Raw genomic sequence first — 134,976 nt, 5'->3', positions numbered from 1 at the left:
TCATATCAACTGTGTTTGCAGACCAAACATTTCATATTAGACTGGTCAGTGCCCACAGACTAAAAAAGAATGCAATTAAAATTTCACTAGGAAACCATAGACTTTATTTTCTTTAGTGAGCACATGAGGCATGGGGTGAGAACAGGTGAATGTTCTGATTAGAAAATGGAAAAGGGGATGCTCAGCCATGGCTGAACCACAAACCTTGCACATACTGAGTGAGCCTCAGCCCAGCAGGTCCAGGGCAGAGGGATCCGTCTGTCCTGGAGCCCAGTGAAGCTGCTCAAGCTGGAAACAAACCTGTCGCCCCCGCCAAACCCCAATTTTGCAGCTCTCCACACTTCCTGCATTTGCACATCAGCTCCGCATCAGAGGATGGGAAGGCGGGATCGGGGATGGGAAGGCGGGATCGGGTGTGGGAGCAGGGTAGACACAGGACCACAACATCCAGGTTTGGATTGGTTTGTTCTGCTATATTTTGAGTTTACAAATTATCAGTGTTTATTGGCTAAAGACTTTTTCTTCTGGAAATCCTTTTGAAATCAGCTATTTTCCCCTAATAGAAGTGTCTGTACTCCAAGATTTATTGATGTAAATCCTTATTTCATCAGATAATAGGGAAGAAAACTTGCATGAAAAGTGCCCATAGCATAGTCCAACACCACTGTAATCCATTTGCTTTGACCTGCTGGTCACAGACCCAGTGTGAGCTACAAAAACGTAAATTTTGCATTGACTTAAAAATAGATTTTCAGTGTCCCCAGCACCAGCTGCAGGGGACCAGGAAACATGAAGGGACATTTGAAACTCACACTTGGGGTACAGCTGCTGCTGGCTGCCTGAGGGTCCCCTTGCTCAGGAAAGGAGTTATCAGGAAGCCAGGCAGTAATTTCCAGCTTACCAGCCATTCCAGTGGTGACCCCTGTGGGTGCTCCTCACCCACAGCAAGGTGCAGACAGCTGGTACTTGGCAAAGGACATTGTGCCAGCTAAAGACACTGCCAGCTGAAGACACTGTGCCAGCTCAAGACACTGTGCCAGCTGAAGACACTGTTAACCCCTGCTCTCCCAGCTCTGCTACCATACAAGCTGTGTTTTTTATTTTTAGGCAAATATTTTACATATATCTCTCAATGAACTTTGAGCACTCTTGGGAATCCAAAGAAGTTGCAGCTGACTGGAAGCTGGCAAACACTATCTTGATTTTCAAGAAAAGTAAGGAGGATCTCGAAAACTACAGGCCTGTCAATGTCACTTCAGCGCTTGGTAAAGTTATGGAGGAGATTGTTCTGGGAGGTGTTAAAAAACACCTGGAAGACAACAGTCACTGGTCACAGCCAGCATGGCTTCCTGAGAGGAAAGGCTTGCTTATCAAACCTTTCATGACAAGGTGACCCACCTGCCTGATCCAGGAAAGCCAGTTGATGTAATCTTTTTGGACTTCAGTAAAGATTTCAATACTGTCTCTCCCAGGATCCTTCTGGACAAACTGTCCACCCCACAGCTGGATAAACACATCATGAAATGGGTGAGCAACTGGCTCATGGGCTGGGCACAAAGGGTGACAGTGACAGGTGACATCCAGCTGGCAGTGGTCACCAGTGAGGTTCTGCAGGGCTCCATCCTTGGCCCTGTGGCCTTAAACATCTTCATAAATGTACTGGACTCAGGACTGGCAGGGACACTGAGCACATTCACAGATGATACAAAACTGGGAGAAGCTGTTGACTCTCTGGAAGGCAGGGAGGCCCTGCAGAGAGACCTCGACAAATCAGTGGGCTGGGCAATCACCAACCAGATGAAGTTCAACAAGGGCAAGTGCTGGATCCTGCCCAGGGGTGGGGCAGCCCTGGATGCAGGGACAGACTGGGGAATGAGAGGCTGGAGAGCAGCACTGCCTGAAGGGACCCGGGGGTCCTGATTGGTGGCAAGTTGGATCTGAGTTCCCAGTGTGTTCTGGCAGCACAAAGGGCCACTGTGTCCTGGAGGGGTACCAGGCCCAGCACAGCTGGCTGGACCAGGGAGGGATTGTTCTGCTCTGCTCTGCACCTGGCCCAGCCTCAAGTGCTGGGGGCACTTTGGGCACCACAAGATCAGAAGGATCTAAAGCTGTTGGAGAGCATCCAAAGGAGGGCAAAAATGGTGAAGGGCTTGAGGGGAAGCCATTTGATGAGCGATTGAGGGCACTTGGTCTGTTCAGCCTGCAGGAGACTGCAGCTCCTCTTTTATAACTCATTGCAATTATAACTGCCTTGTGAGGGGAAGAGGCAGGGCAGACACTGATCTCTCCTCTGTGGTGACAGTGACAGGACTCAAGGGAATGGGCTGAAGTTGTGTCAGAGAGACTGAGGCTGGGTATTACAAAAAGGTTCCTCCCCCAGAGGGTGGTCAGGCTCCCCAGGGAATGGTCACAGCACCAACCCCGACAGAGCTCAAGGAGCATTTGGACAATGCTGTGACTCTTGGGGATGGCTCTGTGCAGGGTGGGGAGTTGGACTTGATGGTCTTTGTGGGCCCCTTCCTACTCTGCTGTCTTGGATTGATGATATGATAATCCTTTATCCCCTATCGTTGTCTTATATGCCCAAGAAAGAAAAAAATGTGTAAAAATATGTGGTCCTGTCTCTTTAACTGCACCCAGCCGCAGAGAGAAACGCGGGTTGTTTTGAAAACATTTTCTCCAAGCCTTGCTCCGGGGGAGGATTCGTCGCCCGGCAGAGACTGCGTGCTGGACAGGGGTCAGAGTGAGCTCTGTTCCCGTTTTTTCCATTCTTCTTCTTTTTCCTCGTTTGGACCCCTTCTCTTCGATCTGCTTTGCCACCCGGAGACCCAGGAGGGCCAGAGGACAGCAGAGCTCTCCAGAGAGCTCCACCCGGCCCCGGGTGGGGGGCGAGGAGGAGAGAGACTGCGTCTGAGAAAAGGACTTTTTAATCAGGTTGAATAACTGCCTTCCACCTTGTTTTTTCCCCTTCCCCTGTGCCTTGTAGGGCACTCTGCGTGGTTTTGTTAAATAAATAGTTTTTTCTTCACTTCCATCTAAGAGGTTCAGTTGTGGGTGGGGGAGGGGGTGTCGGGGCCCTTCGCTCTCGGAGGAGAGAGAGTCTTATCATTAACCTTGGACATCTGCACATTCTGTGATTCTGTGATTTCATTTTCATCATCATTTACTCTTCTAAAGTTTTTGCCTCTGGAGCTGACAAGCTGTCACTGCTTGTAACAGCTCTTAATTTGGATATAATTTTATCATTCCTACTGTACACAAGAAGCTTGTATTTGGAAAACACTAAAGATTAAATTTGTACAAGTTCTGCCTTGTGCACTGCAAAATGCTAAGAACTTCAGAGTGTGAAGCTGTTTTGTCCTTACAGCCACTGCAAAGGGGAACTGGGCCCACAGGCTGCTCCTGAAGGCCACAGACCTTTTTTCTGATGAACAAATGGTGCTACTTTCTACTTCCTCTGCTTTCTCTACTTTCTCAGGGCAGCTTGCTGTCCTGCTGATAGCACTTGCAACATCAATACCGGGAAGCAGAAGTCTGCAGTAGTCCTGAACTTATGAAGCAATAAACATGCAGACAGGGAATTCAAACACAGGATCAACCACACTCCAGCTCAGGTCCAGGGAAATGAGATCCTTAATGAAAAAGGGGTCAGGCTACTCATCAGTTCCTGTACTACAAAAGATGTTTACGTGTTGGGTTATCTGGGCAATGGGTCCCCAGCACATTTCTGTCCTTAGTCCCCCAAGGGAAAAGTCACTTGGAAAACCTCAACATAAAAAAACCAGCCAAGGGATGGGCAGGATGTGACTGTGGAAGCATCAAGGATCTTGATTTCTGGACGGTGAAGGGGAACTCAGAGAAGCTGTCCCATCCCTGGAAGTGTTCAAGGCCAGGTTGGACAGGTCTAGTGGATGGTGTCCCTGCCTGTGACAGGGGGTGGAACAAGCTTTAAGATCCCTTCCAATCCAAACTATTCCATGATTCTATTAACTCACCATGCCCAACGTGGAGGAAATGGCACTGTCTCCTGCAGCAACTCCTCTCAGCAAACAGATTCCTTTGCTCCTCCACTCTGCTCCTGGCTCCAGCACCTGCGGTCACAAACCACGGAGCCCAGCATTACCGCAGTTACAACTCCCCACCTCTTCTACCTGAGCTGGGATGAGGCACTGAGTGCCCAGCACAGCTCCAGTCACTCCCTATCCTAAACCAAATGGCTCCAGCATAAGGAAGGAGATTTAGTTATAGATGGATATGACGCATCTGACCCTGGCTGGGTGGGCTGAACACCCTGTTCAGTTATTCCAAGGAAACACGCTGGCACTGTTTATCTGCTCTCTTCTACTTCCACCTTACTGCAGAGCTGGGTAAGAGGACTGCCCTCCCACAGAACAAAGGAGCTCATGGGCACTAAATCCCCCCAGATTCCTGCACAGCAGCTTCCTCTGACACAAACCCCACACTGTTTGCCAAGTGCAGACACTCCTCCGTGCTGTTCACTGTGGAAAGCACACACCAGCCCCTACAGCAGCACTAGATCCAAGTGGAGCCTGCCGCAGCCCCTCACCACACTCCCTCTGCTCTGCCACACCAGAGGCCAAAGCAGTACCAAGGACAAGAAGGAAAAAAGGAACTTACTGGCAAAGATGGGAGCCTGCAAGAGCCCTGCGAGGAAGACCACAGCTCGTGGGTCCTGCATCCTGCACCCAGGGAAGCACAGGGAAGTCTCCAGTACCTCTGACACTTATACCTGCCCTCCCCAGCAGGTGAGAAGGTGAACAGCTCCGAGCCAAATGGGCTCACATATCCTGGCAGATGTCTCCAGATTGTGATCTGAACAAACACCTCAGCAGCCTGGGAAATGAGCAGCTCTCTCATATGATCAGGACTGTGCTCCCAGCATGATCAGGCTCCCAGCAAACTTCAAAGTGTTTCTTGAGAGCCACTGGATTTGCTGCCAGCATGGGGAAACTCCCTTGGGGGTCTTTGTTCTTACCACACTTCCAAACTAATTTAAGTTTGTGGTGACTGGGAGCCACTCTCAAATCTCCTCATTTGAAAGAAACATGCATCCTTCATTCTCTTTCATCCCATTCAATGGTTTTATCTGGGAACAACCCTGTCCTGTCCCTCCCCACACCAAACAAAGTCAGAGCTGGCACTTGGACAATGCTGGCAACATGGCAGGACATGTCACATCAGCAATGTTCCCCACGGCCACACAGTTGTTCTGCTGTTTCCTAGAACACAGTCCTGTTGTTCTAGGAAAGCAGAAAGCACTAGTTAAAGTAGGAAAGCTCTAGTCAGCAGAGTCCTGGAAGCAGCAGAGGCAGTGCTCGTGCGCTATCAGGGACTCTCAGACACGGCTGATGGCAGCAGTGTTCCTGAACACAGGATGGACATGGCTCCTCATCACAGAACTCGGGATCTCTGCACCAGCTCAGCCAGGGGTATGGAGCAGAGAACAGATCCAGTTCCCAGGGAAAACGTTTTTGCCAGATTCAGGAGTGAGAGCACACAAGAGAACAGTGATGGCAGCATGGACACTCCTCTGGCATTCAAAATAAGGTTCAGGGGGTTTGGCTGGGGTTTTTTTGCTACAATTACTTACAAGTGCAACAATCACATACACTTATGGAAGGTACAGAGCCCTCCGAACAAGCCAAGTTCCCCTGGAGCTCATCCCCAGTTCCTGGAGGGCGGCTGGGCTTCTCTGGGATGGATGCCTTGAGGAAACAATTAGCAAAACCAAAATGCTACGAAAAGGCATCCTATCAAAACCACACCATTTATCACCAAGCTACAGGAACTCCATCCCCTCTAGCCCAGCCCAGAGCAGAAATCAGCACAGCTGCTCAACAACAACAACCAAAAAAATTTAATTGTGTTAAGAGACAAACATATATAACAAAACCCATACTTCCATTAAAAAAATTCCTTGTGCCTGGGCACCTGAGTCAAGCTCTGTTCACAGCTCTGTGGTGCTGCAGAGTACCCAAAGGGGCCAAGACTGCTGCTGGGAGTGACTGCTGTGTAACCTGGCCAGAGCAGAGAGCAGGCTGCACTGCAGCCACAGTGCATGGGGAAGTGACATACAAAATAGTTATGAAAAAATATGCATTTTAAATAAAGAACTTACAACAACTTCAACTTTATACAAAATATCATGGTTGCCATGTCTCAATTTCAGTGTATTAAATCTAGCAATCATACTTGCTATTCTAGCAATCATACAGCAATCTCAACATCCTGTTTTCCATCTCAAAGCACCTCTGCAGTCTCCTTCTCCAGAGAGCTCGGTCTCTGTCCAGCTCAGTCCAAAGTACCTGAAAATGAAAAAACACATTATAGCACATTATAGTCTCAGGAATTAGAAGCACAGTTCTGCGAACAAATAAAACTTGTTTACAAGCTGGCAAAAGAAAGTGCAGTAACTTTAAAGTTTAAGCAAATCATATATGAGTAAAACCAAATCTAGCCAAAAAAGTTCTGCACATGCTTCAGGGTCCACTTGAGCCATTCCAGGGCTCAGAGGGGCATAGCAAGCCACACTCAGAATTACTGATGTGGAAACAGAGAGCTTTGCAAATAATTCAGTTCATTCTCTCCCAAATAGATGATTACACAAAATACTAAAACCAAGTAGAAACTCACCTTCCAAAAAAGCAAATTCATCAATAGCTTCAATGGCATTATCTGAAAAGCAAATTGAGAACAATTAACATAGACAAATCGGGTCCATATTTGCATATTTCAAATGGCAGCATTTGAAATTACATTACAGCACAGTAACCAATTTCAAAGAGGTTTACTTGTTTTGGAGCTGGTGTGTGAAATTATTAGTGCACTCTTTGGTAGAAGTTTTTCTCTCCCATCTTCAGGGAAAGAAAGAGAAGAATCCATAATTGCTTCAGCACCTCCAGACAGGTGGAAAAATCTCCCATCCCAGCAACCCTTTGCTAAGGCCAGCACAGAACATGCTCCCATACCCAGGTCTTTTCTCTGCAGGGTTTTTCTTTTTCCTTGCTGGGCATACACGTAAGCATCTTTGGCTATGGTTTCAACAAACAGCTCCTGCAAGGTAAAACAGGACAGGTTCACACAGGAGATGAGAGAGAGAATATATTGAGGAAAATAAAGGTGCTACAAGACTTCAGGATTAAATCAGAACCTTCCTTCTAACATTAACCCTTCTCAGTAAACAGCTCTGAAAATAGCAAAGGAAATGGTGATGCACAGGACAGGCAATGAGGTAGAGGGCTGGGAGTGTGGGTTCCTCAGAACATGTCTGGGAGATCCGCTCCACAACACGACACTGTTTATCTGCTCTCTTCTACTTCCACCTTACTGCAGAGCTGGGTAAGAGGACTGCCCTCCCACAGAACAAAGGAGCTCATGGGCACTAAATCCCCCCAGATTCCTGCACAGCAGCTTCCCCTGACACAAACCCCACACTGTTTGCCAAGTGCAGACACTCCTCCGTGCTGTTCACTGTGGAAAGTACAGTGAAAGTACAGAGAGCAGTCTGCTCTCGTTTCACGTGGAGAAATGCCTCTAAGATCATCGTGCCCCACCATCAACCCAGCACCACTTCCATGTTCACCACTACCCCATGTGCCCAAGTGCCACATCCACATACTTTTTGAACAGTTCTAGGGATGGCGACTGCGCCGGGCAGCCTGTGACAACCCTCTCCATGAAGGAATTTTCCCGGTATCCTAAACCTTCCCTGGTGCAGCTTGACGCCGTTTCCTCTTGTCCTGTCCCTTGTTACTTGGGAGGAGCGACAGATCCCCCCTGGCTGCACCCTCCTGTCAGGGAGTTGTGCAGAGCCAGAAGGTCCTTGCTGAGCACCCTCCCTTCCCCCAGCTCTCTCAGCCACTCCTGGGGCTCCAGACCCTTCCCCAGCTCGGGCCGGGCGCAGCCGCCCCGCGGGTCCTTCGCTGTGAGAGCCGTGAGCTGCCGCCGCCCGCCAGAGAAGGAGGAACCTCATGGGAAAGGCCGAGCACAGCATCCCCGCATCCCGCAGCGTTCTGGCCCCGAAAACCCGCCGGGGGCCGCCCCTCACCGTGGCCCGCGCCAGCACGAACACAGCCTCCTGGCTGGCCAGGGTAACGTCCGGGTCTGCCTTCACCAGCGCCTTCACCCGCGCCAGCGGCAGCCGGGCCAGGCGGGCCGGACCCGGGCCCTGCAGTCCCGCACCCGCCGCCTCCTCCCCGGGCGCCACCGTCTCTGCCGGCCCAGGGCTCGGCCCCGGCCCCGGCCCCGGCCCCGGCCCCGGGCCCGGGCCCGGCCCCGGCCCCGGCACGGCCGCCGCCGCCGCCATCCCGCCCAAGCGCTGCGCCTGCGCGGGGCCGCGGGGCCGGGCGGGGCACGGCGGGGCCTGGCTGCACTCTCAGCGCTGCCCCGGAGCACCCGCGGCTCCGGGTACAGCGCCTGGTTTTCCTCTTCAGCTCCTCCCCAAACACGGCCCCTCATCCTCCCCTTTACCCCATCCCCAAACACGGCCCCTTATCTTCTCCTTCACAATATCACGTAACACAGCCCGCACACCTGCATCCCTGTCCTTTCCAAAGATGGCCTTCAGTCCTTCCCTGCCATCCCTCGTGCCCCAACACGGCTGTTGGGCCTCCTCTACACACAAGACAGGGCCATGCCCTCCCCATGGTAGCAGCAGGAGAAGTGAGGCAGGTGGGGAGATGGCTGTCATTGCTGTCCGCCCATCCTGTGCCTCAGTCAGTTCCCTGTGGGTCCAGTATGGTAAATCCCAACACCCCCTCACCATCCCAACTCGAGCTGGTGGGATCAAACCCTCCAGTGCCTGCCTTGGGCACCCACCACCCTCCACAGGAGCCTCAGGACCACCACCCTTGGCCAACAGGTGCCCATCCCAGCTTTCCCCATGTCCTTGACCTGTGTCTTACCCTTAAAACCATCTGCAGGCAGGAGCCACTACAGGCACTGCTGGTGGGACACCTTCCCAAAGGGCTGCAGGGACATGCCACCCTGGAGCAGGGATGTCAGCACCCACTGGCAGGCCAGAGCACCCCTGCCAGGGCTTGACTCCACTTCTCAGACCAGTCCTGCCTCAGAGGCAATAAACAATGATACCAGCACAGTTAGACACTGTGATGGCCCAACCACAGCACCCTGCCGTGCAGAGCTTCCCCTTCCTTCCCAGAGAAGTTTGGCTCTTCAGCAGAACATGTCCTGCAGTTATGGATACTCCAGGAAGCTGTAGCCCTCACCCAGCCCTCCTGTGCTACCACAGAGTTCATCTGTGCAGGGCTGTGCTGGTTTTGCCATGAGAGCCCCAAAAATTGCCTCCACCCTCTGCAGGTCCTGTACAGCTCTGGGACCTGACCTGCAGAGGAATCCTGGGCCACCATCAGATGAGGACATTGCCCACCCTCTTGGTCCCACCCCTCGCACCCTGCAGTCACTTCCCAAAAATTGAGCTCTTCTCTGGATGAGACTGTTATGGGCAGCTAGACTGACTTGATGGGCTGCAAGCAGAGCCAAACTAGTGGTGCACCAAGAGCTGCTCCTCCTCCTCTTTCTCCTCCTCCTTATGCTGTTTCACCATCAGGCACCAGTGACTTCCTGGCGTTGCACACAGCTCCTCACCAGCTGTTAAGAAAGAGCTTCTGGTTTCAAGGGAGGGGGACCTCAGAGCGGCTTGTCCGGAATGCTTTGGGTGGTCTTTAGCAAGGAGGTGAGCACACAGGATAGCATCCACTGACGGAAGATGGTGAGTAAGAACCAGACCTGGGCTGTAGTGGACATGGGCATGGGACACTGAGAGCCAGATCTGGCTGGCAAGGTTTTGGGGGTATCCTTGTGAAGGGCTGGATCTGGCCAAGACCCTCGCTGCTCCTGAAGGGCAAAGTCCTGTACATCTGAGCTGCATGGAGTTTCAGAGGTCTCTGACCAGCTCCTGGGATCAGTGGAAGGTTTCTGACCAGTTCCTGGGATCAGTGGAAGGTTTCTGACCAGTTCCTGGGATCAGTGGAAGGGTGAACTTGGGCTGGATATAAACATCTGTGAAAGGAGGAGGCCATACACCCACCAAGTCCAGGAGAGCCCCCACCCGCACAAAATGCGTTGGAAAACCTGGAACTGATCACAGTGATGGCAGCGCTGAATACCCAAGGGCTCTGGGCAAGTCCCAGTTCATGGAACAGGCCCAAAACTGATGGTTACAAACCACCAAATCATTCAGGTGCCAAAAATCCCAACAGCATGTTTAGGAATCTGGAAAACATTGCTTTTTTTCCACTAGTTTGAGTGAAAGCCCCACTGCCAGAATACAGGAAATGGCACATTCATACTCCTTCAGCACTGTTATGCCGAGTGCTGCATTTGAGAGTTTACCAGGAAAATAGGGGTGTCTGCCTGGGGAACTTGCACTTTTGTAAGTTTATATATATATACATTTGATCAGTTATGTCTAAAAACAGTGCATCAGCTTCTCTCCATATCAGCCCTTCCCTTGTGAAAATAAAAATTATGGAATCAGAAACCCAAACTGAAATCCCAGAAGAACTCCAAAATCAAAGTGTACAGCTCCAGCAAAGCAGCCAGCTCTGGTGCAAAGGGACACTGTGGTCTGGGGATGAGGGGGTGGGAGAAAGATGGGGAGGGTAAGGTGATCCCTCCCCTCTCACAAGGTCCATCTGAGAAGCTTAGGCAAAATGTAGCCCCATCCCATAGCTTTGTGCCATACCTCCAACCTGGCAGTCTTCTTCCAAGAGCTGTTCAGCCTCCTCCTGGCAGCCTTTCTCTGGAGGTTCTAGAAAAAGGTGAATTTTTATCGCTTAGGAAGCTGAAGGCATTTCTGTACTGGAGAAGATGTGTTCCAGTTTGTGTGTGAACAGCGTGAACCACACAGGAAAGACACATGTCAGAAAAGTAGGGCAGTCTGCTGCCTCTTGGCCTTATTTTTTCTGCACACAGGCTTTGGTGGGATGGGTCTCAGCAGTGCCATCCCAGCTTTTCCTCCAGGGAGAGATCCAATGGCTCTGTAGTCTCCGCCATCATGGAAAACAGGACCAGGGCAAGGCAGGTTGCTCCCATCCGAGCCCTGGGCAATCTCTGGATCTCAGATTCTGCCCTCAGGAGCTTTGCTACACACCCAATCCCTCTGACTTCATGGTCCCTGGTACTGGACAAAGGGTGGATCAGACCAAAAGACTCCATGAAACACCTCCTGGATGCCCTCATGGTGGGGGAACCTGGTCCCAGTTTGGTGCAGCCCAGTGTTGTTTTCTCAGACATGTTTCAGGACCTTTTTGAGCAAAGACCTAGTTTTTTGGAGAAGATTTAGTTTGAGACCATGTTGGAGGAATAACACATTGCCCAGGGAGAATTTTGACTCATTTTCCTCCATGGTGTTTTAACTGGAACTGGTTTTCTTAATGGTTGCAGACACATCTGGAGGGGAGAGACGCTGTAGTGAGGCACCTGCGGGCAAAGTTCCAAGAGAATAGGAAAGAACCTCATGAAGTGGGTGGCTGGCCAGAGAGTCGCCCAGCAGCCTCCCATGGACCAGAGCCAGGACAGACTCCTGCCATGGCCTCCAGGGGTGAGCCTCCTCCAGAGCCCTCCCGGAGCAGGAGGGTGGACTGCAGCAGGGTCTCTCCATCTCACAGTATGGGTCAGAGTTTGGGACAGCGTTCACCTCATCCTGCCTCTGAGACCCCAGCATGGATGGTGTGGCGGAAGAAGGGAATGGCTCAAGATGCCAACCTCCACCCAGTGCCTGCAAAACCAGGAGGAGATGTGTTCAACAACAAGGTGGGAGCTGGCTCTGATCCTCCCCAGAGGACACCAGCCCAACAGGCACGGCCGCCCACCAAAGACAAGGGGGTTCCAGCAGTTCCTGACAAAGGCACAGCTGTTGCAGCCCCCTTGCTTGTTGTGGGAAGACCCCGAAGGATGGAGCACCCAGCTCTGACCCAAAGGAAGCCTTTGCCACATGTCAGGGCACTGGGAGTGAAGCCAGCCAAGCCCCAGCGACCTTCTGTTGTGGATTTGGCAAAGTTCAGAGCAGCTGCACATCCTGGGACACTCGTCCATCCTGCCACAGAACCACCAAGGCGTGCTCAGTGGGGTATGGCCAGGCACCTGGAAGTCCCTTGGGGCAGGATGCTGCTCATTCAGGAAGGAAAATCTCCCCAGTTGGAGCCTGCAGCTCTTGGGAGATGGAAGGGCAGGGCTGATGGAGAGGTGGGGCTGGTATTACCAAAGTGGCTTTTATAGGCAATAGGATGTGGATGAACATGAGAGGAGAGCAGGTGAAGAAACAAAGTGACCTGTCCCTGGCTGGGCACAAGTTTCAGGCTCTGGAGTGTTTGTAGGAAGTAAGGTTGGAGTAAGTAACACTAGAGATGCTGCCAAACTGGAGTAAGCCTGGTGTAGGACACTAAGATGTCTGGGGACTGGAGCACATGGAGAAAGAAAGGCTAAGACCCAGTCTTGTTCATCTGGGAGGAGGGGGAGGAAGGGGAGATCTCACTGCCCACAGCTAGCTAACAGGGAGAAAATGGGACCAGACTCTTCCCAGAGGTGCACAGGAGCAGGCCTGGGGGTGATGAGCATGAGCAATAGAGGAGGCGCCAGTTAGGCATTGCCCTGCCACACTGCACAGGAGCCTTTTACATCTAGGCTGCTGTGGTGGTTTCTCACAGTTGCTGTTCTGCTAATCCACACTCCAGGTGATGAAACCTGTTTCAAATCCCATTTTTTGCTCAATTTCTCTGACTGTGAGAGTAGACTTCCTTTCCTTATGAGAGCTGAAAATTCAAGCTGGTCTGTGTTACAGTTAAAAGGTGTTATCAGGGCTGGCCATGCTGTTGTGCTGGAAGATTCTCACATGACTGGTCCTGGCTCAGGGTTGAGCAGCCCTGGTAAAGAAGGGAAGGATCTGCTCTCCCTGTGCCCTACAAACCAGCAGTTTTTCAAGTATTTATTTGTCTCATGGGTCCTGAGGCAAGCTGCAACATCTAGAATTACAGCAAATTCCTTGATTTGATAACTTGTGTTAATTTTTAGGGCAGTCTTATGATTTTTAGGACCAGGTATCTGATTGTGTATTCCTTAGTATCATAAACTAGCAGAGATGTGGTATTGTACTCAGGTCTTCATGCCCATTTTTCGTTTGTCAGGGTGACCAAGCTGGAGACAAGGCTTGTGATACAAAGAACAGCATGTTAGCAGGGCTGTGGTTGTGCTGTCAGTCCTAAGGGGTGCAGCAGCGTGTTCTGGCTGAGGATGCTCCTGAGCACATGGAGTTATCCAGGACTTGCCATGACTCTGGTACAGATCTGAAATTTAGGGTTTTCACCATATTCAGGATACTTGTTTTGGCTTCTTCCTCCTCCTTCTATCATTTGCCCAGGAAGAAAGTAACATTAGAAATATACAAATGGGAAAATACATATTCAAGGCCCTCAGTGAGGAACCTGATGAGCTGTGCACCAGTGTGCTGGAAGAAAATCCCTAGATATGGAGTAAAAACTCCTTGCTCCATCAAGATGTGCAGTCAGTTTTGCCTCCCTGCCTCCCCCTGCACTAAATCCAGCCCAGAGTGGCTCTGACCTCAGAGTGGGTAATAGAGCTGAGGAGAAAATATTAAATAATCCCTCCCTGCTCCCTCTTGTTCTGCTGTTTGCCTCAGGTCACCTCAAACCAGGCTGTGCTGCATCAGCGTCCACACGGTTCCTGCTGCAGGATGCTCCGAGTGGCACGGGGTAAGGACTGAGGCAGCACTGCTTTTCCAGATGGCTTCCAGGCTGTGCCAAGCCACTGGGAAGGGCACGAGAGAGAACAGCAAAAGGATCTTTGGGTTTTCCTGCCTGCTGCTGGAGCCCAGGGTGTGCAAGCAGCTCTCAGTGTGAAGCATGACCATCCCTCAGGGCTGTGTTACCACACTGCTGCCATCGCACCCCACTGCCCATGCACATCCAGCTGTGTGTGGAGCTGCTGCCACAGGGCACAGAGTTGGTATCCTGCTCTGCCCCAGAGCCAGGGCCAGCACATGGCCAACCCACCTGCTTGTTGCCCATCCTCCTCCTGGCAGTCCCGATTCTGCCCTCAGCCCCCAGCGCCATCATTGCAGCAGCACTTCCTAACTGCAGTCTGCCTCATCACAGGAATGCAGATGAGATATATGATGACATTGAACCTGTAGGGCTGCCCAGGAGAAGCTCAGGCCTTCTGCTGCCTTCTGTGTCCCAGCCGCCAGTGTATCCCCAGTCCAGAGGAGGTGGGTGCAGGAGGGGCTCTGATGTTGTTTGGGGTGATGTTTGCAGCTCCGAGAGCCTTGATGCCCTGCTGAGCCATGGGCAGCAGCAGGGCCACAGCTAAGCCTACTGCTGCCCCACACAGGAGGGCAGTTGGTTCCTCATGTAAATGGGCACAGGAAACCCTCATCCCCCCACACCTGGGGACAAACTCAGGGTTTGGTCCCAGGAGGAGAAAGCTCTTGCTGCTCTTTGTATCTTTTCTTGGCAGGTCTTTACACCTCACAGCAGCCTCATGGCAGCACCTCTCCTGGGGTTTGGTTTTACAGGTGGAGATGCTGGCCGAGCCTGTAGCAGGGTTACCTTGCTGGCCACTGCACAGAGGTAATGAGGGTTCTTTTTTTGAGGGTCCCAAAATGGCCAGGGCTTCTTGCAGCTCTGACAAAGTTGGTGTTTATTGGTCTCTGCTGGGCTTGTGATAGGAAGGTCCATGGTGAAGAGCACAGGCTGCAGGGCTGTACACCAGGCCTGAGAGCCCCCACAGCCCCAGAGCTGGTGCAGGGAAATGTGATGGGGCAGCAGCCAGCAGGGGATGGGAGATGGGAGGTAGCAGAGCATGGGGTCATCTGAACCTTTCCATGGCTTTCAATGACTGCAGAGAATCCCAGGTCTCCCAGAAGATGAAGACCATGACACTCAAGGAATGCAAGAAGGAAGAGAAGATGGACAGGGAGTTTCAGAAGAAATTCAAGGTGAGCAGCAGCGAGTGATCACTTTTGCCTCTGAGCTCCTTCTCCCTTCCTGGGGAGGGCATGATGCAGTGGCAGAAAGGAGCTGTGTTCCACAGGGACCAGGGATACCCAAGTCACAACCCCGCCTTGTTCCCCCAGGTCACACCTGCCCATTCCCCATGATCATACCAGTCATGCAGACCATTTAGCTAGAGAGGAATCTGGTTTTTTTCAAGGAGGGAGAGCAGTCAGACCTGCCTGACTCAGCTTCCTTGGAGCACTGCTGTTTGTGTTTCAGTTCGAAGGCAGCATCAACGTCCTGACTCAGATGATGGTAGACCCTGCAGCAACAGAGAAGAGGGGTGGGGGGAAGAACCTGCCACTGAAACGGGGAGAAATCCTTGATGTCATTCAGTTCACAAATCAGGAGCAAATCCTCTGCCGGAACAGCCAGAGGAGGTGTAAGTCTGGAGGGGGGTGGGGATTGCCGACAGCAGGGAGCACTGCACAGTTTTGGGAAAAAGTTTCTTCATGCAAACACCTCCTGACAGACATTGTCCTCCTGTTAGATCAATCTGACAGGTACCTTGCTACCCTGAGAAGGTTCCCACTTTTCCCTGCACGAATGTCCTGCTCTTCCTTTTGCTCAACAGCAGCATTTCTGCTGTGAGCTGGGCTTGTCCTTTCCCTGTGCTAAAAGCCTTTGCATTCCTTGAAGCCTCCAGGCCACCCCTCTAGCACACCAGGCTTTGCCTAGGCTCAAACTCAACAATCTGTGTCTGCACTGAGGGATGCTCAGGTGGAATGGGTTGCAGACTCCCCAGGCAGTGAGAAAAGGATCAGGCTCTTCCCTGCCAGCTGCCATTCAGCCTGGCAGGCTCTTTCCTGACACTGCCTAGAACAGCTTCCTCCCAAGGGTCCAGCTCCACTTCCCAGAGCTGGATTCCTCTTTGTCCCAGCTCTCTCTGGGGACATGAGGTGTTGTTAATCCCTGGGCAGGGGCAGGTGCTGGGGTGATTCCCACTGATGCCCTGGTACCCAGCACATCCCGACATGTTTTTGGTTTTCCTCACTCTGTTGTAGATGGCTACGTGCCCCGGGCTGTGATGCTGCCTCTGTGAGTACCCTTTTCCAGCCCCTTCCTCTCTACTCCATGAGCTGCAACAACTGCTCCGTGAGTGGCCAGCACCAAACTAGTCATGGCTAACAACTCAAAACTACCCAGCTCAGGCAGTGACCATAAGCCAAACGTCAGCTGGTTACCCTGGGGTGGAATCTGCCGTTGCTGGAGTCAGGAGAGGTTCTGTCACTGGGGCACTGAGAGCACTCCCCAGGCTGTGGTCCCTCATGTGGGACCTGCCCAGACACTGCATGGCTGAGTCTGCAGCTCCCAGCAGCCTGGGATGAGGCCACCATACTGAGAGGGACCAGAGTCATGTTAACCCCACTCCTGATGGTCCCAGCTCTGCAGGAAGAGCACAACAATGGGAGGGGAAAATGGGGCTGCAGATGGACACCAGAGTCCACAGACATGTCAGGAGAGATGGGACAGATAGAGCAGCAGGAGCTGGCCCTTGTCTTGGGGTTGGGAGGCAGTGGGGACATGGGAGATGAGACTGCCCACAGCACCCCATCTTTGTCCTTGCAGGGACACTGACATCTATGATGACATTGAGATTTATGGTAGGTGCAGAGAACTGCTGCCATACCCCTTCACTGGCCACAGTGACCCCCACACCAGCACCAGGATGTGCTGACCCTCCTCCTGACCCCTTGCTGTTTTGCTGTCTTCCCTCTCTCTCTTCCCTCTGTGTGATTCCTCTTCCCCTCCCTGAGATATCCTTTACTTACTCCCAGTTTCTTAAACGTCTTCATGTTCTTCTGTTCCCAGTTATTTGGACTTCTCTGCACTCTGTTGTTCTCAGCTTGCTCCCTCCACTTGCTGCCAGCCTCAGGGCCCCTTCAATGTCCTTTGAAGTGTCCCTAATCCCCCAGACAACTCGGAGTCCCCTTTCCCAAGCAGTTGCTGTCTCCTAACATGTGAACTCCATCCCTGGCTGGCAGTTGGCTCTGAAGATGGGAGCTGAATAGAGACAACTGTATTTCAGCTCTGCTCACAAGCACACACTTTATCAAATTCTGGCAGGCTGAGCCAAGCACACTAAGGCCAAAGGCAGAAGACAGCACCACAGAGACCTCCCCAAGGGCCAAAACATGAACAGCACCGGACACCAGGATCCTTTCATGAAGGAGCTCTATTTCTTCTGAGACAGACTGCAAACCCACCATGTCCCTGCCAGAATGGCTGCTCAGCATATGGGGCTGCACAGATCCTGTCCCATGGGGCAGGGAGCCACAAGTCACACCTTCACTGTGGCTCTGTTTTGTCTGTGTAAAATATGGCAATGGCTCAAGAGGGTTTCGTGGCCTTGTTTTGGATTGGGGAGGGGAGGGGAGGAGAGGGGAGGGGAGGGGAGGGGAGGGGAGTAAAATCAGGCCCATAGTGGTTTTCATATTTCCCATTCCCAGAGTGTCTTCAGCCGGGGACGCACCTGCCTGTCGCTGTTGAGCCGCTAGCAGAGAAAAAGACCCGGATTCTCATGGCATAGAAAAAAGAGCTTTATTATTTTGATTCCAACTTATATAGACTTTTCAGAGGTTACCCAGATTGGTCAGTCAGAAACCTCCCCCTAGGCCTGATTGGCCAGGCCTGAACTGTCCAAATCTCGAGACACTGTTTTAATAACATCCAAACTTTGTTTATAAAACACAGGAGAAAATTCTCATGGGAAAGACCTGTGCTAGCCACACCTGCCCTTTCATTCTGCAATGCACTCTGGTCTCAGCGACACTCCTGTCCTGAACCAGAGGCAAACTAGACATAGAAATACTCTAAAATGTACCAGATGCTCCAGCAGCACCTCATGGCCTCGGGGCAGCTTCCCTAGAGAGCTGGCAGGAGGTCAGATATGTTGGGGCAGATACTCGTGTGGGAACATTCAGCATCATCTGTTGGTGCCTTGGGCTAGTGTCAGCAGATGCTATGGGAAATTCTCTCATTAACTGGGAAAGTTTCCCTTTGCAAACCTTCCCCTCAAAAAGCCTACAGAAGGAGGTAGGATAGGGGTGCACTCACAGCCAGTGGGAGTACAAGATTGGTGCAGAACCCAGATCTGGTGGCAGGACCCAAATCCTTTTGGATTGGTAACAGTGACAAGAAGGGAGCAGGGGCTGAATCTCTGCTCTCAGTCTGCACATCGGCCCCCATCACAGGGGCTAGAGGGTTAAACTGGGAGGGTTCGGCACCTCACCGGCAAGATGCCAAGCCCAGATTAACCAGTTGAAGACGTCACTTTCCATTATGGGAAAGGCTCCCAAATATCCCTGAAGCTTTTGGTTCTGGGGATTAGACACCAGCACACTCAGCTCCCGGCACAGAGCAGGGGTCCCTCGGCGCTGCTGGGCTTGTAGCCATGAGCAGGGCTGGGAGCTGCTCCCAGAGGCATTGTCTGGGCGGCTGAGGACGACCATGTGGGAGTGGGTCAGGAGAGCTGTGCTGCACTCACTGTCCACGGCCCTCCTGCGCCTCTGGAAGTGGGTACGGGCTTTCTGGTACAAAAATGGCCTCTTGACTCTCTCGATGCTGTCGGTTGTCACCGGATGTCTCCTGGGGTTCCTGCTGCGGGCACTGGAGCTGACGGACCTGGTAAGCCTGGCTGGGATGGGGATGGGAGTCAGTGGAATGGAGCAGGGCAGGGGGTCAAGCGCTGGTGCCAGTAAAGGTCCCAGATGGACACAGCCACAAAAGCAAAGGCTCCTGCCCAATAAAACCACCTCAGGGCAGGTTTCTGCCCACATTTTTTTTTTTTTTTTTTTTTTTTTTTTAAGAAGAAGGTGCTAACAAATGCCTAAACTACAGGACAAATCCTGCCTCCCTCCAGTGGTAGTGGGGAGCTCTGGTTTGGACCCCATGGGGCTTCAGGAGCCTTGAGGTGGGATGGGGATGGGAGAGGGGGGAATGGTTACTCAGCTGCTAGATGCTCAGTAACAGGCTCCCCCCAACACCACCAGCAGCACTGAGGGCTAGGGTCCAGGAGATGGGGTCTGGGGGATGGAGTCCTCCCATTACTCTCCCCAGCTGTGTGCAATCAAACCATGTTTCCATGCTCTGGAGAGGACCCAGCAAAGAAATAGAGGGTTGGTGGGGAGCCTGGAGGGCTTCTAGGGGTCACCTTCCTTTGGTGAGCCTTGGAGACAAATGCATTGGAGAAAATGCACCAAAAAGGCACGTTGGCTCAGCACGTTCCAGGAGCATCGCGCTGTGAAACGGCACCAAGCTGAGATCCACTGACATCCGGCAGCTGGGCTGCAGCTCAGCCCTGATCCTCAGCCAGGCTGCTGAGCCCAGGAGGGGGAATGCTGCTCCAGGAGCTCGGCTGATGCTGGAACATCCCTGTGTTGCCCACTAGGATTTAGTAAAGTCTTGTCATTTCAATTAGACCCTTCAGCATCAGCGCAGCAGGGATGATCTCGTTACTTAATTGAAGCTGGGTGTAATCTCCCTGCATCCCAGTGTACACACCCGTGAGAGCCCAGCAGCCACCCACACTGGGCATGAGGTCTTGGGACTCCAGCCCCTCATCCTGCAATGCATCAAGTTTACCCATCCTCTGCTCCAGCCCCATCCTACCCTGTTGCCACAGCTCTGCTGTGAGCCTGGCAGCCACTAGAGACTGTCTCCACTAGAGATTTTCACAAAATCTGGAGGAGAACTGGAGAGGTGGCCAGTCCCTGCTTTCCTCCCTGCAATGGGAAAGTGTCACAGCTGGCAGAGATGTGCAGATCTGGCATTACCCCTTGCACCCAGCTGGGCCCGTTGCAGCTCCACTCTGCCTGAGCTCCCCAAGGACATCAGCCATGTGCAGGCCACACACTGGGACAGCACAGGGACAGCACAGGAGAGCAACTGAACTGTTACCTTGGCACCCCTCAAAGCCCAGTCACAGGGTGGTGGCTACTTTGGAATAACTAAAAAGTAATAACATTACTTTGGAATAACTAAAAGTACTTGCTTGGCTTGGGCGTAACTCAGATGCCTCCCTGACACCACTACAGTGGCACAGTGAAATAGTGGGGGTCAAGGATGGAGGGAGGGAAGGTAGGTGAATGGATGGATGGATGGATGGATGGGTAGAGATAGGGATAGAGAGAAGGAGGGATGCTGGCCAGGTTGCTGGTCCCACAGACCCCTCACTCTCCCCTTGGTCATGGCTGTGGGATCCGGACTTTGGGGGATGTCTCTGCAGCCCTTCTTCATGTCTAGGTAAGGGGTGGAGGGGGTGGAGAGATGCCATAGCACCAAGATTGTCCCATGGATGTGCCAGACACCCAGGCTCTCCCTGAGCTCAGCTTTGCCATCTGCAGCCACGAGATATTCCCACCTTTTGTTGGTGCCAGCAGCTGTGGGACACTTTTGCTTGGCTGCCTCTGCTCGCAGATAATGAGTGCAATGACTTTTGGGAGGAGCAAGTGGTGGGGCCATGGGGACCATTCCCCAGAAGGCAACAGAACCAAAGATGTTTCTGGGAGGGGACCAACCCCACATGGTCCTCTCTTGTTCACAGCCAGGTTTGCCACATGCCCAGTATTCCCCATCCCTGAGACAGCTCCCAGTAAGAGACAGCAGAGAAACAGCATCATGGAGCGCCTCAAGGAGTGGCTGCCAGCTCAGAACCAAGCTCAGAGTTGGATCTGGTTGGGAAAAAGGCAGATTTACCAAGTTTGAGCCCTTAACTGTAATAATTTACCAGACACACTCTCTGCTCTATGTGCAGGAGAAGCAGTATTTTTCCTTTCCTGGAGAGCTCCTCATGAGGATGCTAAAGATGCTGATCCTGCCCTTGATCACCTCCAGGTAAAAGACATCATCCTCTGCTCTAAAGCACCATCTTTCCATCACTTTGCAAAGATCGCCCTGTGGCCCCCTGCATTGAGGAGAGCATCCCAAAACTGCATGGGGCAAGAATAACCCTGGCTCCAAGCAGCTGGCAGTCAAGCAGCTGGCTTGGTGTCTATCAAACTCCATGATTTCCCAACAGTAATCTGGGACAAAACTTCACCTGGATTTGGTAGGCACTTGCACCCAGGTCAGACACCTGCACTAGCTGGGGTGTTTCACTTCTTTTGGGCAGCTGGTGATGCCAGGATCAACTGTGGGCAGTTGTGATGGGCTGTTTAACCTCATAGCAGATTCCCTTATTTAGAGAGATTTGAGAAAGTTCAGATAGAAACCATAAGCATCTCCCAGTGCTCTGTCTGTGTTTGCAAATCCCCACTCTATTGGCCCATTACAGACCTAGAAATAAGGAACAGAGCCAGCACTCATACTGGGGTCTAAGCAAGATCTTGAAAAGCTTATAACATATTGTAAACAATTGCTGGTATGTGCTCATTAGACACACATAAATGATCAGGTCCTGGTTCTTTCGAGAATATATCATTTTTCTATTGTTTGTCAGAGTTTGCTTGTTGTCCCATTTGCCTCTGGGTTTTTTTTGGGAGCAGTGTGGTCTCTACCTGGCCACACTTGGCCTGTTCAGTACCATCCCTTGTAGAGATGTCTGTACGTCACACCCCTCCCCGGGGTGCTTGAGTGTTTCCCTTTGCTCTCAGCCCTCCCAGCAGCTCAGTTGGTGGGTAGTGTCCTCTGATCACTCTCCTGTCTGTGAGTGCAGGGTCTGCAGAGGCCTCCTGGGAGTTTTCTTTCATGCTGAATTGAACCAAGGATTTTTCTTTAATTCCTGAGTGATAGTGGTATCTTCCCTCTATGCACCATCCCAGAGGGGACTGGGTGTGCTCTGGGGATGGAGCTCTGGAGCTCCCCAAGCCCCAGGCTGGAAAGCACCACGTACACCAGTGTTGCTTTTCTGGACTCTATTGAGTTTCCAAGGGCCCTCTCCTCCTGGACATATGGCTGCTGAAGGGGATCTGTGGGCTGGCCACCACCTCAGTCACCCTGTGTATCCCCAAGGTTGGCACTGACCCTCGCAACCCCTCTGTCACATCCTGCCTGAGGGTCAGGGCTTGGCTGGGTTCTGCAGGGGCTTAGCGTGGGTCTGCATGTGCGTGGGGCACATTGCAGCCCCCAAACCCTCACATTTAACAGAATCCTGGCATATCCTGAGTTGGAAGGGACCCATAAGGATCATCAAGTCCAGCCCCTGGCCCTGCACAGACACCCCAGCAATCCCACCCTGTACATCCCTGAGAGCACTGTCCAAACACTCCTGGAGCTCTGGCAGCCTTGGGGCAGGGACCATTCCCTGGGGAGCCTGGGCAGTGCCCCAGCAGCCTCTGGGGGAAGAACCTTTCCCTGAGATCATCCCAAGCCTGACCCAGCTCCAGCCATTCCCTGGGCTCCTGTCCCTGTCCCAGAGCACAGCTCAGCCCCTGCCCCTCCGGCTCCCCTTGGGAGGAGCTGCAGCCCCCGAGGAGTCTCCCCTCAGTCTCCTCTGCTCCAGCTGAACAAGCCAAGTGCCCTCAGCTGCTCCTCACACCCTTCTCCAGCTCCGTGTCCCTCCTTTGGACACTCTCTGACTCTTTAGATCCTTCTGATCTTGTGGTGCTCAAAGTGCCCCCAGCATTTGAGGTGAGGCTGCTCCAGCACAGAGCAGAACAATCCCTCCCTGGTCCAGCCAGCCATGCTGGGCCTGGTGCCCCCCAGGACACAGTGGCCCTTTGGGCTGCCAGGACACACCGGGAACTCAGATCCAACTTGCCACCAAGCAGGACCCCCGGGTCCCTTCAGGCAGTGCTGCTCTCCAACCTCTCATTCCCCGGTCTGTCCCGGCATCCAGGGCTGCCCCATCCCTGGCAGGGTCCAGCACTTGCCCTTGTTGGAACTTCATCACACGGCTGGGGATTTCCTAATCCTCATATTTGTCAGGGTCTCTTGTGGGGCCTCTCTGTCCTTGACGGTGTCAGCAACTCCTCCCAAGTGAGTGACCTCAGCAAACCCACTCAGGTCCTTCCAGTCCTGCCCCCGGCTTGTCCCCACCACCTGCACCGCTCTCCCTGCTGGGGCAGCCTGTAATGCCCTCTCTATTTTTAGTGCAGTTTTGCTGAGAAGTAGCTTATGGGTTACTTCTTAGGAAAGCTTACGTGTGCATGAAATCTGAACCTGCAGCTCTCTCCTGGGGGGCGTGGGGTTCATCCCCACCAGGATTTTATGAACCTTGCTGGTACATTCTTTTGCTGCTCACAGTGACACACAGCAGTGGAACGAGTCAATGAAGATATAAGAGAACAGCATCTCACAAAAAAGGAGCAACATCAGATATTTAACATCAAAATACACTAAGAATATAAACTTCTTAACCTTCATAGAAAACACAAAACACAGCCAGACCATGAAAAGGGGTTTGGAGGTGTCTCCTGCCCTTCACAGCACAGCTTGGGTTGCCACAAGCCCATCCTGGGTGTGAGACCCTGTGGGTGCAGGCACAGGAATGTGCTCTTGCTCAGTGATGCCTTAGGCTTTGGTTTAAAAAACATCTACAGAAACCCTTCCCACCTTGGAGGTTTTGCCCATCAGATGCATCCTGTGCTGTTTGGGGAGCAGACAGTGACCACTTTGTTCTGTGCTGCAGCCTCATGTCCGGGCTGGCCACCATGGACTCCAAAGCCTGTGGTAAGATGGGTGTGATCACCATCACCTACTACCTCTGGACAACCTTCATGGCAGTGACCGTGGGGATCATCCTCGTGGTCAGCATTCATCCTGGTGCAGCTGCCCAGAAGGACAACTACTCTGTGGGAAAAGTGGTGCTCAGCTCCGCCGACGCATTACTCGATTTAATCAGGTGTGTCACAGGATTTCAGCAGGAGCCTACATTGTGGTAACAAGATCCTCCCAGAAGGTTCTGAGTTCCCAGGAGACGCTGACATGTCAAGGAAAACAGGAGCCCACTGGCCAGGTGCTGGTACTTCCAAGCCCAGCAACATGGGGTTCATTTCCCCCCACCATCCATGTCCCTCTGGCCAGTCTGTCACTGCCACTGCTCTCCCAAAGCCACCAGCAAAGAGGGGCACTGCAGCAGAGAACAGACAAGAGTTATGTTCCCTGCAAGGCTCAGATTCTCCTTTGCAGCCCCAGCTGGGACATGCCAAGTCCAGAGCTGGCCCAGGGCTGGGTTAAGGCAGCAGATGGTGTTATCATGGGGAGGGGTTGCAGCACAGACCCAGGGGCTGGGGAGAATATCCATTTATGGAGGTACTGGATTGACTGGATCAGGTTCTGAGCAGAAGTCTGCAGAGGGCAGATGTCCATCCCAGGCTTCGGCTTTCCACCAATCCCATCTACACATGGTTCTCAGTCCTGCTCTGAGTTCACCCTCCAGCCTTCCTTTGCTCTCAGCTTGCACAGAGGACATCAAGCTGTTGTTGGCTTTCATGTCCTCCTCTAGACATTGTGCTCACCAGAAGTGCTTCCCAGGATGCTCCCCAGGCTCTCACAACACACTTTAACCCTATGACATTTGTTTCTTACAGAAACATGTTTCCTTCTAACCTGGTTGAAGCTTCGTTCCAGCAGGTGAGTTCACCTGACCCCTCTGCATGCAGCCAGGATGGTGCTCAGATCCACACGGGGCTGCCTCTCTATCCACCCACACCCTAGACAGGAGCCCATTCCTTCCCCTTCCCCTTCCCCTTCCCCTTCCCCCCGCTTCCCCTTCCCCTTCCCCTTCCCCTTCCCCTTCCCCTTTCCCTTCCCCTTCCCCTCCCCCCCCCCTTCCCCAGCCTCCCTGAACTTCCCTTCCTTGAACTTCTCTGAACTTCCCCTCCCTCTGCCTCCCCCACACTCACCCGAGGGTGGGCGCCCGAAGGCAGGAGGGTGCTAGGAGGGCACAGGCTAACAGGGACCCCCGTGCCTGCCCTCTGCCTGCGAGGCTCCTGTACAGGAGCAGCACACATCCCTTCCCTCAGATCCCGTTCCTATGCAGTAGCTTTTCAGTCCCTGGGTGGCAGCGGGGTGGGCAGGGAGCAGGCAAGGGAAAGGACACAAAGAAAGGACGCTTGAGGGAAGGTGGAGTGGTCAAAGGGGGAGACTAAGGAGTGGCCAGGTAGGCTGGAGGGACAGGGAAAACGAACAAAGTCATGCAATTGGGAGAGCATCGGTAAAGCCCCCAGGAGGGATGGAGGGACGTCTCCATGCGGACCAGAGTGTTCCCCCAGCGCTGTGCTGGCAACCCGCAGGGACCCAAATCACCAACACCACGAGTCTGCTCAGCAGCCTTGGCTGAGGACTGTCTGCAGCGAACAGCCACAGCTCCCCCTGCCTCACTCTTACTCCTTGTTTCCACCAGCATTTTACTGCCTGGAAACCAAACCTTTAAACCTCCAGGAGCACCCAGCCTAGGTGCTGGCTTTGCCTCCGTGCTCAGAACGGGATGGAGCTCGTGGCAGCAGCACATTAACCTCCCTCTTTTGCTTCTGTTCCAGTATCGAACTGTTCTTGTCCCGGTGGTGAAGTCTCCTGGTTTTCCAAAGATCCCAGGAAAACCTGTCAATTTTATTTACTTTGCACCTGATGATGAAAACCCTGAAATCCATCGGCCTGTGTTCCTTGAGCTGACACCATCACCTGAGATGACCTACAGGACCCTGGCTGGAACCAGCAATGAGATGAATGTGCTGGGGATTGTCATATTCTCAGCAACCATAGGTACCTGTTCCTCCACGGGCCCAGGGGTAGCCCAGGGTGGCCACTGCTGTGGCCACCACACTTTACCTGAGCTAAAGATGTGGGATGAGGTTCTTTTCACTTCAATTGCCCCAGTCCCTGGGAACTGGGCCCAGCACAGAGCTCGTACCAATGCCCCTGTCAGCACCACCTGTGGTGGAGTTCACTAAAGCTGTAGGCACTGGGAAAGCTGTTTTTACCTCGTATTTCCCAAATGAGCCTTCACAACCCACATGTGGGTACTAAGGGTTGTCAAACCATTACATAAGATGGGGAGTCCTTTTAATTAAGGTGTAATTTTGCAGAGGCTGCCTGGAACACAGCTCACCACAATGACCCAAACCCTTCATGCCGAGTGTTCAGCCCCTGAGCAGGCAGGATGTGACAGTGGGGTCAGACTTGGTGCTGTTACAATTATATGGGAATTCCCAACAGGACTTTCTGCAGGAGGTAGGGAACCATCCTGCATTGAACAGCTGGCAATCCAGCGGGGACAAGGCATTGGGCAGCAATTTTGGGTGAAAGAAATAGCAGAGGTCATTGAGAGACACATGCAAGAGGTTTAAAAGGGAGAAAGTCATGGAAAGGAGGAACTTGGAGCTAGCTCAAAGCGTAAGAGGACATGGGCTGCAAAGCTGAGGGAGAAAGGGAGGAGGGAGGGATCAGGAAGGAAAAAGAGTAGGAGGCAATGAGATGAGCACAGTGGCAGGATTATGTGTAGATTAAGAGGTGAGGGCAAGGAGCTTGAACTTTGTGTATAAGGAACCAAAAAGCCAATTAGAGGATTTGAGGGATCAAATGGAGGCAGCACAGCCAGCACAACACTGGAGTGTACTGGACTGTGGTCAGAGACACTGAGAATGGCCAGTTCTAAATGTGAGACCTCAGAGGAGTTGGCCATAGCAAGACTGGGCAGAGCCAGACCCACCAATAGATCCTTACAGCCAGAAGACGTCTCTGACCATCTCCTGTCCTGGCAACCTCTGCAGATCTTGGATACCCAGGGAAGGTGCTGAGCTCCTGCCCACAGGACATGTGCCCCCCTCCAGCCCCGCCAAACCTGCAAGAAGCTGCTTTTCTCTTCTAAGATTACACTTCACCACCCCTCCGTGGGAGTGGGATCAGCCTGAGTTAGGAGGCAGCGGGAGATCACCTGAATCAGCCCCAGCCACACCACCTGCACTCCCCATGTTTTGCCCAGGATGGATTGGAGCTCCAGAAAGCCACAGACTGGCAGAGCATCACCTGCGCCAGGCACAGGCAGCTTGATAAATGACATTTGTACACCCACAGGACGCTTTCCCTGTGAGGAGAGGCTGAATTAATAGAGTGTGCCTGGCAGAAAACAGGGACAATCAAGGCACCACAGCCCCATGCCTTGGGAACAAGGATCACCTCCTCTGTGCAGCAAGGTGGGAGGGCCAGGTGGAAGCTGGTTGAGCTCTCAGCAAAGTGTATCTATGTTCAACACCAAAATTAGGCAGGTTGTGGGGCTGAGACCAAGATGTCCATGTAGCACCCACTGGGTACCCAGAGTGAATTTGCTGTGGGAGGTGACCCCACACAGCTACCCCAGCTCTGACAATTCCTTCACTGTCACTGAGCATCTCGGTCCTCTCTGTTCAAATGCAGAAGAGTGCAGAGTTTTCAAGATCCTTGCAGGAATCTGTCCATTTGCTTGGGCCACATCTCCCGAATCAGCTCTGTAGGACCTAAAAAGAAATTACTTTCTTCCAAAGAAACTCTTGTGGCCACCAAATACTGGATGAATACCCACAGGCTGAGATTTAAACATGCCAAGCCTTGTCTCATTTCTGAAAGTTCTGGCAAAAGTGACCCCACCTCATCTCTCTTCTGAGCAAGGCAAGAGATCCAACCACCCACCAAGGGCCTCTTGGAGTCCTCAAACCCTGAAGACCGAAGGATTAGCAGGACAGGATCCTGTCTATATTCTTCTTTTCCAAGATAAAGCAGACACCTGCACAGTGGTTCAAAATTTATTTTAGCCAACACAGAAAGGACTTGCACTGAGCTGGCAATAAGATGGGCAAATGCTCAAAGGCTCCTTTTCCTTTTGCTTGTTGGGTTCCTGGAAAACCTCCCGGCCAGTGAATGGGGTTTGGCACTGGTAGACAGGACAGCACCATAACCCCTCTAACCATTCCTGTATTTCTGCTCTAGTATTCCTTCAACAGAAAATTAGGCTGGATTAAGTTAATGCAACAATATCACAAGAAAAGTCAGGAGAGAAGGCTTAATGCCTGTATCTAAACAACTCAGTCAGATCCTTCCTGACATATCAGTACAGCCACTTGTGTTGTCACCACCATGGCACTGCCTGTGAGCCACCAACACTGATCAGTCCAGTCCTCGAGGGAACTGGGTGTGGGACCAGGGCCTGAACACTGCTCAGTCACTGCGTGGCAGCCAAGAGCCCCTTTCACTCCAGAGCAGGGCAGAAATGCATCACAGCATCACATCTTCAGCTACAGAGAGCCCTACCATACTTTATACTTTAAAAAATTACATTTTTATTTCCAGATTTCATTATTCTTGTATTACCAAACAGCAATCCAGATATCCTCCTAATCCAGCTAATCCACTGTTTATACATCCCAGGAAATTACTGTTCCAGCATTGAGCAGCAGTGAAGTTTTACTTGTTTTCTGTGCAAGGAAGAGTCCAAATCCTGGATTTGGGTCTGGTGGGGTTTTGTAGACAAAGGCCAGATCTTTGCGTTTGCCTGGAACAGAGAATGGCCGTGACTTGTAAGAGCATATGGTGACCTGTGCCAAGTCAGATTTTGCCCAGTGAGCCCCATTCTGTGGCCCCCAGAGCTTCAAGAGACTCAGCCTGACAGGTGCTGATCCCGTGGTGCTCCCGAGTAATGTAACCTGCTGTGCTTGATTGCAGGACTTCTCCTGGGAAGAATGGGTGAGCGAGGAGCCCCGCTGGTTAATGTGTGCCAGTGTCTGAATGAAGCAGTTATGAAAATTGTCTCGATGGCCGTTTGGTAAATCTGGTTTTGATTGATTCAGTTGTTTTCTTTCCTGCTAAGGGCAATGCTGGTCACACATCTGCAAGTATCTGTAAAGAGCACTGAATTTGTTCTTGTTCAACTGTACCTCACAGTACCAAACACTGCAATGTCTGTCATGCAGTGCTTCAGTGATTGCTGCATCCTCATAATTTTTTATGCTTATTGTTTGCAGGTACTTTCCCTTTGGCATTGTATTTCTCATAGCTGGAAAGATCCTGGAGATGGAAGATCCGTCGGTTATAGGACAGAAGCTGGGACTGTATGTCATTACAGTAGTGTCAGGGCTTGCCGTCCATGGAATCATCCTCTTACCTCTGCTTTTTGTGCTCATCACCAAGAAAAATCCCTTTGCTTTCATTCAGGGGATACTGCAAGCCTTGCTCATCGCCTTAGCTACATCCTCCAGGTAGGAAAACGTGCCTGGAACCTGTGGATACCACAGAGCAGGCATCTGGTTTAGCAAGAGAGACATGGCTGTGTCCGGCCAGGTGAGCTTTGGGAGGACAGGTGTAAGGTGTAGCTCAAAGCAAAATTATGCTCCAGCACCATTTGAAGTGAGAACGCTCCTGGTTTTAGGAGGAAGCAGATGCTTGGACCTGCCCTGGTCTGCAGATCTGGGCAGCTCCTGGTGCTCTTCTACTCACCCTCTCCAAGAGATTTCCCAGAGAAAACCAGCAATGTTTGTGTATGTGTGTGCACACTTCTTTCCATTGCTGCAGTCTTCTTTCCATGAATTCAAACTAGGGCTGTTGTAGGTGCTTTATAAACTGCATGGGGTTATGATCCTGGAGTTTAATTGAAAACATCATAAGCTCTTCTGAACACTTTACTGACAATCTAAAATCAACTACACTATATCTCAAGTTCATCCACAGAAAAATCTTGCCTACTTTGAGAAGACTTTATCATTTTAGATTATATTTATTTACCCTGTTTTCATTGAAATACATTTCTTATAACAATGAAAAAAACTTCACACTATAAACTACTGTCCTTTCCAGAAGACGCACAAATTCAGAAGATTTTCCTGGAGAACATTTGATCAGGCAAAGGGTTTTTCTGGCCAGCTGTTGCTTCTCCACATAATACCAATAAAACCACCTAGACTGTGCCTCCCTTCCCCAGTGCCCACTGCTGCAACCGTTGCTTCAGCAACTCTTAGTGACCTGGTCTGCTCCTGAACCTGGGTTTCCAGCTCTGTCTCCATCAGGCTTCTCCTCTGCTCTGTAGCCAGTCAATGGAGGGAGAGCTGCCACAGAGGGAACACCCTGCTCCTTATCCCAGGCCTGTGGTCTGTGCCCAGGGCTGGAGCCGCTGTGCTGCATCCATCGCCTTTCCCAAATGCAGTCCCCACCTCCCAGAATCTGTCATAATCCCATCAACTTCTTTTCTGTGGTTTCCCTTCTTCCACCTGTTGTTCTTCCTCCATTCCTCATCCCAGTTCCCGTGGGACAGTTGTCGTTTTTGTGCTAAACAGAAACAAGAGAGGTAGGTCAGGGGGGACAGGATCTGAGGCAGGTGCCCCTCACGGAGGAGAGAGGTGAGGACCATGGGGGTCTGGCTGGACCCCGGCACAGCCAGTGCTGGCATACTCTGTCCCACGCTCCAGGAGGTGCTGCAGGATTAATGTGGGCACCAGGGATGTTCAACAAAGCTGCAGTCATGGCACACAGCTGGTTAAAGGGGTGCCTTCAGCCACCGAAATGATATTCTGACATTTTCTCTCTCAGCCTGCAGCTCACTTGGCTTATGATGTCTATTCCCCAGGTGGTGAGAGCTGAAGAGACTTTCACTGCTACAGCAATTTGTGTAACACTGCAGCATCAACCCTCAGGAGGGCTGGTATTTGTGTCCCATCACAGTAACTCCAACCTATAAAGCTCAACACAAATGACAGAGACAATTACTGCTCGTTTCTTGTCCTGCAGCTCAGCCACCCTGCCCATCACCCTCAAGTGTCTCCTGGAGAACAACGGCATCGACAGACGCGTGGCACGGTTCGTGCTCCCCGTCGGGGCCACCATCAATATGGATGGCACTGCGCTCTATGAGGCAGTTGCTGCCATCTTCATTGCCCAGGTCAATGAGTATGAACTGGATTTGGGACAAATTATAACTATAAGGTAAAAGTTTCTTTGCAGCAGCCAGATTGTATCTCTCTATTCCTCTTTACAGACATTAGGACAACCTCTTGCATTTTTCCCATTTGCAGAGATCTTGTTAATGCACAGAGTGACCTTTTCTGGGAAGCTGAGGACCAGGGAAGGGTGCAGCATGTCCCAGTTCCTGTGCCAGGGAAAGCTGGGCTGCCTCTGCACCCCAGAATCTGCTGCAAGTCAAGGATTTTGCCTGTAGGGAAAAGCCTGGCTGCACAGAGTGTGGCTGGAGCAGGTCAGCGCTGCAGAGCCAATGAGCATAGAAGGATTTGTGCAGGTGTCATTTACTCCTCTTCAGGAATGGAATATCCTCATTTTGTAAGCAGGGAAATAAATCATGTAACTAAATAATAATTAAGTACAATTGCAAATACTTAGCAATTTTAAGGAGGGAGTCCCTACCCTGAAGGCAGAGGGGAGCACATAGCCAGGGCACCCACTCCCAGCCCCTGCTGTGCACAGTAGAATTTGTGATAGCACTTGGATAGTGGAGGAAGCCAGATCCAATCCAATCCTTCTACACAGGAATAACTTACTTTGCCACGCAAACACGCTGGTTTGAATTGCACAGCTGCCTTCTCTTTGCAGCATCACAGCCTCAGCAGCCAGCATTGGGGCCGCTGGGATCCCGCAGTCCGGGCTCGTCACCATGGTCATCGTGCTCACGTCTGTGGGGCTGCCCACTGAGGACATCACCCTCATCATCGCTGTCGACTGGGCTCTGTAAGTGCTCTCCAGGCCACTGCTACAGGCCGTGCCAAGTGCCAGTTCATGGTGATGTATCTTCATCTCAATGGATGAAACTAGATTGCTCTCAAGACAGAAACTGGTGCTGGATTACACTTGTCACAGACAAAGAAAACACACAGCTTGGGAAATGTGCCATTCTAAAGTACTAAGACAAAAACAAAGTGAGTCATCAGGTGAGAAACCAGAGAGAGCAGATGTGGAGTTACAGAACCGGCACGTGTGCAGCTGGTTTGTACTTCACAGCCCCTCTGTGAGAAGAGGGAATAGGGCCAAGTATTATGGCTCCTTTTCTCTTTTCCTCACATAAAGGAAAGTTAATACACCACCAGTTCAACCTTTCAGCATCACACGGTACCCAGCACTTTCTCCTGCTGTGAGAGGTGTCTGAGTAGACAAGAGAGGAGCTGTGGCTGGATCTACAGGATTTCTCCTCAAGAGGCATCTCAAGGAATTTTATGATTTGCTGAGGCACTTAGCACAACAACGCCTGTCCCAGTTTGGGAGGTGGCACAGGCAGATCCCTGCACTGCTCACACAGGCAGGCTGAGACAGATGCTGCCCCAGCACGGGACTCACACAGGGACTGTTTTCTCCCTGTATCTGCAAAACCAACGCAGCACTTGGCAACACCAGTGGGAGGGACAATCAGGATGGGGGCTGACATGTTCCAAAACCATCAACACCCCAGGCACATTGGCTGTGGTCACCCCCTGCATCGTGGTGCTGTCTCTCCACAGGGACCGACTACGAACGATGACCAACGTCCTTGGTGATGCCCTGGCCGCTGGCATCATAGCACACGTCTGTGAGAAGGACTTTGCCCCAAAGCCCCCCCCGGTACGTACAGCATGGTGGGAGGGCAGGGGGTTGCAGAACATGGCAGGACAGGCACAAGGCACCTGCTCACTCCAGAAATTAAAACTGCTCTTTCTTTTTGCAGCAGGACCCAGTGAGCAACACAAACAAGTTTCCTTCCACTGAGCCCTCACACCTGCATCCCAAAGACAATGTGATTGAAATGATTGAAGAAACCTTGCTGGATCAGACAGGAGTTCACTATAACATCTGCCAGGTGTAGCTAATGGCATTCCTGCTCCCGGGAATGACATCTTGGTGCTAAACACTGACATTGTGAGTGTTGCATATGGATGCTCTGCAAGATAAAGGCCTTACTTGGCACAAAAAGTGGGAAAAAAATCCTCTCTTATCCTTTGAAGACTGTGGCACTCTCAGCAGGCAACCAAGTGCATGGCTCTGCCGCTGGGGCAGGGAGCCAGCTCTTTGCGCCTGAGGACACAGCTTGGAGCTTGCTGCCCTGTCTTAAATGGCTGGGTTTGAAGGATTTGTAACTCCCATTTTTCCATGCTTAGCTGTTTTTGAAAGTTAGGGAGGTGAGCAGGTGTTAGCAGACTGGATTTGGTGAGAATGCAGTAGGGATGGGACATAACTCTGATCCCTCTGGCCAGCAGGTGTTTTCTGCAGGCCAGGCTGTGCTCCAGGAGCTTTTGTTTTCCTTATTATAGAGATTATTTTTAGGTGAATTTTTGTCTAGAGCTCAACATCCAAGTTGGACATAACTGGATTTCCCAGCTGTCAGGTTACAGACAGGACAGCTGAACTGTTCCACTCTTGCAGGGACAGTGGGATCCACTGGCTGCAGGGATGGAAGGACCAGCTGTACACCTGTTTCTACAGCTGTTTTATTACAGAGAACTAATTAACCAGGCCCAATTGCAACCGTGTTGATTTTCCCAGCTACAGATCTGTCCCCAAGCTCAAATTCCAATTACAGCCTTAAAATCTGGGCTTCCCAGGGCAGCCTTCTACACAAAAGCCTTTTATACCAATGATTCATATCACTGAATTAATCTGTCTCTCAAAATGTCATCTCATCCCTTTTCTCCCTCTTGGTCTTTCCAGCCACAGCATTAGGACTTATAACACAGTTCAGACCCCCACATCACTGAACTGTTCTCCAATTGCACATAAACATAACATTTTCTGTGCGAAATTCTTTCACAATGGAGTCAGAGGTTGTAAAAAAAATTCTCATTTAGAAGAAATATTCATTCCAGTTTTGCCAAATGAAAAGCAGAAACTATTAAATATCATAAATCAGCTTTTGCACAAAAACTAGTTGTCTTCTATTAACTTACAAAAGCTTTCATAGAATCAGAATCCCAGGCAACGTAAGCTTGAGGCATTGCTGTTAACTCTGGCCTTTCTCACCCTTTCTCCTTTGTGAGGTTAATACCTTTATAAACATTAGAGCCCAACTGCTCTTCAACAGGAGCAGTCACATCATTTGCACACCCAAAACATCTCAAATCAATCTCTGCAGCTTCCCCAGCCATCCCTCCCTCCTTCCCTGATCGATCACCTTGATACATCACACACTGGTTCAGCATCGCTGGTTCTGAAGGGTTTTGTGGCTGTTCCTTTATGCCAGGAGCAAGCTCAGGCACCCAAAAACCCTTGGGAGATGCTGGTGAACACTGGGGAGGCTCCAGGCAGCGCCACCTCTGAGACAAAGATCCAAGTATCTCATCAGTCTACAACAATTACCCACACCCCCCAAACACAGCTGGACAGACACTTCCAATGCACTTGCTCCAAGGTAATAGTTAAAGCAGGCAAGATTTATGAGACCTTTCTGGTGCAATCACTGGTGCATGGGAGTGCCCACATTTCTCAATGGCTGCCCCAGGTGAGTCAAAGACGACCAGCACAGGCAGCCAAGAAGAGTCCCACTTTCACATCCATTCTCCTCTCATTAATAAGCTCTGGACGTTACAGCACACAATTAACACTGCAACAAAAGGCAGGACTGAATGTCCATGGCAGAGGTCCTTGAGTGAGTGCTAGGGCTACAGGATGAGCCTCTGGGCAACCACTCCCATTACTGGGCTCTGGCAGCTGAAGACCAGACACCTTATCCCCTGCCCCAGAAGCTGTGGTCCTACTGAAACAACAGCACATCCTCGAGCTCACTGCAACAAAGAACAAATTATTACTGAAAAAACTGAATATTTCAGTAATAAATCTAGAGCTGGTGAAGTCAAACCCACTCTATGCAACTTGCCCCAAGAGCTGCAAGTCCTGTGGCTTATCAATCACAGAATGGTTAGAATTGGAAAGGAAATTAAAGCTCATCTTCTTCCATTTCCTGCCATGGGCAAGGACACCTTCCACTAGACCACTTGGAGCAACCTCCAAGCCCTGTCCAACCTGGCCTTGAAAGTGTTGGTAACATCTCTTAGTATCTGGTGAGATTCACATTAGCAGAGAAGTTTTGATTTTGGAGGTCAGAATTAAGTATGTTGGTGCTGGTAAGGTTAAAGTGTCATGCCAGAGTCCACACAGCCTTGTACCTTGTACAAATACAGCAAGGGAGACCTTTAAGTCCCCAGCAGCCTCAAACTGAGCTGTCATCACTGTGCCCCTCTAACAGGATAAAACAAGGTGAAAAAATAATTCGAGTGCTTCTAAAAGTCTGATTGTGGTCTGGTACAGAGGGAAGGCATCATTATTGATGGGGAAAAGCCAAGGGCAGCAAGGACTATCCATCTTCAGCACTGCACACAGGCACAGGAGAGGCATCTGAACACCTTTAACATGGCCGATATTGCGGAGAAGTAAATGAAGCAGATTTACTGGATGGTCCTGCTCAGCAGCTGGTGAGGGGCTCATATCCCAGCCTTTGGCCTTGGGATGGCACCATCCCAACCCCATCTGCGTTTTCAATAACCTGCTGCTGGGGAAACATTGACAGCACTGTCTATCTGCTGCTCAGTGGGGACCAGCAGCCTCCCTGTGCCAGTCCTGAGAGCCAGCGGCATCCATGGAACCCCAGAATGTCAGCAGGGCTTTTGCAAAGAGCAACACAAGCTCACTGGTGGTGATGGACAAGAGATTTCTAGAAGAAGAGAAGTGGCAGTCTGGACAAAGTCACTGGGCATCACCTGGATGAGTTTTATTCTGTTCCAACTGCACGTCCAGGAGACCAGGACAGAAGGGAGGTGAAGTTCCACATGTCCCACAACAGGAAAATTGAGGCGTCCAGCTTGGCAAACTGAAACCTGTCTATTCAGCCTCAAAAAAGGTAAAAAAAGAGGGAAGTTTGGAACTGAACAGGCTTCCCAGGGAATGGTCCCTGCCCCAAGGCTGCCAGAGCTCCAGGAGTGTTTGCAGAGCACTCTCAGGAATGCACACGGTGGGATTGTTGGGGTGTCTGTGCAGGGCCAGGGGTTGGACTGATGATCCTTCTGGGGCCCTTCGAAGTCAAGATATTCTGTGATTCTGTAACGAAATTCTACTGAGCGATACACAACACCTTCAAAGTATTTTAAATTTTCCTGCGTACCTGTAAGAAAAGGAGGTGACTCTCTCTGTTCTCTTTGAAAATCTGTCTTACTTCCATGCAATTGGAGAAGTACAGGCAGCACAAGGAACACACCCAACAGCACAGAAATCCAGTGTACATAAAGTACACAAGCTCCAAACCTGTATCACTTCCTTGGAAATCCTTATTTTCCTTCCAAACAACAACAAAAAAATCTCAGCTGCTACGGTAATACAGGCGCTCCCTAGGTTATGGTTGCTGTGTATATTGTAATGAAGTCGGAGAGCAACTGAGTGAAGGAATCTGGCTGTTATAGAAGTGTTATTTCAATGAAAAAGAAATTCAAGGAAAGCTACTTTGGTGGACTAAAATGCATGTGGAAGGTATTTATGGGGTCTATGGTTATTAAATAAAAGGAAAAGTTGAAGCAGCCCTTGGCCTTGGAGCATCTCCCAGACATGGGCAGAAAATCCACCAACTGGCCACATGAGCCTTGACTGGGGAATAACATTTCCCCAATGGTATTTGAGAATTTGAGGATGTGATTGACCATAAACACTAAGCTTAAATGAATTTTCAATGAACTGAATGACTCGAGTGTAAACTTTACTCAAAAGACACTGGCTTGTTCCTACAGCCCATGGATAAGTCACCTCAATGCTACAAACTGGCTCCTTTCTGTGCATCAGTTGCCTTCCAGAGCACAAGTTATTTTTACGTATCTGAATTTGTAAGTTATGAGTTTTGATGAGGGACTTTTGCTTTTATATTATTTTCACACTTTTTTAGGATGTATAAAGGGACTTGGAAGGGCACAGTCACCAGAGCACTGCTGCCATCCTTCTTTTGGGTCACAATGTGTCTCAGCTTGTGTTTTACTAAAACTGAAAAAAACCCCAAAACCTGAACAAAATAACACAATGCTGTAGCATCTGGCGAAATTCAATCCACACAACAGATGTGAAAACCATCCCAAAGCTCTAATTTTAAATACTACCTGCTTCAAAATAAGTCCGTGCAAGTTTTCTAGAATCATCTTGAAAACTCTATTCCACAAGTTTTGAAGGTAATTATTTAAATCTATCAAAACACCAGGTTTCTCTGAAAAACCAGATTTCTAAAGCAGCTCTAAATGACATATTGCTCCAGTAACTTTATTTACAATCATAGCATGTAACGTCCTACAAATGCTCCTTTAAGGAGCGAATGCCTCCCTACGGACATGTTTTCTGCCTCTCCCTCTTCCTTTCCAATTCACTGTATGTATTTGCTTCCTTGAAGAATTCCTCATTTTGTCTGATGTGATAAATAAAACTTTCTGGAAAATCTGAATGAATTATTTCAGTCCTTCCTGCAGGCAGGTGCAGCTCAGGCCATCACCCAGCAGTAACACACCACAGCCTACTATCAGGGCAGATCCCACTCAGGACACAGCACTACGAAAGCACAGTGAGACACATCAGTGCCTGTGTTCATGGGACCATCTGCAAACTGTTCAACAGTTGCAGTTCAGATCCAGTTCATAAATTTTCATGCAGTGTTCAAATGCAGAGAATCTCATCCCAACCCCCTGCCTGGGCAGGGACACCTTCCACTACCTCAGGCTGTTCCAAGCCCTGTCCAACCTGGCATTGGACACTGCCAGGGATCCAGGGGCAGCCACAACTGCTCTGGGCACCCTGTGCCAGGGCCTCACCACCCTCACAGGGAAGAATTTCTTCCCAATATCCCATCTAACCCTGCCCTCTTGCCAGTGTGAAGCCATTCCCCCTTGTGCTGTCCCTCCAGGCCCTTACTCAAAGTCTCTCTCTGGATCTCTTGTAGGCTCCCTAAAGTTCCCCCTGCAGCTTTGCTGGGCCCTCAGGGCTGGTGTTTAGACCCCCACACTGCCCTGCAGAGCCCAAGAGCCCTCAGCCATACATAGCACAGGGTGCAGAGGTGCTCCATGGACTCATTACCTCAGACCTCCACCAGCCTGGGCAATTCTGCAGCGTGGTTCACCTCACCGTGCTGGACACCCTCCAGATACAAACTTCCCAGGTTTTAGTGTGGGGAGGAACCTGTAGCATCCTTGTGTAAGATGCTCCAAAATCCATGTCAGGAGTAGCCAGACTTGTGCAAGTGCAGAGGTCCTGGCGCCCACCTGTGCAATGTGCACTTACCTTTGTTTTCTAGAAGCTTCATGTCTCATTTAAACTACACAGATGAAGTGCCCTGTAGCCAACAGCAAGAGCCAGGCGCCTTTCTGAGCAGTACCTCTCAGGTTTCAGAAGCAGATGTCTGCAGAAGGCTCTTACTGATGGGTTTGGACTGGGCGCTAAGATTTTAATAGCTTGAGTCAGTAGTATGAATCCCACCCTAAATTACATGTCCGAGCAAGAGACCCATTTTTAGAATCCTGAGCCTTCAAACTCTGAAAGGCCAGATTTTAGCTTTCATTCTGAGCCATGGACTTACCCAAACCACAGCCCAACACAGACAGTAAAGAACAGTAACATGGAAACATTACACCCAACCCAAAACTTCCTGCTTCACTTACCTGGCCTTTCACCTCAGAGATCTTCTACTTACTGTCCTTCCTTGAAACACAACAAAATGGGTATTTGGCCATTCTCCTCTTTCTTTCCCTTTCAATATTCCTGGAATCTTCAACCATCTGCAAAGCTGGATTTTAAACCAGATCCCGGTGCTAAAACATTGAGAAGAGCAGCATCATTACTCCAGCTTTAGAACACTGTGTTATCTCTAGACATCTGACTCCATTTCTCTGTCTTCCTCTCTCTACCCCAAGCAGTTACTTACTTTGACAGGCTGCAATCACTAGAGACAGACAAAGCACATGCTCTTTGCACTTACAGCCTGGCAGACATCTGCTGGTGGTGTCACAGCTCAAGCCAGGCTAAATTTCTCATGATTCTTCTCCTACTCCCAACAAAATGCCAATCCTGACCTTTTAATTGTTGTTTTCTACTGCCTGTGTATCAGGGATTCTTCCCACAACGATACTCCATCCACCCAGTTATTATTCAGAGTTATCAGCTGCTCTTCACAACCATGCATCCCTCCAACCTGAGCACCAACCTGCATTCCCTAACAAGAAGCCTGAAGCAGGAAATAATACATTCATATATATCCTTCCCAAGCAGCAATTACCCACTTGGTCACAACTAGTTACCAAAGCAGAATTCTGTTCTCATTCACTCCCTCACCTTTCCAACCAGGTGCAAACCAAACACATGGGGAACATCCTCAGGCTCTGGGTTCACCTACAGACCTGAATTATTTAACCTTTTAAACCTGCAATAATAAAACCTGCCTCTACCCTTTCTCCTCAGGATCCAGCAAAGGCAGGAGCTCAGTGAGTAGGAGCCAAGGTAAGTCTCAGCAGAGTCACCGCCGAGCAGCATAAAAGAGAAACAACCTGGTGAGTCCCACTGCTCACAGTGAACACGAGTCCTCCAGCAGCTCTGCTGAGGCATTAACCCCCCAAAACTGGCAGATATAAAACAACCAGAGACACAAGAACCCTGTAAATGGGCAGATAACAAACAACCAGGACTTCTATTCCATTGTCCATCGCACCATCAAAGCAGCCAAAGACAGCTGAAAAAAAAGCACCCATCAGGAACATTCACTGCTGACAGTGTCAATGGCTACGCAATTCCAACCACTCTGAATCGGGCTGGAGACAAGGATCACCACATCCTGGTACCCAAAGAAAATGGCCTCATAACAACACCCTGTTTTTTAAGGAAGAACCCAGGGCTGGATGCCTGTACCAACACAGCTGTGGCAGTGAGTCCAGGGCAGAGAGAAATCCCTCCTGTGTCCGCACCTTGCGGGGCTGCCCTGGCTGTACAGCCCTGATGCTTCTGGCAGCTGTACACAGCAGCTTAGCTCTGCCTTCCTCACCAAACAACCCTCCAGCTGGATTTCACCTGCAACTATCAGGAACACACTGCTTTAGCCCAGGATTACAAAGATAGCTATGAGGAGGATATTGATTTAGTGACAAACGCGATGACTCCTTGGCTGACTCTGGACAGAAAACAGCCGCATCCATCATCACTGCAGTGCCAGTATTTTCACTTTACCTGAAAATGTGCTGAGCTGGTTGAAGCAGTCAACAGCAGTTTTCTGGTGTGCACAATACATTCTCATCACCCCATCTTTACCCTACACAACATTCTCACTTCCCTCATCTCCCACCCCCATGAGGAAAACCACCAAATTGCTCAGCTCGTTCCCTGTCAAAATAAGCAAGGCAGGATGGTTCAGTTCAGCACAAACGTGTGTGACAAGGCTTGGGCCTCTCCATCTATTTCCTCATAAGCAAGAGCTCAACAGAAATGTCGTGGATGCACCTGGGAATGGGACATCTAAAAAGCTTCTCTACTCCACCCTCTTTGAGAGAAAGAATTCACTATCGGCCCATTCTGATTCTTCTATGTCACCTGTGTGACCAACCCCTGAACAACAGATGCATCGAGACTTTGAACTTCTCATCAACAGCCTTCCACTGCATTTTCATAAACAGGTGACACCGTGCCAAATCCTGTCCTGGAAGGATTTCCCCATTCCCACTATTGTACATCTCCCAGCAAAGGATACAGACTGGTGGCACATGCAGATGTAAATGGACCCCCCCCCCCCCCCCAGCAAGAAGCTGTTCTGGAGTGCTTCAGTCCTGTCCTGTGTCGTAAGATGCTACAAAGCACATGAGTGAGCCAATGGGACTCACGTGGACTCTCCTGCCCCCACAGGCTCTGAACAATTTGCACCTAAAGCTCCCTCTCACAGTTGTGTCCCACATTCCCATTATCCCTGTCCTAACTCCACACACCTGGCTCCTGAACCTGTGTCCGTGTCTGTGCACTCCTCTGCATCATGCCCAACCCACCCTCTGGGCAAGAGCATTTACCCTCCTTCTGCCTCTCCAAAACCTTTCCTCATACAGGAGAGTCGGAATGGGGAAGTTAGGGCAGAGCTACAGCATGTCTCCACAATTTCCAACAGAGGATGCCATAGCACATAAGTGATACTTCAACACAGGTAAGTGCTGAAAATGCATCCCAAAGATCTGGGAAATCAGTAATACCCCACCAGCTAAAAGCCTCCTGTTTAACCTTCCATGCTGCCTTCCTTCTTTAAAGCAACTCTCACCCTAAATTTCCTGGTTTTACAGCTACCAAAGTTTATTTAGTGGTATCCAATACCATATCAAATGCTTTACAAAAGTCCAGGTAAATGGGAGCTACTGAATTTTAAAAATCTATTTACTTATTATTCTCAAAGAAACCCACCATATTAATCATTCTGTGACAAAATGTATTTTGAATATTTTCATTTAGCTCTGTATCTTTAATCTGTTATTCAGAATTTGAAGCATATGGCTTTAGAGTAGTTTTCTAGGTGGGATGCCTTGGTGGGATGGAGCTTCCTCAGTTTAGAGCCCCTTGGAAGAAGCTGCTACAGCCCTCATTCCCTGTTTCAGCACTTTGCAGGGATAAGTGTCCTGTCTATGGAAACACATCGTGCAACAAAGAGAGATCAGTTTAACAGGGTTGTACCAGCCCATGCCATACACCCCTAATATATATTTATCTGTGATGTACCACATTCCACTTATGAGACACTGCCAGGAGAGACAAGTTAATGTACTTCCTACCAGAACTCCCATGCTAACAATGCACTTACATTCAAGATCACATCCCTCCTGGTTTTAGCACAGCCATTCCCTTGTAGGTCCTTGCACTTCCATTGCCCAGCCTTCTGTCACCAACAGGCTATGTCCTCCCTTCAGCTGAACATGGAGCTGCTTCCTTCCCACCTCACAGCTCACAAACAGCTCCTTTCCTTCCTGACCTTTGACAAGTACCTTTGGTTGCTGACCAGTTTTCCACTGCTCCATTTACTCTGATTTTAATACCTTGGGTTGGATTTTTGCCAGTGCAGGTTTTCTGGCTTTTGCCAGGAACATGGACTGATGCCCCTCCCAGCACTTTTGACTAAGAAGTGACTCAACTGTCCTTCACAACCATAGTCCACTTTCTAGTCTAGCTTCCCAGAATAATTATTTCCTCCAGTTTCCTTGAGCCCCCAGCTGACCCCAAGCACAATCCAGTGCACTTTTTGATGAAAGTGCCATATTACACAACCCAAGCTCAGCTGCCTGATCCCACCCTTTAACTGCCCCTTTAGCATGGCTGGCATGTATATCCCTGTGGGACTACAGTGGAACCAGATCCAAGAACTGATCCAGGTTTAAAGGAACCACTGGTAAGGCTTATATTTCTTTTAATTAAAGTAAGTCCTACCAAGAGCTTTATCAGTACAAATAAGATGATGGTGGAGGGTTGGTATAAGATGCTGGAGACTGGAGCATTTATAGCAACACCAGCACCTAAAACATACCCAGAACACACCTTTGGAGCATTATTTAGGTCTACAAAGACATTTGATTATAATTATCATTATTGGGGGCTTTTAAGGATCTCAGTATCTAAGATCTTCTAATACAAAAACAGTTATGAAGCTGTATCATGTAGCATTATTTTAATAACCTATTAAGCTTTCACACAGAATGAAAATGCAGCCATTGCAAGGAATTCCTCCTCCATCTGCAATGAGGAACAGCAGAAGAACAGCACTCAGCTGACACCCCAGTCAGCAGCACTGCCCCACTGCCCCCCAGCTGCAGCACATAAACTACAAAATGCAAAAGTATTACTGAGCAAAACCTTTTCAGGATATCACACTTCTTTTCCTCCTTTCATTTGTGCAGCAAACTAAGCAAACCTTTTGTTAGGAGAATATGCTGCTCACAATCCTCACTGAGCCAAGGGCTGACACAGCTCCTATCAACCAATTCCCTACCCCATGCTGACCCCAATGCTCCCACTGGGATCCTTCCTGTTACGTGTTTCACAAATTACGTCAGGCTGCCTTAATCTCACCAATTCAACAAGTCAACAAGCTCTCACTATTCCCTCACCCAAAGCCAGATCAGACAAACAAGTTGGACATCAGATTCCACACAGTGGACATCAGAGATGTACTTCTGTAATGTCAGGATTTGTGATATGAACGTGGAAAGACCACAATCAGGGTAAATATTCCATTGCAGACATTCATTCTTTGATGCCCCCATCAGTCCACCAAGACAAGACGCTCACATGTGCCCATCTGAGCACAGAGCACCAAGATTGTGAGGGAAGCACAAAGCTTCTCAACCAGTTTCCATCTTACAGCTCTTCCTCTGCCTTTGAGCATCACTGTGTTTAAGTAAGATAAGATACAAATCAGGACAGCCGGAATGTTCTCCAGGAACTATTACACTGTTGGAGGCACCACTGGAATAAAACACCTGGAATAAAACACCTGGTGCAAGTCCTTATGAGCTACCTGAGTTACTAAACAAGGCACAGACATCGCAGTGAGTCGAACTTCAAACCTGAACTTTGTGTTGTTCAGAAAGGTAGCTCTGAACACACCGGGCCAAGGCTTTGCTATGTTTTATCTAAACAAGTATGAGCAGCCCTGATGTCCCTCCAGGAATCCAGTGATGGGGGCAGAGGGGCCTGGCCGTGCACCCTGGGCTAGCGTGCCGTGTGCCGTTGCATGCGTGGTCAGTCACTGCCATCTCTCTAGAACCACAGTCCTTCTTGCAGCTGAATTGTCTTCCTTCCTCCATTCCTGCAGTAAGAAAGGATTAAAACATTAAGGACCATGAAACGCGATACAAACAGAAAGGGGAAAATACAGAGCAAAGGTGGCTTAAAATAAAATCAGTGATTTCCAAAGTCACTGACTCCAATGGATTGACAGCATTGTATACTGTCACAGCATGAAGATACACAGGAAGTGCACCCTGAGCAGCAGTGATGTGGTACAGTACAGGACCACTGCTGAGAAATATTAAGACACAATATATAGATAAGGCTGTTTTCTAAAGTCAGAAAAATGTGGATGTTAAATTCTTCCCCAGATGGACATTAATTTTCTTAAACCTCCACAACTCGCTCCTTCCATCACTGTACAGTTGTGACCAATGTCTTAGAAAACTTCATATAATCTTGGCTTTTTAAGGATGCACATCTCTGCATAAATTACCTCTGCACTGTACAGGATGTGGGACAGTGCAGATGTGCCATTGCACATGTGCCACATATAGCATCTGTACAGCAGAGACACAACAGTAACACACACAACTGACAGGTACGTGTACATACTCTAAACAATGTATAAATACATAGTCTACGTATGTTTTACTATACACAGGTATTACGTGTGTGTACACACACATACAAATAAATATGCATTCTGTGTCTCTTGAAAGATGCAAAGCAGAAGGAACAGCCTGGGACAGAAAGGCAAAGCAGGACACATGGTCACAAAAGTCTTCATCACCAATTCTGCAAGTCTGGTTAGACCGAGACCAAACCCCTCTGTGCCAGGACTGAGAAGCACATGAGCTACTTACCACAGCTGTTCATGGGCTGCAAGACAGCCTTGGAATCCTGCCAGTGCCTGCTCCTCCTGTGACACTGGAGCTGGAGCCCACAGCAGGAAGCAGCACTGCTTACACTGCCCCAACTCTGCTCCCAAGCCAAACCATTCCTGCTCTGCTCTCCTCTATGAGCCTTCTCTTGGGGCAGAATCTGTTCCAACACATTCAAACAGTAGGTTTAACAGGTTTATTAAAGTAAGTTTAACAGCTCCTCTGATCCCTACTCTGAGAAAACAGGAAGCCTCAAACTTATTTTTATTAAACTCAGTTCTTTTTAAGTTCTAGTTTGAGCACAGTCTATTTTATAAGCATGGAGCTCCAGCCTTGCAGGGAGAAGTCAATCCATTCTGAAAAGTTCAACCTTTAGAACATTATAAACCACACTTAAAATTCACATAAAGTCAGTCTGCATTTTAACTGTGCCAAATTTGGTTTAAATTGATTTTGTTGCAATGAAATATTATTTGCTAATGAGATGTTAGTACATGTTCTGACAAACTAGATTCAGAGTCCCATTTTGCTCATCACTGTTTCTATACATAAACACTTTCAAAAAAAAGACCAAAAAAAAAGTGTGTCACAGTGCAAAGAGCAAAACATTGTGATTTATTCCCTTTCATTTAGCTGCACAGGTAACACACACGAGTAAAACCATCCCGAAATGTTCCATTTCCCCTTCCTGCTATCAGTACAGGATGGAAGCAGAGGACAGTTTAGAGAAAAGAAAGGCAGTTTCAAAAATCAGGACTCTAAAGAAGAGGAGGTATTTGGGGGACAGGCAGGGCCCCTCTGACACTGAGCTACTGCTAAGCTGGGGAAGCACGAGGGGAATGACTGGACGGGGGGACGGCAGCCAGGCTTTCTTTAAATAGCTGCTCACTGCCCCTGCTGGGACAGAATCCGGAGCAAGTGCACCGTTAGCATGACCCAGGACATTTCTTACAGTCATATTCTTCCCCCCACCTCCCCCCCGCTTTTTAAAAAAGGATAGAAATACAGAGAAAAAGATTCAGACACTTTTCTCTGACATACCAGTGAAATGGAAATCAGGGCAGTTTAACACCTTTTTTTGTCCCTTCCTCCGTCTTTCATTGTTCTGGAAATGAAGGGGGTGGAATTTGGAAGCAGGATACCACAACAGCAGAGTAAGGAGGGGGAACAGTCAAAGGCCAGTGAGTCTGTCAGGAATTCTGCAAAACCAGTCTCTGCCTGGGAGTTAACGGGTCTACAGTTAAAAAAAGAACCATTTCTGAGGGGCCAGAACTTCACATGGCCATGTCTGTTATTAAGCTTTTTGGTAGTTAATACATGTTTTCCCTCGTTTTTCACAGAAGAAAAACCTGGAACATACAACAGTGGTCAAAACAAATGTGGGCAAAGCAAACTACATGAGATGAACTTCCAGCGGGAGCAAGAATGGAGAAGGCGTTCCAGCTCCATGTAAAAGAAAACCCAGGAGAGGTCTAAGTCCTGATGAAGCATTCCTGAGCACACCAGATGCTGCACATTCAACAATCCACTGATACACGGGTAGGAACAGAAATTCTCACTTCTGCACTTTACCAATTTAGCACAATGAATAATTCCATATGGTGAACAGTGCGGAACTGAGTAATTCCCATCACATAAAAAATAACTGCAAATCTATAAACTCCTGAGTTGGAAGAGATCCTGAGCTGAGGCAGCACTGCCATTCGTTCCATGACATCATGCATGAAACACTATTTACATTTCTTATTTTACATCACTTCTCACACTTACTCTTAAGTAAGCCATTAAGAGAAAAATCAGAGCCAACATCTCAAAGGTGTAACAATTAGCCAGCTCTGAGAGAGGGATTATTTTTGTGACTAAAGGACAGGAGGCATCTGCTGAAATGCAGCAGGTCACACTTCAGCAAACCAAAACTATAAGTTTGTGTTGGTGAAGAAGGGACTAAGACTGGAACACAGTCTGTGCAGAGCCAGTAGGGTTATATGTGTTCCTTTGACCAAAAGTACATGGCTTCAGAAGTGTTTCTGAAAAAGGCCTCTTACAGGACCTCCCCCAGAGTGTTACCTGGGGGTGTCTGTCGTGCCCCAACCTCACCTGAGGAACCAGGGAGCCCAGCCTGACCTGCACTGATAGTCCCTTCTCATGGAATGAGCTTTTAGGTTGGGAAAGCCCTCTAAGGTAACCAAGGCTAACCATCAACCCGGCACCACCACGTCAGCACTAGCCCATGTCCCCAAGTCCCACATCCACACATTTTTTGAACACTTCCAGGGATGGTGACTCCACCACTGCCCTAGGCAGCCTGAGCCAGGGCTTGACTTGTCAGGGAAGACTTTCTGGCACAATTTGCAGAAAGTCTTCCCAATATCCAGTCTAAAGCTCCACTGGGCCATCCTGAGGCACTTCCCCAAGAGCTCCTTGAAGGAGTTTCATTCCACATTTCTGAGTAACAGTGTAGTTGGGCTTTGGTTTAATCAGGAAGAAAAATGTAAGATAAAGAGAACAACTTTTTCCTGAAAAATAAACAGGAAACTAAGCCCCTCCTTTTAATTCCATCTTTCTAACAAGACCACAAGTTACAAAATCTTTAGTGGAGGAACCTTGATTGGCCTACTCCTGAACACAGTTCAGATTTTTCTGAAAACATGTCAAACTCCAAACTGCACAATAATAATCCAATTCCTGCAGAGAAAAAAAGACAAAATATGAACAATTAAGTTAAAGCCTAATTCTATTTTGAAGTACATCACCCTTCATCAGGGCTCAATTAAAAGCATCCTGAGCACGTTCCAAACAAGTGCTCAACAAAACCAGTCATGAACATGTGGTAAAAGTACAAAGCTCCGTTGCACTATTAACAGATAATGTCATTCAAGTCTTAACGCCAGTGTAAAATATCTATGAGTTGTTTCATTTAATTCTGAAAATCCATATAGAAAACAATGCTCATAACTCCATCCACAGGATTCTACAAAGCTGCTGCTTCATCAACAAATCTTTGAACTGTTTCAATATGAAAATTCTATTTTTTCAAACTGCTCAAAAATCACTGCAGAGAATTTCCAAGCACTTGAATTGAAGCACAATCAAAGTATGAACTTGGTACATTTTTGCAGTTATTTCTAAAATAATTTAATTTACATAAATCATCTCAAAATAACACAATGGGATTCAACTTCATTTTAGACATTTGGAAAGCAGTGTCATACTTTATTTAAAATAAACCCATGTAAAAACAAAGTTTAAATGAAAATGGTACCTGAAAAATAAATTATTTGATATAAAACAAATCAATAACTTAAAAACACACTAAATATACAAAATGTGTAACCACATACTGTACAGTATGGAAAGCAATTGATCAAAGCTTCTGTCCCACAAACAGATTGATTTATAAACAAAAGATTACATAAGTTAAAGGAAAGGAAATCAATAAAAAGACTAGAAGTACAGTATTATTCAAATTACTCATCAAATAAAGGTTTATCCCAACTTATGTTTGACCCAACTTATGTTTCAAATGTCTCAAGTCATTTTCTTCTCAATGACCAAGTGAAGAAGTTCAGCCATACCACTAAAATCTTGCTCAAAAATGTTTAAAAATAAGGAACAACAGTAGGAGAATATTGAGATTCTAAAATGTGAACACAGAAGCAATTTTCCAAGGTTTCAGGTGACAGTTCTATCATTACTGTTTTCCCATCATTAGCAACAAAAAAGAATTTCAGTGCTGAAAACTCCACTCAACAGAAAAATATTTCTAAACCTTTGTTGCTGTTTGATCAAATGTGATCTAGCAGGAATCACCAGGCTTGAACGTCAAACCCTCTCACAGGGTGGTGAGTTATGCTTTAGAGATAATAAAGAGTTTGGCTGGTTTTAAATCATGCCGAAGGAGAAAGCAACACTTCGAGTTTGGTTTTGACTGCGTGAGACTACTACAAAAAGCAACCACTGAAACGATGCCGTACCTGATCAACCTAGGAGTGGACACTTAGAAATTAATGGTGATTTTCAATCCACTGGCTGTTACGGAGGTACCACCTCTTCCCAGCGAGAGGGAGGGAATTGAGACCCTTTTTATGAACTCCACATTTTTTATTTTTTATATTGGTAAGGAGAAACCAAACAAGGTATAATAACCAAAGAAAATAACCACTGGCCTCTTGAGCTCTGGATTTATCCATTCTACCGTGCTGAGTAGCCAACCTTAAGAAGTGCAGAGCTATGTTAGAGGAACTTGCTGAAGGCACAGAAAGACTCTCCTGCTTCTAAATAAGAGATTAAACTACCTCGTGTGACAAATTCAGCTCTTGGAAAATAAAAACAAAACAAAACAAAACAAAGCCAAAACACAAATGCAGCTCCACTCAGGGAGCTCACGGGAGTTGGTGTTTCCTTATGCTAAAGATGAATTTGGTCCCTTCCCTCTAAAGCTACTCGTAGGTGCCTAAGAGTAGAAATGTAACAATAAGGTGCTTCACTGACAGAGTTATAAAGGACACATTTCTTCATTATGGAAATAAAAAATATGGTGACCTTCTGACAGAGGCAGCATCTGGACAAACCATTCTGTGTTTATGTGCTTGAATCAGGTTACCAGCCGCTCACAAGAGCAAAAACCTCCCACAAACTCAAACTTTCTGCAGGCAGAGCTATCAGAGGAGCTACTTTGAATAAACAGTTTATTATATGACCTGTATATTGTGTTAGAAAAGTAAATGTGGGGACACTCTCCAAGGTTTTTTTAAAAGCATATATGTAACGATAAACTATCCAAAAAGGAGCTTGAGTTCTTATCGTTTAGAATGCACTGAAAAAAAATATCTCCTGAAATATTTGAAGAATTTCTACTTTATTTACCTTACCCAGAACATTAAAGCAATAAAAAATTGTAACAAATAATTAAGGACCTTAAGGAATATTCATTTGCCAAACTCAGCCTTAAAATAATGGATCACCTTTACAGTTATCATTTTGGTTTTGACTGCTGGACATTCCTTCTATAAATGATACCAGAGGTTTTTTTAAACTTTTTTTCAAGATTTTTAACTGCTTTGTATAAATAATATTGCTACAACATCCAATCCTCCTACAAAAATAGGTGCCCTCTCCATACAAACACCCTCTGGTCATCTGGACAGGGCAAGGGACCACACACTGACCAACCAGCGCTCACTGCGGTGACAATTAATCCTGCACCAGTGACTTGTCTCTGGATTTTCAGTGGTTTTTGTGCTCACATGATACAGATGTACAAAAAACATATGCAAGCAAAGGGATGGAAAAGCTGTGTGGCCACACACCACTGTGGTGATGGTGACTTCTCCCCTCACCCTAAGAGCTGGATCCTCAAGCTTTTCCCAGTCCCAGAGCTAAAACAGATGCAGGGATTGGCACAGGAGAGCTCAGGTGGCAGCAGTAACTGCAGTGGCCAGTCCCTGACAGGAGTGGAGCAGCTTAAGTAAACCAAAGTTTATGATAATGCAGCTTGAAGAATAAAATAAAGTAAATCCAACATTTCAGAGCACAGATACCATCTAACAGGGAATCACTAAGAACTGAACACACTCAGCTGCTCTGATTCTGCTCCTGTCCAGATTTCTGGTGTTGCCATCCCCTGACCTGAAGGATCTGCACTTGCCTTTGCCAGCTCATACCACGCCCATTCAGCAACATCAGAGATTCCTCTTCCATATTTATGTAGGATTTCCCTATCTGCTAATGGTCAACAGAAGGTTCATAGCTGATGAGGCTCATGGCCAGCATTCTGCACAGGGCAAATTCACGTGGACATCTGGGAAGCAAATGTAGTAACTCCCCTCGGCATCTATACACGAGACCCTTTGACAGCAGCATGGACAACTGTGTTTTCATCAGGAATTACACCTGGTCCTTCAGAAGCTACACCTGGGGCTGTCCCGAGAGACTCTTAACCTACTCAAAAGGACTCCAAAACACTCCCATCACAGCTGTTCCTACAGCATGTCTCCAGTACAGACCAACAAATCCAGGTCTTCAAAATATGATCCTCACATCCTAATCCAGCAATGAAGACTTTCCAGTATTCTCTAACTCAATGAGACCACTCAATCTCACAAGCAATGCCAGACTTCTGCTTTTAGAGAGCCCTTTGGTTCTAACAAAGATCCTGCAGGCACTGACTGACAGAAGCATCACCTGACAGAAACACACAGATTCCATCAAATTAATGCATGAAAACGCAGAGCGTATCCACAGTTTTCTACACTCCTTGAAAATTAAGAGGCCAAAACCTCTCTCGAAACAAGTCTGTTCAAATGAGAGCTTCAAAGCAGGGTCTGTTGAATGGCGTGAGGATGAAACCAGTTGCTCCTACCTTTAGGGTAGACAAATTCCTGGCAGATGTCTTGTTAGAATTTAGTTTCCACCTCCAGAAGTTTCCTTTTGGTCTTTACTAGTAGGATGCAGGCTGCTGTTTAGGACCAAAAGCATCAAGAATACATACACCATTTTTCTGGACTTCAGCTATTTATGCCAAGGTTTTATTGACTGTTAGAATACTGCAGATCGTACACTACTTCTAGTATCAGCTCTGGATATTAGCAGGAGTTTTTCCTCTTTTCCTGACCCTTGCAGCAGTGGTTTGCTCATAACAATTGCCAGGAAATTGTTATCAGAGCAACTATCAAAGAAAGCTGGAATCAGACACTTCCTAAGAGATTGCTGTAGTAGCAGTATAGAACCATATCCTGCATCTCCTTCTTATTTAGCAAAGAATGAGAGATGGAAAAATAGGGAAACAGTGGAAAAAGCAAGGAACAGCGATGCCAGAAAGCATCCAATAGAAGGGGTTTTTTTCACAAGTGGCAGCACAGCAATGTGCTGCTGCCATGACCAGCATGCTTGGAACCAGTACGGATACATGCTTAGGGGTCATTTGCTGGAACTCTGAACCCCCAGAAAAATGCTGTGATAAAGAGCAACTCCCATTTAGTTCACAAATTTGTCTTAAGCAAGAGAGAATGACAGGAATTGGGAATGACTACAGCCCACTCCTGTGGAACAGGACAGTGCAGGGCTCAGCAGTGATGGGACATGCTAAGAGAACCTCTCTGTACTACACAGCTTTAATTTGGGAGAATCCCTAAAATGCTTCCCAATCTCTTCTTGTACACAGAAAAGGAATAATCATGGATATGATAAACATATGGTGATGAATTGGTGGAAGGAAACCTCTGCCAGCCAAGAGCAGCTTTGGGGAGCAGGAGTGGGCTGGCTGCTGTGTGACAGTCACTGTTTCACAGACTACTGAGCTTCTCAAGAGATGGGGAGTGAACAGACTGGCAGGAGAGGCAAGGTTGGATGTTTGAACAGGAAAAATCCCACCTGCACTGACTGCACACAAGCTCAAACTCAGCAGGAGGCTGCTCGCTGGGCCAAGGTCTATAGGGTTTAGATATGTCCCAGGCAGGTCCAGGAACATGGGCAGCTCCCACAGGTCATTCCTGGAGCTGCAGCTCAGTCATGAGCAGAGGCTGAGGGAGCCCTCGAGCTGTGCAGATCCCATGGCAAGGAGAGGACAAGGAGAGAACAAATGGCAGCAAGCACAAGGCAAGGTCAGCTGGGGCTGGAGCGGGACAAGCAGGCAGCATGGACTGGCCTCTTGAAATTGGAAATGAACTCTGGAGCTGGTAGAGATTCAGGCAAAACAAGGAGACACTGCATTAAACTGCCACAGACCCCATTTCCATACCTGCTCTAGCTACGTAAACACCAGAGCTGTCTCTAGCCATGCACAGCACCTCATACATCTGTACAGGCAGGGTCAGCCTCCCCAGGTTTCCTACCCAAGCACACCTGAGGGTTACATCAGTCTGTGGCACATTGTTTCTATGTGACAGATTTATTGTGGTGCTTGTTTCAAAACTCTTTTTCTTCTCATCTGTCAAAGCAGTAAATTAAAATTCTCTTAAAGAGGAGCTACAGTTCTTTAAAACACCACTCTGAAAGCTGGACACTTTGTGCAATACTTAGCAAAAAAAGAACAGAAAATAAAAAACAAAACAAAATTTGAGCAAAACAAAATCAAATTTAATGTTCTTAAATGCAAAAGTAAAAACAAACAAAAAACACAAAAAAGCAAAAGAAAATTAACAGAAACAGAACAACTCAAAGTTTCAAGGCAGTCTGCAGAAAACCTGGGGCATTAATCTTTAAATCTACAAATCAAAGGGGTTTTTTTGGTTAATATCTAAGATGTAAGTACTTTTCTGCTGAGTGTTCAATAAGTAAAGCTAGTTGTCAAAACAAAATCCTATTAAAATAGAAAAAAACTAGCACTCATTAGAAGGGATGCGAGAAATACAATGCTCAAATGTTTATAACTGGTTTTTCTTTACAAAATAGAACTGCCAAAGGAATTCCAACTACAATGATCTTGGAAAATGAGTAAGTATCTTGCTGCATTATAATGTACCAGTAAGTAGTGCACCATGCATTAAATATTTGGACAGAAAAGATTCAGTCTGATAAAGTAGCAACATATATTCACACTCGCTTTTTTGGAGTTTCATTTTGACTCTGAAATCTTCCCGGAGTTTCTTTGAAACTCTTTGGTCCATTCCTCTCAAAGTGGGCTTTAAAAGTCACATTTCTAAAACCTGTGAATTGGACAGCTCGGCCACTGCTCAGTGTGCAACTTACCTCCTCAATGGTGTTAAAGTTAGGCTGGCATGCTACTACTTACAAGACCTTGACTTTAAAAAGCCTGATCCTCAACTAGACACAGAGTTATGAGTATTAATTGATCAAACAATTTACTGTAAACTAAAACATTAGTATTTCTCAACTTTTCTTTCATACTACTGAAACTGGGGGGAAAAAAGGACAGGGGGATGGGTAGGAAAAACAACATAAAACCAAAGAAAATCAATTAATTCAGCCTGATATTCTTCAGAAAATTCCAGTTTTTGCAGACAACATTCAATGAAACAAATGTTAGTCTCATAAGTGAAAGCATGCTTCAATTTTACCACCATCCAGAGGCTCTAGTTAATGCAATCTACTTAAGATTTCAGGGGATTTTTAACATGTTTTAAATGAAATAACTTAAAGGAACTTAAAATTGGTCTAACATTGTGGGATTTCAAACATTTGAACATGTCAGTTGCATCCCAGAATATAAAACCTTTTCACTTCTCATTTAGACTAAGACAAACACTTGTGAAAATTGGCGCAAAATGAGTTTTACACTAACAAAAATGTTTCAACTTCTGTCACTCCATTATCTATTCCATACAAAAAGCACGAGCAAGTTATTTGTGGGACTTGTTGGTTTTGAAGGAAACCTGTAAGATTTTGTCCCCCAGGCGGTAGCCATTAAGACTTGCTATGGCCATTGCAGCTTCTTCATAGTTTGTCATGGTCACAAAACCAAAACCTTTGCACTTGTTGGTGTTGAAATCTCGAATAACTTTCACATTGGTAACCGCACCAAAGGGGCCAAACATCTGCCAGAGGATTCCCTCATCAGCATCTTGACCAAGGTTGTAGATGAAGATACACCAGCCAGAAGATGCGTTTCCTGGAACATTTACACCAGAAAGCCCACTCATGTGATCTACACCCATAGGAGAGAACCTAGCAAATAAAAAGCACAATATTTCATGTAAAAGTTCAATTCAATTAAGCACATTAACTTGAATGGGAAGCAACTGAGAATGAATATTTTATACATGGCACATCAAAACCGCCACATAAATGTTTCCCCATTCAAACTGACAATCAAATTGACAGCTGCCAGGAGAAAAAAGTTAAGTATTTCAACTGCTTTATCAACAGGGAACTATCCTTAGAAATAGGCAAGGAACAGGCAAGACAAGGTTACATGATCACCTTCCCAGGGGACCTGGATGGATCTCTGAACTCAGCCAGGCTGCTCAGAGTGTCCAGGGCACTGCTGCAGAACTGCTTGAGTGGGGGGCACAGGCAGCACTCCAGACATCTCCCACTTATTTCACAGAAGGAGGTTCCCCCCACCCATCCTTATCCTGTCTTTAAAAGGACATGTTGGGAAATTCTTAAGTCAAAAGAGTTTCTTTGGGTTTGCTGGGACAGGGGGATAAGTGAACTGGGTTCTTAGGAGTAGAGATTGTTTGTATTAATTTCTTCTCTTGTGAAAATAACAAAACCTACTCTCTTTCCACCCAAAGGCAGCAGGGGCAGGCAAACACTCCCAACTGAGCAAGCTCAGTGCACAGTTTTACTATTTCAGTGTGTATGGATAGTTTTATTAATTTTACACCAACTTCATACCAGGAAAACTTAGATCTGACTTTATTGGATTCTTTAACTCACCTACCCATTCTTCCTGACTCCTGCCTCCTGCGTAACACCTCAGCAGGATTCATGCATAACAAAAAGCAAAAAACATCTCCTTTTTATGTCTTGCTTTATATTAATTTATTTTCCCTATAACCCACATTTCTAATTCCCCTTAATTCTATTTCCGGCCTAAACCCCAGAAATTCAAAGCATCTCAATATTTTAGTGCAATATTAGGCTTGCACAGCTAAGCACTCAAAGGCCAGGAAAAGTGAAAGTTAAGGTCAAAAACTCACTTTAAACCCTTGTGCTTATTTATTATTTAAAAATATGAGGTCATGTGATTGTAGAAATATAATGATACTATACCAGGGGTTCCCAAATTGAGGTGTACCACTGGTGATTTGCAAACCCCTTAAAAGCGGTACACGAGCTGCTCTCTGCCAAGAGCAGGGCGGTGGCAGATCCTGATTCTCTGCTGACCTGGAGGAAACAGGGAAGGGATGTCTGGGCAGTGAATGCTGCAGTAAGTGTCAAATGCTTCCCCTCTGACTCTTTCTCGCCCTGCATCAAGGAGCTGCTGCTGCCTTTCTCGAGGAGGGAGAGCTCGAGGAGGTGTACGGGGAAAGAGGGGAGCAGAGGGGCAGCAGCGCATGCACACACACACACGCACACACACACAGAGTGCACACTCACAGATGAGAACCACTCAATACCCATCTCACCCAGGCCCTCTGGGGCTCAGAGCTCATTGCCTTGGACACCTGAGCTCCCAGACTCTCCTGTCCCCCAAGCAAGGGTCACCCCATCCCTCCCTTGCTGCTGCTCTGCAGCCTAGGGACTCCCAGAGCACAGTGGGACGCTCCTGAGCTGCACCGATTCACTGGCAGCCAGCCCCAAGCAAAACCCAAGTCTGGGACAGCTTGTACTACAGCCAAACTGAAAATGCAGTCAGAAGTACCACACAGAGAATGAGATGCACCAACCCATGTGATGTGATGATGAGGTGACATATCTGATATTTCTTCTGGCTTTGTATAAAAATGTTCCTGTGCTTGCATGCTTGATACACTTACTTGTTCTGACAGACACCTTCAGCTCTGCAGCTTCTTTCCAAATGAGTAATGATCTGGTAGGATGAATTTATCTTAATATCTGTCAAGTTTTCGTCTCAACAGATCACCAGTCCTGGGTCCCTGCTCAAACCACTGAGCTCAGAATTGACTGACGTTGGTTCCAGCAGTCAGTGTAGCTCTGCCCCTGCCTACTCCAAAGGCTCAGGCTCTGCCCACAAGCCCAGGTAACACCACATCAAGGAATGCAATCACTTGTAGAAGAGCAAATGGTGTTAAATGCAAGGAAACAACAAATCTAAATGCATGTTGCAAACAAAATAATTTAAAATAGCATGTACCTCTGATCTTTGGATACACCTATTTTCAAACAGACTTTCCTCTCTTCCTGCTTTGACTCACAAAAATATTACACATTTATTAAAAAACCTCAAACAAAACAGGGTGAAACCAAAAAAGTCCCCTAAAAAAATAGAAAAGTAATTTAAAAAAAAAAAGCCCTAGGAAATACAATTCAATCTGATGAATCTCTGTTCTTACCTGCACAAGAGGGACCCCTGATCTCTCACTCAGCTCAGGGTAACAGCCTGCATGAGCAGGGCCTGGAGCAGCTGACACACAACACCTCTCTGTCCTACCAGGACAGATTTTTGTGACCACACCAATTCAAGACAACTCTTAGGAAATTATACTTACTAAGGATGTTTAAAAGACTGTCCAGCTTGGGCAAACAGTAAGGCCAAGGGAGATCCAGGATGTTTCACAGAAAGTGTTTTTAAAATTCCTCTAATATTGTAATTTGAATGATCTCAGTCTTAGCACAATTACAGCTGGTGTCCTCATTTCTGTTGTAATTATTTTTATACTGTCTCCTTCACATGCTTTTCCAAGTCTCCCTAAGAGTCTGTAGACGGTGTAATTTGTGGATGGCTCTTTCAAGACATGCTAACCTAAAATTCCAGTATCTCTGGGCATTAAGTATCAACAACAGTGTATTTTCAATCATAACTCTTTTTCACTTTACAAGTTTCTAACTTCTATGAATGACCTTTTGCTCCTCTGCCATGAGACAGACACACTGCTTCGTTTAACAGATCTGGGGATTAATTTAACCCACTGGAGGATGTAATCTCAGAAATGACACTCCTAAATGAAAGAAACTTCTTTTTAGGTCTATGCAAGTCCTATAAATCCTTTTCATAGAATCCCAGGAATTCCTGAGCTGGAAGTGACCCACAATGACCATCATGTCCTGGCCCTTCATGGCCCCCTCCCAACAATCTCAGCCTGTGCATCCCTGAGAGTGTTGTCCAAACACTCCTGGAGCTCTGGCTGCCTTGGGGAGCCTGTTCAGTGCCCGACCACCCTCTGAGGGAAGAACCTTTCCTAATATCCAGCCTAAACCTCCCCATAGTTTTTTGCTGGTTTTGCTGAACTCTTTTCCCTGCACTTTCAAGACAGCTACATACAGCATCACAGGTGGGAGCATCCCACAATGCCAATAAACAGGAACATTATTTTTAATATCAGCTTAGATATTTAATATCAACAAAGAGCAGGAGCTCAGCTATGCCAACAATGTCCTCCTGACAAGCAACTTTTTCTGCTCTGATACAGACAGAAATTATCTGCTGTAGCCAACATGAATCTTGTTGAGAACTCAGTGACACAAGCTCTAAGTCTGAAATAAATCAGGGTGTTAAGTCAAACAGCCACATATGGAAGAACAGAACTAATTGGGGTTTCAGTCCCATATTCTTCCAGAACTTTGATGAAATACTACTCTGGATTAAATGGTTTCTTCCGTGGCATTCTCAATACACACAGCTTGCATCCAAGTTACAAATTGGCCTAAAAACTGAAAATTTAAACAATTTCACTGGAGTGAAACAAAGCAGGTGTACAGGAGTATCTGAACAGCCATTTCCCCTTAGATCAAAGAACTATCAGAAATTACTCCCCTCCAGGCATTCAGGACAGAACTCATGGGCTGATACCAGCAGAGTTATGCCCATTACAGGAACTGGCTCCAATCCTGAGCAAGTCTGAAAGCAAAACCAGCTGAATTGGCAATATTTGAGATTTTAAAGAACATTCTTCTACTATAAAGCCCTGGTGAGCTGCAAAAGCACAGTCCTTCCATGGGCTCTGGGCAGTCTCTTCATGCTTCAGGAGCTAAACCCCTCCATTCCATCACAGTTCAGCACCTAGAGATCTGCTATTCTCTTTAAATAAACAAATCTTATACTCTAAAGAAACCCCTGCCCCAGATGTTTTATCTGTCCTCCAGACACAACCCCATGCTGTGGCATCATTCCTTCTGGACGGAAGCAGAAAGCCTAGGTCTTGGAATTAGCCAAGCAATCCACTGGGACACAGCACTAAGTCCAGTTCCTGATGTGAGCCACAAATACCACAGGAACTCCAAAGGATTTAGCAGAACATTAAACAAAGGGTTGGAGTGGTATCTGTAGGAAATTAATAATTACAAATTAGATACTAAAGGCTTAGTCCTGGATTTACAGGGATTATGATGAAACGAGATGAAGCGTAATCAACGTATCAGGTTAAGTATTCAACCTCTGTGGAGCAGAGACCACAAGTTTAATTTATACAGACTGTGAGCTCTGTGGAAGCAGCTTATCCATTCATCATGTCTTGTTCACTGCCAAAACAAACAAGACTCAGCCCAAGCTCAAGTTCCTGAGCTTAACCACAGCATGAGTAATTATTCAGTTTAGCATCCTTCACGGAAAACTCACTAGGAAAACTTGCAGCTAACACTAAAGGTGTGAAGAAAAATACAAAAGGCTGTGGAACAGACCTGATGATGTTGGAGGTCTTTTCCAACCTTAAGCATTCCATGACTCCATGCTGCAAGTGTTGTGCATACGTGTATAGATGTGCCTGCATGGGTGATTGAGGCAAGGAAGTTTCATAAGAGTTGGAATTCTTGCAAGTCTGTGACATAGCAGAGGTGGATGGCTCGAGTCTGTAAGTAAATTGGTGGCTCTTGTGTCCACACTGTCTTCCTGATAGCACGGCCTGACCAACAACTGCTTTATTCCCACCTCTGCCAGGCTGTGGGACCTCAAAATCTTCAGCTCTTTCCCCACCAGCAGGTCTGTCACCGGGACCAGCAACTGTCCAAAGTGTGCTGACAAACAAGCACTGGGCACAGACACCCGGGGGGAAACAGTTCCCATGGCAGCAGGAACAGTACAGAGACAGAATATTTCCTTCCATCTTTACCCCCACTATGACATCCCAAGCCTACAGAAACACTGGTGTGGTTGTCCAATCCCTGGAAGTGTTCCAGCCCAGACTGGACAGGGCTTGCAGCACCCTGGTCTAGGGGAAAGGTGTGTCCATGGCAGGTGTGGGACAAGATCAGCCTTAAGGTCCCTTCCAACCCAAACCAGTCTGTGATTCCTATGAAATGCACACAACTGATATTAATGCTGCTCTAAATGGTACAATAAGAGAATAATGAACAAACTGGTTATTAAAATTTAGTCTCAACAGCAACTGTTAACATAAACACATTAATCATTTTTATTGTTCCTGAATGATCATTACAGGACAAAATTAAAGGTATTTGGTCTCTTAATAACGGATGTGAATATTATCTGCAGTGCTTATCTGATGCATTTTGATCCTGGCATAAATTTTAAGGGGAAGATTGATGATGAAAATGTCCCATTAAATTAAGAATGCTAAGAATGAAAAAATGAGCCATAACTCTCAAAATTTTACTAGGACCAGGACACACTGAAGCCCTGGCTGAGGCAAAGGGCATACGCATTAAGTTTTTTTATAATTCACCTAAATGCAAACAATGCATAATTTCATTCCTCAGTGTGGCTCAGGAGGTCTGGTGAGGAGATCTGGATGGCTGCTTCGGGGAAATGAGGAGCTGCCTGAGCTAAACTTCCCTGGGTTACAGCTGAAGAGAACTGGAAAATTACTTAGGCTGGCAGGAACCTCAGGAAGTCCTCTGATAAATCTGATAAAAGCTCGATGCAGGGCACCTGGAGCAGGTTGCTCAGGCTCATCCTATCACTAAAACTCACTAAAAACTGGTCAAATAAAACTCCTTAACACCAACGTAGCATTAAGAAGGGCATTATTCATTACAGGCCTGGTTCCACGGGGGATAAATCCACCTTGCATGCACATGATCTACAAGTGTGTTGCTTATATACAGTCACCACATGCATATTTTGCTTATTACCATAAAGCCCTCCCCAAGTTCCCAGGTTCAGTCCTTGTTTTGGCTGGGGCTGCATTCCTAAGCCAGATGTCTTTCCCTTATCTTCCAACCACCTTTGCTGAGAAAGCAGATCCTGCATACCCTGTTTCCTGCTAAAACTACACAGGCACAGTAGAAATTGGATTAACCCTTTTGGTAACAATTCCAGCCAGGTTTCAGCATCTCCAAGGACAGAAACTCCACCATCTCCTTGGGCAAACTGTTCAACCACTCTCAGTGTAAAACCACAGCTGACTACAAAGTACCAGTTCTCTCTGGAGACCCATTACACAGAGCTGTGCTCAAAATGCTGAGCTACAGCATTGTGGACAGGTGACAGCAACACTGGAACAGCAGCACGGCTAAAAGCTGGCTGAGAATTTAGCCCCATTTTACTGGATCCCTCACAGGAGAAAACAAAAAAAAAAAAAAATTCAACAGGAAACCACTACTCTCAGAAACACATGATCTCAAAGCTCATTGCTTCTCTGCAAGACAGTGAATATATCACATTTTCTAGAGCACCCTTCAACCATCAGCTCCCTCCATGAGCACCCAAAGCAATTCCAATTCAAGCAATTCATACTCAAAGCAACCAAAGCAATTTTCTATGGCAAAGCACAGTGTCTTCTACAGCCCTGGAAGCAGACAGGATGCTGCAACTACTCAATATTCTCATCACTGAAGTCCTGAGGCCTCGAGGGAATGCAGAACGCTGCACAGGCTGTGATGCAAGCAGGAATCCACAGAACCTCCCAGTCAGAAATAAGGTTTTCCTCTCTCACTATAACACCTCCCTGCTGGAACCAACCATTCAGAGCTTTAATTAAGTTGCCAAATTCTATCTGTGCTCAAATATACAGACCACATGAATGGGGATCTGTTGAGATGGGCACCTGCCAACACCCACGTGGAACCTGCTGCTGCTGCCCCCTCACTGTAACCCAGCAGTGGAAACAGACACCAGAGTGCAGGTATCTTTACATACTAACTTCAATATAAATTTTACAAGTAAGATTTTACTTTAATCATATTTTAATGCAACAGTTTATTTACATAACACTGCAGGACACATAGTGCACTATGTATTCATTCACACATGCTGCAATGAAGGAAGATATCACTGCCCAGCTGCGGGGGGCACAGCTCCCCGGATGGACACGGGAACAGGAGCACAGCCTTAAATGCATTTATTCTTCCTAACCTACCTGAATCTCTGCGCCTGGTGATGCACTGGCCCTCCAAACCGTCTAGCTGGTGAATGACACAGCTGCGACAACAGTGCCACATTTTTGTTCTGGTTAGGGTTGGCTGCAAACTTCACTGTAATGGGCTCGGAGGAACCTGGGGGTTTGTGACCATTGAAATTTGTAATTGCCTCTTCTGCTTCTGACCTTTTGTCAAACCGGATAAATGCGACCCCTCTGGACAAACCTTGTAACCAAACCAATAAAAAAACAAACAAACAAAAAACAAAAATAAAAAAAATTGAAGTTCAAGATAAACTCAAAATAACTTTGAAAATAAAACCCAAAAACTTTAGTATTTCTATGGTCACAGCTTTCAAGTTCTCTACCTTCACATTTCTTCAGCAGCTGGAGGATAAAGTACAAAATTAAGAAACCAAAGAAAATTAACACACTCATTTCAGCTGTAACAAACACAGTAACAAAACACTTAAGGAAATACATTGTAGAATTCCATGATATTCACCACCAGCTGACATTTCCATTCACAAAAAACTGGTCAACATTTTAAATTAAGTAGAAAAAAGAATTAATTCCAGTTGGTTAAAAGCAAACCCAAATCCCTTGGTTTCGATTGCTTTATCACTAAAGAGCATCTGCAAACACAGAATTGATATATTTTTGCAAATGTTTACATTTTTCCATGCTAGAAACACACTCAGGTTCAGAGATGAGGGAACAAACATCTGACTATAATAAAGGACTTTCACCTTTTGTAACAGAGAGATCACAATTTCACCTCCACCACAAACGTTATTTCTAGCTGGCACATACATTATTTTCATTCATTAAAACCAATATAGAATTACCTCTCTCTTGGTGGCTGTACTGAACCAATTTCACAGCTGTTAAGCTTTTGTATATTTTTTTACTAGTCCCAGCTCCTGGATGCTGTTATCCTTCTGACTGAGGTACAAGTTGTGCCTTGTGAGTTCTCCTCTCCTGCCCTTGCCTCTCATCTGTGACTTGACCTTAGTCTGAAAATATGGTTTATCACAGTGAAGCTGAAAGGGCACATTTTGTTTAAATGCCATTCCAAAGCAGGTGTTCAGAGTAGAGTAAATGTAGGACTTCACTAGCTCTGTTTCAGAAAGGGACATATCAGATATTTTCACATTTTCTTTACACCCAGACAGGACTATCTTCAAAGTCAGATACAGAAGTTAAGCTTATCATAAATCACAAGGTTGCTGTTAACAGTTGAGTATCATTTTCTCTGTTTCACAGAAGGAGATGCAGCATGTCAAACCCTGGGCCTTCAGAAAGCAAGGCATGTTTGCATTTTGATAATACCTGAGCCAAGCAGATGGGCTCACAAGAGTAGAGCTGACAGCGCTAAATGTTCAGGTACCACTGAGATCAGCCTCCCGTGGCAGGGGGAAAGGTATGTCCCACCCTGGGAAGGCCCAGAGCAGCAGCATCATTCAGAATTCAGCAAGGCCTATCCTAGAGCTCAGCTTACTGTGACTTCTCCACTTTCATGCTGCTCATCCTAGCGCTTCTCACTTGATCTATTAAAGTGTTCATTTAAAATACAAATATTGTAGAAAGCATCTTTTTAAACAGAATAATTGGCAAAAGCTGGAGTACCACCTCTGTGAGAAGGTACAGCTAAGTACAAATTAAAACATGTCTTAAGTGGGAGTAGATCAAGATATGAAAGGCAGGCTTAAAGCCAAGGCATAACTACATTCCTGGTGGGAAGGCAAGCCCAGGCTCTGCAGGCATTAGCTCTGAGATGTAATAGAACCTCCTCTTCCATCAATGCATTATTAAGGTTCTGAGCTGAATTACACAGCATCAGGCCTCAGCACACCCACAAAAACTCTATTATTCTTGGGGAGACTTTATTTGTATGACTTCTGTCATTTCATTTTACAGCTCTGTCAAATCCAGATGCTCTCCAGACCCCACAGACTGCAAGAGAGGGATGATTTCACTTTCTCCAAGAAAGGCAGTATTTTTCTCACTCAACCGTGGGAGTGTCTGCCATGTCAGTCCCTAGATCTCACCAAGTCACCTCGGGTTTCCCTGATGCACAGTTGCGTTTGCAGCAGCATGGTCTGACCAAACACCTGATGCCTGCACCAGGAGCCAGCTCTGATGGGGACACAGCCTGTAGACCTCAGCCTGCACTTAGGCTGAGCCCACCAGGAGCTGGTGGTGGCCCACTCTGAACTACAGCAGATTCCTCACAGAGCAGGAAAGCTGTTTCTGAATGGATGAGGATAAACGCACACTCCAATTAAGAATGTTAAATGTGGAATTGCTAGAATTAGATTATCTTCTGTTCTAATACAGTGCATGCATAATCAATGAAAAAGTGTATTTGTAAAAGCTCTCTCCAGATTAATACATGACATATGGGCTACTGGTAAAAACACAGAACACTTCGATGACAGGATAAGCCAGACTGCAATTATAATTAAAACTCTGAAAACACACAGAGTCAGAATTACCATTAAAAAGAAACTTTAACTTTGGTCACCCCTGAGCCAAGTACTTAACTAAGCAACTTCCCCCCTTTCTTTCTCTTTTTTTTCTTCTTTTTTAACACACAAAATACACTTAGAACTTTCAGGGAAGCCCTAAGTGTTTGAAATTCATTCTTTTGCTTAGCAGTAACCACAGAGGCCCATAAGACATCTCAAATGGTTTAAAATATGAGAAAATTGTGTGAGTTCCAAGTTGATACAAAAGACAAAACACATTTTTGTTTCACATGAGTCATTCTGTGTTAAAAAAAAATAAATCACTGAACAAGGATATCCTGTTAAAATTCTATCAGTGGTTGACACCACACGTCACCATTAGGTTGTGAAGTCTAGTTTACTTAAGTTTAGGAACTGCCAGTCTCAGAAAAACACCAAACATGTTATACACTCCAGTTTTCTGCAGCCAAGGCACCAGAACTCACCTGTGGTTTGATCCACGAGCACACGTGAGTTGATGATGCGTCCAAAACGGGAAAACATATCTTCTACATCCTTCTGTGTCATTGACCTGGGCAGGCCACTGATATATAAATTAGCATCCTTGATAACTTCAGAACTTGGGCGGGCATAGGAAACCTTTAAAAGGAAAAAAAACCGTTCTGGATATTAACAGGGAAGATCATTTTACTGTCATGAGCCAATTTAATCTACTCCCCCACTACCAACACAGGCATCCTTATTGGAGTTTAAAAATAACTGAAGCAGGATAGAGTAGCGGAAAATCAACCCAACAACAGCAGAAAGGGCATGTCTCTACATAACTCCATTCACTTTGGGATTACCCAAGAGATAACAACTATACTGGCACTGCTATATGGGGACAGCAGCAGACCAATAGCAATGCTCCCAGCAAACACTTTAGCCATGTGAAGAATCCCAAGGTCTGACTCGGACGCTGGACCTGTCACAGCTTGCATCAGGAACTTGTCCTGCCCATATATTTTCTAAAGCTTCATAAAAAGATGGCACAAGTAGAGTGCAGTTTTCTGTCCTAATTTCTGCTACTGGAGAAAGTTGCAGAGGTCACCTAAGCAGGAATGTATCCTACACACAGAGCACAGACTGTTGTTTTGGATAAGGAAAGAAGTGCATGTGTATTAAGAAGTTTAACAATTAACATTGTGAAGCATCCAAGATGTGCATGAGTTAAAAAGCCTGGCAACAATTTGGAATGGTCCCTCTGCTGCTGCAAAAATGGTGGGAATAAAAAGACAGGAATCTTCAAACACAAAGCTGCTTCAAAACACTTCACTACTCTTCTCCCAGATTTATGCCTCCTGCAGCTGGGAGCACACAAACTCTACCATGAGAATGAAGTTTATGACAATGCTGTTTTCAGAGAAGACTGAACAGCTCCTACCTTGATAGTTTTTGACTGAAGTCTGAGGCCATTCAGTGTGTTTATTGCTCTTTCAGCATCTTTTGCAGTTACGTAGTTCACAAAGCCATAGCCTAAGCTGTGTCCTAAAGGAAAGAACATGTTTTTAAACTAATCCTAACAAAAGAACATTATCATTGCTAAAATGAAAGGAAAGGCAAACAAGAAGTGAACTCAACATACACAATCCACATAGCAAATATTTCAAAAAGCCAAGGAGGCTTCCCAAGGCTGGCACACATCACAAATAACTTGGAGCTCTATTATTTCCATTCTGGATGTCCATCTGCCTTCAAAGATAGCGGGCTTTGGACAGAGCACCCATCAACATCAAGAAATTTAAGACTAAAACACCAACTCTGACCAGTCTCACAGACTTCATGGGTATGGAACAAAGGCAATTACTCAACCAAGCTCATCAGTACAAACTCTTGTGGACAGAGAACGGAAAGTGAGATAATGTCAATGGATGAACTATCAGGTAAGAAATGAAGACCCTCATGATTCCTTTGGCTATTCAACCTCCACCCCTAGTGACAAGAGGGGGAAAAAGAAGTTTCCAATCCTTCATTAATACAGCTAACAAGCGGCAGGTTTCCCAAACACAGCATCAAAGTGAAGAATTAAATTCTCTTTAAGGCATGCAATTCATGTATTACCACTTTATCTAAGTTTACTCCTAACTCTTACAGGAAGAATTTGATATTAATAATAAAAAACTTAAAATATTCAAAGCAAAGGATATTTATTTGGATACTTACTTGTTCTGCTTCTATGTCCAATCTCCACAATTGCTACTATCAATTATAACATTACATACTAAGATCATTTTGGGTTGCAATTTCCCAACAGTTAGAGGCTCTTATCAATGTAGACCTAAAAACAGCAAATACTTTCAAGACTGTCTCAGAGCAATAAAACAACTGCAATTCAACCCAAGACACACCTCTTTCAGCCATCTTCTCCTTGTCTCTGTCAGACCTGTGGGGTTTTCTAAACAAAATTGTAAGCATGCATAGAAAAATGTGCTATTTTCCTCTAACAATACACTACTACTTTGAAGTTATTGAGTTCCACTCCTAGGCTTGAGGACACTAGAAGACAAAGGTAATTGTTATGGTAAAGAATTCTGTGGTGAAATAGCCCTTTTTTAATCACACTGCTTGGCTCTGCAATGGTCTTAACTGACAAGGAAGTTTCCTTATACTTTCCAGACATTTCAGAACACAGGTGTCAAATGATGATATCCCAGCACAAATGTCAGAGGAAACAAAGAGCTGCAAGAGAACTGCAGATTAACTCCAGACACTGAAAAAAAGAATCCCCAGTCTGCTGAGGCATCTAGATTGCAAGTATAAAATCCACGAGGGAATGGACGGAAACCCCAAATAACCCTCAGTGTTTTCATGCCAACAGACTGACTGCAGAACTGCACCAGCTCCTGGCATGGCCTCCACCTTTGGCTGCTTCCTTGTGAAACCTAATCCAGCAGAAACTCAGCTGAACCCAAACACTGTCAAAGCCAGTTGTCTAATACAACCTTTGTATAAACACTCACAGGTAATTTCTGCTGTCTACTAAAGCTCTTAGAGAAGCCAGATCTACTCTGTGTTCAACTCTTGCACAGAAACAATGTCCTGTTCCCGTACAGACCTGGTGTTAAACCAGCTCCTAGCAGCCTCTTATGACACCAGACACAGCACACAAGCAATGGCAAACCACTCTGTGCCAGCCAAGTAGGATTTAACTCCATCTGTTGCAGACCTACTCATAACACCTGCAAAATTCTGATCAACGTTTCTTACAAGTAATCACAGCATGGTTTTTGTGATTTCCTTGTAACATTTTGTTTTATTAGTCAAAGATGGTCAATCATTTAAGTAAAATCTGGTTGGTTCACACCCACTTACCTACTGAGATTATTCATCCCTGATTAAGAAAAGGAGTAACTGAACAATTAGAAAAATGTTTAGCACCTGGCTCTTACTTTTCTTTTCTTAGTCAGACTCTGGAGAAATAAGGTAAGTTTCAGAGGGAAAAAAATACCAGGTACACAGTTGGAAATTATTTTTCCCTCTTGCAAGGATGGGAAGGATCCAACATACCCCACAGGTTCAACCCCACTCTGAAGGCTCAGAGCAACATCTGCTTCATGGGTATTTTCAGTCTGTCCCCAAAAGTCACATAAACATGAATACTCCAGTAAACAACTGAACAAACCAGGTCCTATTAAAACTTACAGAAATGCGCCCTTAAAGACCAGGAAAACATACTTCAAACAAGACTCATCCCTCCAAGTGTGACCCACAGTGAGCCCTGGCAGTCAGGGCTGTCACTCCCTGGAGGGATGTTGCACTGGGGAGGACAGGGGGACTATTCTCCTGACAGGTGAAGAGCAGAATTCCACTCATATGAATTTATTATGCTGTTTTCAGTACACCAAGTATCCTTCCCTAGTCCCTTGCAACAAGTTCCCAGAGAACACAGCAAGCACAGAATTGTAGATAATGGAATGGTTTGGGTTTGGAAGGCCCTTAGACACCACGTCATTCCACTCCCTGCCACAGGCAGGGACACCTTCCACTACACCAGGGTGCTCCAAGCCCTGTCCAACCTGGCCTTAAACATCTCCAGGGATCCAGGGGCAGCCACAGCTTCTCTGGGCAACTGTGCCAGGGCATTACCACCCTCACAGCCAAGAATTCCTTCTCAGTACCCCATCTATCCTTGTCCTCCTTGCCCGCCTTGTCCTGTCCCTCCAGGCCCTTGTCCAAGCTTTCTCTCCAGCTTTCCTGGAGCCCCTTTAGGCACTGGAAGGAACTCTGAGGTCTCCCTGGATCCTTCTCTCCTCCACGTGAACACCCACAGCTCTCCCAGCCTGGCTCCAAAGCAGAGGGGCTCCTCTGGCCTGGCTCCAACATGTTGATCCATGTCTTTCTTGTGTTGGGGTCCTGAGGGCTGGAGACAGCTCTGCAGATGGGGTCTCACTAGAGTGGAGCAGAGGGGCAGAATGTCCCCCTGTCCTGCTGCCCACACTCCTTTGCTTTTTCCCAGAGCATCACACAGGTTATGTGTTTATGTGCCACTTGAGATCAGTGACAAGGAAGTTTAAGTTACTTATACACAGGGTAAAACAAAACCTAAGTCACAGCCCTCAAGGACACCCCGGAGTAAAAGGCACCACGTGACCTGGGTCCAGTCCCTAGAATCACAAACTGTGCCCTAACGGATACACAAGCCCGCAGGAAAAGCGGCTCAGATTTTTGTCCCAGGCACTCTGACTGAAAGCACCTTCTACAGCCTCCATCCAATGCTCTCTTTTTCCAAACTCAGGTCTGTATATTCTGTGTCCACTTGTTCCTGCACAAGTCCTATCCTTGACCTTACACACACTTTCCCTTCCAAGTGTCTTGTCCCCAAAGTACCCCCACACAGTGACCATATCCTTTTGGCCTCTTAACTGTTTTTGTCAGAGCAAAATTCTGCATCTTTTCCACTTCCAGTTTTATACAGGTTGCTCAATGACTATTTGTTATCCAAGAGTTTGAATGTCCTGGGACATGAGGGGGCAGGGACATAATAGGGGTTTACTCAAGCAAACACAGATTAAAAAAAAAAGGCTCTGAAAGTGGCAGGATCACAAGAGTCAGATATTCTCATATTCCCTCTAGGCAACTGACAATAAGTTTGTAGTGAGCCCCAATATTACAGTCCTATTAACTTTTACCTGCCAACAGGTAAGAAAATATCAATTACCTATATTTCTCTACAATAACCTAGAACACAGACCATCCCTCTTAGTCTGTACTTACCACCTTTAAACTACATTAGTATAACATGACCTTATAGTCCTTCAGTGCTAGAGAAACCCAAGCCATGCAAAATTGACAGCACATATTAAAGTACCTTGCTCTAAAATACACAAGAGCATCAGTCTCAGACATCTCCTCCTACTCAGTGCCCAGTGCTCACTTCTACACAGCTGGGTCAACACACAACAGTCCCATCACTGCAGGAGGCATTTCCACCTCACGGATCCCTGTGCAGGAATGCTCTTTGCTTCACAATTTTACTCCAAAACAGTAGAATCTACCTATCTGCTAGGGATGCCAGGAAATATATAAGGAACTGGCATTTACACAGCATTATGACTGCTGTCAGGTGTTTACCCCAGGCATGGAGGTAAGTTTTTTTGCTTTCTCCTGATGTTCCTAGCCTCCTATAAAAACCAGCAGTGCGAAAGAAATTGGTGCTGTAGCAGTTTTCAAAACATTTCAGTGGATAGGAATTGAAAAACATTTTTAAAAGTTTGCCTATACATAAATGCAAATCTACTCAAGAGACAAAGCTAAAAAAAGAGCAACAAGTAGGTCCTTATCTGGATGAATAATTAACAAAGTGACTATAAAAACTAGTTTTAAGCAAAATACTACACTCCTTCAGCAGAAAGAATCAAGTTTTGTTTCCATGATAAAAGGCCCTTTCATGAGAGAGGGCACTGGTTTTCTTTCTGTGCATCACTTGGATTTCTGTCCATGTCCCTGCTTCCTTTCCCAGCTCCCATAACACGCGGCTTCAGTCACCAGCTCCTTCCTGATGCACAGCCCACTGCGGACAACTCTAGCCTCACTGGGGGGTCTGATACACACCAGAGTACTTCACTAAGAGCAGCTAACACAGATCCTCCCCATCCTGTCCTTCGTAAGAAACCCTAAAATTAAACCTGACTCCTGTTATATCAGTGCACCTCAGTATGACGGCAACTTATTTTAGAACTTGTTTTCTGAACAGGGAATCAGTGTTTGGAGGATGTGAGCTGGGTTTGGGTTTTTTGTTTGGCTTTACAAACTGTGCTGTGAGTGATAACCGGAGAGTCTAAATACGCATGAATGCATCGGGAAGTACCACGTAAAATGCCAGTCATCAGCAGAATTCAAAGCAGTGGCTATAGTTTTTGAGGATAAGAACAGATTAAAGTGCTCAGATGTGCCCTGTGCAGGCTTCTTTAGCACAGTTACACTGTTGCACAACCAGGGCTACACAATCTCATCAGCCTGGGGAAAAATACAACCATCCTGCACCAAACTTCCCAGGCAGTGTTATGACAATGGAGCAGTGCAGCAAGGCCAGACTAGCACAGCAGTTGATCAAGAGGCTGTACCCTAACTCCTGAGCGAGTCACAGCATTGCATACAGCATCCTCTGTTTCCTAGCACCCAGAAAAACACACAGATCTACATCTGTGAGCAGAGCAGCCTGGCTGAGAAAGGAGCCCATGGCAGAGCTCCAAGGGAAACAGAGAGCACAGGAGATAAAAGAAGTGACAGTTACAAAAAGAAGAATTCGGAAACACTGTCCACTGTGCCTGAGCAACGGCAGAGCTCAACTGCAGTGCAGACTTGAAAGGAATGCAAAGAAACAAAAGAATAGTATCAGGGTAACAAGAAAAGGTTCTGCTGCTGTCCCAGCAGCACAAGGCTGGAAGTGTGGGAGCAGATTTAACATGTGATCAGAGCAGAGGGGCACAGGATGTTTTCTGTGCCTCATTTCACCAACAGAATCTAACAGGTCTCTGCACTTTGGAAAGAGCTCCCAGAGAAGGGATGAATGAAGACAGAGCCACAGACCAACTGGTTGAGTGAACTGGTCCCCGTCAAACCCATGGGGGGATGAAATGGGATCTTCCTAAGGGTGCTGAAGCACAAGGCTCATGTCTCTGCCAAAACTGTTTCATCTTTGAATGTGCAGGAAACTTGAAGAAGGAAGGTAAGCACCACATCCATCTTCAAAAAGAGACAAAAACCTGCATCCCAACCCCCCACCCCCCCACCACTCTACCTGTATGCCTGGAACTAATGGAGTTTGCAGGGATCTCGCCTGGGACCTGCAGTTTACCTAGTGATCCATCTTGCGGAAGAGGTGATGGCAGTGTGCTCTCACCAAGACTGAAGATGACACCAGGCTGGGAGGAACCTGTCATAGACTGAAGGGTCGGGCTGCCACATGGGACAGGCCAACAGGCATCTCATGGAATGCAGCAAGGACATATGCAGAGCCCTGATCATGGGGAGGAAGATACCCTGGCAACAACAGACTGGACACTTACTGGATGAAGACCATTTTATGGAAAATGAACAGGGAATCAGGGTATGGAGCATGAGCCAGTAGTGCCCCAAGGGAGAAGGGCAACAGCCTCCTGTAAAGCCAGAAGACAGAAGGAAGGAGGTCATCCCCCATTACTCAACACTCACTAGACAACACCTTGAATACTGCATCCAATTTTTAATGTCCCCCAACACAGGAAAGACATTGATAAACTGGAGTGAGCATAGGAGAGGGCCACCAAGACACCCAGGGGACTGGAGAATGTGGAAGTTTCCCCACGGAACAGAGTCCTGAGGGACCTGGTCAGCTCACAGCTGAGTCTGCTCTGAACAGGAAGCTGAACTTATGTCCCTTGAAACTGCCCCATTCTGTGATCCCCAAAGACAGAACAAGGAGCTCAACACAATGCCAGCCTCAGGTTCTTTCAGTTCCACAGCACAAGGTCTTTTTCTACTGACAACCTGAATGCATCCTTCATCTAACAAGGGACAGAACAGAACATAATTAAATACTAAGGAAAGGTTTAGCTAAAGTAAAGAAACCCACTTTCTTGGGCTTCTTAGGATTTTCTCCCGTTCATTGAACAATTTCTAAATTTTGAGGGTTTTTTTCTAGTGTAGTCATTAAACCAAAGCCTGGAACTACCAAAACTGCAACTCAGCTTGGAATAAAGACTCTGCAAGTGCTCAGTGGACTAGTTCTTCTCTCACACAATTCGGAAGCACCCCCCCCCAGTCTATTTTTGTGTGAAAATTCATTTCCATATGTTTCCACAAGATTTTTTCTGTCATTTTTTGTCTGCTGGTCTATGGAGATGATGCTGGTTTCTAGCTCCTCCTGATATCCTTCAGCCAAACATTAAATCTGCTCCAGATGATAATTTTAACCACTTCTTCATTTTAACGTTGTAAAATACCGACTTCATAACCTGACATGTTCTACATGTGCTCTCAACTCTGGAGGCAAGCACTTGCTATTTGTTGCATCCTTGAAAGGATTTGTTTTCACACTACAAGGTGTCCTTACAACAAAAAGAAAGCAGCTTCATGAAGTACTCCTGTCAAAACGCATTTTTGGATTTGAACAAACATCTGAAGTATTTAATCACCCATTTTCAAAACTAAGAGCTGAAGGGCATGATTTTCCATTCCATGTCTATGTTGATCAAATTCCATCATCACAACACAGACAGTAATAAACAGAATAACTTCTAGAATATAATTCACAGTATGTTTTTTAAAATACAGCAAATTATGGAGTCATGGAATGGTTTGGTTTGGAAGGGACCTTAGAGACCACTTCATTCCATCCCCCACCACAGGCAGAGATACCATCCACAATACCAGGGTGCTCCAAGCCCTGTCCAACCTGGCCTTGGACACTTCCAGAGAGCCAGGGACAGCCACAGATGGCTCTGGGGGGCAGCCTGTGCCAGGGCCTCAACACCCTCACAGGGAAGAATTCCTTCCCAATATCCCATCTAACCCTGCCCTCTGGCAGTGGAAAGCCATTCCCTCTTGTCCTGGCACTCCATCCCTTGTCCATAGTTGCTCTCCAGCTCTCCTGCAGTGTCTTATGCAGAGTTTGGGAAATGGAAGCAAGTATTTTTTTGTTTACCCAAAGAATTTCTTGAAGCAACAATTAATCAGTTAATCATTCGGAAATACTTTTATCTGTCTCATCTCCAGTTAAGCCATAAATGCTGCCCAAAACACCTGTCACTGATTAGTCACTGAAACACCAAGACAGCACCAGAAACCACACACAGTCCTGTCTGTGTCAGGCGGGGGGCAAAGCTCAGCATAGCCAGATAGCCCAGGTTGGGTCTCATGTAGGAAGAGTCCTGGAAAGCACTGTGCTATTGTAGGGCTGGGTCAGTCAGACCAACACTACACCAGCAATTACTGCACCGTGCTCCACCTACACAGAGTACAAAGCCAAAAGTTTAGGTTTATATTTAAACATTTGCATGGTGTTTCACCCTTTTTGGTCAGTCAGTGCGGCAGCTCAGGATCTTCCTTCTACAGGACCTGAACCCTGCTTTGTTGTAGTTCCTGTGACTAAGACCCAGACTGCTCACTGAGCCAATTCCCACTTCTGCTCCAGACTTCAAACCAGCACACCTTACTGAACAGACACTTGACAGCAACAGAAAGGAACTAGCAAGGAAACAAAGAAAATATTTAGTTACACTGATAACAATTTTCCAATCCAGAATGTGTCCCCACTGCTCCTCCTGGCTTTAGGATACAATTCTCTTTCTGTTTTCATGGCCAAACAATGAAGAGTTAATAAACTTCATTTATAGAAGTTTAAGGGCAAAAGCACATTTAGCTGGTTTGGAAAGCCTGACTTTCAAACAACTCAGCAAAACATTACAAACTACAAATAAAGAGGCCTCTCTTTCTTATGCAAAATCAGTGGTATTTGCCTTGAAACAAAGATGAATACAAGCACATCAAACAGACAACTCTGCGGGAAAAAGTCAAAAGCTACAAAGCTAACTTGACACAAGTCTGTTGTTGACCCTGGTTCAGAGAGCTCACAGGGATCCCCCCAATCTCCACAATATTGCAAGAATTCAACTGTAAGAGTAGCAGCTTTAAATCCAGAAAACAAAAGGGTGGGAGTTTTTTAGTAATTAATTTCATTTCACAAAGCCTCTGCATAATTATCATGTCTGTATGTTCACTTTTGATTTTTTCCTTTCTCTTAGTTCCGGAACATTTCTCTATTGAGATTTAATTTCAGTTGCTCCAGGGCTCCTTTTCTACATGAACTGCCAGCATCCGAGATTCTGTGAAGTGAACACAGAAAACACCAGGCCCAAAACTGTGCAGAAATACCACAGGCTTTTTGTGGAGGGAGTCTGGGAGGAAAATGCCTGTCTACTTACTGCATGATCTCATTTCTTTAAACAGGACAGAATTTGTTCACCTGTTGTTGGAACAACAATCTGACTGCTCCAGATGTTGAGGGCTCAAAAATTCACTTCTTCCATCTCTTGAGGAAGAAACTTCAGCTTTCAAATAATGACACTTCTTTAGCTGCAAACATTACAGTACAAAACTTCAGCAAGTGCTCAGTCACCCCAATCACAGGCTGAGCTGAACCCAACTTCTACTCCGCAGAAACACAGCTGCTTCACTGGAAAAGAATGAAAGTATTGTAAGATGTGGAACAATAACTCCCACTAAAAACTTGCTGAGAAATATTAGAGCACAACCAAAGACGTTGCTACATGGCTTATTTCTATGCCTCGATGAGGAAAAAGAAAGGCTAAGGAAGCAGAGCCATGGAATGGTCTGTACAGCTCTCTTGGCCTTTTTGACTTTTGTACCATAAGGAGGGATATTAGGCAGGAATATATTTATCCCTCTCAATGTATCCAGAAAGAGTGGAAAGATACCCACAACCCCAAAACAGCAGGGAGTCACTGCTTGTTGCACCAGCCCTGCCTGAAGGCTTTCAAAGAATATTGTCAGGGTCCCTCTGAGTGGCAGCACCACCACCTGGTTACCTGCCACTGCTCCCAGTCTGGCACCACTGCACACACAGCGAGGGTACAACTGGAACCATCAGCCAGCTCAGTGTCCAACATTTCTAACAGATTTGGCCCTGATGTCAAACGTTTGGGTACTTCACTAGTGACTGCTCTCCAGCTGCACCAGTGCTGATGATCCCAGCCTCAGGGATTGGCTCCCAATTCACCCACAGGGCCTTCACCTGGTGACAGAGGTCCTCTTCACCTGCAGCACTAAGAATACATCTGACCAGAATGAGTGAGAGGCCCCAGGCACTCCATGCACAGTTCCACCATCCTTTTCAGTCAAGGCAGCTTTTCCTTGGCTAAGGCCTCTGATGTTCCAGGAGTAAGTGCTGCCACGACTGCTGGAGACCACAGCATGCCACCACCAGCCCTGAGTGCACATGGGCTGAGCACAGAAGAGTGCCTGGTCCCTGCCCTGCTTTGCCTGTTCACAGTGCTCCGGGACCTGGGCACTAAGCCAGACTGGTACACAGGCCTAGCCTAAGCAACAGCTAAACAAGTGCTTGACTCACCCCAAGCAGGGGTCAACCAGAACAAAAACCTCAACCTCCTTTTGATCAAATACAAAAATGTTCAGAGCAACCTGCCCCAAGTCCAGGTGTCCTGCAGCTGTCCCTTGCTGACAGCAGCCAGCACTCTGGGTCACCAGAGGGGTACCAGAAATACACTGACAACCCCAGACATGCCCCGAATATTGAGAAGCAGAGCCCAAGAGCAGCTGCTGCAGCTGTTGCTTCTGCTGGCTGTGCTCTGGTCCGTCTGAAAGAACCCAGGCAAGTTTTAAGGCTAGAAAGATGGGAAAGGGTCTGGAGGGGAAGGGTCTGAGGAGTGGCTGAGGGCACTTGGCTTGTTCAGCTGGAGCAGAGGAGACTGAGGGGAGACTCCTCGGGGGCTGCAGCTCCTCCCGAGGGGAGCCGGATGGGTAGGGGCTGAGCTCTGCTCTGGGACAGGAGCCCAGGGAATGGCTGGAGCTGGGTCAGGCTTGGGATGATCTCAGGGAAAGGTTCTTCCCCCAGAGGCTGCTGGGGCACTGCCCAGGCTCCCCAGGGAATGGTCCCTGCCCCAAGGCTGCCAGAGCTCCAGGAGCATTTGGACAATGCTCTCAGGGATGCACAGGGTGGGATTGTTGGGATGTCCTGGGCAGGGCCAGGGCTTGGAGTGATGATCCTTGTGGGTCCCTTCCAACTCAGGAGATTCCATGATTCTCTGATTTAGGTTAACTCTATCCCCATACCCTTGCTAGAACTCAGTTACTACCTCTGAGGCATTTATGTGGCCACCTTTGTAAAAAGCGAATTTAAGTGGAGCTGGCGAAGCTAGAAGGGTGTCCACGTTTTCAGTATTTGGACAATTTGTCTGCAAACTATTTGCACTTCTCATTAATTTAAGTATTGCCACAAGGCATTCTTGAATGCACATTTAAAGAAATCACATACCACCAAATGTGATTAAAGAGCTAGAAAAAAATTTAGAGGTAATGATGCATTCCAATTCCACAGTTAACAGCAAAACTGCATAAACAATTTCATGGGTGTTTTGCATGCAAAAGGAAACTATTCCAGCCAAAGAGAATACTTAAGCATTTTCCACAAACAAGAACACTTCAGAATTCTGTTTCCAGACTGAGTCCACTGCACTGGTGAAATGAGTAGTTGCTCTGTCATGTGAACTTGAGCTTGTCACCACCCTGCAGCAGCTGGGCAGTAAAATCCTCCTCCCCTTTCTGCTTGAAAAGCTCACATGGACAAGGCCATTAATTTCTTTTTTAGCTGCATAATTTCTGAGAGTGAGTCTTCCAGAGAAGACATCATGAAAAGAAAAAGGCAGGGAAAGAGTAAAGCTTTACATCCATTCCTGAGGAACTGCAACTACGTGAAAGTGACTTTTTTTGGCACACCTGGAGAGAGTGAGCCATCATGACAGCAATGTTTGAGATGGACCCCAGATTACTGCACACAACCTTAACAAGTCACCCCAAAATGTCTTCTCTGCTCCACACTTTCCAGCAGCAGTGGAGAAATCCCTCTGTCCCTGAGAGCTGCTGATTAGAGAGTTTGACCTCAGCAAGCTCCATCAGAACTCACACTGACACAAATTCAAGAGAGTGCAGAAGAAGCCCATGTCTCCCTCCAGCCTCTGCACAGACAGGGCCATGTTTGGGGAGCTGACAGGTACAGACAGAGCCCTTGAGCAGTGTGAAGGATCATATACTACACTTCCTAGAGTAGAAAGTTGAGTACCAGAGGGAAAACATTCCCTGCTCAGGCAGTACAGAGGGTGTGAGGGAAGGAACAGGAACAGTCAGGAAGTTGGATGCCTCCTTTACGAAATTAATCACTGTCAGAACGAACCCTCACACAGCCAGATGTGCACAGCAACCTGTCACCAGGGACTCAGAGTGGGTATATGGTGTCAGGAGCAATAAACAGACCCCACAGAAGGCTGAGACCATAAACACATGGGGGAAAAAGGTTCACAGAATCCTAGACTAGAATCCTAGAATATTTCAAGTTGGACTGATGATCCTTGTGGGTCCCTTACAACCCCTGGTACTGTACAGGACCCCCCAACAATCCCAACCTGTGCATCCCTAGGAGCTTTGTCCAATTGCTCCTGGAGCTCTGGCAGCCTTGGGGCAGGGACCGTTCCCTGGGAAGCCTGGGCAGTGCCCCAGCATCCTCTGGATGAAGAACCTCTTCCTAATATTCAGCTTAAACTCCTCTTGTGGTGGTCTTCCTGACTTCTATTGCCTTGCACTCTGAGGACAGTTACATACAGTATCACAGGTGGGAGCACCCTGCAGATCACACAATTATTCCAATAAGCACGAATATTATTTTTAATATTACCATGTGCTGCCATTGCACATGAGTTTGGCAGCCTTTTATTTTTTAATAGTTCCACCAAAAGCAGTTAAACTCAACCTTTTCAGAGCCTTAGTTTGAAAGTACCATACTTCAGCACAGTACAGGGAAGACAGAAACTAAAACACTCATTGACAGACTAACTTTCAGCTTCAGCATTTGATCGAGAAGAACTAACAGCCTGTGTACAGTTGCATGGACAGCAGGCTAAAGATGAGCAGGGTCTGTTGGAGAATTTAGAGCTATTGAGCAGAAGCATCTGCACTGTGCACATTGAGACATCCTGACACAATGAGCCATCAACATCTGCGCTGCAAGAAACTGAGCAAGCCTAAAGGGGCCCAAAGGCCTGGACTCCTGCATTAACAGGTACTGAAGGAGAAATGCTTAAAAAAAACCTCACCCATTGAAGAGTCCAGCCCACCATACTGGCTGGAAATTCAGACCCCAGAACCTGGATGTTGCAGCACTCAAACATCCCCCATGCAAAGTACAGCACGAGACATATTTCTTCTGTTGAATCATCTCTGGCACGAGGCAGTTGCTCCAAGGAAGAGGACATTTAACATCATACACATCCCTGGACAGGGGATCGGTGCAGATCACAAGTCCGGTCCCACTGTGTCTGCAATCAATGCTGCCGGGCTACTGCCTGATCAGTGTAGGCCGAGTAGACCAACTCCAGACTTCTTGCTTTCAGCCTTAAGAGCCAGAGCCACAGAAAGGGAGGATTTCATTGATAGTATCAGGTCAATGGCTACTCACAGACTTCAGCAATTGTCGTGACATGCCAGGAGATACACCAGTGAAAAGTTACATTGCAGGCTGGACACTTTGACACACTCTGTTGGGAAGTGGGAATCGGCCTTCTAACATTTCCCTAGGGTTCAAAGCCACAAGGTAGGGCTGGTGCTCATTTAAGATCTGAAAGAACAGTGTCCAATGAATTCTATAGTTCTCTTATGAAAATGCTGGATGTCCAAGACATACTCGCCATAAACACAAGTACAGTGAGCAGCACAGCAACAATCCAGTATTTGCCTGCTGACCCCCAGTACTGATTCACTCATCACAAGTGAAACAAAGCCATGTCTGGAAGTGCTGAGGAATGCAATACACCAACTGCAGAGTGCAGAGCAATACTCTATTCCTTCAGCATGATCAGGAGGAGCCCTGCACCCTTCTAATGCTCACCTACTGGGCACAAGCTTCTCTGTACAGTCACTGGACAAAGAAAAAAAAAAAGAAAAAAAAAAGAAGAGTGTCACATCTCTTAACAGCAAACCAGACACACAGTCACACCTTTACCAATGGCTATAACCAGTACACAAAGCCAAAAGCTCCTGGTAAGGAATGGGAACTGACACTACGGTTTGCTGCTAGTTTCACCTTCCTGTCAATAGTGAGATAAAGGATGAGCAGTCTGAGGGCTTCAAAGAGTTTCTCCACATTTTATAACCACAATCTAACACATGGTACACAGATTGTTCAATACTGTGCTGCATTTGAAGCAAAACCCAACAACATATGTAATGACCATAATGAAATACTTTTCTCAAACAAACCCAAACTTTGGCTTTCAAATCAATTCTTGAATCCCAGTAACAGGTCTGCAGACAGCTTATGCCAGTTCAGTAAATCATTAAAAACAGCATTCCAGGCAGAAGTACTTTCTGCCCCGCATTTCATTAACAGACAATAAACTGAGAAAAAATATATGTATCAGTCAATGTTTTACAAAAAGCAAGCATTATCAACTAAACATTGATTTTAACTCTGCAAATACAAACAATAAAGGGAACTTCAAAGACAAAATACTCTGATTATTAGAACTTCATGAGGGCAGCAAAAGCTATGACTTCATTAAAAAAAGATAAACTGATCCAAAAAGTCTAATTCCAACAAAAGCAAAGGTTTCTTCCCTCCTGTCTCGGCCATTCAACCCGCTATACCTCACATGCCAGTATTATAACTTATCTGACCACAACCCAAGGTCAGGGAGCTCAACAGGTTTTTCTGCAGCTCCAGTTTCCTGCTGTCTACCACGGAGTCAGAGAAATGCAAGTGGAAGCACAAGGAAAGCAGAACTCTGCCACAGGACTGTTCTGTTCAGGGACTGCCAAACACCCATCTGTTTAACAAAGAGTTTTAGAACAGAGACATATAACATGAACATAAAGGGGCAGAAACAAAAGCAAGAGGAGAAAAAAATGCTTCGAAGGGGCCAATTCTTTGGCACTGATATTCCAGAACTATCAGTGAGCATGGAGATGACTGGTAACTGCTCCTGATAGTATTGCAAGCAAATGAGAAATTAGGTAGCAACAAATTCAGTGGCCTGACCACAGCAGCCCCACAGAATCCAGCACCTGCAATCACTTTAGAGAAAAGCTAGTGTTCTGTCCACAGGCACTCAAGGACTCTCTGCAACACTAACAGCAATTTTACTTTTGATCCTTGAGGTTAAGAACAGCCTTGAGCATACAAGTGTAAGTTTTGGACTTTAAGCTACCCAGTACTGTCAAGTTCCAAGTTAAAGTTAAGCAGACTTTACCAGAGTGTTTGATGCTACAGGAAACAGTGTGAAGCAGACTCCTAACTTCAGGCACTGATGAATCTCTTGCTTCCCACTGAAAATATCCTTCCCTTCAATGCAGGTGATTCTGTGCTTACTTTACAGGCTAAGGTGTGGGTCAGTTATAACTTGCTATCATTAAGCAAGGGGTCTTACTCCTTGCAAAACCAGCCTTCAGAATAAGCATCAACTTCTAAGTGCCTCAAAGCATATGACACCATTTGGGCTGAACACTCACCTACCAAAACATTCAAGGAAATCAGTATTTATGTAACTATTTTGTCATGACTGAACATACACATCCCTTAAGTACAGATTTAGACAGACATCACACAAAACTTCATCTGTAAGATGTCAGAAAAGCCAGAGACATGGAAATAAGAGAGGTTACTTGGAAGGGAAATTCTGAAGTTTTTAATTACTCAGTTCTCATGGGTATTCTCAAGCAAATAAAGCACTAAAGATTACGCACAAAGAGCTCTCATGCATTCCATCAGCTCCCATGCAGCTTTTACAGACTGGGAAGCAGTCTCAGGCTGGTTCTGTTAAGGATTAGATAACAATCAGTATTGCTGGATTCTGAAATACAATGCTGAGCATGTGCAGCAGAGAATTCCACACACACTGAGCTGCAGGCTGGGAACAAACATCAGTGCACAGCTAGTTAACAGCACAAGTACTTTTTTTTCCCCTCCAGAAACAACCAAGTGCTCTCACTAAAGCCAAGATTCTGCAAATTCTGAACAAGGATAACCAAAACTTGTAAATTAAGTATTTTAACAGTGCAAGGATTAAAACCTCTTCAGAGAGTTGCTAAAAGCTCCTGCAACTAAACAGATATGGTTTATGGAAGCAGTTGCTCTGTCAGCATTTGTTTTGCTTGAAGGAAACAAAGTTTCACAAATCAGAACAATTCATTCCTCTCATATTTTAAAGCTACTACTACCAATCCTATTTAACAAACATACAGGTTAAATTCTGCAATAGTGGTAAGACTTACAACCACTTCAGAACTTTGGCACACCTTTATTTTACTGATCAACATCAGAACAAAAGGTTTGTTTGTATATTCAGAGCTCTGGTAGAATCAAAACCACTCCGACTGTAGGGAGAATAAATCAGCTGGGGACTAAATCCAAAGCAGTTTTAGACCTGTCTATTGATGCTCAAATTTGGGAACTGCACTTCTTGGAATTCTTAGCCATGCACACAATAGCCATTAACTTAGCCTTGAGCATTCCATCCTCCCAATACCCAGTCCTGGCATGACTGGAGATCCAGGCAAAATTGTCAATAGTTTGATTAAATACACACACACAAACAAATATTTAGTATTTCTACATTGTTGTATTCAATCAAGTATTTGCTTGGGCAGTCTTGCACAGGTGACAATTTCAGAAATACTAAATCATACCTGCAACTTTGTCCCGAATAAGTTTTGCAGATTCCACTTCGCCGATGCTGCTGAACAGACTCCGTAATTCATCCTGCGTCATGTTTTGAGGGAGGTAGTTCACAATTAAATTTGTCCTACCAATATCATCCCTGCAATCTTCAGCCATGTGATCTTCATAACCATTAGACATTTTATAATATAGCTGCAAAGAGAAAAAATCCTCAGTGAGTTTTAGATCTTCACATTTCTGTAAAATAATCTTCCTCCCTCTGAAATAAATTTGAATGTTTATTTTAAAAAACGAAGAACAAGCCACTGCTTCAGCAATGCATTTTTTCAGCTCACAAAACAAAACATTATTTGTTGAAAATTCCAGAACAATTCATTCTTTCAAAAGCACAAACACAGCATTTTACAAATCTATGTACCATTAAAGAGCTCCTCAGGATTTCTATTTTTTGCATTAATAAAAAGCATCAAGACAGGTTTTGAAGACATTCCTGCAAACACTGGTATTCCCAACAGCTAAGGTAAAAATCAGGTTCCCCATGTCCAGCACTTGACCAGCCAGAACCAAATTGCCACCTCAACCTGAATTCCAACCTTATGCCCAGAACTCTTTTAGACAGAGAGAGGAGAAGCAGCCAGATCTGACCCAGTTCAGTGTTTCAGCTGGGGACTATTAATTTTCTGAATGTTTTCCCCTGTAAACGTTGCCCATCCTGCACCTCAAGGCCTGTTACTGTTCAGTGTTGCCTTTGGTGCTCCTTAACTGTGTGTATGAAACAGGTGAGTCTATGCTGCCCACTGACTTGGGGGTATATTGAGTATTTGATAGAGTTTGTATTTTTGCACCTTTTTAAAGAAAGCCTTGTGAAAACATCCAGAATTCCCATCACAGGAAGATACTCTCTGCCTCAGGCTGCCATTAGGAACTGAATCCTGATGTTTTAGTTGACATACAACTAAAACTCACACCAGACTCAAGCTGCTCATGGCTTGCCAGAATCCAGGTTTTTAAAGCACTTCAACTATTTTAAAACAGTCAAAATCAGGATAGCTAAACCCTGTTCCTACAACAAGATCTAAGATCTGGATCTGCTACAGGATGAGCATTTCTAGCAACTGCACCACTTCTGACAGCCAGAAGCTGAATAATGGAAGAAGTCAGAAACAGCAACCAGAAATCCTCAGTCTAGAAAGGGAACACTACTGGCACAAAGGGACTTTCAGGCCCTTCACCAGCAGCTACTGTTAATTCATGTCTGACAGCGAAGGTCAGATTTTTAAACCAACAATACCTGCGCACATCATTACAGAATAAGCCATGAGAAGACTTATGCTAATTTGAGATTTAACACAGTATGGATTTGAACTGAACCTTTATCTTTTCCATGTGTTGAAGCATTAAGAGCTGGCAGCTCTTGCTCTCCTTCACCCACAGATCAGGTTCTACCCCATTTCTGTGTTTCAAGTATCACCACAAGCCCACCCCAGCACTCTCTGCCCATGGGATAATCAATCCGTACTATGAAAGCAATGGAAAACTACAGGGAAACTTTACGCTGTGTCAGCAGTTTTAATCTGCTTTCCTTGCAGCAAGATAAGCGTCAGTTAATACCACAGGATAGGAGAGCAGGGGGAGGCACTGCAAAGCTGGCAGCGGGGGAAGAGACTCCCCTCAGCAGACAATTTTTAAGCTGCCAGGTCATCTCAGTTGTACTGCAAATTCTGTCATTAAATACACGTTCCCTCCTGGCTCTGTCATAACTGACTGAGCACAACCTCAGAGAAGTGTCCTGCTCTGGTAAACAGCACTCAAACAGCTGAACTGTCTCTGGTCACCGTATCTAACTTATAAAACTACGTAACATACATTTTCAAAATAATTGGAACAGAAAGCAACTTTGCTTGCTTTTGCCCTCTATAAAATTCAAGCCCTATAAGAACACACCAATATGTTGATGAGCCTGCAAGTTGTATGGTACAACTAGAATATTTAGTAAGCAAAGGAAGAAACATTGAGATTTTTCCACTTCAAGAGGCAAAAGTTCATATTTCCTTCACTTTAACCATATTTGCCCTTTATTGCTATTTATTTATGATAAAAATCCTTCCTGCTGCCAAGATTAAGAAATTGCTATATGTTGTAATGATTTCAAGAACAGACATTTAAGAGATTGGGGTTTTGGGGTTTTTTTAATTCTCTAATTTTAAAATCTGCTGCCTAAAAAGGAGGCGCCACAGTCAGATACCAAGCACAGAAACCTTCCCAGCACACCATGACGGGAAGTTGTATTTGGCATAAAGTAGAATTGACAGGAGTTTGGCAAGTGGCTATTGACTTTCCATCACTGTCCCACATCCTCTAACCTCACTGTCTGCAATACACACCTTCTGCACCTCCCAGGATACTGAAGGAGTACCTGGGGCAGTGCTGATTCAGAGCCACTACAAAGTGGGAAGGAAGCTTCCACCTGCTTTTCTTCAGACGTTCAGAAAAAAAAAAATAGAAAGTCCTTGCATACAGGCCTGGCAAACGTTTCCATGGGATACCAAGAACAAAGCATGCAGGAGCGATAAAGGCACAGTGAAGAGCAAAAGGGGCAGAAAACTGATAGAGAAGATGCTTCTTTCTTCCTAGTCTCTCGCTGAGCACTTACCCAATCTGCTGCAGGACTAACACTGTCCAACCAGCCTGGAAGTTGGTGGGAAACCACTTCCTCTGCTGGTGGAGTGTTAAGGAAACTCCTCCATCCCATCGATCTGCTGCCACTCCAGGGGTCTCACTGGCACCGCCCCAGACTGTCACTTCTGGAATCGAAGGCCCTTCGCAGCGGTGGCTCCAGTGACCCCACAGGCCTCACATGACTCCCTGCACACCCCACACTCGCCCAGTCAGACCAGCTCCTCTCACCAACTCAGCCCCAGGTTTCCCATTGCACAGTCCCAGACTGCAGTTCCTTTGTGGTGCAGTGACGCAGAAAAGCTCAAGCAGAGAGTGCCCCTGGGGAGAGACCCTGGACACAGCTCCCCTGGGCTGTGCCCCCTCCCAGTCTGTGCCTGTGCTGATGCTGATATTTAGTCCAGTGTCTTCTCAATGTGTTGGGGGTGGTTTAAGTTGGATATTAGGAAAATATTCTGGAACAGGCTCCCCAGGGAAGCAGTCAGGACCCCAAGTCTGTCAGGGCTGAAGAACCCCCTCCCAGAACAACCTGCAGCTCACACTGCTGCTGCCCACCTGCACCAGGTGTATTCCTCAACAGGTGAACTGTTCCCATGCCAGCAAAGTTAAAAACAGCCCCTGAAGAATTATAACCCTTGCATACTGAAAAGATTTCCCAAAAGAAAAGGGGCTATATAAGACAGTCAGGATGGATGAAACAAGCAATGCTACACTGGAAAACAAGTTTTTATTCTGCCCTTACTGAAATATGCAGAGGGAACGTCTTGATCTTTCTTTACCAAGTAGACAACAATCCATTTCTATCAGTAAATATTCCAGATCTGAGAACCAGGCCTAGACACTAATTTGTATCTATAACTTCATTAACTGACATTTGTCGATCCACAATTACATAAATCAAAGGACTGAATGCATTTATATTCCTGGTGGACAGGTCAATGATAGCAAGAAAGCCCAACAGCTCCATTTGGGAAGGCTGACTGAAAAGAGACTGGTAGTTTGCAGCCTTTCCAAAACAGGTCTTCAATTCTATGTCCCAAAAAAATGAAACTTTAAGACTAGGTTCCACTGCACTGCAGTTCCTAAAATGACATTTTTTAAAAAAATAACCAAATGCTGCAGAAGTTTGTTTGAAAAGGCAGCAGCCACATTCCTCCTTGGGTAAGATGCCCTAATACTTATGATGCCAAGAGTGCACAGAGTAACCAACAGGAACCATATGTGCTGTGCCCAAATCCTCCATTAATTCTGGAGGTGCTCAAATCCACGCAGCCCAATACTTTACCACTTGTGCCAACGACTGCTCAGGCACCTTCAGCCAAGCCAGTGCTGACAGGACTGGATTGAAAAGCTCTCCACAGCACTATTTTCAGAAATGTTGCACTGACCATGACAATCACCTTCTCACAAAAGCACACTGGATCCCAGAGGTTTATTGGTTCTGGCAACAGACCAATAAAATTTTTTCCCCAATGATATTCCTTATCCCCATCCAGAATTCTACAAATCAGTGCTATTAATTATTTCACGGCAAGACATTTACTAAGAAGAAAGACCTGTATGGATCTGAGGAGATTATGTGAAATGGGAACACTGGCAAGAAGAACTGTCCATCTTCAACATCAGGCAAGAGGCTTTGTCCACCTTCCCCTTGTTCGCAGGACTAAAAACATACCACACTACTATGGGGGTCACAAACTTGAATGTAGACACCTAAACAGACACTCAAAGAATCCCAAAATGGTTTTGTTGGAAGGGAACTTCAAGACCATTTCAGTCTACTCACTGCCACAGGCAGGAACACCTTCCACTACACCAGGGTGCTCCAAGCCCTGTCCAACCTGGCCTTGGACACTTCCAGGGATCCAGGGATGGCGCAGACACAGCTCTGGGCAACCTGAGAGATGGGTTGCTCTGGGCAACCTGCGCCAGGGCCTCACCACCCTCACAGCCAAGAATTCCTTCTCAGTCTATCCCTGTCCTCTGGCAGTGGAAAGCCGTTCCTCTTTGTCCTGGCACTCGGGGCCCTTGACCCCAGTCCCTCTCCAGCTCTCCTGGAGCCCCTTCAGGCACTGGAAGGGACTCTGACGTCTCCCTGGATCATTCTCACCTCCAGGTGAACATCCCCGGTTCTCCCAGTCTGGCTCCAGAGCAGAGGGGCTCCAGTCTTCAGAGTATCTTGGCAGCCTCCTCTGGACTGGCTCCAACAGATCCATGTCTTTGTTGTGCTTGGGTCCCTCGAATGGAGGCAGCTCTGCAGGTGGGATGGATGACGGATCAGCTAGTGCAGAACTTATGATGGGAAATTCTTCCTGGATCAATGAGCTCTGTGGCACAGGGCTTGCAGCACCTTCACTGGAGCACCGGGAATGGGCCATAGTGAGCACAGCATGGTCCTTAAACCACAGCAGACCTGAGGTTGCTGACCCTGCTATTTACCAAAATCTCCATCTTTCTTTGCAATGAAGTGCAAGTCAGCATCACTCAGGTCACACTATACAGGAAGGGCTTCAGGGGACAGTGCCTGACAAGAGTCCCTGAACTGGTGAAATTCCCTTGTTGATGTTGTCAGTGGTAAAACGAACAGGGACCCTGAAACCAGTGATGCTGCAGAGTTTTGCCTGTGAGCTGCTTCATCAACTCGCACTTCAGTCTCACGGGTTTATTCTTGAGCTCTGCCTGTGTATTTAAGAATCTCGATGAGGTGCTTCAAGTAGAACCTCTGGGCTATCAGAGCCCTTCTCCTGTTTCTCCATCACATGACTATTTGTTGACATGCCTTCCCGCCTTCCCGCCCCCCCCCCGCCCGCCTCCCGCCCAGAGTCATGGCTGACTAAGAGGCAACAATTTTGTTTTGACACTGCTGCCTCTCAATCCTGAAGCTGCCAAGCTGTTTCCTGAAGGCCACACCTGAAACAGAACAAAAAGGACACTACCACATTCAGGCAAGTGCCAAACCAATCCAGAAGACAGGTGCAGAGGTGCTGAGATGTCCAGGTTGGAGCACATGCCAAAACTAATGCCACACACATAGAAGGGCTTGAAGAGCCTCCATGAATTTAAACTGCTTAGGAAAACAGTTTTCAAGAACTATCCCACACAGTATCGTGTAAAAACTTTGCTTTGCATCCAGCTGTCATTGAGAAGGATTGAGAAGCAAGAGTTTAATCACAACACAGAGGGGACAGACACTGAAGGAAAAAAAGCAATGTAATTTCTTCTCTGAAATCACTGTAAGGAACAGACCAGGTTTCACCTGAGTAGCCATACCAGCAGAAAATCCTACCCTAGGCCTACCTGCCCCCCAGAAACAGAAAAGAATTTCCTAGTGCTCCACAGCCAGAACAAATCACTCTCTTATCACTTAACCCAGACCTCACTACATCACAGAGCCTTTCCCCATAATCTCCAAGAAAACCCCTTTTATTCTTTATACAAACTCTTTTCATGTTCCCAACAGCCCTGCACATTGCACCCCACGAGCACAGATCTCTCCACACAGACCACAGGGCAAGCACAGTGTGGTGCAAGCCCAATGCTATTTGACTCGCTATTCATGCACTATTTCCTACAATTCCTTCAAAATTCTGTCAAATCTAGACCAAATATCAAAAACCATTTGGGGGGAGGGGGAGAATCTCAAAATCCAGATTGTCTCTTCAATTCAAGAACAACATTCATACAGTGTATGAGGGGAAATATCATGAAGTTGAGAATAAAAGGTCATCCCAGTGTATACAGGTCACACACTTCAAAGCCTCAAGTCAGACGCAAGCAACATGTCTTCCAACAGATAATTTCACTGTACATTCACGAGGGCAGGGGGTAATGTTTAAGTTTTTCTTATGAATAAAACCAAATCAGGTAGGAAGGAGAGTACCCATGTTTGAGAGATGCCTGATGCTGTTTCCAAAAAGCAAGTCTGTGACCACAAGGCAAGAGTCTTGGTCTCGCCTCTTCTTGCTCAGGCTGAGTGGAAGCTCTGGGTTACATGCATATGAATCCTAAGTTCTCCTGTAAAAGCTGTCTTCCTGAACTGTGAACATGATGCGTGGATACGCATGGAAACTTACAGGCAGAAAGTGAGGTGTCACAGATTCTTTCCCCCGAACTAGTTACCCTCATTCTCCTTCCCCTGTCCCACAGCAATCAATCAGGTCAGTATTCTCTGGCTCATCGGAATTCCCTGCAGCCACAATATTTTAAATCAGCAAAAACTTTAAATTCAATATTCAGTTTGATTCAATTGGCATTTTAACTCCCATCTCTCCCCAAAAGAATGAAAATAACTCAGCGCTGACACATGCTACTGAAGGTCACAAAAAACTGGTTCATCTTTAGGAAGACTACCCTGAAACCCTGAGTGTTGTCACAGATGCTGTACATATATGATTATTCCACACTGATGTGTAAATTCCGTTTGTAAATTTGGCAACCAAGCAAACCCTTTCTTCTTGCCAGCCCTCTGGGATTTCCAGAGGTGATAGATCCCATCACTTTGATTCCTTTCCCTTTACAAACCTGAAACCAGGACACTACCCTTGTTCTCCTCAGCCTGACTGCACCTACAATTACAACATTTTTGCCAGTAAAAACAGCTCGGCACCAGAAGTGGCCATTACTAAAATCTGCTGCTGCATTTCCACAAACTTTATTTTCATATGCTTAACCACCGATTTCAGTACAATATATTTTAAGCTCTTTTTTTTTTAATGTTTTTTTATAAGCACTGGGCATAAACCTAGTTTTGAGCATATTTTTGGTCTAACAAATCTCAAATGTCGTAATGTTAATATTTCAACAAAGCAGTTTTAAATGTTTCTTAGCAATCAGATTTGTCTAGAAGGGTTTTAAATGCCTCCCTCACTTGTTTTTATTCATGTCCATATAAGACCATTATCAAGGTGTTTTTGTCAATGCTTATATTGCCAAAGACACAAGCATATGAGGCCAAAATATAAGCTGCATTCTTCAAAGCAATGGCCTTATTTTGTCAGTCTACTGAACTACACTCAATTCCGAGGAACAAAATTAATCATCGTTTGGATGCTGTCAGAAATCAGATACAGGCTGGCCATAATTACCAACCACAGCTGGTCCAACACACAGCAGGGATCAGGGCCCCTCTCAGCTCGAGCTGTATGTACAAGGGCAATCAGAAACCTGTAGCTGAGACACTGAACATCTGCAGCCAGATCCAGATTTCCCCACCTTTCCAGGTTAACAGCCAGATAGAGGATATCAGGCTCTGCTCAGAGCATCACATCAACACCCTCCAAGCAGCACAATACCCTTCTCAGCACAAGAAAGACATGGACCTCTTGGAATGAGTCCAGAGGAGGCCATGGAGATGCTCCAAGGGTTGGAACCCCTCTGCTCTGGAGCCAAGCTGGAAGAGCTGAGGGTGTTTACCCGGAGGAGGATCCAAGGAGACCTCAGAGCCCCTTCCAGTGCCTAAAGGGGCTCCAGGAGAGCTGGAGAGGGATTTTGGACAAGGGCCTGGGGTCACAGGACAAGAGGCTTCCCACTGCAAGAAGACAGGGTTAGATGGGCTACTGGGAAGGAATTCTTGGCTGTGAGGGTGGTGAGGCCCTGGCACAGGGTGCCCAGAGCAGCTGTAGCTGCCTCTGGATCCCTGGAAGTGTCCAAGGCCAGGTTGGATGTGGCTTGGAGCAACCTGGGAGAGTGGAAGGTATTCCTGCCCATGGCAGGGGGTGGAACAAGATGGTCTCTAAGGTCCCTTCCAATCCAAACCATTTTGGTATTCTGTCATTCCACAGTTGTTTGCCCCTGGGTTGAAAATGCTGCCAGTTAAAATCGCAGAGTTCTTAAGCACGGAAGAGACAGCCAGACAACTTTGTGCAGCCTGGACTATCTCACCTTCTGCATTGATATTTTTAATAAAAGGTTTATGATAAACAGATATTTAAAAAAAGGGAATAATTTATCTTCCTTTTTCTAGACTGTGTCAGATTGTCCATAAATGTCTTTGGCAATTTTTTCACCTACACAAAAGACATCTGGAGACCAAGAACCGTGCTGTGAGGGAATCACTCCTTTCCAAGGGAGAGGGCAAGAGATGAGAAGTGGACATAAGAACTGCAGATTCCAGACACTTTCTGACAACAGCTGCCCCACACTTTGATCCAACCTCGGATCACACTTATCCATCTTCGGATACTTTCACTTTCATGGGGCAGGAAGACAAGTGAATAGCAGGAGGAAAAGACAGCATCAACTTGCTCACCAGCACAAAACAACTAGCTGGAAATCAATCTCTGAGGGCCTAATAAGACACCATGGGATGCTGCTGTGTTCCTACATGCAGACCATGAAAGCAGTAGGACATAGGAAAATTTTACCTTTGTAATTACTATGCCACTGCTACTAATATTAAAAACAAACCAAAATAAACCAAACCAAACAAAAAGCACAAAAAAAAAAAATCCAAAGGCAGCAAACCCATACACATGAAGAATGTCTCTACCTTTTCAGTACAACTTATTTCTACCCTATCCCCTCAGAAAAAAAAAGAAAAAAAAAAGATATTAAAATCTATTTTTGCATGTATCACCTACATATAACAAGGTTGTATAATCAAATGAATCATTTAGGCCAGCAGTTTGAAGCTTGCAGGTGCCTGATCACAAAACTGCACATCAGACAGGAGAAGTGCCCTGATCATTTTCAGCACAAGGAAAAATTTATCACCTCTCCTTTGCTGAACTCTGTCATTCTCCCTAAATGCTTAAATTGGCAGGACTTTCCTGCATGTCTTCCAGGCTACTTCTAAAGTACTTGGAAGTGCAGAAAGAACAGCTTCTCTAAACTCTTTTTGAAGTCTGCAAACAGTGAGTTTGAGCTTTCTGTGACTAAGAGTCTACCAGCTTCACAGGCAGCTTATCCACGTGTGGTCAGAGAGACAGCCTGTAACTTTGCGTTGTAATCAGTTCAGAGGGCTCACAACAAGCAAGCAAGAAACAAGACAGAAACCAAAGCTTCAGGAAAGAAAGTGGGCTGGTACAACAGCTTAAAGAGATGGATTCTGAAAGTAAAATGCAATGTCTCAGGTCGAGACAAGGAGGGCTTTTTCCAGGGAAAAAAAAAGTGACAGAACATGCAAGAACCAGAAAGAAAACAAAGTGCTTGAATTTAGAGCATAGAGCACATTTCACATATAAGTTCACATCAGCACCAGACACTGTTCAACACAGATAAGAAAGTTGTTACACACAACATTCACATTTCCATTCAGATTGTGCTTAGTGCTGCTGCTGTTTCCACAAACTTGGTACTGCACAAGACAACTCCCCTGAAGAGTTCATCTAGTCCTGCAGAAGCACCCATAGCAGGGCTATAAACTCACTGAACAACACATTTAACAATCACACCAGCTTAAGATGTTCCTGTTCACATTCCAATCAGGCCTGCGGAGAGCCTACTGCAATCACAGCTGTAACTCCGGACCACTGAACATCTTGAATCATGGAAAACCACAAGACCACTGGGATCATTATACACACAGTTACTCTGCTTCAAAATAAAAACCAGGACACTCACAGTAACATCTCATGCTGCATAAACTTACAGGCTCAGGACGCTTGATTTTGTTAACCATCATGCACACAGACATAACCCAAGAGTCAACAGGAATCTACATCAATTCTACAGGTTTGATAAAAACTATGGAACATGTGCATCATCCTAGTTGTAATGGGGGATACACAAGTCACAGAACTGTTCACACAGCTCTAGAAAGAAAAGTGGTTAAAACATGAGTACAAGGAAACAACAGCTTGTAAAGAGGTGAGAGCCGAGCAATATGAGCAGTCAACACCCACAATCAGAGAGTAAAATGAACAAAAATACAAAGACCTCAAAAAGCGATCAAATGTAACAACAACAGGCATTAACAAAAGGAATGAACCTCTACCCTTCCCAACTTTTTCCTCTTGTTTTCCACAGATCACAGGATCCCAGTGCAAGTCCTCGTGCAACAAACCATGCTTCCTTTGCCAGCAAGTCTCGGACATAACTCTGTGCACAACAAACGCTCCTGCACTCCCAGCAGTGCAGAACTCGGCAGGAGCACCCGCCTCCCCACGGCTGTCCCACCCCAGCCCTCATGCGTACCGCCGTGAACGGGCCCATAGGACAATCTTCTTCTACCAACTCCTGAAAAGGAGCAAACGCTCTGCTTTGAAAGACGCCCACGAACACAAACAGTGGCTGCTGCTTTAGCCATGATTCCTGCGGCCCCAAGCACTCGGCACACCATCACCGGACCCGCTGCCAGCACTGATGCCAACCGGCTCCGACCGTGCGGGCACGGACCCTCGGGTACCCCCAGTCAACGAGCACGTCCTAGTCCTAACCAATGTGGGAGATTTAAAAGCTGTGTCCGCGCAGACACGGGAAAAATAAACATGAAAGATGAGGCCATTAACCGGACGGGGAAAGGCCCTCAGACGCGGCGCGAACCCGCAGCGCATCGCGGCAGCGCGACCCGCGGCCTTCCCGCCGCAAGCGCGGCAGCCTCGGGCCCCGCTCCCCGCCCGTGCCCCATCCGGCCCCCGCGGGCCCCGCAGGCCGCGGCCCCGTCGCCCCGGGCCCGCGCTGGCCCGCGGCCCCTCCCCCAACAGGCCCGGGCTGTCCCGCCAGGCCCAGGCCTCGGCCCGGCCGCTGCGGGCCCTGCCACCCGCTCCCTCCCGCGCCGGGCCCGCGGGCGGCGCCGAGGCTGCTCGGGCGCGGCCCCGTAGGCCCGCGCGCGGCCTCACCTGCGGCGGCGGCGGCCAGGCCCGGGCAGCGGGAGGCGATCGGTTCGCAGCGCACAACGAGCCGCTCCAGCGCCGCGGCCCCGCCCCCGCACCGCCCGCCGACACCCATTGGCTGCCGCGCGCACGTGCCCCGTGCGCCATTGGCTACACTGTCCGTCCATCAAGTGCCAGCCGGAGGCGGAACCTACAGCGCGCCGGGGGGAGGGGAGCGGGCCGGAGGGGCCCGGCGGCGTAACTAGAGCGATCGACCCAGGACGGCTCGGGGGTGCGCCCTGGCCGTAGCTTCAGCCGCTCTTGTGGGAAGGAGCCCGGAGGAGAACGTGTCTCCTGTGCCCGTCCGGGCTCTTGGAGAAGGGGAAACGCGAGTAGTGCCCTGTGCCACGGAGACAGGCTGGGGTGGAAGATGGAGCACGGCAGCCCTAGGCCCGCGGGCTGTGGGCAGCACTCCGGTAGCCGGAACCTTCCCTCGCCCGAGGGCCAGTGCCAGCTGGAGCCCGGGAACAGGGAATCTCCCCGGGCACAACCCACGGTGGCTGGTTAAGAGATTAAATGCTTCCGGTGTAAATGAGATGCAAATGATGATCTGTGAAAGAAACTGGTGGCCAGCATTTCCCTGTGCTCTGAGAAATTCTGCTGCGCCCTGAAGGAACCAGCTGCCCAAGAGTTTTTCTTCCGTTGCTACTTTCTGTAGCCAAGGGCATCCCTTTGTATCTGCGACTATTTCCACTGCACAGGAGTCCTCTGTGAGACTAAAATTCCACTATTTTGCAGGAAAAAGTCTTTTTATCATTGCCAAGAATACTTTGCAATAATACCCTGGTACAAAGCAGCATGCTTACTGTGTGACATGTAAGCTTCAGGTCTGTAAATCCTGTGTTAAGGTACTCAACTTTGGGGGAAAAAATCAGAATATTTCTGCATTACAATATGTGATGTTCCTTTTCATTCACAGATAACTCATGATTTGAGTTTTACTTAGGTGAGTGACATACCTGAAAATCAAATTTTGCCATCTCCAGCTCCTTTCTCTAGCTGACAAGAGCAAGGTCTCACCTGAAGGATGAGAATTGTGATACAGCAGCAGGACAGAAGTTTGTGTTCCTTGGCATTTCCCTGCATGCCTGTGGAATTACTCTGTCCACTGGAGTATGTGGCATATCACACAATGAAAATGCAAATATCTTTTCTCTGCCTATCCTGACACAGCCTCTAGCAAGACCTTGTCTAGTAAATTCCCAGCATGGTTGCACTGATGTTTTTTGGTTTAACTGCCCAGAAACCTGTTCCAGAAACCCCTTCAAGTGGTCCTGTTATACTGGCCCATGTCCTCATCTTCCACATGCAACAGCCAGGAACCCATTGCTGTGCCCAATGGGTACAGTGTGACGGAGATCTTAATGTGTTGCTCCATGAAGAGCCCACTGAGGATGTTAGATTTAGAGCAACGTTAAAAACATTGCCATTTTCTTTTCCTCTCTACCATAGCTCTCAGTACCATATGGGGAATTCTCACATGAAAATTCTAAGCCTGACAGGTCCGGAAATATCCTTCAAGGCCTCATAAAACATTAAAGATGCTTGTGCATCTGCTATTTGCTCATCCTGCCAGCCCCGAAATCACAATATTGTCATTCACATCAGTGGCAGCTTTCTTTTAATGCAAATTCCATGTTTTCCTTGTATCACCCAGGTTTCAATTAACAATCCCATTCTTGGACATAAGATGGGTCTCAAATCTTAAAAAATTGAGGCCCTGAGCACAACACTGCACAGAGCATTAATGCCTTTATCTTTTGACAGCATATTTGCAATCTCATAATTTCATCTGTCACCATAAACAGTTACTTAAAATGTGATGGCAATTTAAAGGTGCTGTCCTTTGAAACAGTGTGTCAGGTTTTTTTTTAAAATTATCTATTTTTGCTAAATATATTAATGGTCTCTCACAGTGTTTCAGTTCAATATGAAAACATCAGCCTAATGATATTGTGAAATTTTAGCAATGTGAAGCCAGGTGTTGTGTCTGAAGTCGTCTCAAGATGATGCAACACAAATGCCACAGATATGCTTGGTCATGCCAATTCTTGGGGTATGTTGAAACATTAAAAAAGCTCAGTGCAAACAAGGTGACCCAGGAAGCCCTTGGCGAATGTGGTTCTGACATGGGAGGCAAACGTGCAGTGGGAATTGACTGGTGGAAGTAGCTGCACAAGGACAAATAGTAGTACTTGGCTGTGAATAAAACATGGGATCAAAAAATCACAATGTCCTGGATTGGAAGGGACCTGCAAAGACCATTGATGCAAAATCCTGGCCCTGCACAGGCACCCCAACAATCCCACCCTGGGCATCCCTGGCACCATTGTCCAAACACTCCTGCAGCTCTGGCAGCCTTGGGGCAGGGACCATTCCCTGGGGAGCCTGGGCAGTGCCCCAGCAGCCTCTGGGGGAAGAGCCTTTCCCTGAGATCATCCCAAGCCTGACCCAGCTCCAGCCATTCCCTGGCTCCTGTCCCTGTCCCAGAGCAGAGCTCAGCCCCTGTCCCTCCGGCTCCCCTCGGGAGGAGCTGCAGCCCCCGAGGAGTCTCCCCTCAGTCTCCTCTGCTCTGGCTGAGCAAGCCAAGTGCCCTCAGCTAGGCACTCCGGGTTACAGAAGGAGATGGGATGGACGGACTGACGGGCGGCGCAGACCTCGCACATAGCAGGGAGGCTCCAGGAGCCGCCCCACCTCGGGTGTGCTCTCCCGCTTCACAGGCGTGAGCGGCCGCCCCCGGACACGCAGCGGGCCGCGCCGGCTCCGCAGCATCTCTGTGCTCAGGCTCCTGCCGCTCTGGGAGCACTGAGACGCTGTGGAGAGCAGCGCCCTTAACCCCCAGTAACGCGCCTCCACTCCCACCGGCGCAGCTCTGAAATGGCGGCCAGAAGCGCTGGGGCCGCGGGGAATGGGGTGGGATGGGGGCGGGATCTGATATGGTCCCGCCCGTCCCCCGCCCCGCTCCCCCCCGAGCCCTGAGGAGTGAAATGGCGGCATCGCCAGGAGTCGGCGTGGAGCAGTTGGGACACTCCTCGCCTGGCCCTGCACAGGCCTCTGACTGCCGAGCACGGAGGTACTGCGGGTGCTAGAGCGTTCTGGACAGCTGCCGCTGCCCTGGTCTGCCGCCCTCGTTCAGTATCAGACAGCTGGGGAGGTTCAGCCTGGAGAAGGGAAGACCTCAGAGCCCCTTCCAGTGCCTAAAAAGCCTCCGAAAGAGCTGAAGAGGAAATTTGGGCAAGGGCCTGGGGTCACAGGACAAGAGGGAATAGCATCCCACTGCCAGAGGGCAGGGTTAGATGGGATATTGGGAAGGGATTCTTGGCTGTGAGGGTAGTGATGCCCTGGCACAGGTTGTCCCAAGCAGCTGAGTCTGCCCCATCCCTGGAAGCGTCCAAGGCCAGGTTGGACGTTGCTTGGAGTAACCTGGTGCAGTGGAAGGTATTCCTGCCCATGGCACGGGGTGGAATGAAATGGGCTGTAGTGTCTCTTTCAACTCAAAGCATTCCCTGATTCTGCGATACCCCCTGGAAGGGTGCCCTGGCGCCTCCCAGCAATCCCTCCATGGCCTCTCAGTGTCTGGGTTCAAACCCTTCTCCAGGGTTTGGTGTTCTCTGATTTCTCCTCACCTCTATGAGATCACATTCACCCTTCTGTGTCTTGCTCACCACAGGCTTTAAGCCCCTGTTCTCCCTTATCCTCTGGTTCACCCCTGCCTCTCTCATCACATGCCCCAGCACTGTTCCAAGGCTTTGCTTATGGACACTTTCTGATCCCTTATCTCTGGGTTTGTGTCTCCATCACCCAGACTTGAGGGCTCCTGTATTGCTCCACTGACAGCATCCTTCTAGATAACTGTTTTTTCTTTCATTGGGATTCCTTTGTGCTGTTCTCAGTCTTCCTGGTGTCCTGTTCCTTGGTGCTTTTGTCTTTGTTCCAAGGGTCATTGCCTCCCCTGAAGAGGAATATTACCCACCTGTCTGGAGCAGTTTGCCCTCTTTGGAATTCCCTTCTCCTGGCGATTTGCAGAAGGATGGACTCACCCTTGCCACTTCACTCCCATGGGAGTCACCTTCCCTGAGGTTACCTGTGGCTGCTGCTCTTGTTCTGCTTGTGCTGTCATTTCACTTGTGAGATGAATTACGTGACCTGGAGCATGTTTGTCTCTAGTTGTGCTGCCGAAAGATCACCCCCATTTACATTCCCAATGATTTGTAGGAGAACTTTTCTGGATTTCCTGAGGTCAATGCAGAAAACACTGGGCATGGCTGTGTGAGCTCTGAAGCAGTACTGCTGCCTGCAGCACAGTGGCTGAGGTACCTGTTGATTCAGGTTCTCTGCACTGAGCTGCTATAATTAAAACAGCCACACTTAATCATTTGCTGATGGATGTGGAAAAGTTTTAATTCAATTTAAATGTGCAGTTATTATAAGCTTTTATTGAAGCTGATTTTTCCCTTTTTCTTTGATTCCCATTTTTGTTTATGTATTAATGACTTCTGTATGTGTCCCCCTTGATGTTTTTTGGCCAGTAGCCGCTATCTATTAGCCTAGTTTCTGAAATAATCTCCTTTAAAATTTAGCTGCATGTAAAAGATTTAACAGACAAACAACAAAATGTAAGGAAGCAAGCCAGAAGGTTTCCAGGTTGCCAGGAGTTATCTTTATTCCAAGCTCATAATTTATGAAGCTTGTCATTGTGTGAGGTTTTATTCTGGTTGTGAATGAATTTGTAGCATAGTTGTATCTGTCCAGTGAGCTGTTGGTGTGAAAAATATTTTGTGAGACTGTCAGTTAGACAATATTAATTACGTTTCTCATAATTTTCCAGTCCCCATGTTCCAGGAAGATGTTGAGCAGTAGTAAAATGCATGGTAAACACACTGATCAATTTACTTTTTTTGTTTCCCCAATGGCTTAGGGAAAGCACCTGTTTTTTTGGTACTTTTGAATGTTTGACAAAACCTACCATTCAGGTGTGGTACTATGAACTAGCAGTGAGGAGATTTGAAGAACCTGATGTGTGCTTTAAGAATGTTATTGGAGGGTGGTGTTTTAGTCTTGAGATCAAGCATTCCGAGCACAAACCCAAGCTGGGCGGAAGTAGTCATGGGGAGAAGGATTTGGGGGTGTTGGTGGGTGAGAAGCTCAACCTGCCCCAGCCATGGGCACTGAGCCCCAGAAACCCCCTGTGCTGGGCTGAGCCCCCAGTGTGGGCAGCAGGGGAGGGGGGGATTCTGCCTGCCCCTTTCTTCCCCCTCAGGTGAGACCTCACCTGCAGAGCTGCCTTCAGTCCTGGAGAACAACATTAGAAGGACATTGTGCCAGTCACTGTGTGGCTGTGCTGTTTGCTGTGTCACGTGTATGGCTATCCGGTGGTACAGCTGATGGTTGGGATATTTTGCTCCTGTTTTCAGCATTGCGCTTTGTCTGTTTACATGCTGAACACTTTTCTGAATAGGTGGGATGTCTTAAAGTTGTCTGCTCACACAGACCCACTTTAGTTGTGCCTCTCAAAGGGGTTAACTTCAGAAATTCCAGTTATCCAGTCCTGAGCTTGTTAGGTGTTAGAACAGTCAGGAAGATACCTGTCCTCAGCAGCTGTGCAGGTGCTCCTCCCAGCAGGGACCTGCCACTGGCCTGAGCTGTACTGGGGCTTCAGGGATGAATCACTGACCTCCCCGTGCAGGCTGTACCTCATGACATTTCAGAGTGGCTGTGGTGGGCAGCAGGTCAGAGCCCACCAGGGAAGGTGACCATGACCCTATCTGACTGGGCTATGGTGCAGCCCTGCCAGGGCTGTCAGTGGAGTCAGTCTTCCTTGGAGCAGTGGGTCTGCAGTCGAGGACTTTTCCTGTGGGTTGGGATGCGCAAAGAAGCTCCGGGAGGCTGAGAGCCCTTGCCTCAGTTTGTGAGGGATTGCACATCTGGACTAAGTGTTCTAAAATCTTTAGGGTTCTCAAGTCAGTTGGGCAGCACCAGCTCCATTTGACATCATAAATTTGTATTCAAAGGCTAGCCAATTGATTGATTTATCTGCTTTAAATGGTTTATAAAATAAATGTCATATAAATATATTATTTCATAGCATCATTCATAGAATCTTCTGAGTAAGAAGGGACCAGAAGGATCATCAAGTACAACCCCTAGCCCTATACAGGACACCCCAGCAATCCCACCATGGGGTTTATTGTCCAAATGCTCCTGGAGCTCTGGCAGCCTTGGGGCTGTGATCATTCCCTGGGAAGTCTGTTCAGTGCCCAACCACCTCTGGGGGAAGAACTTTTCTCCAATGTCCAGCCTAATCCTCCTCTGACAAAATTTTGTAAGATTCCATGACAGAAGCCAAGTGCTATATCTCAAAAATCCCTCTCAAGAACATCTTGGAAATGCTGCAAAGCACTGTGGAGTCAAAACTCGCGGGGAAAATTCATCCCCTGTTGAAGCTGAGTCATATCAGCCACATGGTCATGTGTGAGCACGCAGCTATGGCCCAAACGGATTCCAAATGGCCTCAGGCACCTCCAGCATGGCCTTCAGATGGTGTCAGGTCCCAGTGTTGATGCTGATAGGCCCCTTCCTATCCTTCCTCCCTAGCCTGCTGAGCTGGCTGTGGTGTGGGTACATTTAACCTATCTTATATGACAATTGCATGATAATGAATTGTGCTGTATTGTTGGTCTGCTGTGTGACCTCTTGTGGTTCAGTCAGAGTTCAGCAGTGGATGGGAGTGTTGCTGCTGCTGCTGCCTGGAGGATGTGGTATGGGAAAAAAGTTCAGTGCAGTTTGAACCAGGTGAGCCCTGGCCTGCTGAAGAAAGTCAGTGTCTCTCCTGTGACATCAAAAGGCTTCAGGATCTGCCTGAGAGCAATAAAGAATAATTTTTCCTTACTTTATAGGTTAAGCTCATGCATTTGATGTTTGTATCTTTGCTACTTAACTACCTATAAGATAAAGTTCTAAAATAGCTTTTTATGACAATGCTGTGTAAAAAGGAGGGGGAAAGCCAATGTGACTAAATAATTTATCTTTATAAAAGTGACAAAATCTTCACCTCTGCATTACTTTATTTTTTAGGGTGTTACCCTGCTCTTTAGAAGATACTTGCACTTCAAGGTTTGGTTTATTTGAAGACCTAAATCTGATAACAAACAGAAGCCAAGGCCATGATGTAGACCCAGCTTTCTTTTCAAATGACAGAATCCTGTATCAGGGGAGGATGGAAAGCTGTCAGGGTTTAAAGACTTATGGCACAGTGCTTTTTGAGTTTATGGATTTTTGAGTGTACAAATTCTTCTGTACATTTTGAAGTCTCTTCAGAAGGTATGATGATTCTTGTTTCTGTCTTTAAGGTTCTACTCATTTATAGGAGCTAATGCTTGCAATTATGATAGTAATACTCGTACTGAATTTTAAAATGTTTTGCTTTAAATGTAACTTTTTGCTAGTGATTGAGTTTCAATAATTTCTGAAGCTGGAAAAAGTAACTTTATTGCCATAACGTCACCTCTGCAGTTAAATAAGTGAGCATGAAAACAAATGGCGCTATAAAATGTTTGTAACATCTTTGCAAATGTTGACTTTTTAAAAATAAAGGCTCTGTTATTTGAATGTTGAGGTGAACTATGTCCTCAGAATAGTGTATGCACAAGCAATGGAGGTACAGCAAGAGGAGGAATGCTCTGACAGTTTTCTGCCTTCCTCAGTGAGGAGAGACAGTGTATGATGTGATAAAGACTTTTAGAGCAGGTTGTTAAATCAGTTTTCCTCATGCAATTTAACAACATAATTTAAGGGAACTTGTTCTGTTGGCTGTTACAACTAACAGCTTTTCCTCCCTTCAGTTTTGGATCTCTACATGAGCATCCCCATTGCCATGAGTGGCTTATCTGCATGATTTGGCTTTAATTTAAATCCAACAGCAAACTAGAACTGCTGAATGCAGAAGGAGTGTTCTAAGTTAGTGACTTAGGGACACATGAACAGATCATTTATTTGCTTTCTAAATCAGCTCTGCCATAAAATTTGCAGGGTAGCAACTGCAGGGTTATATTTTCTTTTAGGAGAGCTCAGCATGGCTGTGGTAACTCCTGGGGTCTGAGCTGCTGCTGATTTGTCCACATAAGACAAAAGAGCAGCTTTTTGTTACAATTGAAACAACACCTACAAAAATTAGGTGTTTACTTGTTATTTTGTAGCATACTAAGTAAGAGACCAGAGGTGGGCTAGTCATGCTGGGCAGAAGCCTTTTAGCAATTTTAAATCCTTTATTGCTAGGAATTGAAGAGCTATTTGTTATTTGTTTGGCATATTCTGTCTGGTTTATCTTAGTTCCATGCCTAATCAGTTGTGACCTCAGTGTTATATCATGGATTGACCTGCATTAGTCAGCCTGTCTTCACAAGCTGCCTGGCTGCAGGGTGATGCTGAACTGGGATATCACTAAATTCTCTGCCTGGAAGCTGGGTTTTTTGGTTTTTTTTGTTTTGTTTTTTCTTTATTTTTGTTTTTATTTTTTTGGTTTTGGGGTTTTTTTGGGTTTGTTTTTGGGCTTTTTTTTTTTTTTTTTTTTTTTTTTAAAGCACTCAGCCATGTACAGTTTAAGCCTAATTTATCTGTGGAGTAAGCTAGTAAGCTGTACCAGAGAGCAAACTCTCACATGAATATCTGTGGCTGCTGGCCAAGGAGAGCTGTCCTTTCTGGCCCTGTCCAGACCAGGTCACTGGGCAGGGCTGTGGTCCATCCTGGCAACAGAGGAACTTATTCCCCAGCCTAACAGCAAACATTCAGGAAGGGAACATGGATTAACACCTGGGGTAGCAACCAGTATTGATAGTATTTGTTTATCATAGAATCATTCATTTTGTAAAAGACCTCCAGAACCATAAAGTCCAACCTTTAAGCTAATCTCCCCATGACCACTAAACCATATTCCCAAGTGCCATGTCAACTCATTTTTTGAACACTTCCAGGGTTGGTATCTCCACCACTTCCCTGGGCAGCCTGTTCAAGCCCTTCACCACTCTTCCAGAAAAGAAATTCTTTCCTGATGTCCAGCCTGAACCTCCCTTGGCACAGCTTGTCCTGTCCCTTGTTCCCTGGAAGCAGAGTCTGACCCCTGTCTGGCTCCACAGTCCTATCAGGGAGTTGTGCAGAGCCAGAAGGTCCCCCCTGAGCCTTCTCTTCTCCAGGCTGAGCTCCCCCAGCTTCCTCAGCTGCTCCTGGTGCTCCAGCCCTTTTCCCAGCTCCATTCTCTTCTCTGGACATGCTCCAGCTCTTCAATGTTTCTTGTATGCCAGTTGCACAGTCAAGACAGCAATGACTGAGATACGCTATGATTTGTGTGGCAAATGTTTAACTGAAAAGACTAGTTGTCACTAGCTTCAGTGTTCTCCATGCCCTCACAGTTCATCTAGGCATTCCAATGTGGATTTTGGATGATGGAATAATTGAAAAGAAAACCCAGTTTTGGAACCTCCTTTGCTACACTGTAGTTTAATGCAGTTTAAATTTTACTGCTCAATATTTCTTCTCATGTAACTCAAAGTAATAGTGCATAAGAGTTAATAATCTCAGCTTTTGGTCTAGATTATGGCAAGTAATTCCCTTGGACTCCTGACAGGAATGCCTCACCAGCAGCACTGTGTCTTTAGGCAGGGGCTACGTGGCATAATGGTTGTGTTTCTGAGCTTTCATGAACTATGTCTATTTCCTGGATTAGAGTCAGAATTTTTGATCATGTTAGGAATAATTGGTTCCTGTCACCTGTGGCTGTCCGATAGAGCAGATAAAACACACTCATTGTAAGTACTCGGGCAGCTTTGAGAAGAAAGAGATATGGCTTATGGGCAGTGAGGGCTCTGGGTAAATTAAATTAGGAATTTCCTGCTTTGGCACAGTGTCAAGTTGTGAAGATTTTGCAGGGTTTTGTTGCTTGTAGTAGAAGTGTCAGTTTTGGATTGTATGGAACTAACCCTTGTGATTATCCACAGAAACGATTACCATGTCTCATGGGATTCCTTTCCTCTGGCCACCAGAACTTTTACTGCTGGTACGTTTGCTCCTCAGCTCTGCACATATTTAGTTTTGAGACCTTAGGCTGAATTTGCAGGCCTGTTCCTCAGAGGGAGCCTTTTTGGAGCTGTAAGATGAGCATGTATAACACAGAAATCCAGACTAAAACCCTGTAATCTCTGCAGTTCTGTTTTTGTGGAGGTTTATCGGAATTGTTTTATTGTTCCTTGCTGCCACCAGAGAGCAAAGTGCAGCGGGTATCAGCATTCTCGAGGGACTTTTGTCTCAGCAGAGTATTTTGTTCTCATGCTTTGAAGATAACGAGGTGAGTCATTGTCTTTACATCTCACGTGACTTATTACAGACATACACTGCTCATGCTTTCCAAGGAAAAAAACAGACCTTTTGTTCAGACTTGTGGTGTTGAACTGGTTGTGCATTTGCTTAACTAGGGAGTTGCTTTGACTTGCTCTTTAAATCTATGTACTTACAGCACTAAATCAGACAGTGGAGCTTATGGAATGTTTTTGATCAGTTTCATAGGAATACCTCTGTTTTGGCATCAGGGATGAATAAATTCATCAGCAGCTTTTAGTCTAAAAGGATACATCAATGTTTTGTTCTCTAACTGAAAGCATGAGGCTTGTCTGCACTGGGTGCAGGTCAGAAGCTCTGATAAAGGAGTAGATTTGGCATCTTCAAGAAAAAATTGCCAACTTGTGAAGCTTTGGGAGGGTAGAAAACTGCCTAGACTGACCATCAGTACACACTGTGCAGTAGCATCTCCAGCCCATTCTGTCCATTTCACAGAATCTCAGAATTGTTTAGGTTGGGAAAGACCTTTAAGATCATCAAGTCCGTGTCCCCAGGTGCCACATCCATACGTTTTTCAAACACTTCCAGGGTGGTGACTCCACCAGTGCCATGGGCAGCATGTGTGAAGGCTTGACAGCCCTTTCCATGCAGAATTCTCCCCGGGCATAAGGTGAGGCTGCTTCTCTTGTGCCGTCACTTGTTCCCTTGGAGCAGAGCCCCACTCCCACCTGGTCCCTCCCTGGACCTTCTCAGGGAGTTGTGGAGAGTGAGAAGGTCCTCCCTGAGCCTCCTTTTCCCCAGGCTAATTTCTCCAGGCTAGTTTGACATACCTACTAATGACCTACTTCATCTTTTGTCATGAAGATCACAAAGTGGAGTTATATCAAGAAGTAAAATAAAAGGAAAACACAGATGAGACATTTGTCTTAAGCCAAAGGATTTACTTCTAAGGGCAAGTACCAAATTACTGCCAAGTATGGGATGGGATGTTTGGAGGTGGACGGAGTCCTATGAGCTGCCAAGGAGCTCCAATCAAAGGCAGAGACACTTGTGCTGGAACAGAAAATGCTCATAACCCTTATTGGATGCTCCATGGTCACAGCAGTGAGGAGTCATTTTGCAGAGGACAGGGGGAGAACAGGACCATTATCCAGCTCCCATAATAAACACATTTCTCAATGGTAAGCCCTCCTTACCCACAGTGGCAATTCTTTACCTGGTCCATGTTTAATGCCAGTGATAGCAAATCCATAGACCTGATGCGCAAACATGATGGCCTTTTGTTATTCTTGCTCCAAATCAAGGTTGGCAGTAAGGGTTTTAAGCTGGAAAAGGTTGTTTGAAATGCTGCCTATGCTTGGGGTAGTGTAGGGAAGGGTGAGAACCATGAGGCCACCAGATTAGCTCTTGGAATAAATTGCATGGTTCGTACAGGGAGAAGTCCCTTCTAGGACTGAAGACTGCAATTCCCATAGTTTTCACGGACCACTAGGAAAACAAAATTGTACATACTTTGTTCTCAGAATACATGTATCACTTACAGCTCTGTAATTGTATGATATTAATTGAATCTTAATTTCTTGTCTGTAAGAAATGCTGGGATTCAGCACACTATGTATTAATCTCCATTAGAACAGTAGTGAAATTTGGAATTAATTGGTAGGAGCTTAAGAGATTTGGGTTGTTTCTGGTTGGTTTTATGTTGAAATCTGCCTCTTCTGTGAACAGCTATTTCTGCCAGATTATAGCAGGTGATGCTGGTGACATGGTGTGGCAGGAGTCACACAGTGTGTTTTTAAACTTCCCTGTGAGGTGTAGATCAGTATATTCATTGTCCAAAAAAGAGATGATCAGTGAGGTGACATCATCCAATGTTCTGTAGGGCAGATGTGAGGAGTTAGAGGAAGCCGTCATGCTAACATACAGAAGTAAAGCCTGGGGGAAACTCTCCTGGCTTTTCCACAAGATTAGGAGCTGAGGTGGCCATCACCAGTCAGAAGCAAAATACTGGAGTTTATGATGTTGCAGAGCATTAGCTTATAAAATCTCAGACATTAAGAACAAAAATAGAGGACAGAGAACATTATGTTGCTATTTTTCACCTGTGCTCAGGATACAGACGGCATGCAGTTCTGTTCCCCTTTTTTTCAAGACATTTCTTCACAGAAGGGGTTGTCGAGCCCTGGCACAGGCTGCCCAGAGCAGAGGTGGAGTCTCCATCCCTGGAAGTGTTCAAAAACTGTGTGGATGTGGCAATTGAAGACATGGGTTAGTGGTGGATGGTGGTGGTGCTGGGTAGGTGGTTTGACTTAATGATCTTAGATGTCTTTTCCAGCCTCAAAAGTTCTATGATTCTTGGAGAGGATATGTAGGATGTGGGGAGAGCCTGGGGCTGGTGACAATAATAAAAAATATTTTTGGTAATCAAAAGCAGAGCCGAGCTGCCATTGCAAGAATGACTGAGCGTGCTGGAACTCCTCAGCCTGGAGAGATGATTTAAAGCAGATACTGGATCTGAAGCGGCACAAAACCGCTGGATAGGAACTGATTGTTTGCTGTCTCTTCTTGCACTGCATGAACTGGGGTTGCCAATGAGGCTGTGAGCAGCTGGCTTCAGCGCAGGTGGAGGAGATGAGGATCCTGGTAATAAGCACTGCACCTGTGGGATGCTCAAGGGTGTTGCACCTACAGAAAGTTAAAGGGGAAAAAACAAGTAGGCTGAGCAAGTACTTCAGAGATGTTTTAAGCTTTACCAAAGGACAAATTGTGACAGACTTGGGATTTTCTGTGGGCTGACAGTTGAAGCAGAAGGATTTGTGATGGAGGATTCTGTTCTGCCTCTTCCCTCAGCATTTGCTTATAGGCACCATTTGAGACAGGATATCCTGCTGGACAGACCTGAATGTGCATATTGCCAGGTGGTACCTCTGTGACAGGCTTCAGTCACTTTATCACCGTTGGATGATTTTCACCTCCGTTTGGGCTTTGCTGTGGTTCCCTGACTCCTGTGGCAGCCGGTCTTGACTCCCTCTGTAGGCAGCAGAACGCAGTGGCCCCGGCGAGGTACGTGTCAGGTATCTGTGGCTCCCAGACCTCTGAGGACACACAGGTGTTATTGGTGACTCTGATGTTTTCGGGCGGGTGGCCAACAGATGGTCAGGGTGCCAGGGCTTTGCTTTGCCTTGGCATTGCAGCCTGTGTGAAGCCTGTGGCTCCATGTCAGCTGTCAGGGTACCTGAGTCATAGAATCACAGGATCTCCTGAGCTGGAGGGACCCACAAGGATCATCACTCCAAGCCCTGGCCCTGCACAGACACCCCAACAATCCCACCCTGGGCATCCCTGGCAGCATTGTCCAAACGCTCCTGGAGCTCTGGCAGCCTTGGGGCAGGGACCATTCCCTGGGGAGCCTGGGCAGTGCCCCAGCAGCCTCTGGGGGAAGAACCTTTCCCTGAGATCATCCCAAGCCTGACCCAGCTCCAGCCATTCCCTGGGCTCCTGTCCCTGTCCCAGAGCAGAGCTCAGCCCCTGCCCCTCCGGCTCCCCTCGGGAGGAGCTGCAGCCCCTGAGGAGTCTCCCCTCAGTCTCCTCTGCTCCAGCTGAACAAGCCAACTGCCCTCAGCCACTCCTCAGACCCTTTCCCAGCTCTGTGTCCCTCCTTTGGACACTCTCTGACTCTTTAGATCCTTCTGATCTTGTGGTGCTCAAAGTGCCCCCAGCATTTGAGGTGAGGCTTCCCCAGCACAGAGCACAGCAGGACAATCCCCACCTTCGACTAAAGTAACTAAAGGAGTTGCTGTGTGTAGTATTGATCTCAGACTGCCGTTTCTTGAGGGATGTGGTTTTTTCCACTAATACAGTGTGTTTCAGTCCTTAATAAATATCTCTAGGCGTTGCCAGAGGTAATGAGTGATAATGAGTTAATGAATCAGCTTTGACTTTCCAGTGAATGTCAGAAGTACCTCTAGGCTTCAGCGCCTCACCTGCTTCCTTTGAATGGTGAGATGATGTGTTTCTTATTTATCAGTGTTCCAGACCTGGGTATTTCTAGTCAAAATTAAAAAATCTTACTCTTTTTTTCTTTTTTCCCATTGCAAAATGACCTGTTTTGAATTGATATCTGTCATGCTGGTAAGAACACTGGATTGTTTAACTTTTAATGAGGTCTTGTATCTTGCTTTAGATGTTTGCAACATACTGTAATATTGTGTTGATTCAAACTGGGAACCATTTAGAAATGGAATGGACCTCTCATGGGAATGAATTAAAACTACCTTCTTGTCCAGAGTTGCTGTCAGTGATTCCTGCTGTTTCCCTGCACCCCCACCTGAGCTCTTCTGGAGTGAGCACAATTACCCTGATCCCAACCCATTCCCTTCCAACACCACAAAAATGTCCTTAGGTATTTGTGGTGGTTTTGATTGGCCCAGAACATCAGTGAAGTGTTTTTAACATCTAGGAGAAATTTGGACCCCTCAGAAGCTGTTGTAGTAGGCCTGGAGAGGTGTCTGAGGGGTGGGGAGTGGCACAAAGATGGCTCCTGTGTGTCCTGAGTGCAAGTTCTGGAAGTTTTTACATCAAGTCCAGCAGAGCCAATCTCTGATGGCTCTGAAGGTGATGGACATGCTGCCGGCCAAGTTTGGGCCAATTGGAGGTGCTGGTTACGCCTCTGTGAAAACATGTTTAAGAAAAATTCAAAACAAAGCAGGCGCGCACTTCTTTCACTTTGTAGTTGGAGGAGGAGGAGGTGGAGGTGAAAATATGTAGAGGGAGAACAGCATGGAGAGTGCCAAGGTCAGTGAAGAAGAGGGGAGAAAGAGGTGCTCCAGTGCTTCCGGCACCGGAGCTGAAACTTTCTGCTAGCCGTGGTGGAAGCTATGGGGGGAGCAAGAAGTTTCTCCTGCAGCCCATGGAGTCCATAAGGATGCAGAAATCCACCCACAGCTCACTCCAGAGGAGCAGGTGGATGCCTGGAAAAGACTGTGAACCAGTGGGAGTCTCATCTAAGAGTTAAAACTGCAAAAGGCCTTGACTGGGAGAGAAAGGCTTTTCCTTGCTCCTGGCATGGAAGCAGCCTGGCCTCGGCTCGGGAGAGTCTGCACAGCACCTTATGGACAAAGAGACTCATGTTGCAGCAAAATTCGGGCGGGATGTTGCTCATGAGATTGGACCCACGCCAAAGAAGTTCTCAAAGGACTGTCTCTCGTGGGAAGGACCCCTGGCTAAGTAGAGAACCTCTTTTCCTGATTGGACTGACCAGAGGACCCCTCAACCTGCCCCCTGTCTGTGTTGCTGGTTTGGAGAGAGGGAAGGGGGTGGGGTGAGCGCAGAGATTGCTTCTTAAGAGGGTGGGGGTGAGAGCAGAAAACTGTCTGGAGAGAAACAAGTAGAGATAAAGAGTATTTGTAGTAGAAGAATTGTGGTGATGAGTAAATTTGAGAATCTGCTCTGTGGACTGAAAAGAGATCCCACACCCTGCCCCCCCCCACCACCTGGCTTGTGGATTGTAAAGGAGGAAAGGGGGTGAATACTATAGGTTCTTAAGAGGGAGGGGGGGAGTGAACCAAAACTGTATGAAAAGTTTATTTTTGCCTGCATTTATCCTCCAACTCTGTTAGGTAATTAAACCACTTTTTTTGCAACTTTAAGCTTGGAGCCTGTTTGCCCTCTTTTCATGCGTCCTCCTGGCAAATGTCCTTGTCTCAAACCCAAGACAGTATTTTTCTAGAAATAATTATGCAATATTTGAAGCAGAATAAGAAATTGAATTTATGAATTGTCTGCTGTCTGCCATGCCAATGAAATAAAACCAACTATTTTTTTACTACAGTCTTTTTTCTCTCTTTCTACTGGAATTCTGTATACAGGATAATTAGTTATGAGCAACAAACATCTGTGAGCAACTACAAAGAGCAAGCAGGACCACTGCTGCTCGAATCCAGCATCCATGCCTTTGTATGTATATGTTTCATTTGAAAGTTCCTGCCAGTACAGGTAGTTGGTTCTCAAATTAGACACTTCAAACAACAACTTCCTTCAGTCGTGGTAGGGGATGAGCTTCTTGTCCAGAGGCTCTTTCTGAAGAAGCCTCTCTCTATGTATAGAGAAAAAGAATAACTTATTCAGTGTGAAATTACAACCTTCTTGCTCAAACATCTGCTTCTTGTCAGAAATTCAGTTCTCATAAATAGGTTGTGTTTAATGCACATTCTGCAGTAAATCTGCTGGACAGGACTTGGAGCAACCTGGTCTAGAGGAAGGTGTCCCTGACCATGGCAGAGGGTGGGACTGGATGGGCTTTAAGGTCCCTTCCAATCCAAACCATCCCATGATTCTATGATTCTGAATCATGTCTCCAAACAGGATTTGAAGTGCCTTATTGCATAAGCAATGCTTTTTCATATCTGTTTGTTTAGAGAATGAGATGAACAGTGAATGATAAGTGTTCTCCATTAATTTCTTGAAATTATGCTGGAACAGGTGATATTCCTGTAGCACTGTATTTGAGAAATTAAACCATTACAGAATTAGCATTTCACCTTTTTAAGGGGTGATGTATTTTATCTTACTCCATCACTGATTTATTTTTGATGTGGGGAGGGCAGGGAGGGGAAGGTTTCAGTAGGTACAGTCTTTGAGGCCTCTAAAAATACCTTCCTCAATGTGTATGTATTGAAAAATAGGAGAGAGTGAGCGCTATATTTGTGATTAAAATTGCCATATTTGTCCTGTTGAGGAAGCAAGAAGTGCTAACAATTGGCTCGCATTTAACCTGTCTTGTTCTGAGATTTATTTTTAGGAATGAGAAAAACTTTTTCTTCAAATAAAATGCAAATATTTTTATTATAAGTGTAGTTTTGTGGAATGATTATGTTCTGTTTCAGAATTTACAGTTATGGAGCTTTTTTTTTTCCACCTGCATTCTTATGTTTTTTGTTAAATGTTTTCTGTTTAAAGAAGAAATGTACATTGATGTGCTAAACATCTCTTTCCTAACTTAATTATGTGAAAGCATGGGAACACATCTTCTGGGATGCCTTCAGTCCAGCAGCTGGTTATTGATATGTCCATTCATGCATGGACCCAGGGCCAGTCACCCCCATGGAGGGGTGTGTGCAGCTCAGCTAGCTATGAGACACAAAGCTCGAGGGGGCATTTTTCCCCAACCTGTGTGACTGTCCCCATTTGCCACCTGAGTGACAGCATGGTGGTTGTGGTGGGACAAAAAAGATATGATCCTCAAAGGGCTGTTTGCAAAGGGCTACAGCATCTCACAAGTGCTTAACCCAGGAGTTACCACATCTAAAACTGCACATTTTTCAGAGCAAGTACGTGATGTACCTGCAACTGCCTGGCCTCTTTGAACTTTGCTCTATGCTTGTTGTGGTCCTTAGTCTGTCCCTTTCTGAAAACTTAAATGACAAATAGGCTGGGGCAAAAGGGTCTTTAGTTCTTCATACTTGGTGAGGTCAGTGCATCCAACCAAGAACACCTGCCAACAATGTTGTCATTTGGATCTAAACCAGCTGCCTCAGGTGTGCTCTGCAGGCAGCAAAGAGCTGATCACACAGGTACGTTTGGACATGGAGAATGATAGAATCCTGGAATATCCTGAGCTGGAAGGGACCCACAAGGATCATCAGCCCAAGCCCTGGCCCTGCACAGACACCCCAACAATCCCACCCTGGGCATCCCTGGCAGCATTGTCCAAACACTCCTGGAGCTCTGGCAGCCTTGGGGCAGGGACCGTTCCCTGGGGAGCCTGGGCAGTGCCCCAGCAGCCTCTGGGGGAAGAACCTTTCCCTGAGATCATCCCAAGCCCTGACACAGTCCATGCCATATGTAAGTCTTGCAGCCAAGACTGAACTTGTTGGATAAGAAGCCTGAAATCAATGGGTTCTATGTGAATTCTTGCAGAAGTGATGTCAGATGAAGTTAAAACAATTCATAAAAAGTTCACAGCTACTTGAAACCATGAGAACAGGGTGCAGAGCAATGGATCTCCCAGGAAGAGAACACCAGAAATCCCTATTTTGTTGACAGTTGTCCAAACAGATTCACACAGAAACTGTAATTGAGTATAAGGCTAAATAATAACTTGGTAGTAGGTGATAGGATGAAAATAGAGCCAGCAGTTACCTTAGATTATTATAATGTTAAAAAACAGCCCCTCAGGGAAATTTGTCTGTCTAAATGAGGGTGTAATGAGTTGGATCAAGGCATCACATGCACATTAAGAATTACGTGATAGAAGCGTAGAAGTTTCTGTGTAATTTTTCTGTGTTATCTTTTTGTATACAAGCCTGTGCTTGTTTCCCAGGTGTGCCAGCATTGTGAGGGGCCTGACACCCTATTATACAGAATGGTGATAAAATCCAGTATCCTGACACAGAGTGTGGGTTGGCCCTTGCACATGGGGTGACAGAGCCCTGCTTTAGGGACATCAACAGTGTGAGGCAGCGAAGGACAAATTTATCAAACCACCAGTGCTTGCGAGCTTTTTATAAATTGCAGGTTTGAATGTGACCCCAAAGGGTGGTTTTTTGTTTTTAATCTGAGTGTTTCAGGAAATTTTCCATTTATTTTCAGAGGACATTTAATGTTTAATAGAAAAACAGTACTTTCATTGAAAGGGAAATGAATATGTTGCCCTGCTGTACCAGGAGCACTTAGAATGACAAAAGTGCAACAAGAAAGGCGTTGTTCAGCAGGCAGGAAGCCGAGGAAACAGGAGCCCTGCAGGATGCAAACCACGTCAATGTGGGCTCTGTGGTAGCTCTGCATAGGAGCAGGTGCAACGCGTATCCGGGGAGCCTAGGGAGGTGGGACATGTTTCTAGGGTAGTGAACGTCACAGAGCCTGTTTATGTTTTAGAAGGGTGCACATCAAGGAAAAGTTAAAAACTCTGATAGAAATGTATGCTTTAAATCAGTTCACAGCAGTGAATGCACTCTTAAGATAACTTGGTGTGATCTGAGTGTGTTGTTCAGCTTTGCCCAAAGTTCCTCTCCTAAAGTTGTCATCTATGCTGTGAAACCAAACCCTTTCACAAAGGTTTTCTACTACATTTTTCTTGAAAGTCATGCCAATGTCACAGTTAACAAGGAAATAATGTTATCACTTCAGAAAAACCCAACAACTAAGCAGAGCACAATCAAACCTCAAGTGTATTTCTTAAAATATTCCTGGAAGTTATTTCACAATTGGTTTTGACTGTTCAAGTCAATGTCTCTAAGAACCTTTTGCTCCAAATGTTCACTCATTTTTGGACATTGTACTTCATGTCTTCTCTGAGTTATGGTTTTGAAAATGTCTGAGCAGAAGAATTGTCAAATCTTTCATATGGCCTAGGAATAAGATCATGCACATGAGCACAGTGTGCTCATTCAGAGTTGTCTTTATTGTTGTTTTCCCCAATGTCTACTTTTATCCCAGAGTACTTACAAGTACAACTTATAAGGGTTCCAGTACTTATTCCTCACTCTTGAGAGACTGTGACAGCTCTCTTTGTCTGTGGGACCAGGTGAGCATCTGAAGTTACTCTGCAGTTACTGTCCTTAGCTGAGCCTGGAAATGTAGCATGAATAGAAGTTTAGCAGCAGCTCATTTCTGAGAACTGCGCAGAGAAGGGATGCTAAGCGTGGAGAAAGTATTGTGAGCAGTAACCTATTCAGAAATGTGCTGCAATATTTAAAGCATCAGATGTACAGCATCATGGAGACATTCATGTCAGCTTGTGATAAAAACTTTAAAATCTTTCAGGCCTAACTTCAGCTTTGTAGTTGATATAGCCACCATCAAAGAAATAATTGGAATTAAATTTCTATTTGCAGCAAAGAATCTGGGAGAGTCTTGAATTGCCTTTGGTTTTGAAAAACTTCTTACCATTGCAGAAACTTGGAATGGGGAAATGGTTTGGGTGGAAAGGGACCTGAAAGCTCATCTCATTCCACCCCCTGCCATGGGCAGCCCATTCCACTAGCCCAGGTTGCTCCAAGCCCCATCCAGTGTGGCACTGGACACTTCCAGGGATCCAGAGGCAGCCACACCTGCTCTGGTCACCCTGTGCCAGGGCCTCACCACCCTCACAGCCAAGAATCCCTTCCCAATTTACCACCTAACCCTGCCCTCTGGCAATGGGAAGCCATTCCCCCTTGTCCTGTCCCTCCATCCCTTGTCCCAGGTCCCTCTCCAGCTCTCCTGGAGCTCCTTCAGGCCCTGCCAGGGGCTCTGAGGTCTCCCTGGAGCTTCTCTTCTCCATTTGAACACCTCCAGCTCTCCCAGCCTGGCCCCAGAGCAGAGAGGCTCCAGCCCTTGGAGCATCTCCATGGCCTCCTCTGGCCTGGCTCTAGCAGCTCCATGTCCTGCTGATGTTGTTACCCAGGGCTGAGGCAGCTCTGCAGGTGAGGTCTCACCTGAGGGGGCAGAGGGGCAGAATCCCCCCTTCCCCTGCTGCCCACACTGGGGGCTCAGCCCAGCACAGGGGGGTTTCTGGGGCTCAGTGCCCATGGCCAGGGCAGGTTGAGCCTCTCACCCACCAACACCCCCACATGACTGCTTCTGATCCATTCTCTGCCCAGCTTGGGTTTGTGCTTGGGATTGCACTGACCCAGGTGCAGGAATTGCACTTGGCCTTGTTGAACTTCATGAGATGGGCACAGACTTCCCCTCCCATCTTTGCAGAGATCCTAACTTTGCCAGGTGTGCCGCTTGAGCATTAGCTAGAACACTGGGGAGGCTGAGTGCCAGCCAGGTGCTCAAGCAGAAGCTTTTGCTTAACAAAGCAGAGCCTTTAGCAAAGGCATTGGTTCAGTGTTGCATTAAAGGTGCAAATATCAGTAATAAACTTAATCCACCACTGCCAGCTGTTCTAATAATTACTCTAGTTACAAGGAATAAAACAAATTGGGGAAAATTTCATAGGAGCAGCTGACAATAGTATGAAGGAACTTAAATGCTGTTAAGGATGTCTTCCTAAACAGTAAAGAATTGGGTTATTGAGCCAACTGCTAAAAATAGAGGAAAGAAGCAACAAACTTGTGAAAAAGAAGGTGACAAAACCAAAGCAGAGCTACAGCTGTCTCTGAAAGTGTACCTTGAGGGCTTCTGGGTGTACCTCCTGTTTGACATGACTGAGTAGGAGAGGTTGACACTTTCCTTGCGGGACAAATTGCTGTGTGAGGCTTTTGATTTCAGACATATTCATCATGGTTTTTAACATTATTGCACCATTATTTTTCAACAATGCTTGATCAAGCTGTTGAACTTATACCATAAGGTTTATTTCATGCATAATCACCTTACTTTGATTTTTCCAATATATATTTGTGGGCTTTCATGTAGGGTGTTGTATTAGTCAGGCTTTCTTTCTCTGGGCAAATACAGTTTTCAGTGCTGGGACAGATGATGACACATTTAGATTATTTGCATTGCTATTATTTTGTGAATTCCTGAAAATGTTACTTTGCTGTGACTTCAGAAATTGTGCATTAAAATTCAAAATCTAAATTAAATCTTCACTTCCAGTGAGATCAGGTTTTGTTCTTCCCATTTTTACTATAAGCAAAGGCAAATAAAAAGAAAAAAACCCAAATGTAAGTATTATTTATTCCTGGAAAACATTTATGATAACACAGGCAGGTGATTGACTGGCACCAGGAAGGGGTGATAATCTTCAAGAGAACATACTTGAGTGCACAATGGACTCAAAAAAATATGCTATAAGAAATTCTTTGCTAAATAATTGCTACTTCCTATAAGCTTTAAAATTAAGAAGTCCATCGTGGTGACAACCCTTGTCACTGCATGGGAATTAATTTTGCTGCGGTTAAATACCTCTGTAGGGTTTTCAATCGGCTCTTTCTAGAGCCCTTTGCAGCTTCAATGGATGCTGCATTTCCTTCCTGTCTTGAATTGCAGTGTAACATGGCTGGGAGCTTTTAAAATCACTGTTACTCAACAGCGTGGCAACATTTTAATAAGGAATACCTATGTACACCTTGAGAAAATACATTCTGGTGAGAAATTCCATGAGAACTACCTGTGTTACTGTCGTGGATAGTTATCCTGAAGGATGTACTTTGTGTTCCAGATTGGAAATAGTGAATTTTAAAGTATCAAACTTCCCTGTAAGCTCTGAGTGCAGCTGCAATGGGTTTATGTTTAGTATTCAGAGAGTAATGCTAGAAACCTACACCAAAATAAAAAATGTGACAGGAAGTGGGGAAAACACTTCTCCTTTGCATACAACCATCAAACTGCAGGAGGTGAGTGATGGGAAAATGCCAGTAAAGAATAGAAATATCCATGGAGACCCCCAAAGACTTGGTTTAAGTGACAGAGGTGATATATTCAGCTTTTGGTGTGCTTTTGAGGGAGAATTTCTTGTATGATTACTACAGTTAAGAAGATTACCAGGCAGCTGTAAAATCCTGCATGCACTTGGTTGTCAGAGATCATTAACATTTTTAGAAAGGAGCTCTGAAATCAGCTCATCGTTCCCCTGACATTCATCCCAAGGAAGCTCTGCCACCAAGTGCAGGTCAAAGGATTGATATGTAGGGGGTATGTGCATTTTGGTGATAAAAGAGCAAATATAACTTCTTACTTGGCTGTTTATATAATCAAAATTCCCACAAAAGTGAATACGTTCCTGGTAGTTTGATGATCTGTGGCAAAGCAGTCTAGAAATTAATTTCTAGCTGCAAACTCCAAGGCAGAGTCCCAAGGATGGGCAGATGTCCAAAGAAGTAGCAAGGTTTGGTTAAAGGGAAAGCATATTTGTCTGATTTTTTTTACTTCTAACAGGTGACTTTAATCCTCTCCAGAGACAATGGGACTTTTTGTAGACAAGTCTTTAAAAGAAGGATTTGGAGAGTCCTCAGAGCCCATTCCAGTGCCTAAACAGTCTCCCAGAGAGGTGGGGAGAAAGTTTGGAGGAGGGCCTGGGGTCACAGGACAAGAGGGAATGGCTTTCCACTGCCAGAGGACAGGGTTAGATGGGATATTGCAGAGACATTCTCCCTTGAGAGGGTGGAGAGGCCCTGGCACAGGGTGCCCAGAGCAGCTGAGTCTGCCCCTGGATCCCTGGCAGTGTCCAAGGCCAGGCTGGATGGGTGGGAGGTGCTGGGTATGGAATAAGATGAGCTTTAAGATCCCTTCCAACCCCAACCATTCTGGGATTCTGTGGTTCTATGGATTTGTCAGAGCTGTGTTTCCAGCCCCAGGCACTCCCACTTGACTTCTACAAAGCTCATGTTGCTTTTCGGAACGCTCACAGTTGTTATTTATAGAAAAGCTTTTAAGGGAAGTCTCAGATGCTGTAACTGTGGGCTCATTCCAGAGAATCTAAAGCTCAGTTGATCAGCTTCTCATATTTTCTTACTTCAGGTAAAGCAAGATTCCAGAATTATTTAAATAGTTTTTAAACATGTTTTTAATTCTTTGCCTGCTGATGTTTGCTGTTAAAAAACTGACTGAAATATATTTATTTTTGTGATGGGTTTCCTTTCTCATCTCTTGCATTGACAGATGAACCTGGACTGCAAGATCCCTGTTAGGAAGGTAAGTTGGATGCTTTAGAGACTGTGAGCTGCCAGGAACTCTTTACTATAGAAAAAGAAAATCTTCCCTGTGAGGATGGTGAGGCCCTGGCACAGGGTGTCCAGAGCAGCTGTGGCTGCCCCTGGATCCCTGGCATTGTCAAGGCCAGGTTGAACAGGGTTTGGAGCACCCTGGTGTGGTGGAAGGTGTCCCTGCCCATGGCAGGGGGTGGAATGGGATGGGCTTTAAGGTTCCTTCCAACCCAAACCGTTCTGGGATTCAGTGAATCTGTAATGAAATGATGCGCAGGTAGAGAAGAGCAGTTAATACCAGTTTGCTGAATGTCCCCGACAGTGGGATACTGAAGATCCTCTCTGCAATTAACACTTTTAAACTACTGAGAGATGTGGACTGCATTTTATTTATTATTATACTTCTATCATTAGTAACACCAGAAATTTTGTTGGTGTTTCTCAGATTTAAGTAAAGAGATTTATCAAAATGAGTAGAGCATAGAACCATAGAAAATCCTGAGCTGGAAGGGACCCACAAGGATCATCAGCCCAAGCCCTGGCCCTGCACAGACACCCCAACAATCCCACCCTGGGCATCCCTGGCAGCATTATCCAAACACTCCTGGAGCTCTGGCAGCCTTGGGGTAGGGACCATTCCCTGGGGAGCCTGGGCAGTGCCCCAGCAGCCTCTGGGGGAAGAACCTTTCCCTGAGATCATCCTAACCCCCTGACACGAGAGTCCTGGTTAATTTGGTTCTCCACAATGACAGGGCAAGCTGGGGGTGTCCCACTAACTGGTATAAATGTCTATAAATGAACTGCTACTTGTCCTCAGTGTTTCTATGTGCCATTGGGTCCTCTGTCCCATTTTTTATTGCCTATGTGGAAAACAGAATTTATTTTAGCACATAAAACTGTACAGTGCATGACTCAAGCCGTCTCCCATCCTGTTTGCTCAGTTGTTCTTGGTTTGATACGCAGCAGGAAAGGTTGTTTACATGTAATTTTTTCATTAACAGTTGCAGTTTTCTTGACTCTGCAATGAGAGCATTGGCTTTCTTGATCAATACCAAATAAGCAAACATTAAAATCCTACAGTTACTCTAGCTGAATATGATGAAAGAGAAACCAATCTGAGATTAAGTTAAAATTGCAGTAGTCAGTCTTGCCTGAAACATATGTGGCTTAGGGCAGAAGGTTGATGAAGAAGGCTTCAGCTTGGACACCAAATTCATTATTTCATATTTCCAAAGGAGCTGCCTACTGTAGCTTTAGATGAGGGTTTGCAATATAAGCTTAATTTCTGTATATGGTGTAGTGGTGGTGATGAACTTCTGAATAACTTAAAATTCCACCTTCCATAGTGTGTGGGAAGAACTTCAGATTTCTGTGTATTTCCTCCATATAGCTGCCTTCATTTCAGTTGGGTTGTAACTATTTTATCTCCTTCTCCTGGCATGGTTTAAAGATGCTGGCTTTGAGGGAAAAAAAACTATAATCAGGGGACCTGAAATCTCAAAAGAGTATATATAATGCACACAGTCAAAAGAAGAGAGACCAGTAGAAGAGCAGAGGGTGAAGGAGGTGGAAAAATTACGAACAGATTCTGCATAATAATGATACTACATGTATGAAATAATGCTCATATGATTCCAATTCTTTGCCTATAAAGAAGTACTGGATTAGTCTGATATCTTCTATATTTTTATTTAAAATATTCCATTGTGTGTCATTTTGCTGTACTATAATTCTCTAAAACTGTACAACCCCTGATGGGATGGTGGAGCCAGGAGGGGATTGATCTCTTCTCCCAGGTAACACATGACAGGATGAGAGGAAACAGCCTCAAGTTGCAGCAGGGGAGCTTTGAGTTGGATATCGGGGAAAATTTCTTCATGGAAAGGGTGGTCAGGCACTGGGACAGGCTGCCCAGGGCAGTAGTGGAGTAATTATCCCAGGAAGTGTTCAAACAACATATGGATGTGGCACTTGGGGACATGGTTTAGTGGTGAACATGGAGGTGGCGCTGGGTTAATGATTGGACTTGATGATCCTGGAGGTCTTTTCCCACCTTAATGATTCTGTGATTCTGTGATTCCATAATCACTACAGAAATTGCACCATTGTGTAAGAGTTGAGTTGCCTATAGCAACAGTTCCTTTCCTTCTGTTATATTTCCTTCCCTCCCACTCCTTGCTCTAGAAGAAACTCTTCCCACAGAAAAACATGTCGAGAGATATATTAAAGAAAAAAAAGAAACAAATCCCCCCCACACTCTGGTATCATGTGTACCCTTTAAGCATTTTATCACTTTAGATTTCTGCCCTCAGACTGGAGACAGTTACTGTCCTGAAGCACCTGAAGCTGTCAGGTTTTGTTGTGTGGATTTGGGGTTTTTCCCCACCCTTTGGGCTCCAGGGGCTGCTGTTTGGAAGTAGCAGTGTACAGTGTGGTACAGACATATGGAGACACTTCCTTCTTGGTGTTTTTGAACAAAGTGGACCAAGCTGGAACATGGCTTTGGTGCTGTCATAGTGGTACCAGGAAAAAGAGTGCAATGGAGAGAACCAGAGCTGGACACTTTGGTTGTTGGATGTGATATCACCAGACAGTGAGAAAATTGCCACAGGCTTCAGCTTCATGTGTTTGTTGAAGGCTGGGAGAGCTGGGGGTGTTCACCTGGAGAAGAGAATTATCCAGGAAGACCTCAGAGGCTCTTCCAGGGCCTAAAGGGACTCCAGGAGAGCTGCAGAGGGACTGGGGACAAGGGATAGAGGGACAGGACGAGGGGGAATGGCTTCCCACTGCCAGAAGACAGGGTTAGGCAGGAAGGACTTCTTGGCTGCCCAGGTTGCCCAGAGAAGCTGTGGCTGCCCCATCCGTGGAACTGTTTAAGGCCAGGTTGTACAGGGCTTGGAGCACCCTGGGATAGTGGAAGGTGTCCCTTCCGAAAACATTTCTTTCCAATATCCCATCTAAACCTACTGTCCTTCAGTTTAAAGCCATTCCCCTTGTCCCATCACTACATGACCATTGTATGAACTAACCCAATGCACCATGTTCTGAGCTCTGCTGGAGCTGGTGCTGTCCCCCTGTACTCTTAGTGCAACCATTGCCTCATGCCTTGATTGTGATCTTCCTTTTGCTATCCAGTTATCATCCTCTGCTAGTGGTAAATCAGAAAGACTGGGAACTGTAAAAATACCATGAACTGTTTCTAGCCTGACCTTAGTCAGATCAAAAGAGGATGAATAGGTACATCCATTGCAAAAAGCTTCCCTCATTAGAAATTAGCAGGTAAAGCCATTGGACATGGCCACAAGTGCTGCTAGTAATGGGAGCCAAGTTATGATACCAAATACTAAAGATTTTAACTGATGTAACAGTTCCTGTTTAGGGCAAGTGACACAGATGCCTGAAAAAAACCAGAACCAAATGTGGAACAAGCCTTTGAGTATTGCACATTTCCCCCAGACAGACACAACACACCAGCATGGACACTGCAGCCAAGGCCTGATGTGTCTCCATAAAACAGCTGCCCTGACATTAGGGCTGGGTGTCACCAACTCAGGTCTTCAGCTGCAGCTGAGCATCTTCTACTTGTCCCTTGAGCATACCCAGGCTCTGCTTTCTTGCTTGGGCAAATTTGGGCTCTGTTATTTGCTCTGCACAGGTTTAGAGAAAATACCGCTTCTGTCAACACTGTTCCATGGGGCTGCTGGGGACAGAGGGGAATTGCTCTTGGAGGCATCAGTCTGTCTTCTGGTGATGCAGAGAGAAAGGTGAATATGTATAAGGGTGCCTGAACCAGTGCTGGGCAGAAGGGTGAGCTTGAGGCATCACCTAAAGCTTATTCAGGGTGAAAGACCCTTTCAAATGATCCTCTCTCCAAATGAACCAACAAATACCTGCACAGTTGCTTCCAGCTCTGAGTCCCCAAGATCAGCAGGGCATGGAGCTGCTGGAGTGAGTCCAGAGGAGGCTGCAAAGATGCTCTGAAGACTGGAGCCCCTCTGCTCTGGAGCCAGGCTGGGAGAGCTGGGGATGTCCTCCTGCAGAAGAGAAGGCTCCAGGGACATCTCAGAGCCCCTGCCAGGACCTAAAGAGGCTCCAGCGCTCCAGCTGGAGAGGGACTTGTGACAAGGGCCTGGAGGGACAGGACAAGGGGGGGAATGGCTTCCCACTGCCAGAGGACAGGGTTAGGTGGTAAATTGGGACAGAATTCTTCCCTGTGAGGGTGGTGAGGTCCTGGCACAGGTTGCCCAGAGCAGCCGAATCTGCCCTGTCCCTGGAAGTGTTTAAGGGCTTGGAGCAACCTGGGATAGTGGAAGGTGTCCCTGCCCATGGCAGGGCTTTATAAGGGGATGATATTCAAGGTCCCTTCCAACCCCAGCCATTGTGGGATTCTGTGATTCTGTATTTCTGGGTGGAAATATAAATCTTTGCTGTGATAAGGCATGTTTTAACTCAGTGGTGTTCCCTTTAAATGCTGGAGATTGGATGTCAAAAACATGTCTGCTCTTATGACTTATTGCCATTTTCTGGTTCCCTTTTTGAAGCTTTGAAATGCAGAGCAGACTCCTCAGGCTGGAAGGTATATTTCTCGTGATCCAATGGTATCATCCAAGTGGACTGAAGGGGTTTGAGTTGGCAAAAGAGAGCCTGTGGGTTTGGAATTGCTAATGCCCAGATCTTGCTGAGATGAAAGTAGCTGGTTTTCCTGTACAAAATGTGCCGCTGTTCCTGATGAGTATTGCTGCCCATCCCTCCACCTCCAAACTCTTCTCCTTTGGACAACTTTCATTTTGCCAGGAATTGCAGTGCGCGATATTTTGCTCTGTAGGATGTTGAGGTGCTCTCCGTGGCCCAAATGCAGGATGCCAGGAGGAAGAATGGCAAGTAGGCAAAGCCTCAGCCTAGAATGTGAGACAAACATTCCCATACTATTGCCCATTTACCCAGTGACTTGGGAAGAGCTGAACAGTCCTGATGTTTTGGCCCTGTAGCTTTTGGAGGGACCTGGGCATGCCGTGGTTCAGCTGTACCCACTGAGTTGGGCATTGTCTTTGCTGCACCAGAGAAGGGAGAAGGCAGTGGTGAGGTTCCATGTGTTAAAGGCTCAGACTCTGGCAGGGTGGCACATACCAGGATGTAAAAAGGACACCAGCTCTGGCAAAAGCAAGTGGGAAACTCTGCTGGCTGTGCAGCAGGACAGGGAAAGCCCATGCATTACATCTGAGGAGGTTGTTCCCTGTACATGACACCAAGTTCTTCAGCCCGTGGTCATGTCTGTAACAACAGCTGGATGTGGCAAAACCCAAAAGTACAAAATATTTCTGTTTGTCACAGGGAGCCTTGTGCAGATCTGGGAGTGCAGCACAGAGCTGTAAGGATGAACTTGTCTGCTTATTCTGCAGCTTGAACAGATGAGGTTTCTAAGGATCCATCCCTACAAATACAGGGTATAATGCAAGGAGTGCTCCTGGGGAAACCTGCCCCTATGAACAGAATCTTATGAACAGTCTGGCTTGAATGGCTTGGGAAAGTTGTTTGTGGGTGGAAAAATATAACCAGGACCTGAACGTATGGGTTGGTTTGGATTAGTTTTCTTCTACACTGCCTTTGCCCTTGAATTGCTGGTGTTTTCTGAAGGCTTAAACACCATTTTATTTTTTATTTTTTTTAAGTACACCCAAAAAAATCCCAAGACATCTGAATGAATTCTGGTGTTTGCCTATGTCCTAGGTTGCAATATAGATGTAGTTAAGTATTCTATTACCACCAGCTGTGGGCCGTTAGCTGCTATCACCTGCTAATGACCCACTCCAGATGACAGACAATGGGCCATCAGGGACCCACCGTGTGACTCATGGACTTATCTCATCCCATTGTGGGATGCTCGGCCCAGGAGGGAGGAACCAGGTGTTCCCACCTGGATATAACCTGGCCTTGGAACTGCCTGAGCTAGCCCTGTCTACTGGGTTCCCGGAGGACAAGAGCTACCACTGAATCTTCAGCTGGAGACTAGACCTTCACAGGATCACCGCTTCAACTGGACTACTTCAGTTGGACTGCTACCACCACCCTAACAGCGTGTTAGGTTGTATCTGACTTTGTCAGTGCTTTTCCTTGTATTATTTCACTTATTTTTTTTTAATTTCAATCTTGACTTGTGATCTCCCACTGGTTTGTTTTCAAACCAACACAGCCTACGACTGCATTTTCTTCTTTTTCACCATTTTGCTCAGAATATTGGAAATATTGAACATTAATGCAGAACTGGTGTCTGGCTTCTGGCTGGCATGATGAACTGCAGAGGTGGTTATTCCCTCCTCCGACTGCAGTGGATGCTGCAGGATACAGATAAGCTACTGCTCTTTGACAGTGGTGCTCAGTCAAAGGTCTCTCTGCCATTGCCTGTCCCAGCCCGCGATGCCTCTGGGTTGTCACCCTCAGTGGAACAGTGAGGGGTGGCTGTGCTCCTGGATTAACCTGCCCTGAGGGTTACAGAGTTGATGCTGAGACAGGATTATACCTGGGGATCACTGGTCCCAGCTCTTCCTCTCCTGAGACTCAGCTTCCCTGGAGAGATGTTGCCACCATGGGCACCCACTCCGTGGTTGCTGCTCTGGCCAGGCCACCAGAGGTGACAGCAACTGTCCCTGTTTGCAGTGCCACAGGGAGCAGGATCTGGCGAGCTCCAGTTTCCTTCTAGCGAGGGCGTGTAACTGTGCCCTTAAAGGGCAGAAGTTGCTCAAATAATGAGTCATTTCTGATGGAGGTTTGCGGGCGCAGGCGGCGTTGGCGCAGGGACCGCCCGAATGCTACATCACAGCCTCACCAGCAGAGAAATCAGGAAATTGGGCCCCGGCTCTGTTTGGGAGCTACCCTTGAACGTAGAGCTTGGCTCTATGTAGGAAAGAGACTCTCCAGGAGTTCAGGAATCCAAGTCCAGGCTCAGCTGTGAGCTTCCCCAGATATCACTGCCCCCAGCCCCACATGGCCACTGCTGAGAGGTAAGAGCGGGGTCTGAGAGGTGGCGAGGACAGGTGAGGTGTCCTCCTGTCCACTCTGGCAGCAGGGAGGGATGGGCGTGGTGCTGAGCGTGGTGGGCAGTGGGGGAATTTCCCGGGTGTCACCCGTTTTCCAGCAGAGGAGCTGTACCTGCCCTTTGTCCGAGTGACACCCAGTGCTGCCCGGTGTTTGTGTTCCGGAGGGGCTGCATCCAGAGGTGCAGCCTCCACAGCCTCCCCTCCTGTTAGGGTGCCATCAGGTCTGGCACATCCTCAGCCAAGGTAACTCTTTGCACTGGAAACAAGCTTGAGTTCAGGGTCGGGACAGGTCTACCAACCCCCACCATGTTTCTGTGCTTCTCAATCTCATTGCGATTACTCGGGTTAACCAATTCATAAAAGTGCAGAACAGCCCCAAAACAAAGAAGGGGGCAAATATCTCCTCTCAAGCTTTCTGCCTGCACCCTCTGCTTGTGGGAGCATTCATTCCAGTGATGGGAACCTCATGGATCAAACACCTCCAGGAAGAAATAGCTGCTTTGGGACAAAGCATGTGAGTGTCACTAGGAGGGAGGTGATTCACTGCCGTCCCTGCTGGTGCCTGGGTGAGGCACTGGCTGGTGTCCAGGCTCTGCCAGCAGCAGGTGTCTGTGTGGGTGTGTGTGTCCAGCACCCTGAGCCCCAGGGCCAGCTGGGCAGAGGAGAAACTCTTCCCTTTGGTACTCAAGTGGAGGATCTGTCCCTTCCCAGCACCACCCGCTGTCTGCACACAGGGGCAGGACTGACCAAACAGTTGCTGCTTTTCACCAGAAATTTCTGTCCTGCAGCAGCAGAAAATGAAGGACAGTTGTCAGAGCTGCCATCAGCTCTTCTGGCTCAGCCAGCACATCACTCCTCAGACCAGGGTGTACCACGGCAGGGGTATGGAGCAGACTCTGTTCTGAAGCTCTGTGTTCATGAGGTTCTCACCATCCTGGAAGTGATCTGAGCTGCACCCAGTCCTGCTAGCCTTTGGCTGGGCCTGCTGGGGAACAGGCAGAGTGACTGCCTTCACATCCTCAACTTCACCAAGACAATATGTGTGCCATGGATGAGCTGTAGGGTGAGGGAATGGCAGTGCTGGCTAATGATGACCTCTGGCAGAGACAAAACTGCTGCCTTCTGATACTAACCTTGTAGAGCTGCAGTTGTCCCTGTTCTGTTGCTGTGGATTGGGACTGGCATAATCAGAGAGTCCTTGTATCCACACTGCCATAGAGATGAGTTTACCACAAGTGATGCAGAGGAGTGATTGTGACTCACCCTCCAAAGTGGCAATGAAGTGAAGTAATCTCTGCTCCAAGGAGCTGATCCCACAGCGTGGGCAGCAGGGGAGGGGAGGATTCTGCCCCTCTGCTCTGCTCTGATGAGACCCCATCTGCAGAGCTGCCTCCAGCTCTGGGAAACATCAGAAGGATGTGGAGCTGCTGGAGTGAGTCCAGAGGAGGCTGTAAAGTTGCTCTGAGGGCTGGAGCCCCTCTGCCCTGGAGCCAGGCTGGGAGAGCTGGGGATGTTCACCTGGAGAAGAGAAGGCTCCAGGGAGACCTCAGAGCCCCTGCCAGGGCCTAAAGGGGCTCCAGGAGAGCTGGAGAGGGACTGGGGACAGGGGATGGAGGGACAGGACAGGCAGGACAAGGGGGAATGGCTTCCCACTGCCAGAGGGCAGGGTTAGATGGGATATTGGGAAGGGATTCTTGGCTGTGAGGGTGGTGAGGCCCTGGCACAGGGTGACCAGGGCAGCTGTGGCTGCCCCTGGATCCCTGGAAGTGTTTCATGCCAGGTTGGATGGGGCTTGGTGCACCTTGGGATAGTGGAAGGTGTCCCTGCCCATGGCAGGGGGTGGAAAGACATGAGCTTTAAGGTCCCTCCCAACCCAAACCATTCCCTAATTCTATGATCTTCCCAAGGAGGTGACACTGGGGATGAAGGACTCCATATGCACCCCAGCATATGCACCCCAGCATGACCAGTTGGTGTCAAGGGCAGCACAGGGACATTGTGTAATCGTCCCACAGTCAATGCATGTGACAGTCCCACCTCAGCCCAGCCTTGTCTGTCAGTGTTCCCACTGCCCAGGCAGCCCCCACATCAGCTCTGCTGCATCCCACGTCAGCCGGGCCATGGCTGGTGCCTGTCGTGGCCCTGGTGACTCGGAGCTCCTGAAAGAGGAGGTGAAAAAGCAAGTTCCTGGTAAAACCACATTGCCCCCCCACAGCTGTGGTGCTGGGCTCCTGTGCCAGCAGAGCTGGTGGGAGCTGAGGCCCTCTTTGGTGGCAGAGGCACAGAGCAGGAGTGCTAGGTCCTGTTCCCACCTGCATGTGGGACAGGAGTGTCCCCAGGGCACAACTGGCAGGGGCAGGGTTTGCAGCCTGCTCTAAGCCTTTTCCTCCATCCCATGGTACTGAGCTGCATGAGGGACAGGAGCTGTGCTGGCCAAGGGAGCCTGTGGGACAGCAGCCATGGCCTGAGACAGCAACCATGGCCTGGGACTAGCCAACTCAGCCCCGTCCCTCCACAGCCCCTTTGGTTTCTTCTGCAGGTGGCAGCAGGAGAGGACAGGGAATCCCTGATGCGCTGACGGTTGGCCATGTCTGGGGTGAGCGGGGCTGCACAGGGACACCAGCAATTCCAGCTGACACCAGGGTGATGTGCGCCCCCAGGACCGAAGCGGGGTGGAGGAGGGCTCATGCCCAGTGCCCCTGGTCCCAAGCCAGGGTTTCAAATGGTCCTTGGGGCTGGCCCTGGTGCCTGTGGGAGGCAGAGGGGTCCAGCTCTCACCGTCCCTACTGATGCTGCCTCCTCCTTGCAGAAGCACTGGCCCCTTGGGACGCAGTGTGTCACCAAGCATGACCACACCAAACCCAAGCCCCGGGAGCTGGCATTCCGCAAGGGTGACATGGTCACCATCATCGAGGCCGTGGAGGTGAGACCTGTGGGTGCTCAGGTACACACTGCACTGAGAGGGCATGGCAGGAATGGGACTCCAATGCCATCAGCTCAGCAGCCAGAGCCAGTATCTCCCTTGCTAGAGGGATCCCCCCTTCCTTCCCTTGCTCTGAGACCCTCTTGTCCCCAGGGCAAAGGCTGGTACCGTGCCAGGCACAATGAGACGGGGCAGGAGGGGCTGCTGGCAGCCAGTGCACTGCGGGAGCGTGGGGCCATCCGCGTTGACCCCAAACTCAGCCTGATGCCGTGAGTACAGCTGGGGGGGCCGGGGGGGACTAGGGAGGCCCAGCGGAGCCCCTGGGAGCTGCAACAGCAGATGAGTCCAGTGTATTCCCCCCAGTCATGTTTGGGTGGGCAGCTGGGGACAATGCATCCTGTAGCCATGCCCTGGCAATGGAAGGATTTGCTGGGACCAGTACTTGACTTTAAAGACCCCTAGTTGTGCCCACCCAGGTTGGATGAACCTCATAGGGAGGGGTTTCCTGTAGAGGGATCTGTGTAGCTTTGTCAGGGGCTCTGCTCTCCTCATCTTGCTGCTGCCCCTGCGGGAAGGCCCCTGGCACAGCCCCCTCTCCAATGCCCCTTTCCTCAGCTGGTTCCATGGGAAGATCTCAGGGGTGGAGGCAGTGCAGGAGCTGCAGCCCCCGGAGGATGGGCTGTTCCTGGTGCGTGAGTCCGTCCGGCACCCCGGTGACTACGTGCTGTGTGTGAGCTTCGGCAAGGAGGTGATCCACTACCGTGTGGTGCACGAGGAGAACACACTCAGCATTGACAGCCAGCAGTACTTCTCCAACCTCATCGACATGATTGAGGTGAGACCCCCTGGGCAGAGGGTCCCACCAGTGCCAGAGAAGGGCAAGGACCTCATGGGCTCACACAGCATTGGCAGGTCCTTGTCCTGTTCTGTATGGTTTTCACTGATGTTTGTTACCTGGTGTAATTCTCCATCCCTGTCAAAGGCTCGTGGTTCCCACTCAGTTTGGGGTGCAATGGGCAGATCTGGGATATCCCAGGGATGTCTCTGCAAACCAGCTGTGTCAGGTGCAGTCCCTGTACCCAGCCAAGGGCCACATTCTCCCTATTCCTGCTTATTCAGTGCTTCATGCAGCAGGCCGACTCTGGTGGCCTCTGCCTCCCCTGGAGTTTGAGGCATTTTGCCATTCTCTCTCCACTCAAAGCCCGCTCTCACAGGCTGACCCCCCAGGGCTCCCAGGCTGCTTTGTGAGTTCTCACCCTTCCAGCGAGTTTTTCCTGGTGGTCCATCCTCACCCTGTCTTCTCTCCAGGGAGCTGCACTCTCATATTTTCCTTTTAGACACAACTTCTACTTTTGGGTGGCTCCTTTTCCTTCTCAACTGCTCCAACCCCACTTTAAAATTCTGAAGGTCCTCCTGTCCCATCCCATCCTGTCCAGCTGCTTCTGCTCCCATCGCCTCTGCAAACTGCTCTCAACTGCTGCAGCATCTGCTGGGGGTTCAACCCCACCAGTAGCATCCCACTTCCCCTGTCGTGCATTGTAGTGTTCCTCTGGCTGTGCCCAGAGGGGAGCAAGGCTGAGACATGGGCTGCCCTCAAGGGTGGCGATAGTGGGATCCTGTGGAGCATCCCAAAGGTGTTCCCTGGACTCACACTCTGAGCCTGAGGGTAAGAGCTGGCATCACCTCCATGTGTTCATCCCTTGGCAGCATTACATGAACGAGCAGGGAGCCATCTGCACCAAGCTGGTGAAGCCCAAACCAAAATCTGGGATGAAGTCAGCTGAGGAGGAGTTGGCCAAAGGTAGGGTATGGTGGGAAGGGGCTGTGGTCTTTATTTTAGGGACAAGGCCCCACTGGTGGCCCCTGCTAACCTGCCCTTGTGCCCATGCCCAGCTGGATGGTTGCTGAACCTGAAGCACCTCACACTAGGAGACCGCATTGGGCAAGGCGAGTTTGGAGGTAGGTGAGAGGATGGGACTGGAGGTTGCCTGGCTGCAGCTTTCCCAGATGGCACCCCCTGATTCCCCTCCCCATCTCAAGGCATGGGGGGCTCAGCCTGGGGTGCAGGAGGCTGGGTGGAGCTCAGCCTGACTCTCACATGCTCTCCCAGATGTCCTGCAGGGTGAGTACATGGGGCAGAGGGTGGCTGTGAAGAACATCAAGTGTGATGTGACTGCCCAGGCCTTCCTTGCTGAAACAGCTGCCATGACGTGAGTGCCCTGTGGAGGTGTTGCCCAGCCCTGCCCATGGCCCAGAATGAGCAGGCACCTCCTTGACTTGGATCCCCTCCATTCCAGGAAGGTCCGACACAAAAACCTTGTGTGTTTGCTAGGAGTGATCTTGCACAATGGCCTCTACATTGTCATGGAGTTCATGAGCAAGGTGAGAGCACCTGGCTGCTCCTCAGCCAGTGGGACCCATCATCACTTAGATCTGGGGACAAAATCCCTGTCTAGGGGCTGAGTTGTACAGCTGCTGGGAACTGGAGCACCTGCAGAAGGCAACGTCTCCTGGCAGCCCCGTCCTGTTGGCCCTGACTTGTTTTATGCTCCTCTGTCAGGGCAACCTGGTGAACTTCCTGCGCACGCGGGGCCGGGCACTTGTCCCAACCCAGCAGCTCCTCCTGTTCGCCCTGTAAGTCCATCTCTCTCATCTGGGCTGGGATCCAGGGCTCTGCAGACCCCTGTGCAGCCCCAGGGGACATGCAGTGACACGACTCCGTCTCACTCGGCTGTGGCAGGGATGTGGCTCAGGGCATGGACTACCTGGAGTCCAAGAAGTTGGTGCATCGGGACCTGGCTGCCCGCAACATCCTCATCTCCGAGGAGAACGTGGCCAAAGTGAGTGACTTTGGCTTGGCCCGGGTCAACCCAAAGGGTGCAGATGCCACATTGCTCCCTGTGAAGTGGACGGCGCCAGAGGCCCTGAAACACAATGTGAGTGAGTGGGAGGGAAGGGGGAGTCAGGGGGTCCTTCCAAAGCATCTCACCCCCTTGGGTTGCCCCTGCTTGTTCCCACTCCCACTGACCCATCCCTGTCCCACAGTGGCTTCTGGCACAGTCAGCCCTGCATCTCCCAAAATTCTGTCTCTGTCCTGAACAGGTGTGCAGTGGGAATTGGGGCAGGATGATGGGATTGGGGGGGTTGTTCACACCCTGGGGAGTTGAGACGGGGCAGAGAGTAGTCACTGTCCTCTGTCTTGCCCTTGGGAAGCAACGGGGACCCAGAGCAACCCTCGGCTGGCTTCAACCTCCCCCTCTCCTGCCGCCACAGAAATTCTCCTCCAAGTCAGACGTGTGGAGCTACGGGATCCTCCTGTGGGAAACCTTCTCCTTTGGACGGGCACCCTACCCCAAGCTGGTGAGCATTGTGCCAGGGAACACCACAGGTCTCACCCCATTGGCAATTATGGGATGGGGACATCCCACTGCTCCCTGACCAGAGCAGGGTAGGGGGTTCCCAGCTGGCTTCTCCATCCTGGCAGGCCCTGAAGGAGGTGACAGAGCTGCTGGAGCAGGGGTACCGTATGGACCCCCCCGAGGGCTGCCCACCCCCTGTCTATGCCCTAATGAAGAGCTGCTGGGAGCTGGAGCCAGGCAAGCGCCCATCCTTCAAGAAACTCACAGAGAAGCTGCAGAAGGAGCTGAAACATCTCAGGGACGTTTAACCCCGATCCTGCTACTAGGACCCAGGACCTGAAGCCCCTGGACCCTCCAGGGCTGGAGTGGCAAGGCCAGGCGGACAGGAACGGGATGGCCTGTGGTACTGCTCTCTCCCTGTGGAGATAGGGCAGCAGCCTCCCTCCATCCCGGCATGGTCCTTCTACCCAGCACACAGCCCAGAGCAGGTCCCTATGAGATCAATCTCTCCTGACCCATCGGAGTGGGGAGCGCAGACCCCGAGGGAGCCATGCCCACACCCCGTGTGCTCAGCCCCAGGAGCAGATGCTGCATGTGGGGTCCCTTCAAGCTGTGACTCCCACTGATGGGAGACAGGACTGGACATCTCCACTCACTGGAGGATGAGACCCCACCCTGACTCAGCCCTGCTCCAGTGCCCAGCGCAGGCATGTCAGCACAGCCAGATAAACCACATGGATTTGGGCTTTTTGATTAAACCAAAGAAATTAGTTCAACAGCATCTTTAAGCCTCCAGGGTGAAATTAGCCTATCCCTCACTCAGGGCTTGACAAAGCTCAGTGAAAGGCTTTGGGGAGGGCCAGGAGTTCTGGCTCTTGATGCCCTCCCCATGCCTCGCATGCCTCTCCCATTGGGGCTCTGTGCAGCAGGGGATTATACTTTTAATCAGAGGCTGTATGGGAATTGCTTGCATATAGATTACGGGTGCGGGGCACATCCCAGGCAGGGGAGAGCCCCCAGCTCCACAGGCTTCCAAGCAATCTCGAGTCTCGGTGGAGCAGGGATTAGCAGGGGCACGGGGCCGCCTGTGCGGGTGGGTGTGCGCCCGCCACCACCTCGTCTGCTGCCAGTCCTTTAACCCTCGATTGGGTTTTTTCAGCTAATCCTCTTGTGTCTCCTCTGTTCTGACTTCCTCACCTCCCTGTGTGCATGGTTCTGGGTGCCAACAGCACGAGGCTCTTGCAGGGTTTGGCCCAGACCCATGGGTGCTGCTCCAAATTGGGACCCACGTAATGGGGGGTATTTCAGCCTGACCCAGTATGTGCTGGAGTCTGATGACTCTTTCCACCTCCCTGTCACCCTGATGTGGCAGCATCTGCTGTCCCCTTGCACTGCCACTGTCCCCTGCAAGCACCCTTGGGTGCAGTGAAGGGAAGGTCTTTCCACCCCGGCTGTGGCTTCCCCTCCTAATGCCTTAATCCGCTCCTGATCCACAGTGCCCCTGGGGCTGGTCCCACTGACCTTGCAGGCATTGGGACCTGGCGGGAACCTTGGGGCACAAACTGCCACTGCCACTCGCCATGGCCTCCTTCTTCACGGCTGCCCTGAAGAGATTCCAGGGGGGCAAGGACGAGTCACCCAAGGGGGCTCCCAAAGATGACAAGGCAGCCACGCTGCCCAATGGCATGGCCCACGAGGAGTTTGAGGAGTACCAGCGGCAGCTGTTGGAAGAGAAGTAAGGTTTCACCGGGGCTGGGGGGTCACTGGGGTGTGCAACACACCAGGATCAGCATCCCACCTGCTGTGGGCTGTCCACAGGGTGGCACAGGACAGGGATGGGGAGGCAGCCGTAGCAAGGGACAGTGCAGAGCAGAGCAGGTGCCCTTCGGTGTCTCTCCCCCACAGCATGGGAGGTCCACAGAGGTGCTGGCAAAGGGCTGTGATAGTGTCTTAGTGCACCAGAGGTGACGAGGGGAACCCCCAGGTGTCAGAGTCCCAGGGTGGTTCCAGCCCAGCACCCTTGGAGCCAAGGGATGGGGGGCCAGCATGGGATTGGATTAAGGTCCCACCTCCCTGGGAGCAGGTACTGTGGGGACCCAATGTCTCAGCACCAGGGAGATGAGAGGCTGCAGGAGGAGCGAGTCCCAGCAATGGGCACCTTCATCGAGCACCTCTGACTCTGGGTGCTGGGGCTGGGTGGGCAGGATATGGTTCCTGCTCCCAGCTCCCCATTGTAATCTTCTTGTGGGTCTCAGACCTTCTCCTCCCTCCTGCCCTGGACCTGCTCTACAGGGGGACCAGGGTGATGTTGGGGTGGTCCTGGGGGGACGCTCAGTGAGGTGGGGGTGATGGTGTGGTACCTGCTGCAGGATTGAGCGGGACAAGGTGTTTGCACAGAGGAAGGCAGAGAGGGCCACGGTGCGGATGCACCTGCGGGACAAGTACCACCTGGCCCAGGTAAGAACCAGCCTGTCTGCAGTGGGACCTGGGGGGCTCCGCTTGACCCTACATCACCCGGAACAGCCCCAGGCCCACGGCTGCCGTCCTGCCGTGGATGGGAGGGATGCCTGAAGAGGGCAGCAGACGGCCACTGTCTCCGCCTGGCCATCTGCCACCCACTGTCCATCCAGCGTCCGAGTCTGGCACTGGATAGTCCTAGAATCCCTCAGTGTCCCCAGCACCCTGGGACTGGCTGCTCCCTGTCCCCTGTACCCTGCTCGACCCTGTCAGGCACCATGTCTGTCCCCACGGGACATGCTTTCCCAACCGCGTGCAGGACGAGCGGGACGATGCCCAGGTGCACATGGCTGGAGGTGCGGTGGAGCTGCCGCAGGACCTGGCAGCCATGGTGCACGGCGAGGAGGAGGAGGAGAATGGCAGCGCCGGGGCCTTCGCCTTCCTGGCGAAGCTGCGGGAGGTGGAGCTGCCGGCTCTGCGGGACAGCGCACTGGGCGGCGTGGAGCAGGTGAAGGAGAAGTGCGCCCTGATGTAGCAGCACTGCCCGTCCGGCGGCAGGTGACACCGGCAGCCCCTGTTCCCGGGAGCCACGGGATGCAGAGGCTCTGGGTGCCCTTACTTGGGGTGGGGGTCCCAATACACCTGTTGGGCGTGGGTTTTCTTCCCCAAAACCATTCCCAGTTGCTTTTCCAGGGTGTACTGGGGTGCAGGATGTCTGGGCCGCCTCCACCCGTTATGGTCAAGTCTGTCTCGCGGTGCTTCCGGTGTGAGCCCCCATATGCAGCAGATCCCTAACACTGTTACCCCTGGACCAGCCCTGGCGCTGCACACCATTTGGTTCAATAAATACAGCATTCGCCAGCATAATTCTGGTTGTCCTGCCAGATCCCATGCCCACATAGACGTGTCCGGAGTGGTGAGGAGACATTATGATAGTGCTGCAGCTGGGCTGCCTCATGTCCCCTGAGCCACCAACCAGCCGAGAATGTTTGGACACTGGGTCCGTCCCCCACTTCTGCAGCAGCCCCCAGGCACACAGGAGTCAGTGGGACCCAGTGATCACCCTGGCCATCCCTTGGGGATGGGGAGAGAGTGTGGAGCATTTCCCCCCTGCTCGAGCATCCCCTGCCAGTGTGGGCAGCAGGGGCGTCCCTCTGGCTGTGCCGGGGTGCGCAGCTGCTTCTTGCCCCTCCAGGGACTCCCTCCTGGGCTCTCGGCAGCAGCCCTGGCTTACATGCCGCCGCGCCGGAAGGCCGGGGGCTGCTGAGATCACTAATACCTGCCTATTTTAGCGAGGTCTAATCTGCCTGAGTAGCCTGTCCCCGAGGACTAAGCTCGCTGAACCCGTGCAAAATGTACGGCCAGCGCTGGCCTCAGCGGCACCTCCCGCCGGAGTCAGAGCCGGAGCCGCCGGGAATCACGCTGTGTGTGCATGAAAGGAAGGACGCGCTGAGCCGCCTCCGTCCTCCCCACGCCGCTACCATCTGCTCCGGAAAGGCTGCGGGGACTGCCCTGCCCGGGCTGCCTACGGCCGCGGTGGCCGGGCTGGGAGGGGGCGGCCGGATCCAGCACAGGTGGGCTGAGAGCTGTGTCACCGAGCTCAGCGCCGTCACCAGAGCCATCGGGCTCAGCTGCCGCGGCTGAAGCACACGGAGCAAGGAGGTCTCTGGATGCACGCGGTGCCCAGTGTCTCCTGGAACCCCTTCAGGTACCAGTCCAGAGACTGGTGCCTGCTGGAGCATCCTACGGAGCGTGAGACAGGCTCATCAGGGCCTGACACCAGGGAGCCTCCTGACATTTGGTGGCCCTCTGTCTGTGCTGTCCCCATCATCCTGCTGTCCCTGCCATCGCTTCCATCCCTGCTCACCAGCCTTTCCTCAGAACCTGGAAAATCTCCTTTCAGGTACAAACCCCACACCTGTGGGATGGGACCGTCTGTGCCTCACCACTCCCTTGCCAGGTCCCTGACAGGATGGTAGCAGCTGTGGCACCCAGCACAACTCTGTTCCCACGCCACATCCCTGCTCTCACCAGAGTTGGACTCATCACCAAGTGCCAGCT

The 134,976-nt window shown here is 47.7% G+C and overlaps 6 protein-coding genes and 1 long non-coding RNA gene across 24 annotated transcripts; 5 read left to right on the top strand and 2 right to left on the bottom strand.

The window, feature by feature from the left end:
- Positions 1-5,859: 5,859 nt before the first annotated feature.
- Positions 5,860-8,341, bottom strand: POLE4 (DNA polymerase epsilon 4, accessory subunit). Its single transcript, XM_085040884.1, has 4 exons — positions 8,069-8,341; positions 6,990-7,074; positions 6,655-6,696; positions 5,860-6,326 (listed from the first exon to the last, which is right to left on the bottom strand). Exons 1-4 carry the CDS (start codon positions 8,324-8,326, stop codon positions 6,313-6,315), a joined length of 399 nt encoding a protein of 132 aa, XP_084897010.1. The 5' UTR covers positions 8,327-8,341; the 3' UTR covers positions 5,860-6,312.
- A 90-nt stretch (positions 8,342-8,431) lies between these two features.
- On the top strand, positions 8,432-17,388 carry PRAM1 (PML-RARA regulated adaptor molecule 1). Of its 6 annotated transcripts, none has more exons than XM_085040883.1 (10): positions 8,432-9,751; positions 11,428-12,112; positions 13,679-13,751; positions 14,154-14,266; positions 14,573-14,627; positions 14,902-14,995; positions 15,273-15,435; positions 16,058-16,091; positions 16,623-16,657; positions 17,121-17,388. In XM_085040883.1, the coding sequence occupies exons 1-10, from the start codon at positions 9,749-9,751 to the stop codon at positions 17,123-17,125; spliced, it is 1,260 nt and encodes a 419-aa protein (XP_084897009.1). In that variant the 5' UTR covers positions 8,432-9,748; the 3' UTR covers positions 17,126-17,388. The 6 variants fall into 6 exon arrangements, 4 of the variants coding, with proteins under 4 accessions (XP_084897009.1, XP_084897006.1, XP_084897008.1 ...); XM_085040880.1 differs by having other exon boundaries at positions 16,866-17,388; XR_014846305.1 differs by having other exon boundaries at positions 15,273-16,091.
- A 400-nt stretch (positions 17,389-17,788) lies between these two features.
- On the top strand, positions 17,789-33,794 carry LOC146426339 (excitatory amino acid transporter 5-like). Its single transcript, XM_085040273.1, has 11 exons — positions 17,789-18,680; positions 20,809-20,888; positions 23,623-23,835; positions 24,524-24,566; positions 25,475-25,697; positions 28,629-28,728; positions 28,928-29,161; positions 30,684-30,878; positions 31,500-31,634; positions 32,399-32,498; positions 32,602-33,794. The coding sequence occupies exons 1-11, from the start codon at positions 18,504-18,506 to the stop codon at positions 32,737-32,739; spliced, it is 1,638 nt and encodes a 545-aa protein (XP_084896399.1). The 5' UTR covers positions 17,789-18,503; the 3' UTR covers positions 32,740-33,794.
- Positions 33,795-52,557: 18,763 nt separating this feature from the next.
- ELAVL1 (ELAV like RNA binding protein 1) lies at positions 52,558-93,335 on the bottom strand. Of its 2 annotated transcripts, XM_085040269.1 has the most exons (7): positions 93,210-93,335; positions 81,765-81,948; positions 65,239-65,342; positions 64,301-64,454; positions 61,345-61,570; positions 55,181-55,294; positions 52,558-54,127 (listed from the first exon to the last, which is right to left on the bottom strand). In XM_085040269.1, exons 2-7 carry the CDS (start codon positions 81,934-81,936, stop codon positions 53,803-53,805), a joined length of 1,095 nt encoding a protein of 364 aa, XP_084896395.1. In that variant the 5' UTR covers positions 81,937-81,948; positions 93,210-93,335; the 3' UTR covers positions 52,558-53,802. The 2 variants fall into 2 exon arrangements, with proteins under 2 accessions (XP_084896395.1, XP_084896396.1); XM_085040270.1 differs by lacking the exon at positions 55,181-55,294.
- On the top strand, positions 59,114-63,746 carry LOC146426338 (uncharacterized). The gene is made up of 4 exons (XR_014846203.1): positions 59,114-59,478; positions 60,306-61,110; positions 62,611-62,767; positions 63,265-63,746. It is a non-coding gene; the product is annotated as an uncharacterized LOC146426338 (long non-coding RNA).
- A 2,877-nt stretch (positions 93,336-96,212) lies between the features above and the next one.
- MATK (megakaryocyte-associated tyrosine kinase) lies at positions 96,213-131,239 on the top strand. Of its 12 annotated transcripts, XM_085040166.1 has the most exons (14): positions 116,845-116,957; positions 117,099-117,131; positions 126,716-126,772; positions 126,986-127,099; positions 127,253-127,368; positions 127,715-127,934; positions 128,807-128,900; positions 128,993-129,058; positions 129,210-129,309; positions 129,397-129,481; positions 129,660-129,733; positions 129,840-130,035; positions 130,313-130,459; positions 130,584-131,239. In XM_085040166.1, exons 3-14 carry the CDS (start codon positions 126,764-126,766, stop codon positions 130,764-130,766), a joined length of 1,404 nt encoding a protein of 467 aa, XP_084896292.1. In that variant the 5' UTR covers positions 116,845-116,957; positions 117,099-117,131; positions 126,716-126,763; the 3' UTR covers positions 130,767-131,239. The 12 variants fall into 12 exon arrangements, with proteins under 12 accessions (XP_084896293.1, XP_084896287.1, XP_084896290.1 ...); XM_085040167.1 differs by lacking the exons at positions 116,845-116,957; positions 117,099-117,131 and adding an exon at positions 96,213-96,315; XM_085040164.1 differs by lacking the exon at positions 126,716-126,772 and having other exon boundaries at positions 116,844-116,957.
- A 137-nt stretch (positions 131,240-131,376) lies between these two features.
- Positions 131,377-133,782, top strand: LOC146426335 (complexin-3-like). The gene is made up of 3 exons (XM_085040171.1): positions 131,377-132,193; positions 132,828-132,915; positions 133,235-133,782. Exons 1-3 carry the CDS (start codon positions 132,039-132,041, stop codon positions 133,448-133,450), a joined length of 459 nt encoding a protein of 152 aa, XP_084896297.1. The 5' UTR covers positions 131,377-132,038; the 3' UTR covers positions 133,451-133,782.
- Positions 133,783-134,976: the final 1,194 nt, after the last annotated feature.

The sequence above is a fragment of the Lichenostomus cassidix genome, chromosome 28 (assembly GCF_008360975.1).
Source record: "Lichenostomus cassidix isolate B80296 chromosome 28, HeHo_3.0, whole genome shotgun sequence".
In the NCBI taxonomy this organism is placed as follows: domain Eukaryota; kingdom Metazoa; phylum Chordata; class Aves; order Passeriformes; family Meliphagidae; genus Lichenostomus; species Lichenostomus cassidix.
This window is presented reverse-complemented; position numbering and strand designations above follow the sequence as displayed.

What these genes read in the sequence shown, in the direction of transcription:
- POLE4 (XM_085040884.1), bottom strand. Translation starts at nt 8,326, where the DNA reads ATGGCGGCGGCGGCGGCCGTGCCGGGGCCGGGGCCGGGCCCGGGCCCG. An exon ending in TCGTGCTGGCGCGGGCCACG is followed by an intron (nt 7,075 to 8,068) that starts GTGAGGGGCGGC and finishes TTTACCTTGCAG; the next exon opens with GAGCTGTTTGTTGAAACCAT. An exon ending in CCTGCAGAGAAAAGACCTGG is followed by an intron (nt 6,697 to 6,989) that starts GTATGGGAGCAT and finishes TTTGCTTTTCAG; the next exon opens with ATAATGCCATTGAAGCTATT.
- PRAM1 (XM_085040880.1), top strand. An exon ending in GTATCCCCAGTCCAGAGGAG is followed by an intron (nt 14,267 to 14,572) that starts GTGGGTGCAGGA and finishes TTGGTTTTACAG; the next exon opens with GTGGAGATGCTGGCCGAGCC. An exon ending in TGATGACATTGAGATTTATG is followed by an intron (nt 16,658 to 16,865) that starts GTAGGTGCAGAG and finishes TTCTGTTCCCAG; the next exon opens with TTATTTGGACTTCTCTGCAC.
- LOC146426339 (XM_085040273.1), top strand. Translation starts at nt 18,504, where the DNA reads ATGTGGGAGTGGGTCAGGAGAGCTGTGCTGCACTCACTGTCCACGGCC. An exon ending in CTGCCCTTGATCACCTCCAG is followed by an intron (nt 20,889 to 23,622) that starts GTAAAAGACATC and finishes TCTGTGCTGCAG; the next exon opens with CCTCATGTCCGGGCTGGCCA. An exon ending in GCCTTAGCTACATCCTCCAG is followed by an intron (nt 29,162 to 30,683) that starts GTAGGAAAACGT and finishes CTTGTCCTGCAG; the next exon opens with CTCAGCCACCCTGCCCATCA.
- ELAVL1 (XM_085040269.1), bottom strand. Translation starts at nt 81,936, where the DNA reads ATGTCTAATGGTTATGAAGATCACATGGCTGAAGATTGCAGGGATGAT. An exon ending in TTCAGTCAAAAACTATCAAG is followed by an intron (nt 64,455 to 65,238) that starts GTAGGAGCTGTT and finishes TTCCTTTTAAAG; the next exon opens with GTTTCCTATGCCCGCCCAAG. An exon ending in GCTCGTGGATCAAACCACAG is followed by an intron (nt 61,571 to 64,300) that starts GTGAGTTCTGGT and finishes TTTGGTTACAAG; the next exon opens with GTTTGTCCAGAGGGGTCGCA.
- MATK (XM_085040161.1), top strand. Translation starts at nt 126,863, where the DNA reads ATGCCCAGTGCCCCTGGTCCCAAGCCAGGGTTTCAAATGGTCCTTGGG. An exon ending in CCCAAACTCAGCCTGATGCC is followed by an intron (nt 127,369 to 127,714) that starts GTGAGTACAGCT and finishes CCCTTTCCTCAG; the next exon opens with CTGGTTCCATGGGAAGATCT. An exon ending in CAGCTCCTCCTGTTCGCCCT is followed by an intron (nt 129,734 to 129,839) that starts GTAAGTCCATCT and finishes CGGCTGTGGCAG; the next exon opens with GGATGTGGCTCAGGGCATGG.
- LOC146426335 (XM_085040171.1), top strand. Translation starts at nt 132,039, where the DNA reads ATGGCCTCCTTCTTCACGGCTGCCCTGAAGAGATTCCAGGGGGGCAAG. An exon ending in CGGCAGCTGTTGGAAGAGAA is followed by an intron (nt 132,194 to 132,827) that starts GTAAGGTTTCAC and finishes TACCTGCTGCAG; the next exon opens with GATTGAGCGGGACAAGGTGT. An exon ending in ACAAGTACCACCTGGCCCAG is followed by an intron (nt 132,916 to 133,234) that starts GTAAGAACCAGC and finishes AACCGCGTGCAG; the next exon opens with GACGAGCGGGACGATGCCCA.